The 123,809-nt window shown below is 35.7% G+C and overlaps 5 protein-coding genes across 7 annotated transcripts; all 5 read right to left on the bottom strand.

Moving 5' to 3' along the window:
* Window positions 1-5,372: 5,372 nt before the first annotated feature.
* Window positions 5,373-6,083, bottom strand: LOC132169681 (E3 ubiquitin ligase BIG BROTHER-related-like). The gene has a single exon (XM_059580676.1). It carries the CDS (start codon window positions 6,081-6,083, stop codon window positions 5,373-5,375), a length of 711 nt encoding a protein of 236 aa, XP_059436659.1.
* A 2,965-nt stretch (window positions 6,084-9,048) lies between these two features.
* LOC132171371 (germin-like protein subfamily 1 member 13) lies at window positions 9,049-9,959 on the bottom strand. Its single transcript, XM_059582667.1, has 2 exons — window positions 9,802-9,959; window positions 9,049-9,706 (listed from the first exon to the last, which is right to left on the bottom strand). Exons 1-2 carry the CDS (start codon window positions 9,926-9,928, stop codon window positions 9,171-9,173), a joined length of 663 nt encoding a protein of 220 aa, XP_059438650.1. The 5' UTR covers window positions 9,929-9,959; the 3' UTR covers window positions 9,049-9,170.
* A 16,412-nt stretch (window positions 9,960-26,371) lies between these two features.
* On the bottom strand, window positions 26,372-27,411 carry LOC132171856 (germin-like protein subfamily 1 member 13). The gene is made up of 2 exons (XM_059583268.1): window positions 27,258-27,411; window positions 26,372-27,049 (listed from the first exon to the last, which is right to left on the bottom strand). Exons 1-2 carry the CDS (start codon window positions 27,382-27,384, stop codon window positions 26,514-26,516), a joined length of 663 nt encoding a protein of 220 aa, XP_059439251.1. The 5' UTR covers window positions 27,385-27,411; the 3' UTR covers window positions 26,372-26,513.
* Window positions 27,412-29,658: 2,247 nt separating this feature from the next.
* Window positions 29,659-39,132, bottom strand: LOC132171329 (protein FAR-RED IMPAIRED RESPONSE 1-like). Of its 3 annotated transcripts, XM_059582618.1 has the most exons (11): window positions 37,527-37,875; window positions 37,280-37,325; window positions 31,877-34,206; window positions 31,718-31,774; window positions 31,543-31,611; window positions 31,347-31,412; window positions 31,121-31,189; window positions 30,960-31,028; window positions 30,290-30,358; window positions 30,109-30,202; window positions 29,659-30,006 (listed from the first exon to the last, which is right to left on the bottom strand). In XM_059582618.1, the coding sequence occupies exons 3-10, from the start codon at window positions 34,151-34,153 to the stop codon at window positions 30,125-30,127; spliced, it is 2,754 nt and encodes a 917-aa protein (XP_059438601.1). In that variant the 5' UTR covers window positions 34,154-34,206; window positions 37,280-37,325; window positions 37,527-37,875; the 3' UTR covers window positions 29,659-30,006; window positions 30,109-30,124. The 3 variants fall into 3 exon arrangements, with proteins under 3 accessions (XP_059438601.1, XP_059438600.1, XP_059438603.1); XM_059582617.1 differs by lacking the exons at window positions 37,280-37,325; window positions 37,527-37,875 and adding an exon at window positions 38,956-39,132; XM_059582620.1 differs by lacking the exons at window positions 37,280-37,325; window positions 37,527-37,875 and adding an exon at window positions 36,794-36,941.
* Window positions 39,133-55,989: 16,857 nt separating this feature from the next.
* On the bottom strand, window positions 55,990-84,036 carry LOC132172939 (protein CHROMATIN REMODELING 4). Its single transcript, XM_059584502.1, has 11 exons — window positions 83,495-84,036; window positions 81,812-82,155; window positions 80,657-80,758; window positions 79,709-80,482; window positions 78,102-78,206; window positions 75,199-77,979; window positions 74,571-74,728; window positions 70,334-70,448; window positions 59,887-59,969; window positions 58,984-59,644; window positions 55,990-58,879 (listed from the first exon to the last, which is right to left on the bottom strand). The coding sequence occupies exons 2-11, from the start codon at window positions 82,031-82,033 to the stop codon at window positions 56,834-56,836; spliced, it is 7,047 nt and encodes a 2,348-aa protein (XP_059440485.1). The 5' UTR covers window positions 82,034-82,155; window positions 83,495-84,036; the 3' UTR covers window positions 55,990-56,833.
* Between the last annotated feature and the right edge of the window lie 39,773 nt (window positions 84,037-123,809).

Genomic DNA, 123,809 nt, shown 5'->3' with positions numbered 1-123,809 from the left:
TAATGGTGGTGTCTTACATAATTTTGATGTTGTGATATTGTGGATTTGGTGTTGCAGAAAAATATCTTGAGCGAAATGGCCATTAGGAATCCTGGTTTAATTGCTTTATTTGATGTGGATGGGACCCTTACTGCTCCAAGAAAGGTACCGATTTTCTTCTTTGATTCATTTTGCTTGCTAATTTTGTTCCATTGTATTGTTTATATTATTATGGTCACAGCAGCATAGGATATATGTAAGCAAGTTGTTATTTCTTAGATTTATTGCATGGAAGTAACATTTCCATGTATCCGCTTGAAATTGTCTTTGATGCAACTTTTTCCACTCAAATGCTAGGTGGTCACTCCAATGCTGTTAGAATTCATGCGGGAACTTCGAAAGGTAATTGCTTAGCTATAAGAGCTAGGAACCCAAAATCTGTTTGATTATTCCATTTGTTTCAACATGATCTAAAAATATACTTTGGTTATTAGCTTTCAAATGTATTTTTCATGTGAATATTCGTCATGAACCTTGACAATCAAGCATTATGTTTTCTATGGATTATAAATGAGTTTCAAGTCTAACCTTTATAAGCATTATCTGATTGGTTTTCAATAGTTCTCAAAATCAGGGCCAAATGCAGTTGTCTACTTCACAATTTTTCATATGTACATGACTATACTATTAAGTGTCTATTTTCTCTTTGCAGTTATTGATGACTACGATTATGTATTTTCTCAGAATGGTCTTGTGGCTCATAAAGCATCTTATTAGTTGTTCTTCTGCGAGCCTATAGTAATAATGGATAGTGAGAATGGCTATGGGTGTAGGTTATAGAGTTGTATGGTAGACTAAAACTTTGTACAAAACATTTTCTAGCATACTATATTTATCAATTCCTTGTCCTGATGGATTGAAAATGTGCAGGAATTTATCAGTTTTACACTCCATTATATTGCTGACTTGGATATCCCTATAAAAAGGTTAGTGTTATGAAAGCCTAAATATGTTTGTGTATGTATTTTAAGCTTGGTAAGATTTCCTTTTTATAAATGTTTTTAGGGGAACATTTATAGAGTTTCGAAATTTCCAGCCTTAAATTCATGAGTAAATCCTGCACTTGGCTGCACTAGCTATCAATATTCTGTCAAAATTCCAGCAAACTGAATGCCAAGGAAATGCTAATATTCTCCTCTCAATCTTCATATTTTTCCACAGCCAAAATCCATATTTATTAATTTTTGCCTAGACCAAGGAAATGCTAAGCAACTGAAAGTTAGTTCATTCGGCTACAATTTCTTTTACGCATACAGGGCAGCTGTGGGAGAATTGCCTAACCCAAAACACTTAGCTTAGGTTATTGGAATAAAAACGTATTACCTAAACAGAATGAGACAACCATAATCTATGGTTAACTCTCCATATTCTTTTTATTGTCTTTTCTCAAGTAAGCTACCGAATTGAACAAGGATGAAAGTTGGAAAAGATATCCTTACCGCCAAACATGCACGTCATTTTTCAGTTTAATGGATCTCTTAAACCAGCATATAATGATTATAAAATAGAGCCCAAAATGGATTCTAAGGCAGCCAAGATAAATCTAAGTTCCACGAATATATGAATTTGTTTCCTGATTCTGCGATCGATCGCACTTGGAGTGCGATCGATCGCAGTACCAGTGGGTTTTCAAGTAGGTTTTTTATATTTTGCGATCAATTGCAAAATATAAAAAACCTACTGGTACTGCGATCGATCGCACACGATTGTGCGATTGATCGCAGATTTTTTTATTTTTTATTTTTAGGACCATTAGGGTCCACTTTGTGGACGCTAATGGTAACTATCAGCGTCCACTTTAATTTGGACGTTGATAATTATTATTATTATTATTTTCTAGGACCATTAGGGTCCACTTTGTGGATGCTAATGGTTAACTATCAGCGTCCACTTTGGTTTGGACGCTGATAGTTAATTTTTTTAAAATTTTTTTTAGGACCATTAGGGTCTACTTTGTGGACGCTAATGGTTAACTATCAGCGTCCACTTTGGTTTGGACGCTGATAGTTATTTTTTTAAAAAAAAATTTTTATGACCATTAGGGTCCACTTTGTGGACGCTAATGGTTAACTATCAGCGTCCACTTTTAGTGGACGCTAATGGTTGACTATTAGGGTCAACTATGGGTTTCGTTTACATCATCTTTAGGGTCAAAATATTTCGACTTTTAGGGTCGATAAAGTGGACGCTAAAAGTGATCATTAGGGTCGACTTTAAGTGGATCCTGAAAATCACGCATTTGATCATTAGGGTCAGACTATTAGCGTCGGCACCTTTAGGGTCGAAAAGTCGACGTTGTTGTCAACAGCGTCCACTTTAGGACTTTTAGGGTCGACTCCAAGTCGCCCCTAAAGCCCTAAATTCTTGTAGTGATTATGGGTGTCTTGTCAGCATCCGCTTTCAAAACAAGATCCAATTTCAATTATATTTACATTATTTATGGAGAAATGTTATAGGTTAATAAGTTCTTCATATTTGACATATATTTTCCTACCAATTCAATAGATCAATTATTAGATTTGTGGTGTCCACCATTAACTTATATGGAGTCCACATAAGACTACAAATCTAATGGTTGATTTGTAAGATGATATAAAAGAGAAAAAAAATATATATATATGGCCCCCCAAACTATTAACCAGTTGTAAGTTGGCCTCCCAATGTTTAAAATGTAATAAAGTAGCCTCATGAAGTTTCAACAAATGTCAAATTGGCCACTCTGTTAGTCAGCACCGTCAAATTGGATGAAAAATGCAATACGACATCGTCTTTTGAGGTTAAGTTACTAAAATGCCTTTTTGGAAAGAAAAATAAAAATCAATTTAAAAAAGCCCCCAAAAACGACGTCGCTTGGCTTGAGAAAATTAATAAAAAAACAAATTTAGAAGGGGTGGTTTAGGGGGTGGCTTGCGTACCCTCGTAAGCCACGTGGCGAAACCACCCTGAGCTTCTGGGGGGGGAGGGGCTTTTAATTAATTAATTAATTTTTTTTTTTTCAACCCAAACGACGTCGTTTTGGGGAGCCTTTTTTAAATTGGTTTTTTTTTTCCTAAAAAGGCATTTTAGTAACTTAACTTCAAAAAATGACGTCGTATTGCATTTTTCATCCAATTTGACGGTGCTGACTAACGGAGTGGCCAATTTGACATTTTTTGGAACTTCGTGAGGCTACTTTATTACATTTTGAACATTGGGAGGCCAACTTGCAACTGGCTGATTGTTTGGAGGGCCATTTTATATTTTTTCCTATAAAAGAAATATGATCAAAATATTGACACCAATCATTAACAAGGCTAGGCAAGTTGGATGGTTTTCCAAAGGATATGAGTAATGACAATAGAACCATACTAAGAGAATTTTACTCTGAAAGATATGAAGATATAATATAATTGGATTCGACACCTATAAATTAACCAACCCATATCTCAAAAGTAAAAATTGAGTTCATGGCTTGGTAATTCTGATTAAGGTCACCTTCACCTTTCCACAGAAAATGAGAAACAGCAAGAGAGATCAGCATGAAAGCAAAACAGAAGCTAGAGAGCAAGAAGAATAATGTTGGTGACAATTAGGTATAAATTGTAAGATGGGCAACCAAAATTCCCAAATAATTTGCTTTGAACAACAAAACAGCAGAGTATGACATTACTAGATAAGAATATATATACTAATCCTAAGTTAAGATGCAGCCCAAAATTGTTCACATGCTCCAGCCGAGTTCATAGTATTAACTACTAAAATTTTGGACAGCAACTGTTGTAGTACTGCAACTTACTGAAGACACTAGTATGTCCTCACCAAACAAAGATACATAAAGTACATTGTATTATTCAAAGACAATCATTAATAAGACTCAGAGAAAGGTACACTTTACCCCCCCAAAGTGTAGGGCGATTTTTAATTTAACCTCCAATATTTCAATTTTTACAATGCATTCCCCCAAACTTTCAATTTTTTGCAATTCGACCAATTTTATCCCAAAATGACTATATTGCCCCTAATTTATATATATATTGGGGTGTAAAAATGGTCAGATAGCCAGCCACCCCGAATTTTTTTTTTTAATTTTTTATAAAAAATAAAAAAATAGGGGCAATATAGGAATTTTTGGATAAAATTGGTCGAATTGCAAAAATTTGGAAGTGTAGGAGAGTGCATTGCAAAAATTAAAATATTAAAGGTCGAATTGAAAATTACCTCAAACTTTAGATGGGCAAATTGTAATTTTCCCTAAACTCGACAACAAATTACAACAAACACAAAAACTTGAATTTTGGTTCTTTTTTGTTTTCAGCTTGTTTTGCCACATTCAAATCCCAATGATGCCTTACTCTAATACCCTTATTCTGGGAGAGTTATCCCATGTACAGGGGTTTTAAACTCAATACTGTTTTTTTTTTCTTCTTATTATTATTATTGTTATTATTATTATTTTTTTTTTTTTTTTATTGCAAGAAACTCTTCCAAGGTAGTGTCACTTTGTATACCCCATTTTCTTCAGTAAACCTCGGACTCGTGTAAAGCGCTCTCTCCACACGAATTGAGTAATATTCCGGCTTCGTCAACGGGTTGGCCCCAAGAAATTGTTTGCACTCAAGGGGATTCGAACTTTAGACCCCATAGAATGCCACCAAGACCAAGGCCCTTGCCACTTGAGTTTAGTTTTTTAAACTCATTACTCTCATTGATAATCAAATATTATTTTGGCAGCTACTCAGAAGTTACTTGTCACAAACACTCATTCCAATTCAACTATTAACCCTTAAACCTATCTAATACAAATTTTATCTCTATCATCTTGCATCTTAGTTGGCTTTATCCTGGGCCTTCGATTCTCTTTTTTTGGAGGGGGTAATGCTCTTCTTGTGATTTTAGCCAATACTCCATCTCTTTTTCCCTCTTGGAATTTTTCTAATATCGTTTTTGATCTTATATTAGGTTTGTCCTTTTTGCAAAGTTGGAATGCTTTGAAAGTGCCTCGTAATATAAATTTCCGTGCACATATTCTTACTAAGTACGTAGGCCGCTTTCCATCTTGTTTTTGGAAGCATTCTAAAAAAATCTCACATTTTTTCTTCCATCCTAATCAAAAATAGAAAAGTCCTCCCCATTAACCCTTTTTCCCTATTCAATTAAAAAAATAAATGTTATATATCCAAATAACAACAAACACTAAACTTGAATTTTTTGGAGAACTGTACAATTTTATTAGGTTGCTCCAGTAATTTGGAATCCAACATGAAGAAGCCAAAAATTGAATAATAAGTCATAATTCGTATAAAAAATAAATTGAAAATGAAACCCCAAATAAGAAATTAAAATCCTTGCCCATCTCAATGGACAGGGGGCAATGGGTAGCGGCAGAGGGGACAGAGGCGACTCATCTTCAGCCACTTGACAATGCAACCTCCGTGATAGACATGGGAGCACGGCAGCCGAGTGAGCTCCAGCCCACCCTCAAATTCCTCCGTGCAAATTATGCACTCTCCGATCCACCCCAACCTATCTTCAAAGGTTACCTTCTCCAATCGCTCGATTGCAGATCGAGCGGCCGGGATGGGTCTGCCCACATCGACCGCCATAGACTCCCTCAAAAGTATATCCATAACCTCCTCGGACTCATCATCATCATCATCAACCTCCTCAGAAACGACCGTCATGTGTTCAAGGGCTACCACGATCGGCGCACTTCCCGTCCCGCCGGCGGCCGCCACTGAGATATCTCGCAATACGGCTTGGCGGTGTTCTGCGGGGGCACCCACTTCCAAAAGCACTGACAACATGCGAGCTCCACCATCACGCAACAGAACCGCGTGTTTTGGGACCCAGAAGGTTCTCAATCGGGTGGGAGATCGCGTTGGCACGATGGACACCGGATGGTCGTCATCGCCGATGAATTTCTCGATTCGTTGCCACTCGGTGACGCGAAATTCGATGGCAACCTCACCCGCCGCGTGTGGGTGCGCGCTGATGGGTGGGCTTGGGCGGCGCCCCTGCCACACTCTGAATCTGAAACCGTAGAAGGTGTTGCCGCTTGACGCCATGTTTGGGGAAAATAGACAACGTAAGCGCAACGCAGGAGGATTATGTGAGGAAATAAAAGTAGCCATAGGGGAAAATAGCTGGGCTTTATATATATATATATATATATATATATATATATATATATAGTTCTTGTCCAATTAGAAAAAGGAAAGGTATATTTCATTTTAATCGGATAAAATTATTAAAAATACAAATATTTTTCACATGTTCAAAAGTAGATATGAAATAAATTTCCATCCTATTTCTTTTTAGAGTACTGCTATTTATTTAGTAGGATCATTTATAATTATTATATAATTAAATTATATGGAAGTAAAAATTAATCTTTGAATATATTAATTCAAAAACTAATTTTTATTTGCACATCATTTAATTACTGACACATCTACTTTTGAACGGAACAGGATCCTCTCTGCTTCAAAGTGAAGGAACAAAAATACGCATCTACTATAACTGACTGGATATTCTTTGTTATGCAAATAGAGAAAAATATAGAAAATAAAATGCTCCTAAAGTATGTTACAATGTTACTTTCCTTAAGAAAATATTTGCCTCCACCAAAATTGGTATACAACAGGGGTTATAGCAAATTTTTCTCTAGGATACAATGGAGCCCAGGAACCTCTGTGCAGATTTTCTATTCCAATCAGAGACAAAAAGAAATAATTATTTTAAATTTCAAAAATCAGATAAGGATATAAAGAGAATTGTATATTATCAAAGATTAATCAATTATCTCTTAAAACAGATCAGATAATTTCAAATTTCGAAATTAAACTGCTGTTTTGAATTTCGAAAATAAACTGCTATTAAACTGCTGTAAACCGGTAATCCAATTGGTACTTAAATTTGCCTGTTAGATTAAATAATTATCCTTATTATTTAATCTCAATCGTTAGATCAACAGTCCAGTAGATCCAACCACTGGATCTACTTAAGAAGCATACTACGGTTTAGATCAAACCACTAGATCAAATGATCTTGACCGTCCAAAAATAAATGGTCATGATCAGATCGCTCCGATGCTTCGTGCCAAGTGCACCATCAAGGCGCCACTAGCGCCCTACAGCCCACACCAAGCGCGCGTGCGTCTAGTGCTTGGTACTATACTATGACATGTATTAGGGTGTACCCTAGCATAGTTCATTTAATAGCTTAAATTTGTTGGACTTTATAAATGCCAACAAAATCTTCACTCTTTTCAATGTGGGACAACTTTCATTCAATGCTCTTTAAAACCTTCCATTTAAAATATTCCCAAGACACAAAATAATATATATATATATATACACACACGTATTGAAAATATTTCAACATTCTTCAATTCAAATGAAATGGAGAGAATCCTAATTCCTCATGTTGTACTGTTGCTATGACAAATTATCTTATCCAACCCATTTTTTTAAAAAAATTGTAAAATTAGTCTTTATAATTTATTTAATTTATAATTAATTCCCTCTTATATCAAAATAAACTTAGATTTCCTAGGTATGGCAAAAGAACATTAGCTCATGTTTAGGGTTTAGACTGTGAATATGTGATAAAACCTGTTTCTTCTTCCTTTTTTTTTTTTAAGCAAAACATATTTCTTTTTCTTTTTTTGCTTTTTTTTCTGAGTAAATCCTATTTGTACATGCTTTGCAACGTAAGTCGCTTCTAACCATGTGTTTTGAAACATTCCCATAGAATCTTCTATTCTCTTTTTCATTCGGATCAAGAGTGGAAATGATCATCCCTTGTAACCTTTTCCCGCATTTGATTCGACAAAAAAAAAAAAGAAAAAAGAAGGGAAATGATCCTCCCTTGTAACCTTTTCCCGCATTTGATTCGGAAAAAAAAAAAAAAAAAAGTATAGAAATGCTTCCCTTTATGATAAAGTCCATTTGTATTATATATTTGAAAAGATACAAATATGGGCTAGTTTGGTAAAATTTTAAGAAGTATTTTTGAGTTTTGAAAATGGTAAAAATTGAAAATTAATTTGATGGAGGTCACATTTGAAAAAAGTTGAAAATTGGTTTGGTAAAATTTTGGAAGTATTTTGTTGAGAAATGTTTTTATAAAAATTTCAAAAAGTGTTGCAACACAGCGGCGACACCGAGCAACCCTAGCAATGGCACACGATTCAAAGAATAGCTCGTCCCCAAGTCTCGTTCTAAGTTAGTTCGAACACGCCACTATAGAAATTCTTGGTTTCGACATATATAACCCTATGCTCGCTCAAACTGCTTATGGTTCACTTCGAACACCGACTTAAAAATTACATCAAATGAAGGATCCGATTGTGTGCTTGGAGACCAAAGTTTTTCAAGTCTATAAAAGGCTTCTCCATGCACGTCCATAGACACACCTTTAGGCCATAGAGCTTTGTGCTAAGAAAGGTTTTATTGTTCCTAAAGCATTCATCTCTTAGAGAGATTTTTGTTGAACCACACAACCATGTTTTTCAGATAAAACCTTCAACCACCGGTGTTTCGGGATTGTAAGAGGAAGCTCGAAAGAAACAATTGTACCCAAAGGTTCTAGAGCTACTATATACGGTAAATTTTTGTTAGTACATCCTAATAATAATTGAATTCTTTTATATTGGATGAGTTTTGGGGTTTGACTGCTCTGAAATAGTTTTACTTTTGAAAAGTTCTTTTTTACAAAGGTTTTTACCTTGTCACCAAATGCTTGTGTTGATTATTTTATTGAGCTCATAAATATTTGGTAATTGATTGTGTGATGATTAAAGTTTTAAATTCCACGTTATTTTGTAAACATCTATTCAACTACCCTTCTAGGTGTTGATTGGAGTAATTGGGCTAATGTTCATGATTGATCTCATTTTTCTAGGGCATCCATGTACGATGTACCTTATAAACAAGCATTTTGGTAATTTAGTCCATTCATTTTGAGAGAGAGAGAGAGAGGCGGGGCATGGAGAGAGAGAGAGATATTATATTATACCTCAACTCTAGCTAGAAAGAGTTACATATATATGCAACCATTTATTTTATTATCGATCATTATGATGGAATGAGTTAAACATGGTTGAATGACAAAGGTCTCAGCCGTTTCATAAGTTTTTTCTAGTTGACCCATCAGAATGTTTTCTGAAGATATTCAATAATCTTCTGGTCAAGTTGGAAGGCCTTGGCGAGAACATCAGGGTTGATAGGAGGGTTGGATCCAAAAACAGCGTTTGCTATCGTGATAACACCAGCATTTTGGCTGCTTAGACCAGAAAAGGCTATAGCATTGGTGTGTCCCGTGTTGAATTGAAAGTGAATGAGACCAATTGGGAACACAAAGACATCTCCCTTGTTTAGAACTTTGGAGAAAAGACGATTTTCCGGGTTAGATGTGACAAAACCAACGTACAGAGAGCCCTCTAGGACAACTAGAATCTCAGTGCCACGGGGGTGAATGTGGGGAGGATTTTCTCCATATGGTGCAAAGTCAATGCGAGCCAACGATATGCCTAGAGTGTTAAGGCCTCGTATTTGGTCCACATTCACAGTAGTAACATTCGACCCAACTGGATTTTCTGTATTTCCAGGATTTTGAAGCCCTTCGAAGAAGAAATCGTTTGCCTCGGCAAGCTTAAAATCCTTGCAGAATTTCCCATTCACGAATACTGCAAGAAGTTAAGAAATCTTTGTTAGTATATATATGTCGAAAGCTTGATAAATAAATAAATAAATAACTAAATGCTAGTGTATATATATATACCGGCAGATTTGGGGTCATCAATTGCAACACAAATGTCCTGAAGTGGGCTGGGATCCTCGGCAGAGACAAGAGAGGATGTCAGTGACAAGAGAGCAACAATTGCAAGGAAATGGACTCCTTTCATCATATCTAAGCTGTGCTTAACTTCTGTTCTATAATGTTGCTTTGGTGATGGGTGAGAAACCTTCTATGGTAAACATTCTATTTATAGACAACAGCTGCTGAACTCGTCAATGGTTGTGTCAAAGTAAACACACGAAGTCTTCAGTGGTTATGGATTTAATAACACAAGTACGAAGTTCTTCAACAACTACTGCATAATGTTAACCTCGTTAGGTTTCTTCTTCTCATGTTCCTTTTTTTTTTTTTCTTCTTCTCACGCTTACCTCTAGAAATTCTTGACAAGTGCTGATTTTTTGATTGGGCCATGGCACTTTCAATATTGCCATAACATATTTGTGAAAGTGCTTTGGTCAATCAACAGAGGAAGCTCTCAAATCTAGATTGCTGAAGATGCAATAACATTTTCTTTTTTTATGAAAAACTTTCTTTTAAGAGAACGGAAGCATTCAACTTTCTTTTAATCTTTTCTTTTTCTTTTCACCTAATACAATATTTGTCTTTGAGTGCATCTTCCTTTCACGGAAGTTGATGTCTAAAGCTATGTTAGGTAAAAATTTATTGCGTTAAAGTGATTGGTCTCCCAATGGAAAACCACAAAAAAAATAAATTAAATAAATAACAACTTTGAAAAGTTCTAGCACTACAAAAAACTTAATTTTTATTGACTACCCATTAGTGATATGTTAAAGGCCTTAACACGTCACTAAAGTTTAGTAACATGTCAGTAGCGACATGTGTGACAGGTCAAAAATCAGGGTGTCACTACCGAGACTTTAGTGACGTGCCGAAAATTGACACATCATCAATTGGTAACGTGTCAATTTTCAACACGGCACATCACTATAGTAATATTCAACATAATAGAGTGACTTCTGCATTACAGTAAAAAATTATTGCTTTAGGGTGTGATAGGTCTCCCAATGGAGACTTTGAAAAGTTCAAGTCTCCTTGCATTACGGTAATAAAGCCTTGAGAAGGAGTCAATATTTCTTGCGCTACAACATTATCGCATGGACTAATGGAAGTAATAAAAAGACTTAATTGGTACATACACTAGTGGAAATTACTGTAATTTCCTTCCAATCCAATCAAAATATGTCCATTAAGTCCCTAAGAGATAGTTCAATCGGTTGTAGATCACGCCTCATAAAGCGGAGGTCACTAGTTCGAATCCTCCCTCCCCTTCCCTTTGTATGGACATGTCAAAAAAAAAAAATATGTCCATTAATTCCTTGTATCTAAGCAACTTTTCTTGTAAGAATTTGAAATTTAGAATGCTTGGATTACAACAAATATGTGGAGTAATTCTTATACATATATATCGTTTACGTGTTCTATCCAGAAATTGATTTGTTATTATTTTTTAATTTTTCTTTGGTTGAAAAATCGCACAGATAATATGTTTTTTCCTTTCTGTCATGCACCAAAATCTAATCAAGAAGCTATATATGATCATGGTATTCATGGGAACCTTGGTTCTCTCATGAGTCTCCACACTTGGATATATAAATCATTTTTTTTATTCTTTTCTTTTCGCTATCTTTTAGTTCTAATAAAGGGTGCAGATCGATATAAACCCCTTAAAATCAAGGTGATTACCAACGTGAGAAAGAAGAAGAGGAAAAAGGAAATTAAAAATAATAAAATAATAAAATAATAAAATAATAAAAAATAGAAAATAAAAAGATGAAAATGAGTTGTACCAAAAAGTTGAGAGTTGTTGATTTTTTTTTTTTAATTTTTTTTTTTTTTCTCTCTCTCTGGGGGAGACGAGAGTTGTCGAGGGCCTGTAGGTGACAGTGACTATTAATCCTAATTTTAGGTTGTAGTCTTGTATCTTATTGAAGCCAACATATCATCGATCCCCAAATCGGATGATTCTTTGATTCCTTATTTAACAAACAACCATAACTACTAAGTATACCCAACTAGACTTCTTCATTTGTTTCAGATTACATTTTTTGTACTTTTTCTTTTATATTTTACATAATTTCTATCTTTAATTTATTCTCGTCTTTTTCTTACTGTTTGTTTGATTATGAGATACTTTACACTAACCAGTCATTAGGCAAATTGTACCAAAGCTAGTTAGGGCAAATGAGCAGCTTTGAATTACATTTGCAGCTAGGGATTTTTGGGAATGCGTATGTTTTAAAATTTTAAGTGTTAAAGCATATTTTCAGACTAGCGATGGGCCACCTACAAAATAAGTTAGAAAGCTACTTGAAACTACCAGTCTCGAGGTTGTGGAGCCTTCAATACTTAAGTCAATAAAGACTTCTTTGAGGGAAGGCTAAATAGAGAATGTGGGAGAGGAGAGAACGATGTGCCTAGTAATAAGGACCATTGTCTTCATTTATAGGGCCTTTAATATGGTAAGTGGACATGGTAAAGCAACGGCCAAAGGTAAAGGGACCAACATGGAATGTGGCATATACTAATGATTTGTTGTCCCTCAATGGAATAATCCCTTGGATTCTTGCCACTTGGCAAGCTTGTAGTCCTCCAATTATTTTTATGTAGAGGTTACTTGAATAGGCTTAGGGTAATTATTTAGTGTATCACCAGTTTCCACCCCTTTCCCCCAGTACCCATTGTTAAGTGCTAAAATATTCATATTTTAGCCCTTAACTTATATTTGTTAAGTCCTTAATTTTGTTAGTTTGTGCTATTTTAGTTCTTTTATGTGTTTTCTATGTTTTTGTAGGCTTTTGGAAGAAAAGAAAGCAATTTTGGAAGTCTCGGGCTTAAAGGACAAAAATTGAGAAAAAGCTAAAAGATTTGAGTCAAGCAAAAGGTTCTGATAGTGCGATCGATCGCAGGGTTACTGCGCTCAAGCGCACTACTAGAGGGGTCCAAGCCAAGACAAGTGCAGCCTTACGCTCGTGCGCACAAGAAGCAGGCTCGGTCGCATTTGCGATCGAGTGCCCAACACAGGAGATCGATCGCAGTCTTGCGATCGATCACACACGAGCTGGGAACGAGCACACCCGTGCGTGAGGTACAGGCAACAGCGCCCTATTCCGAAAAGTCCTCTTTTTCCCTCCTTCAAAATCCTAGGCGAACTAAAACGCAAGAGCTACGATTTTTAGGGTTTCTAGAGTGTTCCTAAGGCCTATAAATAGACTCTTAAGCCTTTAGAATAGACACACAATTTGAAGGAGAAGAATTTGAACACTTCAAGTTCAAGTTTTCGGGTTTATTCTTTTCCTCTTTATTTTATTTTATGAAGATGTTTAACATCAAACTCATGTGTAACTAAACTACTTAGTAGGACTAGATTGAAGCCCTAATTATGTTTATTTAATATTTCAATATTGGCGCATTTGTGATAATCATATTGTGATGCTTAACTTGATTAATTCCTGTTTTACTGAATTCCTCATATGTGTGTGATTAGCCATTATATGCATGTGGTATGTATTAGTTAATTAAGTCAGTTTGGATGATCAAGTCATGGGCTTAATAGAGTGACAAAAGAATTCCTCACGGGTTCATGGGTTAATCAACATGAAAAACCGGGAGTATACACCCATGCCCTAAGTTCCGTGTGTTTGTCGATTTCTATAGATTTATGTTTTCTTAAAAAACAACTTAGTATACACCCATGCTAAATCCTTTAAGAAAGAAAAGAGTTAGAGTATACATTCATGCTTAATTCATTGCTTAGGGAAATCTATAGCATAAAGAGTATACACTCATACCCTTAGGTTGGCAAACATTAGGTATTCATAATATGATTAAAGTATTGGCATATTGTTATATTATTTGAGCATGATTAGTGGTGGATATCAAAGCCCTTTCTTAATCTTTTATCTTTATTTATTTTTATAATATCAATTGAGTGACAAAGTTGATATTTTAATCAATTCTAAACGAAATCAACAATCTCCGTGGGAACGATCTCATACTTGCTGCACTATACTACTGTTTTGATCTTGTGCACTTGCGAGTTAAAACATACCAATTATTATCTATTAATTTAGGTAGTATTTGGCACAACGCCCACCCCCGAGCTCATGTGCCAGTAGTTGTTCAATAGTGCATCATTAGCAACATGGGCCACCCAATGTTAGACTAGGTCCGACTACTAGTGAATGAACGATATGCGTATGATATCCAGGGCACTGATATAGTTTCCTACTTCGAAAAAGGGATAGCGCCAACCCTACCATAAATGGGTTAAAGGCTTGGATATACCATATAAAGGATAACTATGATTTACTATATATACCAATATAACATGATTTCTCTAGATCAAAATATCGGTAGTTGCTACTAGAATTATGGTCGTACTTCTTTAAAATAAATTACATTGCATAATAACGAAGACAATACATGGTATATTTGTGAAAACTCATGTTTATTATTCCAAGATATAAAGTGTCACTTATAGGCTTATTGTATACTCAACTAGTACTATTTGCTTATTAAGTCATGGACTTACACAGTTCTTTGCGATTTAATACGCTGCTTGTGTATATAGTAAGAAAGTTCGCTAAGGTGAAGACGCCAAGCGAATGTCTCGCATTTCCAAGTCTAGTTAATTACTTGGAATATTGTTGGAAGCTCTATGATGTGGTCTTTTTAGAACAAAATACATCAATAATAAATTGCCACTCGCAATAGTATGAATCCTTGTAGGATATGGGTATATTAAGAGTATCGAACCTCAAGGACTGCGTAGGAATTGTTATCAAGTTTTCAAGATCAAAAGTAACTTAAGAAAAGAGTTGCTGATTTGGTTTTCTAGACTAGAGTGCAAAAAATTAAATGCAAGAGAGAGAGAGAGAGAGAGTAGGGTATTGACTTCACCGCTATCCGTACATCGATGGTTAACCATATTTAATCAAATAAATTCATTCTATGCATGATAATAAAAAAGAAATTATCGTATTAAGGAACAAATTTAATCCATCTTCGGTTGGCATGTACCGTCCACCTAACCACTAAGATGCGGTACAACTCGTCTTCCGTAGGTATGGATTATATAATTCCTTAATAAGATACACACAATCAAAGGATTAGTATAACCCATCTTCGGTTAGCATAGACCATCTACCTAAATTACACTAAACTAGGGTGTAGTACGATCCTTCTTCCCTAGGTATGACATATTTAACCCACTTGATCATATGTCATTTAAACCCGTTGTATAATCATCATCCCCATAATCATAGAAAATAAGAATGATTTGAGTTCAATAAAAGTAAAAGACTTTTTAAGGCAAGATAAGAATTTCACCAATATTGATTTTGAAATTAAGAACAATTGCATTTAAACATGAAGAATAATATCAAAAAGTAGCAATCCTCTAGATTATAAAACCAACATGTATAAACTAAAAATCTCTAAATTAAGATACAATGAAACTATTGTGCTTGGATATGGGTAAACATCAATACCCCACAAGGGGTTTTAGCCGCTCATGACGTTGCTGAGATGGCCTCTTGCCATGATCTACTTCTCTTCAACTCTTCAAGCCTCCAATAAGTATTTACTGATTTTTTGCTCTAGGTAGCAGTGTGTTTTTCTTCAATGGTTAGAGGTCTATTTATAGGGAGTAGAAGAACCCTAAAAACCCTAGGAAAACCGTAGATCAGTCTCTCAGTCCAAGTGGGAGACTGAAAACCTACTCCAAGGTAGAAAAGGACTTCTCTCGAATTCTGGAAGCCGTGTGCGCTCAAGCCCAAGAGGAGTGCACTTGAGAGCATGTGTGCTTGAGCTTAGTGTTGTGGGCACTCGAGCGCAGATGCACTCGATCCCTTCTGCATGCGCGCTCGAACGCAGGTGCGCTCGAGCTTAGCTGAGGTGGGCTTGATCCCAGGTCTCCAAAATGCATCCAAAGTGTGCTTTTTGCCCAATTTTCAATGGAGTTTCTTGCATCTTTCATTAAAAACCTTGAAACATAAAAACAAAAAAAAAATCAAACAAATAACAACGCTAAGAAATTAACATATGCGAGTTTAAAGGGCTTGAATGTGCAATATTCAGCACTTATCACTCTGAGTTTGTAATTGATGGTACTTGTAGATAGTCATGATTATAGAAATCTCACACTATGTATTTTGCTTTCCACTTATTTTACTTTGTTACGTTTAATAGGTAATACCACCAATTAGTTACTAGTTAATTGGCCATGAGGTATTGTCAGTAACCTTTCCAAGATGAATTGAATTAATCGGTTCAAATTTTGGGGGTGTTATATGCATTTAGGAGTGAGACCTTTACTGCAATCAAAATTCTCGATGTGTTGAGTGATCACATGTAGCACTGTGGGAACATTAATATGAAGAAGGAATAAAATTCATTTATTTAAAGATGATTAGATTTTTCCCATGAAATAGATTTAATGGAATAATTATTCACAGTCTCTTGTCATTGCATTGATAAGAGTTACTAAAATATTTATGTACATGGTGAAATGAGATTTCACATGTACGAGAATAATTATGTGACTAAATTGGGTATTCAAGGATAAGATGTAGTGAATCTAAGAGTAATAGTTTATTATGACTTTATTTAAGGGAATAATTGATTAAATCAAAAATATAAACTAGAATGCAATTACAATTATTTAATAGAATCAATTGTAATTAAATAATAACTTGTGACAGGTCATAAGATGATAAATCTTACAAGCTTATTTGAAGCTAGTTTTTATTTTTCTCTTCGAGTCCCTTTTCAAGCTGATGTAATTGATAATGGTGACATGCTTTTATTTATTCATTTGGGTTGTATGTTTTATTTTTAAAATATAGGCTAGTGTCAGACACTAGTAGAACCGTGTAAGAGAGAATAAAATCCAGCCCATTCCATAGCTAAAAGAGCCGCATGAACTATGGATAAAACCCTAACCTTATGCATGTAGCTAAGTGACAAGGGGCTATCTCAAGCACATTCCCCTAACTATGTATGTAGCTAGGGTTTTATCTCTAACTCCTAACCACATTCCCCACTATTTGGAGACAAGTTTTATGCCTCTTCTCCAAGCAGTCTCAAGCGTACAAATAGACGTTTCTGTAAGGCATAAGATGCACTCAGTCATTCACTCTCTTGGTCATCTTCAATCATTGAGGGGAGCTCCAGAAATTCCCTAAACAGCTGTCTTCTTTAGAGAATAAAACAAAAATTGCCCATAGCCAAGGAGTGGCTGAAAATTCAAGGGGCTCTTTTCTTGTTTTAATTTTTTGTAGCATGATGAACCTATATTTTCTTGATGTGATCCATGGGATTACTTTATTGTGCGTATGATGTACAAGATCCCAACACGTGGGAGAAAGAAATTATGTCTTCGTACCCCTTTTATGCGAGATACTCTTTTCCCAATAAGATAGCATAGATTTCAATATGGTGTTAATTGAGTAATGATATAAGTAGGATTAGAGTCATCTCAAATGTGATGTGGCATTTAAAATCACCAACAGATCCAAATTCAATAATGATCATCTCAAATTCAATTGTGATTTTAAATGTCACATCGTATTTGGGATGACTTTAAGAAAACTCTAGTCCTACTAATATCATTACTCGTGTGAATTTCCTTGTAAGTTGCACTATTGATCACGAGAGTGTATAGTTTTCATGTGAAAAAGATCTGATCATAATAGTGATTTTGATTTGTTTTCTTTATAAAGATGATTGTGATCCGATACCCTAATTGCTTTCCATGTAGAGGTTGATTGAGTCGGTTGCACCTGTAATTTATATCCCCAACAATTTTGATTTTTGGTTAGACAATCCCCTATAGGACACTAGATATATTTCTAAATGTTGCTTGAAGGCACTACAAAAAAACCATTTTTTTATGACAGGCATTTTTTGACGTGTTCTAGTGTCCGACACGTCAGAAAATTTTTTTGACGGGTCGTTTCTAACGCGTGTCGATTGTCAGAAACATAAATGTTAGGAAAAAAAAAATTCCTGACGTGTGAGTGAGTAAAACGTCAGAATTTTCTGACGTTTTACCCACTCACACGTCAGGAATTTTTTCTGACGTTGCATTTATGCCACGTTAGAAAAATTCTGACGGTGCAGTTGGACACCTCAGCATAATTTCTGACGTGGCATTTCTGCCATGTCAGAAAATTAGGTCTTTTTTTTTTTTTTCCTGCTTTTTTCCTGCTTTCCCTGATTGCTATCCCTGTTTCCAGATTGTTTTCTCTCACTGTTATGTTGTGTTCCAACATAACAGAGAAAACAATCTGGAAACACAACATTACAGTGTACAAATTTTTCTCTCACTGTTATTTTCTCTCAATGTGTACAGATTTTTCAGATTAATTCCAGATTATTTGAAACATTTGCAAATATTCTGGAATAATCAACAAACAATCAAACTAGAATAATCAAAAAATCTGGAACACATAATCTGAAACATTTCCAATTTGGAACACATTTGAAATAATCAGGAACACACTTGATTATTTTCAAATAATCTGGATTGTTTCCAGATTATTTTTTCCAACAAACAATTTTTTTGTTCCAACATCGTTTTCCTGTACAAATTGAATTGGCAATTTCCAATTTCTTTCCTGAGTTCAATTTATTCCAGAATTCAATATATACAGTTTATACAATTCAATTTACTCCAGATTTCCCTACTTGAATTCAATTTAATTTGTACAAAAAAAATCAATTTTCTCATGTCATCTTTCCTAAGGATGTACTAGGGACAAAAACAAATGGCATGATAAAATTAACCATTATAACATGTCCAAAAATTCAGTTACATATAATAGAATTCGACATTCAAATCTATCAACTCCTCAGAAATAAATAGAGACATGCATGGAATAACTGATAGGTCATTGAGTCAATTCAATATGTCAAACCAAAATCGAAAACAAAATCAAAATCAAAATCATATCAAATCAAATCAAACCAAACTAATACGTCATATGTCCAACCATACTTGGCAACAACATCCATGACCTCCTCATACCGCTATTTCCAAAGGTTTCCCAGATAGTTTGATGTATACTGACAACAACATCCACAAGCTTCTTCACAATCTGCGGTAAGAAATAAATTCAAAGAAAGATGTTACTCTACAAATAGAAAGAACTACTCTACTCTACTCTATCCTATGTAAGACAATACTGAATAAAGTATAAACTTCCTCCATGGCCTAGCTTAATAAATCAGATTCAAGAATGTATAACTTCTTAAACTTGACATACTAAATGGCCATATATATTCTTCTTATATTCCAATCCACCTATATAATTTTTGACCACTTATAAAGCAACAGTGAGGAACTCATAATTCAGACAACACATACAAATCATTAAAGTAAACAATAACATTCGATCGGAATCGTAAAATGCAGGCAATACATACGTAAGCGGTTGACAAACCCGAAAACCCTTAGTCTAACCAAAACTAGCGATTTACCATGAACGAAATATTAAACCTCAAACTTGACATAGTTACAAGAGACCCAACCTATATATTAAACCTCAAACTTGACATAGTTACAAGAGACCCAACCTATATATTAAACCTCAAACTTGACATGGTTACAAGAGACCTAACCTATATATTAAACCTCAAACGAAGTATGACTAAACATCCATTTAATGCAACTTACTATTTATCATATAGATATAATTATATCTATCACAAACATGCAGTCAATACGTCAATCATATACAAACAATAACTATTGTGAGCAAATATTGTTTTGTTTCACACAACTAAACAATAACAAAATATATAATATGTTTACCAACTACGAACTCACATACAAGGCTCAATCTAGGTCGATAGCTTCCTCATTCAACAACTTTTCCGCAATACCTGGAGATTATAAAACAATCAATCAAGAAGCAATAAGTGTCTTTCTTATCAGGAAGCAATAAGTACACTTATAAATCATCATCAATGCAATATCTATATATATATCTTCCGACTGGAAAATAAGTTCCTTCTAAAATTAGACACAAACACAATGCTAACGTTTAGTAGTAGAAATAATAACAAACATTATCGAGGTCGCTATCAACACTAATAGCATAAAAAACAATACTAATTCCAACCTAATGTATCACCAAACCAATGAAGAACAAAACATTTTGCAACGTCATAAAATTCATACATACATATATATACTCAATAAAACCCAAAGCAAAAAAAACAAATTGCATTACCTGGTTCACTCCCCACTAACGATTTCACCACCAAACGGGCTGGAGATTCTTTTTCTGTTACATCTTTAACTCGAGTCGTATCGGATGAGGACCTTGACTGCAACATGTGCTCGAGTTGACGAAAACGTGCCTCGTACAAAGTGGTCATACTAGCCCGGGTCTCAGCTAGCCACACAGCAACCTGTTGATCAACCTCCACTCGCTGTGCATCTAACAGCGCAGCTATCTCCGCCCTGTGCCTCTCCCGTTCAGCTTGCTGCGCCATTGCCTACTCTCGCTGTGTCTCTAGCAGCGCATCCATCTCCTGCTTGTGCTTCTCCCGCTCAGCTTGTAGTGCAGTTTCTATCATTTCTGGGACACCAGAGCTCCCGGGAGGTTGTGAGCGTGGCGCGACTGGTCTATAGTAGGAGTGGATCCTACCGCGCACAGGCAGTATACCTGCTCCAACCTGGCGAACCCGACCTGCGTACTCCGGCTTATTGCCCATCCCCTGTGCGTACGCATCGTCGGGCGCCCACAGTACAGTGCCCTCGGTGACAGATTGTGTAGCAGCCGGATCAGTGGGAAGCAACTCCTTTATCCTCTCCTGTAAAGTACACATTAACAAAAGCAATTATAAATATTAAATTAAATTACAAAGAAATATACATTAACCAAAACATATCGGTTATTAGTAGCGTACACATCTTTCCTTGACCAAGTCATTTGGATATCTGCCAGTCTTCTTCACGTGTGTGTTGATGTAAGACTGCGCTCGTGTTGGCGGAATCCTGGTATTTATGAACTGCATACACAAATAAAACGTAAAAAATTAAAACATAAACACAATCAACATAAGTCATACATATATCTGATCAAAAAACATACTTCTTCATGTGTAGCCCTGGCATAGCTCTTTGATTCGGTGCAGTGAGGCTCCTTGTTCTTCGACCGGATTCCTTTCATATATGCAGCATATTCCTACACAATTAACATTGTTAATATTTTAGGCTAACACATTCATTTTAATAAAACTAAACAAAACTCACTAAAATGTGACTTACTTGATTATCTGTCGTACACCATTTCTCCAATAATATATCCACGTCCTCTCTATTGTACGCGGATAATTGTCCTCCTTCCCTAGCCTTCACTGTCGCCGGAGTATCGTCCGATGTGATGTGAAGACTATGCTTCAAGTCATACCTCCAAGTCGTATGCTTGTTTCGCATATCAAGGAAAGCGTCCCGTTTTATGGCCGCGATATCGCAGTCAGGTGGGATATAGAAGTGCTTCTACATATATTCACACATATATATATATATTCATTAACAATATTGTCCATCTATTTGAGATAAATATATGAATATATAAATCATTATCATAAATACAATAATTAATTGTCTTATAACATACCATCAATGCATCCCAAATATCTTCCTTCTTACGCTCTGATACCTTCTTCCACTCGTCGCTAATCCGGACATAAGTACTGCTCCTAACGAACACTCCGGTCATCCGTCTAAATTTGGAAGCACTTTGTCCCACAGGCTGCCACGCAGGGTTATACTCGCACACGATCCTCTGGCCATCCGGGATCTCCCACAACTTGTGGCATGACTTGACACTTAATATATGGTAGTGGGTGATGCCATCTTGATCTACACCTAATACATTAAGAATTTGAACAAGTTAGTTACTTAATTAAACTAACCACATATTAAAATTAAATAAAATACATATTCCGATATTTTAACACATGTACTTACTTATCGCCCGAACCTCATCCACCGCCAACGGGCGTGTAGCGGCATCATCGGAACGCGTGTCATGCGCGACACCATCCTCATCACCCTCAGTGCTATCCGGGGGCTGTGTCTCATCACTATCATCCACATGTACTCCGCTACTGGGGTATGGGTGCCGCTGGAAATGGCCATGGGAAACGATCCCCATATCGCTCATCGTCGTGAAGTCAAGCGTGAACGGTGTGGATGTGCCTGGCTCTGCCACATCAGAACGCTGAGGATCTACATGAATGTCATCACCACATCCCACGTCCCACCCTGCATCGGTACGCTCTTCCACATGATGTGGAAGTACCGGTCTATACCCTTCTGGCTCCATATTAGCCCGGGGGGACGAATGTAAATCATGGGCGGCGGATGTCAACCGTACGGTTGGTTGCCGCTGTGCTTTTCTCTTTCCCCTATAACTCATGTCTCCCTGCAAAATACGTTGCGAAACGAATTAGTCTTTAAAATAATTAAATAGGTACAAATATATGTAAAGTAATCACACTTTTAAAATTTTAAACATATACTAGTTACTCAATTAATTATATATCGTTTCCACAAACTACATATAAATTTTATGGCTAACCTAAAAAGCAATTATAAATTAATATAAACATTTCATTTAAAAGATAAACATGTTTCCAAGCTTAATTAAGCAATGTTGGAATAATAGGAAAATGCTAATTAAATAAGCTTAAGGTTATTTAATAGTGGTCGTCATTATGTCGTTTCCTTTGTGTTTCAATAAGACTTGAAGTCTCCTAAGGTTAAACAAAGGTAGATTATATATGTCTAGTTCCATAAGAATATAATTGTTTGTGTGAAGCGTATTTACTTGTGGTTTTTATTATTAAACAAATTATAACTCAAAATGTTTTTTCGATTCTGAAATGTTTGATTAGTATCTGGCCATGTAAAATCTCTACCCTCTATTCTGCTTTTTTCAACCTATGTTTACTAAATGATAAAAGTTTTTTTAAAAATAATATTCTATTCTTTGATTAATATATATAATTTCAAATCACTCCCCCCCCCCCAAAAAAAAATTGTGTCTACTTGGTAAAAGTTATTATTATTTTTTTCTCCTTATATAATTGGAGCCTATATTTTGAAACCCTCAAAATATAGAGATCTTAAATATATAAATCCGGGGTGGGTTCAATCTTATAGGAAAAAATGAATTCAATAATTTTAGGATTAATCCTACAATACTTATCAAAAGCAGAAACAATCTCTAAGAAAAATAAAATAGAAAAAACTATTGGAGTGTTATTTCAATTACCTTTAGCAATGAGATAAATCTATTAGTTGTGGTCTTTGATATTATGGATGTAATTCTTTTTCTTTTTCTTTTTTTCTGCATTTTGTGAGGCTTGCTTTGTATTTGGTGTTGACTGACCAAAATTTATTTTATTGTTTATGATTGATAGATGATAGGACTGGCTCCTAACTTCTAATTTATCTATTTAGTCCATACATGTATACATACATGTATACATGGACAGTTTTCTTCCTTGGTGTTGTGTGAGCTCTAGTACACATGGATGCTTGACTAAGATATCTCATGCATATATAGTTGATACGTTGATTAAACCATTTGACCATGTAGTGATAGAGCTCCAGTGGAAAAAGATGTCATGAGTTTTCGTACGTTGTTTTTTTTCCTTCAATTAGGTAGATAACCGCGGCATATTCTTGCAATTGATGGCAATCGTGAAGTCGAGAGCTTTGGCTTTTGAGCATAAACTAATAACTCTTTCTAAGTCCTATTTGTGGTCCATCCTTTCAAATCAAAATCTAAAGTCACTGATTTAAGCTAAGATGTATAGTTTCCTCAACAACAAAAAAAGGCACTAATTGATTGATCCTCAATTAGGTTGTCACAAGAATTACTATCACCGTCAATGCATGGAATATTGATTTTCATGAGGTATATTACTCATAGACCCCCTTAAAAGTAATTTTTAATACTGTATTTGGAAAGTTATGAATTCTTGATATCAATGTTCATTTAGGCTGAAACCTTATCCTTATGAATTGATCTCATAGGTTTATCTCCTTTCCTTTAACTTGCATCTTTCTTTTATAACATTAATACTCGGAATTTATGGGCAGGGAGTATATATACGGCCATATATATATATATAGCAGGGAGTACTAGTAATTAACGAGAGAGTAAGCTATATATATTCAAAAACGAAATTAATTCATATATATGGAGTGAAGCTAGCATTATATTAATCCTCATGTAAATATATATATCAAATTCAAAATATTATACGAGATTAGCACAAACATCACCCAACCTAGCATGCAAACACCAAATCCAAACCAAACAAATAAATAAGTACAAGGATGAATGTACATATATATATATACCTGTGAGGAGCTCGTGTAGGAGCTAAAAATGGAGGTAGCTAGAGAGGACGACGGGCAGCGGGTTCAGAAAATGCGCTGCGGGCGTTTTTTTGTAACAGTGCAATCGTGAATATATATAGCTTACACGAGAGAGAGTACCCGGTGGAGAAGAGAAAAAAATGCTCAGCTTAATAAAGGAAGACTTTGGGTAGAAGAAAAAAAAAATTCCCCAAGTTCAGCAATGGCGCTCGGAAGAAAGAAAGAAAGACAGAGGAATACAAGGTTGCAATATTGGGAGAACAGAGAGAGACGATCGAACAGAGAGAGAGAACACGTACATACACTAGTACGTGTTCTAGTGGAAGTGCCTCCAGCTGGCCAGCTGGGGGAAAAGAAAAAAAAAAAAATTCAAAACTCGCGAGCCAGGCCTCTTAATTAAGAGGCATGGCGCGCTGGCCTCCGGATGGGACGCGCGGCGCGCGGTTCGGAGCGCACGTGTCCCTTTCCTGACGTCCCGTGTTTGGCACGTCAGTAAATCCTGACGTGCCAAACATGGCCCGTCAAGAATGCTATATATTTATTTATTTATATATATAATTATACCTACCAATAATATTATATATAGGTCTAATTCTAGCTATAATAATCTGATAATTATATTTAAATATCTGATAAAAGCAATTATAATAATATAAAAGCAATTATAATTTTATATACAATATATATAAATATATATAATTAGTCTGACGTGGCGTTGTGCCACGTCAGAAAATGCTGACGTGGCATATCACCACGCCAGAAAAGGATGACGTGGTACAACGCCACATCAAAGCTTTCTGACGTAGCGATATACCACGTCAGAAAATTCTGACGTGGCGTTATGCCACGTCAGAAAAATCGCCACGTCAGAATTTTTCTGACGTGGTAAGTCCCACCACGTCAGCAATTTTATGAATTTTTATTTTTAAGAAAATGAATAAACCTCCCAACGTTGATGTATTTTACACGTCAATTTTTTCCGACGTGTGAATAGTAACACGTCAGAAAATTCTGACGTGTTACTATTCACATGTCAGAAAAAATTTCCCTGAGATTTTATATATAAAACATCAGGAAATTGCTGAGGTGGCAAAAATTTTATACTGTAGCATACGTCAGAAAATGCCCATTTTTTGTAGTGAGGTTCAAAAAACTAAGTCTCTCCATGACCATATTTTTAAGCTCTTTTCTTTTCTTTTCTTTTTTTCTAACTAAAAAGATAGGTGTGGAAGATCAATTGTAGTTATTTTAGCTAGACGTGACATCAAATCTGATATTAAAGAATTTGATTGTATTAATTTCAAAGATTTAATTGTAATCAGATTTTTATGGTAATCAAATTTAATTGATTTGATAGTACATGTCTGCCTCAATTCTCCTAGAAATAGGAGTCTTCTCATCGCAACATAATCAAGGAATAAGAGCAAAATGTAGCCCTTTGGACCTTACGTTTATTTTCTCTATTCCGTTTTGTCTGTAATTCTTTCTGTATTATCTTTTCTTTCATTTACCAAAGCTATAGGCTAACACTAGTTTGGATCGTGTGAATTTCAATTTTATTTTTTTTATTTTATTCTCTTATCGTTTTGTCTCTCACTATGATTATTTTCCTGTAGTGCTCAATCTCTTGCCGATATATGATGGTAAGTATGTACTCCATAATACAATGAGGAGTTGATTAGACCTTTTATTGTGTAGAATTAATGGGTGTTCGTTCTCTTCTAATTTTGTGGCTGGTAAAAAAAAAACATCAGTTGAAAGAAAAAGAACTGGTGTTCGTTCTTTGCATTTAAGGCCCATAATTGACCTCATTTATGGCTCATAGTTGACTTTTATTTCATCCCGTAGTTGACTTTTTCCACCATATTGTTGGCCTTCATTTTAGTATATTGTTATTTAATTAGGCATATCTCCGGTCACCGTTGCCGACCGCCTCCAGTCATCACCGCAGTGAGACTCTGGTTCAACCCCTTCTCTTCATTATTTCGGTGAAACACTGAATTAACAAGAGAAGTATTTTAATTTGTTGTTTTGATCTATTTTGTTGGCAAGTCCCTTCTGTCTTGCATCCATATCTTTATGTGTTTTACTTAGAGAGAGAGAGGTTCTCGACAAACACCAATATTATATTATACCTCAACTCCACCTAGAGAGAGTTACATAGGCAACTTTTTATTCTATTATCAATACGATGGAATGAGGCTAACATGCCTAAAAGATGAAGGCCATAACAGTTCCATAAGTTTCTTAGTTGTTGTTCCATTAATTAGAACGTTTTCTGAAGATATTCAATAGTCTTCAGGTCAAGTTGGAAGGCCTTGGCGAGAACATTAGGATTGATAGGAGGATTGGATCCGAAAACAGCGTTTGCTATCGTTATAACACCTGGATTTTGGCTGCTTAGACCAGAAAAGGCTACAGCATTGGTGTGCCCCACGTTGAACTGGAAGTGAATGAGACCAATTGGAAACACAAACACATCTCCCTTGTTTAGAACTTTGGAGAAAAGACGGTTTTCCGGGTTGGATGTGACAAAACCAACGTACAAAGTACCCTCTATGACTATTAGAATCTCAGAGGCACGAGGGTGAGTGTGGGGAGGGTTTACGCCATATGGTGCATAGTCAATGCGAACTATGGATAACCCTAAAGTGTTGAGGCCTGGAATCAGGTCCACAGTCACAAGAGTAACATTCGACCCAAGTGGATTGGCCGTATTTCTAGGAATCTGAAGCCCTTGGAAGAAGAAATCATCGGCATTGGCAACCGTAAAATTCTTGCAGAATTTTCCATTCACAAACACTGCAAGAAAGAAATCTTTGTCAGTACTAAAAGAAAAAGAAAAGTGACACATTCATAATAACAGTTTCTAAGATGCCATACAACTAACAATCTTGCTTCTAAGCAGAATGTAATGAGCTTTAATACTTAACATGATCAGAACCATTATATATATATATGCAGAAGCTTGATAAATAAATAAGTAAAAACTATATATGTATATATATACCAGCAGACTTGGGATCATCAATTGCTACACAAATGTCTTGAAGAGGGCTGGGATCATAGGCAGAGACAAGGGAGGATGTGAGGGACAAGAGAGCCACAATTGCAAGGAAATGGACTCCTTTCATCATATCTAATATTTTGCTTTAATGGTGATGGGTGATAAATCTTGCATGGAAAACCTGTGTATTTATAGATAAAAGCTGTTGAACAGGGCAGTGTTTGAGTCAAAGAAAACACAGCAAGTCTTCAATGATTATGGATTAAATAAGAGAAAGTTGGAAGTTCTTCAACAACTACTCCATAATTTTAAGCTCGTTAGGTTTCACCTACTCATGCTTTTTCTCTTTGCTTAATGGATTCTTCTTCTCTCATGCTTACCCCCAACAAATTCTTAACATGTGCTCATTTTTTGATTGGGCCATGGCAGCACTTCATTATTGCCATAACATATTTGTAAAGGTGCTTTCGTCAATCAACAAAGAAATTAAGCACTCAAATCTTGCCTCGTTGGATCTTGCTTGAGCATAGTGTGTACAACAGAATATAAGTCTATGTCTTAAGATATGTTAGGTAAATATTTATTGCATTAAGAAATTAATATTTATTGTATTAAGGTGTGATAATGGAAAAACCAAAAACAAAAAAAACAAAAAAGAAAGTATTTGCAAAGTTCATGTAATTCAACCTAATATAATGACTTGTGCATTAAGGCAACAAAGCCTGGAGAAGGAGTTTATAATCAGGATTTTGTATTTGGGGGGTCCGAAGATATATATATATATATAGTCTCTTTATGTGTGTGCACATTCGTGTTTATGTGAAATAAAAATAGGCAAGTTTTAAATTCAATTTCATATTAAATCAGTGTATTTGTGTGTTTTTAAAAATGATGTTTTGCTTCCAAACAGTAAGCGCGTTCAAGACGCATCCCAAGTTTAAAATTAAAAATATTTGACATAATAGTAGACATGTCATATGAGGGTGAAAAATTAAACATTTGACAGGGCACAATATAAGAAATAGTATTTCTATAGAATTTTTTTAAAAAATAAAATAAAAAATTAGAACCTATGTTGGTTCGCCCTGTCTATAATTAGAGGAGTGTTAGGCTTACAAACAAATTTTACAGAAAAATTTTTACTATCTGGTGTGGCACAATATGATTAGGTTTTTCAAAATTTGAACTTATCATATATTCAATCATGTTGTGCCACATCAGTTTATAAAAGTTTTTGTGTAAAATTTTTTTGTAAGCCTAGCATTCCTCCTATAATTAATGTTTTAAGTGCTTGAAATTTGTACTTAATGGATTTCATGGGAAAAACAAAAACAACGGGGTAAAACTTAGAATTTTTTTCACATAATTGCATATGAATTTCTGCTTAAAACAAAAACAAAAAGAAATTGGAAACCAAACAAGGCTTTAGTACACTAGTGGAAACTACAGTAATTTCCTTCTAATCCAATCCAAATACACTCCCATTGCTTGTATCCAAACAGCCATTCTTGTACGAATTTGAAATTTAGAATGCTTTGGATTAGAAATATGTTGTCCTTTTTATTTTATTTTTCTTTGTTTGAAATTGCCCAGATAATCATTATTTTCTTGCTGGCAAGCACCAAGAAATTTCCTTCAGAAAAATTTGATCTTCTTGAGTTAATTTAAGTGTGGGGTCGAGCACTGACCAATCAGAATCGAGATTACTGTTAATCCTAATCCTAGGCTATGAAAAAATATGAGAGAGAGGGAGGAGTTGAACCAAAAAGTTGATAGATAGTTGTTGAACTTTTTTTTCTCATTGATGGGAGACAAGAGTTGTTGATGGCCAGTTAGGGAGATGGTGACCGTTAATCCTAATCTTAGGTTGTAATCGTTATCTAATTGAAGCCGACATATACATCATTCCAAATTCTTCTTTCAAAAAAAAAAATAGGATAATTCTTTGATTCCATATTTAAGAAACTATAACAAAGTGTGCTTTCATATTTTACATTTTTTTTTGTACGTTTTTTTTAAAATATATTTTACATAATTTGTTTTTTTCTAATTGTTTGTTTTGATTATGGGATTCATCGTACTAACAGGTCATTAGAAAAAAAATGTGCAGAAGCTAGTTAGGGAAGTTGAGCAGCTTTGAATTAGATTCGGATTCACTATAATTTGAACAGTTAATATAAGAGAATATATATGAGATTCACCTGCTTAAATAAATTTTAAACTGTCTGACTACCTACTCGAACAAGTAAAACTCATATATCTTCTCTCATATTAACTATCCAAATTCATTCATTCATTTTGCATATATTTTTAAAATTATAAGAGTAAAATTGTTAAAATCCCACATATACCTACAGATTCCATGAGATATAGTAAAACTAGAATGAACGGTAAAATAGCAATAAATGCAAGAATATTTAATTTCATAATATATAGTAGACTATGATAGAAGAGCAATTGCCGGGACCCATATAATGATTGGTTTAGGTAAGGTGGCCGGCCAACTACAGGCACTTACAGAGAATTTAATAGCAAGTGCTTCTCACAAGATTTTTTTAAGTCCTATTGAGAGAACATCGATCGGTGTTTCTAGGTTATGGTATTTTCACATATATTTAAGCGGATAAAATAATTAAGAATTGTCCATCTGGCATTATAATTACCAATGTCAATGCAGGAAAAAAACAAAAAACAAAAAACAAAAGTTCGTTGTCGTTGGCTTGTACTCTACAATGAGATAATTCATCTCCACCTGTGAAAGTAACAGAATATTATCATTAAAACTCATTGACAAGTTACCAACAAAAAAAATAAAATAAAGCAGATAATAATAACACAAATTATTATCACCAACCTTTATCAGAAAGCTATTAACGAGAGAGGTGTTTTGCATGGATATGTTTCGATGCCATGCCATGCAGCTGTGAGGGTCCCATGTGAGACTGGTCCTGGAACAAGAAGGGTAATCAACAATAATTTAAGTAAATCCATGGAAAGCAAAAAGCTAGAAAAATCCTAATGATGATGTTAAGTACCATATCTTGCAAACTATCCTGCACATCAAAACAAGTCTGTGTAGTTTGTGGTCTGAAATGCAACTGCCCCTGCATGAAACAGAGTATCATTATTTATTAAACACATAGTAGCAAGGTTTTGATAATCAACAATACTAATAATCCAAGGATCCCCAAAATCTTTGGGGTATATCAAGGTATCCATAACACAAATGGCCCAGAGAAATGTGAATTGTCCTCTTTCTTTTATTTTTAGATGACTTCCTTGACATATATATCAAGCCAACAAAAGCCCGCATGGGTCAACAACAATAATCGACTCATTTGGTTAATATCACGAGATTAGTTGTTCAAGTCCTCACTTAACCGATACACAGTTCTTGCGGGCGGGATCATGTATCTGTAGTTTACCCAACAGTTGCCGCAACAGTTGGGTCACGATGTGGCTCTACCTTGAAGGTGTTCCACGTCATCAAAATATATCAGCCAACAAAACTATAACTTTTTTTTTTTTAATAAGTAACGCAAATTATATTAAAAAAAGCATAAGACGCCCCTGTGTACACACGCAGTATACAAGAAAGGCGCAACATGCCACTGACCCAACCTAAACAAAAGCCTCGTAGAACATCGAAAACCCTTAATACTCAAAAGCCAACAAAACTACAACTAACATGATAGAACGCCATACCATCCCATGCAACCTTTGTTGAGTGAGGTAATGGCCATCATGGATAGGTGCAATTGAGTTCAGTTGTCCCTACAACAAAAAATAAGAGCCCAATTTAGGTATTGCATTTATAGACATAACAAAACAATATCCAAAAAATCAATTAGTCAAATATCGATTACCAGCCCTTGCATGTTATGTTGGTTGCTGTAATATTCATCGCGACTTGGAACTATTGAGTTTAATTGTCCCTATGAGAAGCAAAAGATGGGTAAAAGAAATTATTGATAAACATAAAAGTTATGCTGTTGGAAATACTTATCTATGGTTCCTTGATGGAACTCCATACTATTATGGTAATAATAAGGTAAATAAATAAACCAATAACAAATAAAAGTAGGATCTTACCATTCCCTGCACGATTTGTTGAGTGCCAAAATAGCCATCAAAGGCAGCCCTTGAGTTCAGTTGTTCCTATAATAAATATATGGAAACAAATGAAAAAACTCTAATGCTAAGTGACAGTCATAGTCAAATGAGTAGTGTTGAAAACAAGAATGTCTTCCTGTTACATGCATAATGGTAGATTTAAACCACATCATACCATGTCTTGCATGCTCTCTTGCGATTCATACGACATATCAAGCACGTGTGCTCGTAAATTCGTGTGTCCCTACAACAAGTATGGAACCCACATCAAGATGCTCCTTTAAAATTTAATACCAGAACCTGCATTTCTTTAGATAAAATGAGCTAGTCTAAACAATGACATTACGAACCACTGGTTGCCAGTTGTCATGGGTTCCAATTGATATGACCTCTGGCTCTGAATGTACCTAAAATTACAAAAAAAAACCTGCTCAAATAAAAAATACATTTACAAAAATTCATAATAAAGTTTCAAGATTAAATTAATAACCACCAAAAACTTAACTAACCTGTCGTTTTTTGGATGCACTGTTTTTTTTATTTGTCTTGCTAGAGCTGCTAGTTTGGTTCACTTCTTCAACTCCTTGAGGACCACGAATTGATGGTGAGCTTGGTTCTATTACACTCTGAATTGAGTTATTTACACACTCACACTTTCTCAAAGCTTCTTCGAGTGCCTTCAACGCAATATTGTAAGTCTCTGAGGATAAAGATGCTTCATCACCCAACTTAAAGGCCCGTTGACATAAATCATTGTAGCGTTGAACCCTACACTCAACAACTGAAACTTCCCTTGTTGTTTGTCTACTCTTTGCATCTTTTGTCCAACGTTTCAATACATACTGAGATGGAATGCTGTGTACACCAGACATTTGCAGAACAATCATTACATGCCTACAAAGGAAACCACTGAATTCAAATAAACGGCACAAGCAAGATATATCTGACGTTGTTTCATTCCACACCACAATAAAATCTTGATTCTCTTCAAAATCTTGAACCCTAAAAGTTTTGGTTGCTCCATCTTCACTTTCTTTTCTTGGATGACAAGCAACTACTCCCAAAACCTCATTCTGGAATTTCCTGAATATCGCATGTGTGTACGAAGTTGCCAATTGTTTCCCAAAAGGTGATGGAGATTTCAAACCTGGTTGCTTATGCCAACTTTCAAAATCTGCTTTTGCTTCCTCTTCACACTTTTCCCTTATAATCGCTTTATACTGCTCTAAGAACTCCTTCAATGTAGTTTTCCTTTGCATGTATTTGTCAAAGAAACAGTTTATGCTTTCTGATCGTTGGGTTGTAGACATACCTGCCAAAAAAATGTCTTTCATATATGTAGGTATCCATCGTCCACGATCTTCATACAAAGATTGAAACCATATGTCATTTCTTAAATTGAATTTATCAACCATCTTCCACCATCTCCTTTCAAACTGTTCATCTGTCCAAGACTTAAAAATGCATTTGTCAAATTTAGTCATAAAATTTTCATGTTGCCTTATTACATAACTGAGCTTCTCATTAATTTTGCTCAGTATATGCCACAAACAAAAACAATGACGAGAATCAGGAAAGACCTCTGCAATAGCTTCTTTCAGGGCTTTGTCTTGGTCAGACAATATCACTCTAGGAGCCCGTCCACCCATTGCTCTAAGCCAAGCCCGCATCAACCAAACATATGTTGATTTAGTCTCTTCGGACAATAATGCACACCCAAGCGAAAGGAACTGAAAATGATGGTTCACACCAATAAAGGGAGCAAACGGCAATTTGTATTCACTCTTGATATGGGTGGTGTCAAAAAAAACTACATCACCAAAACTGCCATAATCAAGCCTGCCTTTTGCGTCGACCCAGAAAACATTTCTCAGACGCTGCTCTTCATTTAGATCTATTGCATAAAAGAAGTTAGGATTCTCTTCTTGCATATACATGAACTGCTCAAGCATAACTTGAGCATCTCCTTCTTCTAAATCCAAGTGCTTTCCACTATCTAATTGATTTGTGATGCCGCCTTTCTGCTTGTCAACTTTCTTGTAGCCACCAGATTGCCTAGACATTGTAACATACATCTTTTTTGTTCTTGCCCGGATAGCATGCAAGGCATCAACGTTACTACCATCTAGATCTAAATTCCTATGACCCCGAAAATAATAGGCTTGGTCTGGAAAAATTTCATGGTTATGGTCCTTTATGAAACTACAGATAATCCATCTACCATCTTGCCTTTTCTTAACATGCATGCAGGCCTTGCAATCTGTTTTTGTCCAAGATAGATTAATTCTACCTCGTCTTCTTTTTACAGGAACATTTGTTGCACTGTCAATATTTGGAACAGGTTCCATGGTTTCATCTGTTTTTCGTTCTCGCTTGCTTCCATATCTAGTACATGCAAATTTTGCATCAATAAATTTTCCGGATATTCTGGATCGACGGCTAGCCTTTATTACAGCAGCAAATCCCACAGACTTGGCATATTCTTTATAGAATGAAAAAGCTTCCTCCTTAGATTCAAATTCCATTCCATCATGAGGCTCCAAGCTTTTGCAAGAATTCAAGTTTATTCCTTCTCCAGCATGCCCCTTGTTTCTACCATCTGATATTCTTCCATTTACATTTGGTCCTGTGTTTTCCTTATCATTTCCAGTAACACAAGGAGTAACTATGTTCGATCCATCTCTATCATGCCCTTCATCTCCACCATCCTCCATATTAACATTCACATTGGACCTATTTTCTTCCATATGGTATTCTCCTGAAGGCTGCTCAAGATCTATCCCCATAAAGAACGTTTATTTCTATTTTCTTTCGGAAATCAAACTATTCACATATGTACCTGAGAAGTGAAGAAGAAAATGTGCAACTGTTAGAAGTAAATTAAAGAATAATCCAAAGCCATCTAAAAGCTCCAGAATTAATATATTTCATATGTAAATCAAACGAGTACTTCTAGGTGGCCTACTTGTGCCCTACTAAGAATGATGTGGCTATTAAAATCATCATTTGATCATAGCCACATCATTCTTTGTAGGACATAAGTAGGCCACCTAGAATTATTCAAATCAAACAAAATAAAATATGTAAAGATTTAAAAAAAGTAGAAACTTATTACTAGCAAAAAAAAAAAAAAAAAAAAAAAAAGAGAGCATTTTAACCAAATAAACATGTGGATAAAAAATGAACAACAATCATTCAGAATCATTTTAAAAATATATATATAAAGAAAACCCAGCCATATATTAAATTAATTCCAGTTTTGCTGAGAGAGAGTGAGAGCAAATAATCACTAGATGTGTTAACCTAATCAAAGTCCTTGAACTTACAGCATTACAATCATGATCCAAATATACATCAGCAGTACCATACTAAAGCAAGGCAACTAGATCGTTTACATTAAATGTGGAGCTAATACCATAGTCGGGTGGGATGTCAATGACATACACATCGGGTCCAACCCTCTGCAACACTTTGAATGGCCCAGCACTACAAGCTTGCAATTTTCAAATGGACCTAGGTGGGAACTGTTCAGGTCTAATCAGGACCATGACATAATCTCCTATGTTAAGTGCAATGTGCTGCCTATGTAAATCAGCTTGAAGTTTGTATTGGGCATTACTTGCTTGAATTTACTTATTGATCTTATTATGCAAGTCCTGAACATGTGCAAATGCTTCAGCTGACTCAATAATCCTACCATGTGGAGACATCTGGAGAAGGTCTAAAGGTTTCTAAGGTTATAACCATGGACGACTTCAAAAGGACTCATGCCTATAGACCGGCTGACAGAACTTTTTGAAGCAAATTGGGTTGTTGGGAGAATCAATCCCAGCTCCCTATTGTGGTCACCCACCAGGCATCTTAAAAGATCTCCTAGATTAGATTGACCACTTTAGTTTGGCCATCTATCTAGGGATGGAAGGAAGTGGAGAACTTCAATTTTATCCCAACCATGTGCCAAAGGATTTTCCAGAAATAACTCATGAATCCAACGTCATTATCAGATACTATGGTCCTCCCAAGACTATAGTTTGACAATCTCGTCAAAATAGAGCTTTGCAGCTTTAGAAGCGTATGAGGTCTTGGCACATGGAATGAAGTGGGTCATCTTGGCCCAGTACCACAAAGATGGAATCGTGCTTCTTTAAAGTACACAGAAAGCCATGCACAAAATCCATACATCCTGCCAAAGGCAGTTTGGCACAGGGAGAGGAGTGTAAAGGCTAATGTTCTGCTATATGTGCTTGGCCAACTGGCATGTGCGAAAATGACCAATCAATTTAGCAACAACTCTTTCAGGCTTGGCCAATAAAACTGGTGCTCCACTTCCTTTATAATCATATTACGAACAAAGTGTCCCAAGAGGCCTCCCGTGTGAATCTCTCAAATTAAGAAATCTCAAACTGACGTCTGCAAGATGCAAAGTTTGTTGGCTTAGAATAAATATCCATCTTGGAGGTGTCATCCGCATAGGGCATTGTCCATCTTCTACGGCTATGCATACCTCTCTAAAATCAGGACACAACTCATAATCCTCTTTGAGTCTTTCAAACCCATAATATTGAAACTCATCATGCACAGTAAAGTGACTCGACCACTACATGCATCTGCCACCTTCTCAATTTCTGACTTATGCTTCAACACAAATGACTAGGCTTGCAAGAACTCGACTGGACGATCATGCCTACAATTAAGTTTCTTATGGGAATTGAGCTAACATAAGGCCTCATGGTCCAAGTAGAGGACAAACTCCTATGGTACTAAATAATGGTGCCAGTGGCATAAGGCTTGCACTACCACATATTGTCATAGGTTAAATTCTTTTGTTTGGCCCCATTCAGTTTTTCACTAAAATAGGCTACCAGGTGATGCTCCTCACTAAGTACTCCACCTATACCAATGCCCAATGCAATGCACTCCACCTCGAATACTTACGTGAACTTTAGGAGTTGCATGACTGGGGCTGAAGTCATTCTCTTTTTAATCTCCCCAAATGCCTCGGTTGCAACACTTGCCCACATCAATTCACCTTGCTTCATACAGTCTATTATGGGACACAGAATGGTACGAGACCCTTTAATGAATCAACAATAAAAGGTGGTGGGCCAGTGAAAATTGCGAATGTCATGAATATTCTTGGGATCAAGCCAATCTACGATCGCCTGACCGTTCTATGGGTCAGCAACAATTCAAACCTCACATAGGGACACAGATCAATTAGTAGTGTCCGATGTTTCTTCTTATACTTCCTAGGGCAATGTTTAAACCCAACAAATGTCCAAAATAAACAATTTGATGCATATTCAGATATCATTGCACAAAGAAGCACATCTAGAACGATAGGGGTCTTACACCAAATCAAGAATTTCTTCCTTTCTTAGAACATTTATTGGGTAATAACATAGCAAGCAGATTAGACGCATTACCACATCTCACATGATGTAATGTGCGACACAGGAACTTTGTATGCTGATATGTCCATCTACCATGGAAGATCACACATATTTCAAAGATACTGTTTGGCAGCTAGCTGACTGGTGGAGACACGAGGATTTGCATTGGATATTTGAGATCAAATTTGGCCTTCAACAGGATTGGGGAATGTGACAACCACCTCCCAAACCCCACCAACCCCAAAAAAAAAAGACCCAAAAACCTCACCTTCCGAGAGACAAAAGGAAAATTCACCTGTTTAAGAGACAGCTCTGACAAGTGCTGCATTTAGTATATATCTACCTATTTCTCCAAGATAATCAATTGATCAGCACAAGACTATTTAGTTATAGTAAAAAAAAAATCAGATCAATCCTAAAGTGAACAGAGAGAACTAGTTCAAATAAGTTCTTTGAGATGTTAACAAACCAGATTTTTTAGAGTAGATCTTAAACAAGAATCACATGTAGCACACTTACAATCCTCTTTATAACTTGAACGTAATGAACTATATAACCCTGCAACCTGTTGAAGACATAGAGACAGACGCAGGGGTGGTTAGTGTACTAATGTCAAAAATCTTCCAAAGCTTCTATTTTCTGAAATCTGAAAGGAGATCTAACCTATTTGTCATGCCGAAAATTGCACATTTATCAAATTTAATCAACAAACTATTTTAGATATTCATTATTTTGAGTAATTTATAAATTATATGCAATTCCTTACACCAGCTGAATGGGTTTGTCAATTTCCGCAAAAGTTTTTCATCTTCACAACTTCCACTGCTAACTCCTAGTTCTAAAAGTTTCACTCCACCAGAGAGTCGGAATCGCTGTATGATATGATCCACCTAAAAACTAAGCTATGATGATCACTGAGATGGGCGATGAGATCACAACTGAAATCATCAAGAGTATTATGAGCCAGATCAACATAATACAAGAAGATGAAAATTACGTTCAATTATTATCATCTGTACAATAGTACTAATAGTACACTGCAATTAGGGAACAAAGAACTTAAAATATTTAGAAAAAATAATAATAATCCCTAACATCCTCGTCAAGAATCAAGCTTACTGAAAAGAAGACATTTAGTACTTTTTTTTTTTTTTTTGATAAGTAAGACATTTAGTACTTAAAATTGGTTGTTTCAAAATTGGCTATGTGCTATAGCCTCTGCCACTTGGAAATGATTTAAAACCAAAAGCAAAAAAATAATGGATTGATGTAACTGGCATGCAAAACCTGAGTTCTACTTTAACAAGCAACTGGAACATCATGTTAGGTGCAATAATGAAGATCACAAGTTAAAACTGGTGAAGAAGCAAAACCAGAAGAAGGAAATGCAAAAAAAAAAAAAAAAAAACCACTTCGAATATTCCTATAACAGCAAAATTCAAAGTTTCAGATTAAAAAAAAAAAAAAGAAGGTACATCAATGCAATACCAAAACTACAAGAATGAAATTGGCGGCAAACAAAAAGTACCTGGAAGAATGAAATGCCTAACACCCACTTCACATATTCAGTTCACAGTAAAAAAATTACGAAGTTTTCATGCAAAATCCTTTAAAACTACAAGAAATGCAATACCAATATGACAAGTGCTAATTCGAATAGAACAAAGAACACTCAGAAGAATGAAATGCCAAAAACCCACTCCAGAGATACATATAACCCTCAAGACTGGAACTTTCAAACAAGAGATCCTGCATAGAATATTAAAGTGCATTACAAGAATTAGCCGACAACAAAGAATGCCCAGAAGAGTAAAACGCCAAAATCCACTTCTCGGAGAACATATAACAAATAAAAACGGAAACTTTCAAACGAACACTTACACAAAGCAACGTGTAACTAGAATAACAATATGAGATTTGAAATTAGCAGAGAACAAAGAATACCCAGAAAAGAAAAATGTGAGATTCCCACTTCTCAGAACTAATTAACAAAAAAAAAAAATTCAAAAAATTCAAAAAACACTTCGAAAAATAAATGTAACAAAGAAATACACCATCACTGAAGAACAGAGCCAGTAAGTAATAACAGAGAGAAAAAGAGTAGAACAAATTTTCTTAGCAAAAAAGGAAAGCTATAATTAGGACTAAGAATTGGAAAAAAAAAAAAAAAAAATGAAAGGGATTCGGAGAATTACAGGATTAGAATGAGGATTAAAGAGTAAATTTAGTGAACATCAGATGGTGCTGGCAGTTTTTGGGGAGAGCGAGTAAACAAGTTTTAGCCTTTTCGATTGAAGCTTAGGGCTTCAGAAATCAAAGCCGCACTCGCGTTCTGCATCTACCATACTCGCCCCTAGAGACCTCCTGGGTCCACTGGTTCACTTAAATGCTAACCATAACCGCAAGGTCAAGCCCCTCTTTTGTCGGGTCCAAATTATCTCTAGCTTCTGATCTCGACACGTTGACACGTGTGTTTTCATAATACTTTCTAAATTTTTTTAAAAAAAAAGTTAATTTTGAGATAATAAATTTGATGAGATTGTAATATATTATTCGGGAACAAATTTTTGAAAAAAAAATTTTAAAAGTGTATCATATCTCTTATTGGACATGTTTAAATCTTCTACTTGATCTAATTCCTAAAACCAACAAACCGCCATAGCAAAACTATATAGATTTGGTTTAGAGTCTATTTTGCATTGCGAGTTTACCGATCAAAAGTGTGATTTTAGAAGTTATATTTATGTCCGGTAGCTAGTTTATGTCCTTTTATTTAAAAAAAATAAAAAAAGAAATTGAGCAACCCATGTTTTAGCCCAAGTGGCTATTAAACAAGTCATAGATATGTTATGGATAGAGGAGACTCCTCCTTTTATCAGTGATATTGTTTTGGAAGAGCAACTGCTCTGTCCATGAAATTTATTAATGAAAGTCTACTGAGTTATTAAAAATAATAATAATAATAATTTAGTAAAATCTTGAGTGATTTTGAAAAACCAAAATTCAAAAAACAATTCTTTTACAACATAAGTTTATTTATAATTTTTTTTTTTTTTAAAGAAAAAAAAAGTGTTGCTCCACGGGGCATTAGCCTATGATGGCCATCACCGTCCACCGTGGTTGTAATCTAGCAACCACCGCACGGCTACCAAATATGTTTGGCATTTGGCAACCCCGTGCGGACGCTAAATGTGTTTGGGGCTCTCATGGTGACCGTTAACAATGGTTGCTTCCATTAGGCAGCGGCAAAACCACCCTAATGTGTTTGGGTTTCTCATGGTGACCGGTTAATAATGATTGCTTCCATTAGGAAGCGGCAAAGTCACCCTAATCTTTTATTTGTTACTGTTTATTTTTAGTACATAGTATTCAGCAATTACTACTTGAAAAAATTGTACATGGACAATCTGCACCCTTAAAAAAAATAATAATACGTTATTATTTTTTAAAATGTTTTGTGTTCTAGTTTTTGAAATTTGTTGTGGGTTTTAAAAAGAGTTTTAAGGGGATGTTTGGCAAATCTTTTTTAGACGAGAAATAAGAGATGAATGAATTGATATGGTAAGGGCTCGGCTTTAAGGTTGAAAACTCTTGTTGGACTAAGCATCGACTATAAAACTTAGGCCCAACTTTAAATTGGGCCAATCTGATTAGGCCATAATGTCACCATACAAACAAACGTTCATGACCCAACCCACCCTGGATGAGAATAGTAATAATTATACTCTCTTTTGTTTTTCAGATTACCGACTATTCAGAGCATTCTCAATAGAGCAGTCAAATTTTACTTTTATTTAAAATAGCTAATTAAATTTATAAAAAAACCTTCACATTGGATTAGCAGAAAAAAAAAAATTGAGATTTTATTAGATTAGGATATTTAGAAAAAAACCCTCAAATTGTACTTTTATCTAAAATAGGATATTTAGGAAAATACAATCCTTATAAAAAAAATAATAATAATAATATTTAAATAATATAGATAAAAATAATGCTAATCAAATGTAAGAGGCATTTACAAATTCTTTAGCTAAACTGGATAAAGTGAGTTTTGATGAGTTATTTTACATAAAAATTTGGCTCCTCCATTGGAAATGCTCTCATAAGCTAAAAGCTATTTTTTTTACAAGTAGAATTTGATGAGAATAGAAGAGGCAAGTACTCAATAGAAAAATACCATATTTTATGAAGAAATCATTTTCAAGTGTCAATTGTTGGAGAATATATTTTCTATATTAAAAAAAATATATATTAAAATGATATTGTACGTTACATACCTTTTATAAGAGTGCTTGTAATAAGGTTTATCTCATCAATTCTTCTGTAAATAGGAGCATTTGTATTAATTGTAATATGATCAAGTGAAATAAGAGCAAATGTAGCATTAAGGTTTTATCATGTGAATGTAGGTCGTAGATCGAACCACGTAAAATCGCTAGTATCTATTTTTTTTGTTTTTTTTTCATTTAATGATTTTCTTCATCCATCTCCTAGTATTTTTATCTATGTGACCCATTTATAACCACTTGTCTTTTTTTTAAAATAAAATAAAAATAAATAAAAACAAAAGAACAAATGAAGAGAAGGAAGATGGTCTCTATTTTAAGAGAAAACAGCATTAATATACAGTGTAGTTGTTGTATTGTTGTGCAGCAATTATGTGTTCCAGTCTTTTTTCTGGAGTACTGTTTGTAGGCTTGTTGTATTTGTTATAAAATTCAGGTTATTCATAAAATAAATAAATAAAAAGGCAACATTCACTACACCAAAAAGCATATATTCATGAATTGGATGGACATGCATGAATCCTACAATGAATGTAAATTAATTAAACACTATATTGGAATTTGGAAAGACAAGAAAGGAGATCAAAAAACAACAAGAGTACAAGATAGTGATGGTTTGGCATGAAACATGTTTGATATGACCATGCATTAACACAATTCCCTACAAACTTTTCAATCTTCTTTTGTAAAGCAAGAGGACTTGGTTCATGCATGCACCCCCTGGCTTTTGGTTTTCAAAGTGAAGTGAACCCAAGTTTGCTTCATTCACCCTAGCCCAGAAAAAAGAACAAAACCAAAAATAAAAAAGGTTGTTTCACTCACCTAGGATGCCTTGGACAAGCACATAGAAGCTAAAAAAAAAAAAAAAGTCTATGGAAAGTTGAGAAGTACTTTAAGCTACAAACCCATTAAAAAAATGTCAATGTGCATGTTCTTGTTCTTGGTCCCGATAAGCTATGCTGTGTTGGTTGGTACATCATATATATATATATATATATATATATAGGAAGCAATTGGACTTCTGAATCAGCAATGCCCTAATGGATTATTGAGGAGTGGCATGTTACTTTAATGCAAGAAAGAGGCTGTTTTGATGGTTTCGATGACATTAACGATCAATTATGTCCTCTCTCTCTCTATATATATATAAAAAAAAAAAAACTTTTTTGGAAAAGAAAAAATATATTGGTTATAGTACTCAAGCATATGACCTTGTCCTACCATAGTATACACTTTTCACATGCATGCTTAAAAATCTCTCTCTCTCTCTCTCTGTGGTATTAATATAATAATTAAGTTAAATTCGAAGCTAGATGTCCCAGCTTATTAAAAAAAGAAACCTTAATGTCCTAACTTGGCATGTTCATGAATTTTGAGGTTTGGTAGAATATGTTAGAAGTGGCACATGACTTTGCAGTCAACATGTTGACCCGATCTCACTTTTAATATTATATTTACCCTAGTTTTAAGTAGCATATATATATAAAAGATAACAAACAATCCAGAAACATTATAAAAAAATAACAAAAAAAAAAAAAGCCAATTAATGGCTCCCTTCACATATGTTATAAAATTGCATGACATGCATATAACCACATGCTACCTCAATCATATCTCCCGACTTGGAGTGGAATTTGCAAACGTGTCTCCTTTTCATGAGAATCGGTTTTTGACTAATTATGTAAGGCTAAGAATAATAAAACTTTACAAGCAAGCATACCTAGTTATCATTTTTAGAAGTATTGTAGGGTGAAGAAATCGCCTAAAGGCTTATGCCTCACAGTATATACGTAAGGGTGAAAAGGCGGACCGTTATTAACTGTACTAATATTTTTTAAGGCGGTTAGGAAAAACCGTGCATGGTTTACGGCTGGCTATAGTACTACAACTAAATTCCCACATACTAAAGCTATTTTCACTTTTGAAGAAAGACATGATGATGGCACTGAGTAATATTGAGTCCTCTCAAATGTAACGTGGCTTTTAAAATCACCATTGAATTTTGGATCATCATTATTAAATTTTGATCTATTGATGATTTTAAATGTCACGTCACATTTAGGAAGACTCTAGTCCTCCTTATAGCATTACTCGATGACACTAAAGTTGGCAAATCAGAAAGTGATAAGTTAATAAATAGGTCATTCTATTATACAATTGAAATTACATAAAAAAAATATAAATTTCTTTTCTATAATTATTTTTCTGTTGTCTTTTTCTACACTATCATCACATTTCTCCTGCTACCTTGAGCGTTGGAGGGGCTTCACTAGCCAGCACCAATTAACCACTCTAACGGTCCTTTCTCCTTGCAGATCAACCCATTGGGCTAACCAGCGTGGAGCTACTATACATGGTCTTAGACACCAACAAGTATTACACCATGAAAGGAACAGCCAAATGGCTCTAGTAGTAATATGCCAAATATTCAAGAAAAGAAGAAGAAGGTGGTTCTAAGATATATGATATACATATAACAAAAAATTACTAAAAAGTCACACCTCAATTCAGGCACGATATTTCAATTTATTAAACATTAGGGCTAAACTAACAGGCTGTTATTAGCTGCCCTAACCGACCACATAACTGCTTTAAAAAACAGTTAAAAAAAAAAGCTAATCGCCTAGGGTAATGCGATTAGCGGTCTTAGAATTTAGAAAAACTGCTAATCGCCTATATATATATATATATATACATATACATGAAACGATGTCATTTTGGTGTAAAAAAAAAAAAAAAAAAAAAATCTCTAGAAACGACGTCGTATATAATAGGGCATTAAACACCAAAATGACATTGTATGTCATTTGTTTTTTTTTTTTTTTTTTTTCCTCCTTTAATTTTAAGAAGCTGTTAGTAGTTACTAACCACTGGTTAACCGCTTAGGTGGTTAGCCAATTTTACTAATCATATTTTCACCCCTATTAAACATTAGGATGCTTTGCGCATTACATGGTATAGTTTTAATATTTTTCTCCTAAATGGGCAATAAAAATAAATAACAAGTACTATAAAGTATCAGTTTAATAGAGTTTCCAATAAAGAAAAAAGAAAAAAAAATCAGTTTCCAAAATTTTTTACTGTACAATTTCTCATTTTCCAAAATTTGTTTACAAGTACCTTAGGGGAGGCCCGCGAGCCACCCCAGACCATCGGTGGCCAGGGCCACCCTTGGCCACCTCTGGATTGGTTCACAGGCTACCCATGAGGTGGGGGTGGCTCGCGGGTCACTGGTGAGGTGGAGGTGGCACCAAATTTTCAAAAATTAGTTAGTGTCATTTGAAGTGTAGCACTGTTCAAACGACACATTTTGTAGTGAATAGTGTCGTTGGAATAGTATTACAGTTCAAGTGACACCTTCTGGGGCACAAATAGTATCGTCTGAATAGCGTTACTATTCAAGCGACACTATCTCTGGTGCGTAAATAGTGTCTCTTGAACAGTGTTATTGTTCAAGCAACACCACTTTTAAAATGGTGTCACTTGAATAGTAAAAGGCTACATTTTAGTGATTTTTTTTTTTGGCCACTCTATATATGGATTGGCATTGTATCTTACTTGATCCCTCTTCTATTCACAAAATCTCTCTCTCTCCTTTGTCTTCTTTTAGGAGGCATTCTTAACTCTATTTTTTTTTTTCCTTCTTGGTCCCCCATAGAATATGTTCTTCTTTGTTCTCTTGCTTAGAACAAAAAAGATGGTAGTGTTATTATATAGCAGATAAGGATCCAGATCAATTACTTATCTAAATTACTAGCAATTTAAGTAAATGATGTGAACGATCTCATATGAGACTTACCTATCCAAATAGGTGGTTTGACAACTCAAAATATATTTAGATGTACAACTTAATTCCATACGAAGTCTCTTACATTATCTATCTAAATTGCTAATAAATCTCAATCCATTCTATAGCTCCCCCATGTGAAAGTGTTATCTACCAAGAGACAAGACAAGACGACACTTATATTATATATCCTTAAATAGGTCCACCATGGCCTCCTAGGCTCTACTAGTACTAGTGGTCGATTGGCTTGGAATGTAGACTCCATCATATATATACATGCAAATTCCCCATTTTATTTCTTCACATGAGAGAGAGAGAGAGAGAGTTTTTATAAGAAATATTTTTCCCAAAACCCAATTTGGACAGCAGCTAGATGACTGTCTACACACAGTCAAACATAATTTCTTAGAAATTTTTTATATTTTAATTCTTTCATTACCATTTTGACTACATAAAGTAGAACCATAATCCGCCATACAAGCAAACTATTGTCAATCTTTTAGAAGCATGAAACCCCACGACAGCCATGTTCTTTCTAGAGAAATGTGTTTTTTTCTTTTTTAATAAATAATTACACAAGTATGTTTTAATTTACAGACAGTGAATTTTGAATTCATGATTCTCTCTTCATACCATTCTTTAGACTGTTCAAAGCATTGTTGTCTCTTTGCTTCATTTTTCCTATCAACAACCCAAATGTTTTATTTTCCGTTTCTTTTTATTATTCTATCTAATGTGTACATGCCTAATTCGCTTGTCTCTTTTATATATATTGCATTTTATCTATATAGGAAAAATAATGTAGAGGTCTATGAGGTTTAACCTTTTATCCGATCACTCTTTAGGGTTTAAAATCAACCCAATCACCCCTTAAATTAAGTATACTTCATTATCGAATCGCTCCCTTCGTTTACCTGCTGTTAAGATTTTTAGTAGAAATTGTAACACGTACTTATAATTCATTGTCATATCTAATAAAATTGTGACATTTAGGCATTAGACCATATCATATCGAACATGTAAAAATTAGCCGGTTGTTATTTTTCCCAACAAATTTTCCTCATCAATCAAGGATTTTTTTTTTTTTTTTTTTTTTTTTTTTTGTGTGTAAAGGTGTTGGGCTTTAAGGCTTTAACATATGATACTCTTCAATTCTAATTAATCTCCATTCATAGAGTAATTCTTTCATACTCATTGTATACATCTCTTTTATACAGTGATATATAAATAATTTGAAGAAAGAACAGGTTAATTAATTATTAATTGTCATTTAAACTGAAAAATGGAACTCTATATAAAAGAAAGAAAGAAAATCTAAATACAACACAAAGTGGTCAATACTAAAACTGTTAAAATGCTCCAGATTTTTAGAATTATTGAGGAGTATATGACAAAAGTTGCAGAGCAAAAACAAAAAACAAAGGGGAAAAACATTAATGTATAAAATAGTGCAAACAGCAGCACCCACTTGTGATTTTATATTAATGCATATTATTTCCTATGTCTCCAGTGTCAGAAGGTGTACTGAAGCTGAGTAGTCAAACCAATAACCCAAGAACACCAATAATTAATAATCAATATGACAAAAGTAAAAACAAAAAGGAAAAAATTGCAGTTTACCTTCCTTGAAATTTCAGAAGTTTTTAAATTTTAACTCCAAAGTTTAAACATTGATAATCTACCCCCTGAAGTTTAAAAAAATTGCAATTTAAACCTTCCGTTACTAATTTTCTTTAAATTGAACGGAAATTGTTTTAAAAAAGCCTGAGGGTAATGATGTAATTTCATAGATTTCCGTCTATTTAGACGGAAAAATTAAACGGAGAATTTAAATTGCCAATTTTTGAAAATTCAGGGAGGTAAATTGCCAATTTTTGAACTTCGGAATTAAACTTGAAAAACTCCTAAAACTTTAGGGGAGTATACTGCATTTTCCCCAAACAAAAAGGAAAAAAGTGAAAAAAAAAAAATTATATATATATATATATATATATATATATATATATATTTTCTTTTTCTTTTTTTATATATAACAAGAACTTGAGGCTCATTTTTGAATACTGGATTTAATGTTTGATCCCAAATCTTTAGTGTCTATGTCAGGGTTCTGAGAAAGCATAGTTTGATACAAAAATAAATAGGACTCAGTGGGACATTTGAAAAAGATAGAAAAAAAAGAAAAGAAAAGATTTTTCATGTCTGCAAGTGAATGTCTCTGCAGGGACACTGACTCAGTGAGACAGATCCATTCAATCATGTGCCACAAGACCAAACTTGTCTCTTTTCATTTGCATATAACATGTAGTTCTGGCCACCACGTGATGATTCAGAAAACCCACCTCTTAAGCATCTCCCATGGCCATCAACTTGCAGGATCCCACTCATTGACTTCTTTTATATTGCTGTCTTCTTCAAACACTACAAAGTTAACTCACTATCTACCAAATAACAAAAGTAACTGCATGTGGTAAATAAAGTAGAGAAGTGCTGCTATTAGCTACGGTTCTCATAAATTGACTTCACAATGTACGTACGTAGTATTTATTATGTCAATTATTAAAATGAGTAATCCACATGATACTATGTTTATAAGCTGACGAAATAATTCACATGATATTTACCACATCAATCACTAAGTTGTGGATTGTCACAATAAACATGACACTAACCATATTTATAAATTCACTTAACAGTTTACTTGACACTTATCACATTAGTCGTTAAAATATAAATAACATTGGAGTAAAATCATATTATATTATAGCATGTTATACCACCACTTATCTCAAAAATTTAAGTTGGTAGGAAACGGTAAATTTAATCATTTAATCAATACGTACTTTTAACTCTCTCTCACGTGTGAGCTCAAACTCAATTTTAATAAGTGAGACTCAATAAGTGTAGTATTTTAATTAAACGGAGCTGAATTAACGAAGTCAGAGTTCAAACTTATGACTTCTGTCTTTGATGCTATGTTAAATCACAATTAATTTATCTCAAAAACTTAATTAAGTTAATAGAAATAGGTAAATTTAACCATTTAATCAATACTTTAACATATCACTCATAAATTAAGTAACTAGTAATTAATCTAATTTGCCACTATTATTATCATAATATCGAAATATATGCATAATATTATCATAATAGCAGAATTTCATAAGTGGTCTTAGTTTACCACTATTTACGCTTCCGTTCTCTTCTCTCTTTTATTTTTTTCCTTCTTTTTCTCACTCTCTTTTTGTTTTTGTTTTTTTTTTTTTCCCACTATTATCATTAGTGCAATGTTTGATCCTCTAAAAATACATTAACCATAACGATTTGCTCTTAATTATCTCTCTATTTACAACAATTACAAGAATGAACATTAATACATCACCAATAAAACTTAACTCATGCAATAAGCCCAATTTATATCGGTAAAATAAAAGTCAAACAGATAATAGTGCATAGAAAACATTGGGGAAAGTTGTTGGCATAAACAAAATTAAGGTTAAAAACATGTATTCACAGACCAGTTATATTATTTAAGAGGCATGCATGTCACGATAACCCTTGTCAATTAAGAACAACAATGTGTTTAGCAGACACTTAGTTTATGGTCTTATACATAAGAAATCATAAAGCAGTTAAAGAGAAAATCATGCTGATGAAATGTATAATACAATATTAACACTTATATCACAATCATAATCATCTTTGATACGGTGTATTTGTGCCTTTATCTCCTTCACCGTAATGTTTGCGTGTCTGGTGAAACATATATATGGTACAATCCTAGTACTCTGATGTTGTACATAGCAAATTATATCTTAGTTGCTCGATCGGATCGATACTCTTTTAGATTAGAGCAATTATGCATACTACACTCATATGTCACTCATCATTCTTCTGAGCTGACGTAATAGTTCTTATCAACTTTTGGATCAATTTTTATTAAAAAATTAAAAATTAAAAAGGGATAAACACAACCACACCAGTCTAATAAAATAGAAGTGAAATAAAGATGCAATGTTTAACATTTATTATGTATAAAGACGTGATTTGGAACAGGATCATCTCCAGTTCATTTGAACTGAATAATATTCGATTAATTATATTGGGGAGATATTTTTATCTTTTCACCTTTTAAGAAAATAAAAATACACATTTAATATAATTAACTAAATATTATCGAGTTAAAATAAACCGAAAAGAATTATAATTCGACTGCTGTGCCTAATCCACATGTATTATACAAGAAGTTTCATCTTACCTTGCTGGCATTGCCATGATTGATCTGTCCAAATTATGAAAAAACTCAATTAAAGCAAGTTTCTTCTTGGAGAATAAGAATCATAAGTAACGTTGACGTTGATGGTTCAGGTGATGGATGGGTGACCCATAAGCCATATCCAATCAGTGCCGTCCATTTGATGACATTCGAGTCAAAATATTTGTGAGTACTCTCAGACTCTATAATAGTACAACACTCTCAGTAGCACTAGTGGGATACCACTGCCTCTAATCATTTTCCTTCCTCCTATGCCTTTTTCTGTTCCCATTGACCATCATGCCCTTGATTTTCTAATTCCGGTTCATATTCTCAAATATATATATATTATAAAACGGAATAATTTTAATCGATCAGGTCATGTAAATTAGGTATTTTATTCATTAGAAACAACTTCTCAACTCATGCAGCAATGTGCAGAGACTCCAATGGCTATATTATCAAAGTCATCTCCTAAATTAGCCCTCCTTGTTATCCCAATTTTGGTGAAGCCTTAGCAGCACTCCTTGCAACTTCACTGACAGTTTTTTTAAAGCTCAAGAAGTTCTCAATTGAAGGGAACTCTTTAATAGTTGTCTCAGCTTTGCAACATCCCTCCATCTCTTAGGATTGGCAAATTAAGAAAGTGATTACCGACTATTTTTTCTTCTTAATCCAGCTTTTCCTAATTGGGAGGCTAAGAAAATTTACAGAAGTACAAACTTTTACGCCCATCATGCGGCATATTGGGCCACAGCAAGAGTTTACTTGGGCTGCATTCCCACCTCCTTTTTCCCACTCTCTTCCATCCCAATTTGTAGTGAAAAAGATCCACTCCCTCTCTCTTGTAATTGCTCTCTGTTTTTTAATGCAAGGTTTGTTGAAAAAAAAAAAAAAAAAAAACCTCATCTTTGAAACATTAAAAAATATATAATTATTTACACAAAATAATTTTCCTTTTCTTAATAAAATACCTTATAGATAAAATATCAATTAATAAAACTATCGAAGTCACCGCTTATTTGGCTCTAAAAACTCTGGTGTTGATAACTTGGAAGTGAATGGTAGGTGTTGGGCTAGCACCCACACCATACGTTAAGTGGGAAGAATCTTTTGGTTATGATTAAAGAAAGGTGTATTATTCAAACAAATTTAAATTTCATATTAAAAATACTACTTTTACATTTTCTATTTTAAAAAAAATTCATTAACAATATTTTTTTGAATGAGAACAATACCCTTTTATAGATATACCTTCTTGAAATTGATGCATCCAGGTAATTTGAAATGACTAACAAATTTGCCCAGAGAGGAAAATAGGAAACTGCCAATACCGTTGAAAAAGGCTTATATTAACTTTGACAGAAATGTTTTTTTTTTTTTTTTTTTTTTGGAAGTAGCATAATTGTCATCGGACAATAAACTAGAGTGATCATATAATTAATACCCATTTCAATTTTTAATTTATTATTATTCTGTGAATTCATCATGTACTTATTTCAGGACATTTTGCTATAGCATCTCCCACATATACTGAAAATGTCACTAACATAAATTTATTGAAGTTGGTATCGGAGAAAAGGTGAAGAAAAGTTTTAGGGAAAATTACCTTTTGTTCACACGAATTACAATGCCTTATAACTTTTTTTTTTTTTTTTTTTTTTTTTTATGAACTATCAACTGTGACAATTGACTCCATGAATTACTATTTTGTGTCCAAAACTCTCAGTCAAAGGCGTTAACTCAGACGGTCTACCTGTCACTTTACCTCCATCAACTACAAGTCATTGTCACTTTGCTCCATGAATTACAGCGTATTGTTACTTTGCTCCCATGAATTACAATATATTGTCACTTTGACCGTTTGAGTTAACACTTTTGACTGACGAAATGGGCTTTTGACTGATGGAATAAGGGTTTTTTGTACAAAATGGTAGTTCATAGGGTCGAGTGTCACAGTTGATAGTTCATAGAGGCAAAATGCAAAATGCAAAATGCGTTGTAATTAATGGGGCAAAAGGTAGTTTCCCCAAAGTTTTAATTATTTGGAAATAATTACTTTTATCAAATAAGACTGGTCAGAAAAGCAGAGCATTGTGAATTTTGAACTCATATATGAAGCCCATAATTTCAGAGCTTTATGGTTTTCCATGCTTTTTCTGGTCACGTGCATGCGTTCACATTTGGATTTGCATGAAAAGTTTTCTTCTTTAATTTTTTGCTATTCTACTGATAATTAGAAAGAAAAGAAACTTGACACGTGAAACTTTTTTTAAAGAAATTATTATTTAATGTAATGTAATGTTATTTAATAGACTGTTATTTGACGACCATAATACTCATAAAAAAAAAAAAAAATCACAAGCTATAATTTTCACTGACACGACATTTTAATTGTATAACAACTGATAATTTTTGACACGACCCGCAAACCCGACACAAAATTAAAGGGTTATAAAAAAAATTAGTCCAACTCATTTAATTAGATGGGTTGGGTTAGGGTCCATCTAACCTTATACATATGTATCGACACGACTCGAACCTGACATGTGACATAATGACTTGCAATGTTTTACTCGACCCATGAACTCAATACGAACCCAATATAAAATTAGAGATCAAGTTAGGGTCGAGGGGTTTAACCTGTTTAATTAAATTGGTCAGGTTATGGTTATATAGTCTTATATACCTATGCCTTGACATAACTTGAACCTGACATGCGTACACGAATCGTCACCCCTACGAATTGTAGTCTACTAAGGGTGCGTTTGGGATTGCAATTTCGCAAAAATAATCTGCGTTTTTAAAAGATATCACAAAACGTAAGACGTTTGGCATTGCGATTTAAAAGCACTTAATTTAAAATAGGAAAAAAAAATGCGATTTTTATAAGCAGACTAAATGATGCTTATTTGAAAAGGCGCAAATTTAAACCAAATTCACGATTTGGAATATTTGGTAAAAAAAAGTTGATATTTAATATTTGATTAAAAAAAACGTACTTTTTAACATGTTTTATCAAACGCCCGATTTTAAAGAGTTACGATTTCAAAAACACAATTTTTAAAATCTCATTTACTGAAATTGCAATCCCAAACAGATCATAAATAACATTACTGGTTATTTGTACATTTTTTGTTTACCTATTTTTTGTACATATCTCGTAAATTATAATATTGTTAATATGAATTATTTATAATTAGCAATTATGATAATGGAATATAATATTAAAAAATGAAAAAGAAAATATTCAAAATAACACTCTCCTCGGTCCTCCCCTATATATACCCAAAAGAAGCAAAGCACTGGCAAATCTCTGATTGCTCCACACTTTGGCTTCCACTCACTCATTTTCCCAAATATACACCAACACATCTAGAGGGCTAGAAAAAATAATGTGGCTCCTTTGGTGGCCAAAGAACACTTCCGCCACCAAGACCGGCGGTGAATCCGGCGGCACCACCACTTCCGCAACCACAGCTGTAACCGTAACCGATACCGCCGTGTCAGCCACTTGCCGATCAGCAGGCAATGGCTTGTCGTCAGATTGTTGTTGTCTTGCGAAACTACTGAGGAAGCTGAAGAGACAGAGCAAAAAAAGCCTACGTGCGTCGACGAGCCGACAGAGTTCTTTTCAGTGCCGGTATGATCCACTGAGCTATTCTCTCAACTTCGATCCCAGTGGAAGCGGGAGCTTGTTGGATGAAGATTACCATCACTTCTACTCCTTCTCTTCCAGATTTGTCGCCAACCCAAGAACATCTTCTCCGACATTAGTGGCCTCTGCTTCTAACTAGAAACCGATGGTGATTAGCAGTACCCATGTTTTGCTTTTTCTTTTTTTTCTTTTTTTCTTTGTTCTTGTGTTTTAGTTGGATTAAATTGGTAATATATAAATATATATACATTGAATATCATGATTCATGGATTCTTCTTTCTTTTCTTAATTTCTTATAGATTTACTTGTATTTTAAGGTGGTTGGAATGTTGAAGTCATGAGTGAATGGCCAGAGAATGGGAGATACTTTTACAGTAATTTTTCTCAGATTGAATGAAAGAGAGAGAGAGAGAGAGAGAGAGATGTGCAAGAGAGGTGGGTACCATGTAGGAGGAAATTATTGAAAAATGTTGCATATCACGACTTAATACTATTTCGGGGACAAAATGCCGTGATTAATGGGAGGCAAATATATGTTTGTTTTAGAGGGAGACAGCTTTTCTTCTGAATATATATATATATATATATATATATATATGCGCGCAAAAGAAAAAGTAATGCTAGGTAGATTTACGATTGATCTACAACTTTTTTCACTACATGCTAACATGTGTTAGTTGGCGTGTGATTTGAGTGACATGTTAATAAGTTATAAAAGAGTTTGTAGACCGTCACAATTATTTTGAAGGATTTGGCTTAAGTGCCGTAAGAAAAACAGTTCAGATTTAATTTCAAGTTTTTCATGAAAAAGAAATAGAGAGCGAAAGTAAACCTAAACCATTAAAAAACTACATAGATGTTGTAGCTTTGTTTTTACAGGACCTAAATTCAATTCCTTATCTCTAAATCCTTATTTGTTTATTAAGTTTAATGGAGTCTCATTTTTTCGGTCATCTGGACTCTTATATTTGTAAAGAGTAATGTTATAAACAATATTATTATTTTACAATTATTTTTTAATATTGACATAACATTTTCAATCAATCATTGGATCCTTCTACTCATTAACTAATACACCAAAATTAAGTAAGAAAATTCTTGTCGATTAAAAAAAAAAAAAAAAAATCTTCACTTGCATTCTTTAAGGCTTTTATTGTATTTAAAACAGAAAATTTTCAATAGATTATTAAAATTAATTTCATAAAAAAAAATATATATGTCACCAGAGAAAAAATTCTTAATAATTCTAATCAATAAAATCGAAAAAAAAAAAAAAAACCCTCAACCATGTGGTGAAGGAATAGGCATATAATGAGCCACATGTAGAAGTTGTACTGTGAGTAAGACCAAATTAAATTTAATATATGTCTCTGTACTATTTACATATTTATTTATATGAGATCTTGATCTATAATTAATCTCACTCATATATACAAAAAGATATGAATATTAATGGGAGGGATGACACAACTTCATAATTGATCCCAATATATAATTCAGAACAAACTTACACACTGTTTGATAGATCATAAAATAAAAATAAAAAAGTACTTCTATTATTAGATGCAAAATAGAAGCCAGTGAACATGACAAAAGTACTGCTTTATTATAGTATTTTTCAGCAACAAGTAAAAAAGAATATATAAAATAAAATTACTCTTTGGCATATCTATTTTCTTTTATTATTATTATTTTTTTTTCAATTTACAACTGCTCAAGTAAGGGTGCGTTTAGCGTTACAATTTCATAAACAAAAAGTATGATTTTAAACTAAATTGTAGAAAATTGATTGTTTGAGATTGCGATTTTAAAAAATTGTGATTTGAGAACATAGAAAATCACATGTGCGTTTTTGAAAATGTACAATTTAGAGGGTAAATTCAAAGGTCAAACTACAATTTTGTCAAATGTTTAACTGCGTTTTTAAATCACTTTTTAAAATTGCAAACGTTGCGTTTCCTTTTATTACTTTTTGTGGTAATTACATTTTCGCCCCTATCAACTACAACACATTGTCAATTCCCTCCCATGAACTGTCAACCTTACTGCCTGACACTATTAGACTACCATTTTCTTCCCAAAACCCCATTCCATTAGTCAAACTCGTTAAGTTGGATGAAATATTCTATTTTAAACGTTAAATCTTATTAAAAAGATATAAATACCTCCAAATAAAAAATTCAAACAAAAAATATAAATATATAAAATTTATAATTTTATTTTTTAAAAAATAAAAAATAAATAAAAAATAGGGGGGTGTACAATGAGCCACCCCTAGAAGTGGCCAGGGGTGGCTCGCCGCCACCCCACCTGATCTGGCTGGGGGTGGCCCGTGAGCCACCCCTACGCCATGTGGGTGGCCGTGCCAACCCACCTCAGGGGTGGCATGCAGGCCACCCCAGGGTGGTTGTGGGTGGCGTGCAGTCAATTGGAGGGTGGTGGCGAGCCACCCTTGGCCATGTTTGGGGGCCCTCCTCCAATGGGGTGGCTACCAACCACCCCTCAATTTTTTTTGTTTTTTGTTTTTAAACTTTAAAAATAATTTATATATTTAATATATTTATTTACTTTTAATTAAGAATGACATGTATCATCATTCTATTTTATTGGTGATGGCGTGATACGCTAATGGAATTCATCAAGTATTTTGACAGAATTTGATTACAGAGACTAAGTTGTTATTTTTGCATATCCCGATAATCTCTGAATTATTATTATTTTTATTTTTATATCACACAGATGAATTTTTAATTTAGACAACCACATTGAATGATTTTGCATTTATATATATATTTTTAGTTTAAGTCTTTTTTAACTGTTTTTAATTTTAATATATTTTATTTTTTGTTTTAATTTTTATTAGTTTTTTAATTTTTAATTTTGATTTTTTTTTTTATTGAAACTGGTACGAATATATTAATAATATATATTTTTTTTAATTTGTTTAATTTTAAGGGTATTATATGTAATTTTTGTTTATAAAATTAGGGTATTTAGGTTATTTTAAATTTTTTAACAAATTTGACTGACGGAATGAAAGTTTTGAGAAAAAAATTAGTAGTATGATAGAGTCGAGCAATAAGGTTGACAGTTCATGGAAAGAAATTGACAATGCATTGTAATTGATGAGGGAAAAAGTAATTACCCAACTTTTTTTAATCTAACAAAAGAGAGTAATTGTCGTTTTAAATGGCAAGAGTCATGAAGGTGAGAGATTTGTGAGCAGAACAATGAAGAAGGGCGACATAGATTTGATGGATATTTCACTTCTCCTTGAAGACTAAAAGGAATTCATAGCTTTTTCAATGTCTCCATGAAGTGTGGGATCTCAGTGTTCTCACAACAAACTTGAAGACAAACTTTTCCACTACATGGGATCTAGTAAATGTAGCCCCGTCTGGACAAGTATGAAGAGTTCTAATGAGAATTACCTGTAAAGCAATCTCTTTGCTTTGAATTTACATTAGCACCAAACTGATTTTTCAACCCTAAAACAGCTCTTTACATTTGCAAATGTCTTGACAAAAGCATATCCACAAGAGAGAGAGAGAGAGAGAGAGAGAGAGAGAATTACATAATTGCTTCTCCAGGACTCAATCACCTGTACTTCCTTACATCTACTGCAATTACCAGCAGCAGCAGCACCAGGTAGCATTTCAAACTCTTGGATAGTCTACTCACTGCTTAGAGCTCTGTTGAGTATAAAACCAGTGGTGAGCCACATTGTTATCTTAGTCAGAGGAACTCTTACAAAGTCTGGCACCAGCTTCTTTGTTTGAATCAACCCACGGATCCGACGCCATAGCGATGAGGCAGATAATGGTCTCATCGGTCAGGTCGGACGTAAGAAGGAAGAAGAAGGCTCATGGATTGGGGCAAAGGCAATGAATTAAGCAATACAAAGCAAGCAACACTATATTTCATTTTCTCTTACAGAAACTTTACATGAGATGTCCTAATAAACCTATATGTGCTAGTTCATCACTCACTTCATCATGCCTACAAAAATTTGTGCACATTGGTGAAGAGCCTGAAACTTTAGTAGCATGAAAGAATACCTATGTTCAACTTTTTTCGCTCTCATTTATAGCTATGATTCAGGGTCACTCACAGGATGATCTGACACAGTGCCCTCAGATGATATATCATCCACATCAGGCCGTTCAGTCCGAGAGGGATCTGAATGAGTTTTACTGGAATCTCCGCTTTCCGGATGGTCTACTTTCTCCCCCCGAATTGAACCCCACATATCTAAAGGAGATCGCTGCTTAGCCTTCTTTTTTCCAAATGCATCTTGTGGGTCTGGAAATCCTACTAGATCAATAGATTTGCTTTCAATGAAGCTTGAGCTTGTCATGCCAGAAACCGATGCCATATGTGGGCCTGGAGCAACACATGATGCTACCAGCTGAAGCACTTCAGGGGAGGGGGACAATCCCATGCTTTTCTTCTTCTGCTGGTGTAAATGCGCCAAGGAGGATGATGGGTTCATCATATTTAAATTGAGAGGAGGCAGGTTCAGATCGGACTCTATCTGAGGAAGCCCTGCAGTTCCAGGGGTTGATTGTGGACGCAGTGCAAATGCTGGAGTCAATGGAATTGAGCTCGAAGCAGCATTGTCACCTTGAAGGTTTCTTTGAAAATCCTGACTGCTTCCAGCAATGTCTGGTGGGACCCACCTAGACAAATGGGACCGCCGTTTCTTTTTCTTCTTTAGAGTCCGTCTTGGATCCTTTGGTACAGAAGGAGGCGGACCTGGGATCACAAATGGAGGGATGGTTGGCTTATCTTCTCCATATAGCAAGTGAACTGAATGTGCAATTGCTGCTACAGTGGGTGGCAGATCGGGATCTGGGGGTTTTATGGGAGCACTCACAGCTTCCCGCAGCCAATGGGGTAGCTTGTCCTTTGAAGAACTACTCCCAGTTGCTTCTCCCTTTAAATGTGAAAAATTCAGCCCTTTATTAGGATCAGGTAGCAATACTGAACTGACAGATTCAGCACCTCCTAAATTGTGATGGGATTCACGCAAAATATTTAACGACCTATCCAGGAGACTTGGCAACTTCCCATACTTACTGGTTACCTTTTCATCCTCCTTCCTCTGCACAACAAAGTTGCTTGGGCAATTCAAACCTAAAGATCCCAAGCAACTGGTTCCAAAAGAATTGAGCAGAAATGGCTTGTCAATGGGTACATTTGAAGAAGTACCTGGCCGTTCACAAGGTCCAGCAGAAGATTCCCCAGGAAGATTTGCCCGAAATTTTTCATGATTCCAAGTTGGCATAGGTACAAATTGTTCATTTTGCAGTCCAAGTGGATCAGATGTTTCAAAATGTGGCAGGTTGGATGCGAGATCACCAAAACCCAATTTCATGTCTGTCAGATGTCTCTGAAATTTTGGGGGCGTAGCAAGTCTACTTCCTTGCAAAGCCCGGGCCATCATTCCATCAGAGATGCCTGGAAATAATGAAGATTTGGTAGACTTTGTTGGCTTGGTTGATTTTGGAACTGGAAAACCTGACCCATCAAAGAGCTTGAGTTGTTCCTCCTCCCACCTTGCTGACAAATCTTCTGTAGTTTTATACTTGGAAAATTTTAACCTGGGGTCTCTAAGCATGACCTCCCAATTGCCCCGTCCATGTCTACGAACACCAATCCACAGGAAATCAAGTTCATCTTCAGACCAGCTTTCTATTTTTGATTTCTTTCTAAACATGTTGCTTGATCCAGAACCAGTCCTCATCATTATGTTTTCAAGCACCTTCCTATGGTTTTCAGGAAATGAGGAAAATGTGGTTGGCATCTGTCCCAGATCCAATGTGGGAGGCACCTCCCTCTCTTGCTGATTATATCTTCCTGCATCTTGTGCCTGGAATTTTAAGTTGGGCAGCAACGATATGGTTGAGAGGTCTTGTGTAAAGCCATTAACAGCTTCAAGTTTGCTACCCAATGATAAGCTAGGCAAGTAGTCAAGATGTGGAGTTGGCATAGTCTTTGCTGAAAGCGGGAATCTAGGCAGCATTTTTTCATCAAATGGTAAGCTCGGCAATGCCATCTTTTCTTGAAAATTAGAGAAAGTAGAACCAGAACTTTCTAAACGTTCAGAAGCTTTTCCTTGGACAGCCCGAGGGCACTGCATACAGAAAAAGCATCGCAATTATGCATGTATAAAAGCTGATAGCTACACGACAATCACAAACTGAGAGAGAGAGAGAGAGAGAGAGAGAGAGAGAGTACTGGAATATATGGGGAACAGTTATCTGGGATGCTGTTCTTAAGCCGCTGTTGCAAAATTTCTGCAGAAACATCTATTTTTTTTGCTTTTTCTAAGATAGAGTCGTGATTTTTAAAATCTGTCTCAATCGAAGTCCCAGGGCAAGGAGCTAGACTGAAGGGAAACTCTGGTCCAGTTCCTGGTTTAATTTGTCTGCCATTTGATCTTGACAAGCTCCGATATGATGACTCTGCTTGACTAGCATTGGGAGCGCATAGCCCCAGAACTGGTAACAAGTTATTGGTGGGCAATGAGTTTGTGTAGTTCGTGCTTTGAAAATGGTGACTTGGAAGGAAAATGTCAGGAGACGGGTGACCATGTGGATTAACCGGAAAATCCAGATGACTACTCATTTTGTACATTGATATTCTGCCCAGCCTTAAAGGCGAGTCCATCTTGCCCTTTGAAGCATCTTCTGGCTGAACAAATTTTTCATCCTCCAAGTCAATTACTGAAATCTCCTCTCTGATATGTTCATGTGATTCAGTCACATCCCCTTCTTTGGGATTGGTGGAAGGACATTGAGGAAGTGAATCAGGCCCAGCCAGTCCCTCAACAAGACGAGATTCTTCAATTGCATTCTTTTGAGCAAGCCGTTCTTTCTGTCTAGCACGAAGTCTAGCACTGTTCAATGAAACTGAGAGAGTGAATTGACGAATCCAAAAACAAACTTGACTTAACTAGTTAAGGGTGACAAAATTTGTTCGAATCATGTATAATTTTAAAAATTGAAAGTTACAAAGCATATCACAAATTTTTTTAAAAAAATATTAATACTAAGCAAAATTTCAAAATGTTCTGATAATCTCATAATGAGAGAAAAGGCTTCCCAAAATCAATCACAGTATAAAAGAATTTGAACCTACAATTTTGCTTTTAGAGCACGTCCTGCTGGCGTATACTCCCGCTCGGGCTCCGGTTCTGGCTCTCGTTCCTCTTCACCACCACTCTGCTTTAACAAACTACCAATTAGAGCACTCTACATAAGCAGGAAAAATAAGCAACTTTGATGCAAGTACTGGCACATATTTTTAAAATTTTTGCAAAATCATTGATAAAAACACATTTCGAGCCCAGATGGTTCAGGTAATTTAATCTGAGGAAGAAATTACTTTGCACCAATCATCAAAGTAATCTGATTCAATTAAGAAAAATTACAGAAAATATGTTCAATTCCATAAAAAATGCAAGTGGAGGTCGATGAAAGACACGATTGCCATGGATTCATCAGAGGATATGGCTCTCAATAGAGCTACTAGCAAACAAGTTGAATAGATTTTTGTTGCTATATGTGTGTGTCAATGTGTTTCCAAAACATTAGTCAATCGAGCTACAAAAACAAATATTTACAAATTTCTCTTAATGGCGGAATGTTTTCTTAAAGAATATGTAAGCTATAAGGTGCTCGTTATTAGATAATCACTTATTCTTAAACATCATGCAGAATGCAAGAACAAAATTGCCAGCATTTTTCTTTTGGGTATTTGGCTTTTTGGCAGCACACGTTATACTAAGACAGTATTCCTAATGGTTTTCAAGATTATACAGATCAACCTCTTCTTCTTGTACCAAAGATCTTACCATTTCCAAAGGAACTAGAATCACATCCCTTTTCAATTTCCATTCAAGAGATTTATGTGTTTCCACACCCCTTTGAGACCTATAGAAATGGACAAATTCCTTTCTTATAGGAACACATACAAGATTCATCACTACAAAAAACATAAATGGTAAGGATAATCTCACTATTGACTACTTCATTTATGAATTTCATAGTAATAGAAAACCAAGTCCGACTGAAATAGAATTAGTAATTTGCTATCCCCTTGCCTAGCATGCAAAGATTTACCTCCGTGGAAAAGAGGACTCATTCAAATTGACATGAGAGCCCAACTATTTTAAAAAAATCTCTATTTCAGTGGATTTCTTCACAGCTATGAATTTCATTGAAGTCAAAAATGATGCAGAAAGAATCTTTGGCTCTTCCAATATCAATAGGTTGAGCCACTTCCAGGATCAGAAAGAGAGTACTTGGACTCTCCCACTAACTAAAAAGTGTATAATGCAGAATTTAACTAGGGTTCGCGGAAACAACAGACAAATACTCCTGTACTTCCAAATATGGCTATCGATACAAAAGATTCCCCTAAACAATTCTGGTTCATTACCTAGTGCTGGTCCTATTTAAGTGGAGTCTTGGGAGGCGTGGATTAGATACAATCCTACCCTTCAATATTTTTGCACAAAGTGGACCGCTCAACACTATTACCATTGCATTGCCATTTGACCTTTCTTGTGCTTTTGGAACTATGCCTATTCCTTCTTTTGTACGTTTATAGAATTTCCAACCCTTAGATTGTCAATTTCTTAAAGGAATAGGCATAGTGACAAAAGTACGAGACTACTCATACAAAGATTAAATAATAAGGCAACGAGGGGTTGCATTCCAGATGAGACTACTACTTTCTTTTCCAATTCAATCTCATTATAAAGAGCAAAATGGCGCAACCCAAATACACGGAGTATACATGAGAGACACCCAACTATGGAGAAAATGAACACAATTCCAAAAACTCTAGAAAATTAGAAAATTGAAGGTAATTGTGAGCCACCGTCCAATGATAGAGGAATTTGAACATGAAAACTTGTAACTCTACCATTGAGCACTCACAATCTTCAAAGTTCTGCGCATTACATTCCTGCCAAACAGACCACATTAAGCACAAGGGACCATCCTACATGCTTCTATAATATGGTGACTTCCAAACTGACCCCTCCAACGAGCCAACTCCACCACCCGATGGAGCATTACCCACACTCTACCACCCTAATGGGGCAGCAGTAATTCAGATTTGTGATAAGAGTCACAAACGGCAGCCACATCAATGTTGACCTCATTTTTTACCTTCTAGTTCTTCCCACGACAATTTCTTCGCTCTCCTTAAACAATTTTTCTCCCTCCCCCTTACTGTCACAACAGGATCAGAGAATGCTACAAAGGAGGAGTAAGGGATGGACCTGTAGAGGGAGAGCAAAGCGAGGAGAGGGTTGAAGAGGTAGTGAAAAGGAGGGCATTGGAGAAAGAGAAAGCTGCATACTGGAGGGAGTTGAAGTAGGGAAGGTAGTAAGCCACAGCTGGGGTTGATTGTCATGTCCAGGTGATGGTGTTTATAGCTTCATCCTTGAGTCAAGGCTCATATGAGTTTGAGGGGAACAGGAAAGAGGGCTGATTGGAAGGCAAGGATAGTGGTGGCAGAGGCAGAGTAGAAGGATGAAGGCCATTGGATGGTGGACTAAGAAAACAAAAATAGATAACTTGTGAAGAAGGGCCTTCTACATGGTAGGCTGAGGAGGCTGACATGGAATGGTGTGGAGGAACTACAGTCAAGTAAGCACAAATATACTTCACAAATATATTATATTGTTACAAGCTTTAAACGAGAATTAAACAAGTCGAATTGCGTTAATAGATGAGCTTAAACGAGTTGAGCCAGTTTATATGAGCGTGGTTCGTTTAATAAACAAGCCTAAATTTTTGTTCAAACTTGGTTTGTTTGATAAATGAACCAAGCTTAAAGCGAACTTATAAAGCTGAGCTCGAGCTGTTCATGAACAGCTCTTATGATTTTATTGTCTATAGCAAAAATACTCCAACATGGGAAAAATATTAATTTTGTTACATTCATGCACTGATGAGTGTCACGTTAGTAAGAAGTTTCCATCTAGAGTTGAACCCAGACCCTTCTCAAAGAAGCAGAAGCTCATGTATTTTTTACCTATATATGAGACCAACTCCAGACTTGATAAAGAGGCCAGAAAGCAGCCTCGGCATCCTTTGGATAAGTGTTAAAGTATTCATTAAATAATTAAATTTACTAAGTTTTTAGGATAAATGGTGATTTAAGAATGGTATCAGAGCCAGAGGTTCTGAGTTCGAACCCAGACTCCCTTAGTTCACTCCTATTTAAATCTAATATTTCACGTGTTAGACCTCATCTATTAAAAAGAGAGTTTGAGCCCACATGTGAAGGAGAGTGTTAAAGTATTCATTAAATGATTAAATTTATCTCTTTCTATGAGCTTAAGCTTTTAGGGCAATTGGTGATTTAACAATAAGGATAACTAAGGAATGCACACTAAAAAGCTGTCCCCATTTTAAATAAAGCATGTTCCTGGAAAGGAACTCCACCACATCTTACTTCAGACAATTAGACTGTTTCATGGTAAAGCCAATAATTTCATTTGACCAGGCAAAAGTTATTATACAAAATCAGGCCTGATCAATCTCCAATAAAGCTATAAATTGTGTACATCAATACCATGTTTTGTGTATTGATGTGCACATGAGGTATTGCACATGCTGTATTTGGCAGCAACCTACTTCTTTGCTTGACTTTCTTCCTCTTTTGAATTTTAGATCGTAACTTTCATGTGAACCTTTAATATACACCAGTGTACTGAGGTGTCTCCTCATTCTAACAAAAATCATTATCTATCCCTACAAAATAAAAGGAAAAAAAAAAAAGCAGGTAGGAGACACCCCAATGCACATCAATTGAAAGACAAAACATAAGATGAAATCTCTGATCTAATTTTTTTTTTTTTTTTTTTTTTTCTTTTATTTGCATTTCAGGCATGGAGTCTGAAATAAGAAAAGGTAATCACTTGAGAGATGTGGCTGTACGGTATGTCATGCAGCCCTTGAAGGGTCTAGGCTGTCTAGCTTTAGCTTCGTCAGAAAGCGGTTTTATCATTTTTGCAAGTTCTGAGACAATAATAGTCATCAAATTAAGGGGTTCATACTCGAATAGCATAGTAATGATCATTGGTCTAACTAGAGCTACATAGGAGTAACAGATGCAGAAATATGACACATTGAAATATAAATGCAAACTAATGATGGATGTAAATCACCTCTTATAGCCATTTCAATGTCTAATATTCAATCTGGACTCTTTCACAGCTATTTGCAGCTCAAACCATTAGGCTCTATCTATTGATAATCTATTAGTCTTCTTAAAGCATACTTGGATGTACACAAGATTGAAGGGGGTCAATCAATCGGTCATTAAATTTTTTTGCTCATTTTCTTGAGATCATCTCCTGGCAGAACCAAGGGATTCCCTATCCTTTAGTAACAATGAGTACACTCTAAACTATTTTTTATTTAATATGTAATAAATTTTATTTTATTTATTTATTATTATTTTTTTTTTTTATATAAAAAACAATGAGCTACATTTAAACTCTACATAAAAGAAACAATGAGCTACATTTAAATTCTACATACATCGCACAGAATGTACATCAAACATAGAAAAGAAAAGGTATAGAAGAAATCGGCAAAAATATCAGCCTATCATAATCCAACCATTAAGAAGTGAAGCAACCTAAAAAGAAGTGGGTGGCAAATTCGGTAATGTCAATGGTAGTCATTGACATGAATCGTTCACATGAGTACAGAGCATCATTAACCACAATATTAAAGTGCAAGTCTCCATCTAACTCACCTTTGATTCCATTTAGGCAACCATTTCTTTCTATTAGAAGAATGTATTAGGGTTTGAGGGTAGTTTGGTCATTGATGTATTCTTTAAGCTTATATAATAATATGTTTGAGGTACGCTACATAACATGGAACGAGCCTCCTCTTCTCTCTAAACCTTCTTCATGCAAATCTCTCAACATGGTATCAGAGCCTAGGATTTATACATTTTCCTAATATCTTGTGTTTCTCTTTCTTCCCAATTTTTTTTTTTTTGTTTCTTTTCCCGTTTCTATTCTTTTCTCGTCTCCCATTCATCTTGCTACTAATCGAAGGCAATTGAATTACTGGACTTCAAGCCCGTGGTAGGAGATGGCGCCAAGTTCACCATCGCCAATGGTGTGATCTCGCTGTCATCTCCATGGTTGGATTGGTCGTTGTTGACAAACATGTGCTCGTGACTGCTAGGTCTTAAGTCGTCGTTGATGGTTGGTTGGCGTCGTCGGTAGGTGCTGTCTGTGGTGATTGATACTCTTTGCGGTGGCCGAAGATAGTAGTTGGGTGTTTTCCGGCACGGTCTGGGTCTCGCCGGCAAGGTTTGGTTGTCGCCGGCAGCTCTGTTCGTTGTAGTTGGGTGTTTTCCGGCACGATCTGAGTGTCGCCGGCACGGTTTGGTTGTCATCGGCAAGGTCTGGCAATCTCCGGCACTGTTCCAGCGGTTTTCATAGAAGAAGCTGGGTGTTTGGCTCCAGGTGCTTGCTGTCGCGTATTCGGGATAAGGATATCCCAACCTCAAACCGGGATAAGGCTGTCCGTGTTTTGGTTTCCCCTGGTCCAGTCCGGTTCAGACATATTTTACCGCCAGTTCAGCCTGGTTCAGTCCATTTTCCAGCCAGTTCAGGTCAGTTTTTTGACAATTTCTCTCGGTTCCTTCCGGTTCACTATGGTTTAGACCTATTTAGCTCAAATTCAGTCCAGCTCAAGTTAGTTTATGACGAATTTTCACGATTCTGCCATGGTTTGAGTTGTTTTTAGTTGACATACGTTGCTGTCAGAAAGTTTTGCTTCGAGTTGGGGCTGTTTTGTGTGAGTTTTTTGCCTATTTCTACTTGGAAGTTCGTTGGTTGGTGGGATCATGTAGATGTTTGCATATTGTTACCACATTATGGCCCTTCCTTTAGATTTAATTACTTCTACTTCTATGGGTCCGGCTATTATGATACTTGTGAAACTTAATGGAAAAAATTATGTTTATTGGTCGCGATATGTGGAAGTACACTTGAGAGGGAAAGGTCTGTATTCTCACTTGGAATCCGAGCAACCTCTGGAAAATAGCTCCAAAAGCCTTTGGGACCAGGCTGACAATTAGATTATATCTCTTATGTTGAATAGTATTAAGCCTCACATTGGATCCTCATGTCTCTATCTTCCTACTGCTAAAGCAATTTGAGATCATCTCCAGCATATGTATTATGGTACTTGGAACATCACTCGGATTTATGAGGTGTCAACGATATTTTGGACTTGAGCAAGGTGCTCAAACTGTAGATGAGTACTACAATAAGGTTGTGGCCATCTGTAAGGAAAGAGACATGTATCAGCCGCTCTCCACTGACTTGAAGAAAATGGAAAAGCAACGTTAAGATGTGAATGTGGTTCAGTTTCTTCTCGGCTTGAAACCTGAGTATGAGTCTGTTCGTGCGCAGATTTGGGTGGTTCTGACCTCCCATTGCTTCCTGAGGTTTTTTCTCGGCTTCAGCGTGCTACTATTTTTGATCATGGTTCTTTGTTGAGCACGGAACGTAATGGTGATCGTATTGCTGCACGTGGTAGTTATGGTAGTTCCCATGGGGGACGTGGCAGTCGAGGTGGTAGTGGCTTTCATGGTGGACGTGATTTCCGAGGAAGTGGTCGCATTGGAGGTCGTGGACCTCGCAAATGCACTCATTGTGGCTGTATTAATCATTCTGTGGAGTTTTGTTGGGACTTACATGGCACACCATTTGGGTTTGCCAATCAGGTTGCTTCTCATGAGGATTCTCCAGCCCCAAATGGACCACTTGTTAGTTCAAGCTCAACTCTTGAGAATGATCTCATCTCCATTCCGAAAGATGAGTATGCTCAGTTCTTAGCCTATAAGCAGGCTTCTTCCTCTTCCACTGCTACTCTTGCTCAGTCAGGTACTGCATCTCATTGTCTTTTATCCTCCACTAGCAACCCGTGGGTTATCGATCTGGCGCCAATGAACATATGACTGGTTCGTCTACTTCCCTCTCTGATTATCAACCTGTTGTATCACCTAGAAGTGTCACCCTAGCTAATGGTTCCCTATCCAAAGTGGTCGGCTCAGGCACTACCCATTTGAGTCCTGACATTGAGTTGTTGTTTGTTCTACATGTTCCTAGTTTTCCTTTTAATTTGTTATCTATTAGTCAAATCACAAAAGCCCTTAACTATTCAGTTAGTTTTTATCCTTCTCTGTGCATTTTTCAGGATCTCAAGACAAGGAGGATGATTGGTATGGGGCATGAAGTTGATGGCTTATATTATCTCAATTTAGCACCTACACCTCCCTCTCGTGCGTTGCAGTCGTTGGCCTCCGCTCTTCAGTGGCATTGTCGTCTTGGTCATCCTTCCCTTTCTACGTTGAAGCATCAAGTCCCAAGTCTTCGTCATGAGTTGTTTGTGCCTTGCGAAGCTTGTCAACTTAGTAAGCATCACTGTGTCTCGTTTCCGTCACATGTTGTTAGTAGGGTTTCTAGTGCTTTTGAGTTGGTTCATTCTGATGTATAGGAGTCCCATTAATATAGTAGCCAATAAATTCCACTATTTTGTGACCTTTGTGGATGATTTTTCCCGTATGACATGGTTATTTTTAATGAAAAATCATTCCAAGTTATTTTCTATTTTCCAAACTTTCCGCAATATGATTAAGACTCAATTTGCTCAGAAAATCTGTATCTTGCGTTCGGATAATGCTAAAGAATATACATCTCGTTCTTGCCTCTTATTTGTCTGATAAAGCCATTATCCATCAAACATCATGTGCTCACACTCCACAACAAAATGGTGTGGCTGAACGCAAAAATCATCATTTATTAGATGTCACACGTTATCTCTTAATTCATATGCATGCTCCCAAACTCCAAAAGAACATTTTTGGAGTGATGTTGTCCTCACTGCTTATTATTTAATTAATAGGATGTCCTCCTCAGTCTTAGATGGTACCTTTCCCCATTCTCTCTTATATCCTTCTTCATTCCCGTTCTCCTTGCCATTGAAGGTTTTTGAGTGTGTCTGCTATGTTAATAATTTGGGTCCCAGATTTGATAAGCTTGACCCTCATGCTACTAAATGTGCCTTCCTTGGGTATTCCACAACCCAAAAGGGATACTGTTGCTATAGTCCGGTTCTTCGATGCTACTTCACTAGTGCCGATGTCACATTTGTTGAGTCTCTCCCCTATTTTCCTACTACTACCTCTTTGGGTGACTTTTGCCTTGAGCCTGATGTCGAGTCTCTTCCGCTGCCTGTTCTTCTTCTCTTTGCGCCGGACTCTCCTTCTCCTCCAATCTTGCTGCCTCACCGCCAGCCTACTCCACTCCAAGTTTATCAACGCCGGCTTTGACCATCAACTCCTGCACTGCCATCATCATCCTTATCGTCTCCAGATCCGCTGCCTCCACATCTATCCGACCACTTGCCTATTGCCCTATGTAAAGGTAAACGTTCTTGCACTACCCAACATCCTATCAGTCACTTCGTCTCCACTAGTTCTTTATCTCCTACACTTTCTTGCTTTATTTCCCATCTCTCTAGTGTTTTTATTCCTAAGACAGTGCAGGCTGCAATATCTGACTCTGGTTGGAGGCAAGCTATGGAATTGAAAATGAAGGCCTTGCATCACAATGGGACGTAGGAGCTTGTTCCCTTGCCACTAGGGCTGAGCAAATTTCCGATTAACAGACTTCCGACCGATTTTCGACCGATTTCGACTGACACCAACCGCTACCGACTAGATGGCGAACAATAGGCGGCATGATTTTTTTTATTCCGAATTTTTTGGTTCAGTGGGCGGAAGAGGTTTTTTAACCGGACCGACTTTACCGACAAATTTGCCACTTTTCCACATGCCGACATTACCGACACCGACTTTACCGACCGCATTTGGTTCGAAATGCGAAATAAAATAAAATTTGATGGAATAAGTCGGTGAAATAACCGACTTTACCGACATTGTCGGTTTGAAAGGCGAAAATAAAAATTTTCTACCGAAACCGACATTACCAACCGACGCTCAGCCCTACTTGCCACCTAATAAGAAAATTGTTGGTTGCAAATGGGTCTACACAGTTAAGTTTCATCCTGATGGTTCGGTTGAAAGATTGAAAGCTCGATTGGATGCTAAGGGCTATACGCAAATGTATGGTATTGATTATGATGACACCTTTTCTCCATTAGCCAAAATTTCATCTATTCATGTTCTTATTTCCATGGCTACTAATGTTGATTAGCCATTGTTTCAATTGAATGTCAAAAATGTCTTTCTACATGGGGACTTGAGTGAGGAAGTTTATATGGAGCAACCACCTGGGTTTGTCGCTCAGGGGGAGTCTCAGGGCTATGTTTGTAAATTAAGAAAGGCATTATATAGTCCCAAGCACCGCGGGCATGGTTTGGAAAGTTTTCTGAAGTGGTATTGAAGTTTGGTCTTCAGAGATGTCAAACAAATCATTCGGTATTCCACTTACATACTAGTGCAGGCTATATTCTCCTTGTGGTATATGTAGATGATACTGTCAGAGATGTCAAAAATGACCTGTAATGACAATCAACCTCAATGTGTTTAGTCTTTTCTCTAAACCTTCATCATACAAACCTCTCAACACTTTCCTTCCTATGAAACCAAAATATCAGTAAAATGGGAAAGGAAGAATTTCCCTTGTTTGTTTTGCCCCGAGTAGTTAGGTGATTCCTTTTGTATACTTCTGGTGTACTTAGAGGTGCCTTACACTTTTAATGAGATTAGTTTATTACTTATTTAGAGAGAGTTCTCATTTTTTTTTTTAACAAATGAAAATGAAATTGGTGTGTGCCCACAGAGACAGAGAGAGAGAGAGAGCACACACAGAGAGAGTTCTCATTTTTTTTTTTTTTTAAACAAATGAGAGAGAGAGAGAGAGAGAGAGAGAGAGAGAGAGAGATTTAGCAAAAATGAGAATAAAAGAAAAGGTGAAAAAAAGCCTGTCCTTGAGTTTGTGCTTAACAGAGATAAAAACTAGAAGTTGCAGTGGATAGCACAGGCACATACATCACCTAAATTCATTAAATTAGGATGAATAGAAACCTAGTTCCATGTGATATGCAGTTTCCAAGTTCAGAAACATATACTGGTGTTGTGATAATCCATAACTGAAAGAATGAAAAACATCAATGTATGATACTTTCATCCCCATAAATTATAACACAAATCAAAACGAGGGCTGAATGTGAATACAAATTAATTTTCTTAAAATAGTTACAAGATTCAAATGTAATTTTCCCGAGGCATAGGAGTTGTTGCAACACAAATAAGCACAATGGCAAAATAGAAAAGGAAAGAGGAGCAAGCTAGCATAAGCTCAACCAGTCAGTAACGAGGTAAGAATCACTTCTGCACAAGGATTTACGGTTTCATTAAGAAACTATGAGAATGATTAATATGTATCATTGTTGGAAACAACCTTTCTAATTCTAGTCACATCTTCATTAACATCACTGATAACATACAAATATTAATTAGACTTGGAAAACCCCCATGCTTAAAAACCGAAAGCAAATAAAAGTACCTCACTCAATGTTTCACTTGGGTGTGGAGCATAAGCTTCCCTGTAAGAAACAGCTTTTCGCTGGCGCTTCCCTCGACCAAGGGCTGCTTCCTCCTCCACTTGATATTTCTCCCACCTACAAAGCATATAAATATACAGAAAGGAATTCAAGATAACAGTTTTAAAACTTCTAGTCACCATTTACAAATTCAGTGTTTTCCATGAATAAAAGCCTAGTAGATTAACTAGTACTTAATAGCACATTCTTCATGTGGTGAAACTTTTTCTGCTACATATAGTATCCAGCGTTGGTACCTTCTCTGCTTTAATGCTATTTCCTACTTGTTTCATAAATAATAAATCTGTTTATTAATTTATGATTACCAGCTTTTCCTTCTTTTGCTTAAAAGGGAACATATCCATCATGTTCAGATCCAGGATCAAATGCGGTCTAACTCTAATTAATGAAAATCAGATACAATTGCCGGACATCTATTTAGGGCTCCAAACAGACCAAGACATTCATGAATAACTTGGGCTCAACTTAGTTCAAGCTTGTTTACTTAATATGAGCCAAGCTCAAGTCAAATGTTCAAGCTGATTCACACACAAGCTAAGCTCAAACAATTCCCGTTTCAGCTCAAAAGGAATCATGAACGCAATGGCATGTTAGAACTTTTGATGCAGTTAAAAAAGGGCAAATAATGGCATGTTAATAGGCAAGATGTGAAATGAGTAATAATATTTACATCTATCCTAAATAAACTTGCAAGAATGCAAAAGGAGACAATCGTAAACAAACTTGACAAGAGGGACTTCATCAAATGCGTTCTCCCCAAGTACCATTGTGGAAGCAACCAGATTCTTTTGAACAATATTACGTAATTAAGCCACCCAAGACAAAAAGAAGCAGCTCATTTACAGACTCAGCCAAGCTTGAAATAAATCTAGAAACTTGAATTAAGCTTGAATGGAGCTTGAACATAGGTTGAATTCAACAAGAGAAGCCTGAACACTCCAATATTTGGTTTGCCTTGATTTTTTTTTTTTTACACTTTTTTTTATAAGTAATTGGCAAATATCATTAAAAGCGTAAAGGCACCCCTAAGCATACAAGAAATATACAAGAGGAAGCACCTTAACCAGAATGAGCTAAAAGAACAAAGAAATTACTAATAACTAATTGTTATAGTGAGAAACTAGGCAGCTGTCTAAAGATACAAACTTTTGAAGAAAAATAATTTAATCTCCTCCAGAGTTCTCTCACAGTCTTCAAAACATCTGTCATTTCTTTCTCTCCATATACACCATAAAAGGCATATAGGCACTATCTTCCACACAGTAGTACTTCACATATTGCTAGTAGTCCACCAACAAGCATACAAGTTGACTACACATTTAGGCATAACCCAAGACAAACCAAAATGACTGAAAAAGGCAATCTAAATGGCATAAGCCATGTCACAATGAAAAAGAAGAATGTTCACGGACTCCCCATCCCTCTGACACATGCAACATTTGTCCACCACAATGACGTGCCGCTTCCTAAGGCTATCCATGGTAAGGATATTACTTAGACCCGCCGACCAAGTGAAAAGGGCCACCCTCAAGGGAACCTTAATCCGCCAAACAATCTTCCAAGGGAAACAGTAGCCTTCACTACAAATCAAGGAACAATGGAAGAATCTCACGTTAAACTACCTTTTTTGGAGGAGACCCACCACAACTTATCTTCACTACCTCGTCTCACTCTAAATGAATACAACACCTTGAAGAATGAGGCTAAGACATCCACCTTCAAATCATGAGCCGCTCTAGTAAAGCTTATGTTCCACTTATTGGAACCACCAAAAAACTTCCAAGTGAGCTGCAATAGAGGCATCATTTGTGCAGGCTATACCAAATAAATCTAGATAGGCTTCCTTAAGGGCTACATCCCCACAACCAATCATGCCAGAATCTAATCTTGGAGCCATCTCCCACCTCAAACCGAGTGTGCCATGAAAAATTTCCGAATCCCTTGTAATATTCTTCCATAACCCCACCCCAAATGCACCAAATGGCTCAATAGAACACCACCCACCCCACAAACTGCCAAATTTAAAGTCCACCACCACTCTCCACCAAGCCTCTCTCTCATGTGCATAGTGCCAAAGTCATTTACCTAAGAGAGCACAATTGAACAACCGCAAGTTCCGAAATCCCAACCTCCCTTCGAGAGTGGCGAACAAACCTTAGACAAGCTACCCAGGTGATATTTGAACTCTTCACCTAGCCCACCCCAGAAGAAATCATGTTGAAGCTTTGCCATACAGTTTGCAACACTCGCAAGGAGAGGAAAGAGATACATAAAATACGTAGGCAAATTGGAAAGTGTGCTCTTAATAAGGGTAACCCTACCACCCTTGGACAAGTACATTCTTTTCGAACTAGCCAACTGTCGCTCTATCTTTTCAATAACACTGTCCCAAATGTTTAGCCTTGTAGGAGGCCCCCAACGGTAGGCTGAGATACTTCAGAGGCAAAGAGGAGACCCCACAACCTAAAATACCCACCAACCCTTCCACATGATCTACATTTCCCACAGGAACCAATTCTAACTTAGCCAGGTTAATCCTTCAAACCTAAAGCAACTTCAAAGCAAAGGAAAGGAATAAGCAACACAAAAGAGGAAGATTATCTAAATTAGCATCACAGAATATCAAAGTATCATCAATAAAAAGAAGGTGAGAGCAAACAAACCCACCAAAACTACCCACAAAGAAACCAGACAACAGCTTCCCACTCACATCAACAAAATCATTCTACCCAAAGCCTCCATCACAAGGAGAAACAACAAAGGGGACAAAGGGTCCCTTGTCTCAAACCTCATGAACTACTAAACAATCTTGTAGGAGTGCCATTCGCCAAAACCGAGAAATGCACAGAAGAAATGCAATGAGCTATCTAAGAGCACCATTTCCTCCCAAAGTCACACCTCCTTAGCATATACAACAAAAGTCCCAGTTGACATGATCATAAGCCTTTTTTTTTCTTTTTTAATAAATATGTGATTCATTGAAAAGTGCAGAGGGGCGCAACTATAGCACACAGGAAGTATACAAAAAAAGGCCCCACTAAAGACAAAAAAAGGAACATAAAGATAAAAATTGAGGCATAAGCCTTTTCTAGATCCATTTTGCAAATAACACCCAACTCACCAGAACTTAACCTACTATCAAGGCATTCATTGGCGATAAGAACAGGATCAAGGATTTGCCTACCTCTTATGAATGCATTATGACTTAGAGATAACCTTTTCCAACACCATCTTAAGCCTGTTTGCTAGTATCTTAGTAATAATTTTGTAAATGCCCCCCACAAGACTAATTAAGCAAAAATCCTTGAGGCCAACAGCCCTTGGAGACTTCGAAATGAGGGCAATAAACGTAGCATTAAGGCTTTTCTCCATCACCCTTTGCCCCACATAATCAAAATACCACCTGAAGCCCCTCTAGAGTCTAAGCAACATCAGTCCACATGAAGACATCCCCACAAGCTTCGCACAATACTACGAGAAATGACCTCAAGCTTAGTTTCTTGAAAACAAACAATATCCACCTTCCATTCTCTAAGCAAGTTCCTCACCCTCAGACATTTCCTCCCCTCATTCAACCCTCTCACGTTCCAAGAAAGTAATCTAGACTTCATAATTGATGGAGCACTCCAATCTTCTACGAGAAAGGCCCCTATCATTGTCTTTTCCAAGGCTTGAACTCTCACCTTCAGTATCATAATTGATGGAGCACTCCAATCTTCTTAGCTCCCTCCCTACTGCATTTAGTAAAAGAAGCCGAGTCCTCAAGATGACGATGCTCTTCAATAACTGTCAGAAGAGCCATAAACTGCTCCTCGTGACCCACACATGAGACCCCCAAGAACCAATAGATCTCCTTCACACTTTGTAAAACCAATTCATAAACAGTCAAAAAAGCCATAAACTGCTTTATAGCGATGGCAGTTGTACGAGCTTAGCAGGTTTTCCAAACTAACTGAACCCTAAGGATGGGTTTGGGATTTGATTAAACGGGTAACTAACATGGCTTTGGGCTTAAAGTTGGACGGTTTGGGTTTTAGGCCTTATTCTTTTGGATACAATGTAGAAATTTCAGAAGTGGATGGGGCAACTTATCACTAAGTGCATGTGTCACAAACTAGCAGTAATAGAGTGATGCATAAAAATTATGGAACTGGCTGACGACAAGAAGAAACTCCTTACCTCACACGTAAAAGTCTATCCCATTCATTTTCTTCTGTACCAGTTGCCACATTATCCTCTTTCCTTTCAGAATTTTGTGCACAGATATCATCAGTAATGACAGCAGGAGATTCGGCACCCCCTTGTTCTTCTGTAGATTCATCATTCCATTCGAGCGCCTGGTTGAAAGAACAATCAGAAACATTATATTTACAATCTACAATAAAAAGAATGGTGGATTATATGTATTGCTTGTCGATATAGTCACCAAATAAAGAACTTCCTCAAAACACCAAAAATATATAAAACAATAAGGTTACTCAGCAGGCAATCAAAAAGCAGAAACAAACATCAAAATAGAGAGAATTTAAATAAATTTCTCTACAACTATGAGAAGCTTTTTACAAAACAAACGGAGTCCCATCAGAAGTTCAAGAGAGTAGAGCGAGAGAGTAGGCAATAAAAACCTATTTCAACAATCTCCCTAAAAAACAAATGCCTTACCATCAAAAAATTACCATGGGTTTTGAGTCAATGCAACATCAATAAATTATGATTCCAAGTAACAACTGATGAAAGATGTTACCATTAAAAACAAAAACAAAAAAGTGCAATTATTTACACATAACACATCAGACTAATTGTTCACCTTCACAGAGCCAAGCATATCACTCTCCAAATCCCCTTCAGCATTATCGGTTGATCCAGACTGAAGGTTTGAACGGTCAAGTAATTTCAGAATAGCATTTTCATCCCACACAATCCTGCTGCTGCTATCTGTACATTTGTCCGTGTAGACATCCCCAAGACTACCAGCCTTCTTCCTATGCTTATTGTCCACATCTAATACTCTCTCATCTTTATTATTATTATTTTCCCCTGCATCTTTCCCATTTGTACTGGGAGAATCAATAAAAAGTTCTTCTGTTCCCCATTTCAGAATATCTTCAACTTCTTTCTGAGATCCAGACTTATTCACAAAAAGCTGATCGAGCATCAGCTTCTTCTTTGCAAGCTGCAAGATGCGCTCTTCAACGCTAGCACGTACTACGAGTCGGTATACCAAAAGTCTTTTCGACTGTCCAATTCGATGTGCACGATTCATAGCTTGGATATCAGCATGCGGGTTGAAGTCAGAATCATAAATAATGACAGTGTCAGCAGTTGCCAAATTGATCCCAAGGCCACAAGAGCGTGTTGATAACAAGAAGACAAACCGACTTTTATCTTGGTTAAAGCGTGCAATTGCTGCTTGACGATCAGCCACTGCAACAGAGCCATCCACTCTCTCATATGTTTTAGGCCCAAATTCTATAGTTAGATAATCTTCAAGGATATCAAGAAGCTTGGTCATCTGTGAGAAAAGGAGGACTCGATGACCTTCCTTGTATAGAATCTTAAGCATAGAATGCAACAAAGTCAACTTCGCTGAGGCTTTAATCCGCATTTCATGAAGGAATTCAACTGATCCAGAATCAGGTTCAGTACCAGGTATGAGATATGGATGATTGCAGACTTTTCTTAACTGCATCACAATATTTAGCATTGATTGCTGGGCAACCCCTTTCCCAATATTCCGCAATATCTGATAGTTCTTTGTCAGCATTGCACGATAGTATTCTGCTTGGATGGACGACAACTCAACGGGAACCATTCGTTCAGTCTTAGGAGGAATATTTTGCATTGCATCCTTTTTAAGTCTTCGAAGCATATGCGGAGCAACAAGTTTCTTCAATTCTTCCACTTTTTCCGCAGTTGTAAGATCATTAAAATTCTCTTCAAATGAAGATAGAGAAGGAAATGAAGCTGGCTGCAAGAAGTTAAGCAAGTTATACATCTCACCGATATTGTTTTGAAGAGGCGTACCAGTCAACAGTACACGATGTTGAAAGGAGAATGTATTAAGCAAGCTGAAAAGCTTACTTCCAGAATTCTTCAGACGGTGGCCCTCATCAACCACAAGAACTTCCCAAGGAACTCCACGCAAATGAGAGGAATCAGCAAGAACCATTTCATATGTAGTTAGAAGAACATTAAATTTAAAGGCAGCAGTTTTCTTATTCAACTCATTTGGATCACTAGCATGCCACTCATATTGGCGAATCATGGCTCTTGCTTTTGCACACCCATGATACTCCACAACATTTAAGTTTGGAGCCCATAATGAAAACTCAGCAAGCCAGTTAGGCATTGTGGAAAGTGGAACCAACACTAAACAAGGCAGAGTAGCTTTAAACTCAACATACAGTGATGAAATAAAAGCACAAGCAGATACTGTTTTTCCAAGCCCCATTTCATCAGCAAGTATCACATTTTTGGACTTATGCCAGCATTTACGCAACCAATTGAGTGCTTCAAGCTGATGGGGAAATAATGAACCTCCTTTCATTTCCTTAGGTTGCTCTGTTAGAGTAACTATCTCATTTTGCTCACAATCACCCCTCCCCCTTGATGAAGCATCCTTAGGAGAATCTTTTTCCAATGTTTGGTGTTCAAATTGATTAAACAGATCAATCAGCTGCAAAGCTTTTTGAAGAACAGGTTCATCTAATCTTTCCCAAGTGCATTCATCATAAGGAAGACCAGTCCATTTTACAAAAGCTTCACCTCTACCATCTTTGAAATTACGGAGCGCAACCACCCGCTGAGGCTGCTTCCACCGTTCCTCACAGATATTTATTACAGCTGTCCCATATTTTGCCTTGTAATTTTCTAGTTTTCTCTTTGCCAGAACTTTTAGCTCAGATTCAGAAATCCAACTATTATGAATATTAGACTTCCCTACCCACTTAACCAAAAACTCATAAGATATCCTCTCCCCATCAACACATGCAGGTTCAGCCAGAGCGGGCTCCTGAATTTTGTTTTCTGAAGAGCTTCTCATTCCCATTTCTAAATCCGCTTCTTTGTCATCTTTGGCTTCATTAGAGACATCCCTTTCACAAGTTTTTGGAACTTCACCATTATCATGATCTCTCAGACTAACATCAGCATTCTCCTCTGTAACCACCTTTTCATTTGCTTTTCCCAAATCTTCTGTACTTACAGCAGATTCATCTTGACCATTGCCATTTATGGCACTAGAATCTGAATCTTTGATGCCTTTTTGTAAAAACTCAAAGGTGTTTCCCTTTTTACATTCTCTGGATGCAGATCTTTTGTATACATGTATCTTATCCACTTTCAATTCATTCTTCATGCTTTCTTCCCTATCAAAACTCTTGACAATATTCTGAGAACCCTCAGTAAGATTTTCTACAGCTGCTACATCTAAATCAGTATCACAAGCAGAATTTTCCTCTGATAATCTGTTTTGATTTTCAGAAATTAGTAAGTCATCTGAGCGTAGGTCATCAGCAATGGCCACAGATAAGTGACGTGAAGATCCCGTGTAATCACCTTGAACTCGACATCCCAGAACCCGATCAACCTGCATGTAGACATAAAAAATGCAAAAGACATGTTCACATTTAAACAGAAAATAGCATGTAGTCTATATTTATGACATTAATACACAATAACACGAATTTTATGTTAAAGAGATTTGTTTACCTGCAAAGGTTCAGCAGCGACATGTTCTACATGGATTACTGTTTCATCCACATGACCAGTTTTATTTAACTCTTGTGTTAGGTTTGTTGCTTCCTGAGGAAGTTTCTGCGGCAAATTAAACATATTTACTAATCATATTAAACAGAAATATAACAGAAATATTGCAGTTGGAACAAAAATGATGACAAAACTTATTGAAAAAAACAATGACAACAATAACAACACTGGTAATAACAATAATTACCATGGAATCATAGATTATAAAGAGGTCAAATATGATAAAAAGATATACCTTATTCTTTCTTCTTCTTTTTTTTTTCTTTTTTTTTTGTGATAAGTAAAGATATACCTTATTCTTATAAAAATAAAAAATAAAAAAATAAAAAGCAAACAATGAGAAAGTCACCAATCACAAATTAAAGAAACATACATACACACGAACACAAGTTAAATAATTGTATCACATTTTACTTATCAAAAAAAATTGTATCGTGTTGATACAAAATATAGGAGGCAGTATGGAAAACAAGAAAAATGGTAATCAGAGTGCCAACAAACTGTGACTCAAGCAATGATCAATCCTGTCACAAAACTGTATAATCTTAAGGTATTACACCATAATTCAATGTTAAGCTGTAATTTCCCTTGCATGCACAGATACACAGAGAGAGGATTCGTCAATAAGTATTTTTCACTCTATATGCTAATAAGAAATAAGCAGCAGATATGAAGGTAAATAAACAAAGAAAAACAAACACATGGTTCACAAATCCCCAAAGTTCTACCAAGAGAATCTCAGATATCAGAGATCAAATTGACAGCGAGAATCTCAGATGTCTGAGACAGCAAAACAAAAACTTAGTAGTCCTTTGTTTCAACAATCAAGGGATTGAAAAAAAAAAAAAATTATTTATTCCAAGCCTATGCCATGTGAGACCACCTTAAAGTTTTCTTGCAAATATGCAGATAGGTGCATCAACTACAACCAAATGTTTTATTCCCATATTGTTCTTTTTTACAAGTAAACCAATCTTATTCAAAAACACAAAGGGGTGCAACCCAAGTACACAGGAAGTATACAAGAGAAACACCCAACTAAGAACAAGCAGAACACAAATCAAAAAATTCTAAGAAATTAGAAAAGCGAGAATAGTTTTAAGCATCCATTCAAACATAGAGAGATTTGAGCATAATGGCTTTTAACTCTAACACCGTCCTTCGAAGTTTCAAGCATTGCGTTCTCTCCAAAGTTTCCATATGCTATACCTAAGATTCAAACTCTTGAAAGAAGAATGCAAGCAACACATATAACATATAAGCATCTTTGTGCAACGTAAAACTCTTTGATAGATACTGAGAGAGAGAGAGTGTGTTAAGTTCCTCGGTACTGAGATTCTGCAGTAGAGCGAGAGAGTGTTAAGTTCACTCGGTACTGAGATTCTGCAGCACAATACATTTGACATTTTAATAAAGCATTGAGCAACTAGCATTTTTATTCTCCATGCTTTCTAATGTTCGAAGGAGAAATATCTACATAACCTTTTTTGGAAAGGCATAGATAACCAAAGTATAACATATACACACTTGCACACAAAAATATATGATACCTCATCTTTGCTCTGCAAATCTAAATTCTTCGCTCCAAGATCTTCCTTTGACAATGCTGTGGAAACACCATTGTTAATAGACTTATGCTTCTGATGTGATTTACTATTTCCAGGACTTGAAGTATTGGCTTTACATCCACGTTTCTTAGAAGTACTAACTCTAAATTTTCCCTTATCAGTTCTACGCTTCTTTTCACTGTTATCATCATTGACTTTCTGCTTTCTTTTTCTATGCTCCATCTTGGCAGCACCGGTAGCAAGAACAAGTTGTTTTTCTGAAGATGCATCGTTACTAGACAAATCAGGCTTCTCCTTAGGAGTTTCATCAGTTGCCTCTGAATTTGTAACTTTAGAATGAGATGAAATTTCCTTAGCAGGAGAGGTTGACTTCCTGTCTACAGGGGGCTCCATTTGAGACAAATTGGATTTCTTCTCATCATCAACATTCACAGATGACGAACTACCCTCTAGCAAAGCAAGGGATCGATGACTTGGCTTGGTACTACAGGATACATCTATTTGGGAAGAGACAGGCTTCTTTTCAAGGAGTTTGACAGATTTTCCTTTGCTGGAGGACCTTTTCTTTGCAATAATAGAGCTTCCAAAAATGCGGGAGACTTTTTCCATGTCAGATGACTGAATTCCAGTTTTCGATTTTCCAGTGACCATCTTTGTTCTTGCTCGCTTTGAAATGCTATCGAGTTGGCTTATGGGCTTTAATGGATCAATTTTCTGACAGCAGGTTGGACATTGCCACTTACCCATTGGAATGCGCTTCACGTGATTAAAAATACCAACCAACAAAACAAAACAAAAAAAAAAAAAAAAAGAAAAAAAAAATTAAAACTACAAAGAACTGCATGTTCGCATGAATCACTAGAAATGAAAAATAAATAAATTTGATAGCACACCAGTCAGCTAGCACAAAGATAGATTAACTAAACATACCTTAAGAGGTGGATTAAGGCACTGCAGATGATATGTCCGCGGACAACTATCACAACACAACAAGTTGCCGCCAAGATCACAGATCATGCATTCATAGTAATACTGGAAGACAGACATTGAGTAGAGCAAAAGACAGAAGTGGTTAGTGAATTCTTAACATGCTGCCAATATCATAAGGGACAGATAAAGCAAAAGAAGCTATCATTAACAAGGATTAGTATCCTAAATTATATACAACTGTCTCATCGGATTAAAATAATAATAAAAAAAGTGCTCAAATGTCATAAAGGAATAACTTCAGCGAGTGAATGCAAGTGAATTAAACTAAGTTTCTTTCAAGTGAGCTTAATATGGTTGCCTCCGTCTTTGTTAACGAAAATTGTAGAACCATCGGTAATGTTTTAAGCTTTCCTCTCTCAATTGATCTAAGCCCCAAACTACCACATACATAGCATGCAAACCTTGGAATCAGATTAAAAATTTCTACAGTATGGAAAATTTTGTAACTACAAGGAACAAGCTACATAGTTTTAATCCTTTGTACAAACTCTCCAAATATATTGGTAAGGATAAATTTCAAAACTTTTAAATGCGTAAGGGAAGCATCATCAAGAAAATCCAAAAACAAGCAAGAACTCAAAAAAGAACTTTGGTAAGCCCACAAAAATGCTTTTCAAAATACTCTTTGCCAGCAGGTGTTGAAGATATTTGAAGAAAAAACACATAAACAATTGTTACATAAACCTTGCATACAGGAAGAGGTAAAGGAATACATAGAAAAATTAAAGCCATCACTAAATGATAGTAACTTTGACAACACCAGTCCCTATTAAGTGCTTTGATTTAGGAGAAAGGGGTGATATGATTACGCAATGTTATGGTCAATATGATCAATTGCATTACACATAACTCGGCTTCGAACTTCCAGCATGTGGAATACAATGTTTGTGGAGAAACAAATTCCCTTTCAATAAATGTTTAACCAAAAAAAGAGTAAAATGTTGAAAAACATTCACAAGAAAAATTGAGAAAAGCAATCTACTGCCCAGATTTTTCAAAACTAGCTGAAAGAGAAGCTGCCATGAATAAAAAAAAAATGATGATGATGACCAAAATAAATGAGAGAAATGCTAAAAAGAACAAAAGATAACTCACTCCATCATTTCCTTTCTTCTTAGATGAAAATCGCTCAGAATTAATTTCACTCTTCAGCCTGCGTTTAGCTGAAGAAGTGTTCTTTGGAGATTCAGCTACCACAGAACTATCTTCTTCTTTGCCATTGGATAGAACTGGTCCACAAGGGAGCTTTCTCCGTTTGCGCTTCAAGACCCAGTTTCTGTTAATCATTTTACTAGTCGATGAACCGTTTTCCTTCATCTTTCAACCTGGGCCTTACATTGGTTGTTAAAAGCTACAGAAGTATATCATGAGTCCACGATAAGATTGACATGCCAGAGCTTCTAGACAGCATTCTGCTGCAAGGCCTAAATGCTCTGTTCCTGCTTGCATATTAGGCAAGGTTTAGAAGCAAACAGCAGAAAGATTAAGACAAACACTAACAAGAAACAGAGACACTAATAAAGAAAAGAAAGGGCATGAATGCTATTGACACAATCAGAGTAAACCCTGTAGTCAACTGCTTTTATATCAAAAACTAAATTTGAGGAAAGCTCAATAATCAACCACAACGAGTAGCCTAAAAACAGTAATTCAACAAAGTTCAACTTCAAAAAATATTGGAATCAGATATTTGATAAACAGATCATCAGAGTACAAAGCCCGACTTGCGAACCTAGTGACAAAAGGAAAAAATAAAATGGCTCGAGTATTGGTTGATTGCAAATTGATGCTAACTTTAGGTAACTAAAGAGTACAGCGCTCACATAAAGACATCACTTTTTATAACCGAAACACATTTCATCAGGTTGAGCATAAGCAGAGCATCAATTAAACTACAGGAAATGGAACTATGGGACCAGAAGTCAATCTGTGAACTATGGGACCAGAAGTCAATCAGTTCAAAAAAAAAAAAAAAAAAAGAGAATGTAAGAACTGGAGCTTAAATTGAACATAATACAATACAGAAGTTTCAAACTACTCGTTCACACAAGAGTTTCATCTGTAGTTTACCATGCCTGAAGCAGAAGCACGAAATTAGCTCCATGAAAATTACTTAGAACACATTACAGAAAGACTTATTCAGATTCTGATACCCCTATCACGACAAAAAGAACCAAACTCATTAACTCTTTAACCAATAACCAATGCACAAGTATAAGTTGACTCAATATAGCATAAGATTCACAGTTATCTGCTATAGTCTGACGTACCCAAAAAACAAGTAGCACTAGAAAACACATAAGAACCCGTTCAAAAATGCCGAGAACCAACTACTAAACTGACACGACACTGCCAAATCCAAACATACAACAAACCCAATTGTTGAATCTAGTTAACCATTAGTCATCAAATTACTATCTACACCACAAAGAAGAATGATAATGCTGAAATTAAAGAATCAAATCACGCCAACTTCAGCATGCACACACATTCAACTCACACTCAACCCAGAACCCCCATTTAAGTAACCGCTCATTCCACAAACCCACTCCAAAACCCAATTCACCAAACTCTACAAAGACACCAACATTTGCACCAAAAATCGAACCCATAACCCAGTAACTCAACAATCAAACAACATTCCCACCAAAATGAGCATGAAAGCACATATGGGTCAGCTGAGATTACACAAACAAACAGATACCCACAAAAGTACCCACCAAGAAATGAGCAAAAAACAGAGAAAAACATAGTACCAAGATGAATTCAGAAGCTTACCAATCATATAAACGGATCAAAGAGCAATATAGAGGAAGACAGCCTCAGATTGAGAGCGGAAGAGGGGAAGAGATTAGGGTATGGAAACTTGGAAAATAGATGAGAGATACGAGAAAGAGAGAGAGAGAGAAAGCGAATAGGAGACAAACGAATAAATAGAGAGATGAAGAGAGAGAGAGAGAGCCCTTTTATTTTAGAGAGAGAAGCATACAAATACGGATTCGCCGGGGTCATAGGACGGGGTTACGCTCTGACATGGCAGCAGAGAGAGAGAGAGAGAGAGAGAGTGCGTGTGTGTTTTGGTGCCGATGCCGATGTTGTTGTTGTTGCTGTAAGTTGTTGAAGCCCAAAGCACTCCACCACTTAGAACTCTCCACGTGGCAAACGAGGACCCTCTTTCTCTCTCTTCTCCCTCCCTCCCTCTTGCCCTGCCCATCATCCCAAATTTTTTCCTTTCCTCTTCTTTTTCCTCATTCTCTGCTTTTCTCTCTTCCCCAAGTCTCCATACACTCTCTTTCACGCACAGACAGATTAGTCTTCCGCCCTTCGTCGCTTTCTTTTTTCTTTTCCTCCTTTTCTCATTATAGCCGCCATCAATTGCTTGTTGGTGCTATTTTGGCTGTTAACTTGCTTCTTCTTTTTTTAAAATTTTTTTTTTTTTTTTCAATCTTTTCTTTTGCAGCCTTTTCTGGCTTTTTTTTCCTTTTTCTTGCTCTTTCCTCTTTTGCTCATTTACCAGACATTTCCCTTCTTCTTCTTCTTTTTTAACTGATATTTATTTTTCTCTCATATGATTTAAAAATTAACCTTTGTAAAATTTATTCTGGGAATAGATTAAGGTGTTTGATGGGAGTTTTACCGTTAGTCAATTTAAGCAATGCAGGACTGGAGTGAATTATTTACTATAATTGTATGTCTCTCTGCTTTAAGTAAGGTAAGATAGATCCTGCTCCCTCCCTCAACACAAATATATATATATATATATATATATATATATAGTAGAATAGAAAAAATTATATAAATAGTAAATATAAAGGGGTTGAATGACATTATTACCCATCCGGAGGGGCAGTAGTTCAACTGGGATTCAATGCCAATGGTGTCTATGATTTCTTTTTTCTTTTTCTTTTTCTTTTCTTTTTCTAATTTCTGATACAATTAAGTTAAGTCTTGTTGAATATTCGCTGAAAATTTAGGAAGAAAATATAAAGAAGATGGGTTTAGATAATTGTGTATTTCATTATTATGATAAATGTTATCGCTAATATTAGATTTTTTTTTTTTGGGTGGGGGTTTGATCAAATCAGATTTTATTCTACATCAACAATAACCTAAAGTTTATCAATGTGTCAGTAAGGAGATCAAGAAAAAAGATTAGCCAGTGAGAAGCTAGAGGTGTTGTGGGCATGAGACAAGTGAGGTGCGTGTTTACACACACATTGTCTTATACATGTGTCTTGAATCTTTTTTAATGTTAATTTTTTGAGTTTGGCTATCCTATAGCGGTTTTACCTTTGAAATGTTCAAAGAATTTCCACTTCAATAACAAAATATTGGTGTTGATGTGTGCATGCGTATATATTGCTTTTCTAGTGGTTTGATATATATTGCTACGGAATTTTCATTGTTTAAGTTACTTTATAATTTTTGTTTGTTAGTGTTGGGGTTTAAATTTTGAATTTCAAATTAGTATCAAAGCGGATTCACTTTGTTTGAATTAAATTATTGAATGAGATCCTCAACCCCTTTATTATGAATACTTCTCCTTACCATTAGATCTCAAAAAGTTAAGAGAGAAATCTTAGGTACTCTAGGCATCAAGTGCCATAGGCCCATGAGTATAGCACCCTGACTTGGAAAACAAGCTGCAAGTAGAAAATATCTAATTTTTCATGTGGCGTTACTACTACTACTACATTATAACATCAAAGTGGAAATATAATCACTAATAAAAATTTTCTTATATGTTGACTTCACAAACTCATCTCAATAAACATACCAAAGCTAGCTTCTATATAAATCTCAATTTAAATAAATATTAACATTGCTATTACATACTTTAAATATATAACTCTTACATTGTTTGTCAAAAAGTGCCACATACGACACATCAAATATAAAAGTAACTGTGGGTCCCACATCGCCTAGTATGGAGATGTGGATGTGTTTATATTTAATACTCGTACCCTTCCTGACATCAACGGGTTTTAAAGTCATGATGGTCATGAATCCATTATAACTCTGCAATTAAGCGAGCTTATGTGAGAGTAGTACCAAGATGGGTGACCTCTGGGGAAGTCTAGTTTGGGGAGTCAAAAACGGACAATATTGTGTGTCATTGTTATTGAGACGTTACAATAACTAACTAATAAAAGTCAACCAAACTCCAAAGACCGAGGTTTCCGGATAGACTCAAGCAAAAAAACCCAAACAATCATAAGAGTCTTCATAATCTTTCTCGACTTTAATATCTATAAAATTACCAAAATTTTATAGGTAGATGTGTAAGTCCATTGCTAAGTAAGTTTAATCCATTTATTAGGTTTTTATATTGGTTCATTTGGTGTCCAAAACTTTATTTTATTTAGGGGAAATTTCACTAAGCCCCCCTGAACTTCCAGCCTATTTTGCAGACCCCCCCTGAACTTCCAAAACTCTCATTTTTAACCCCCTAAACTTTCATTTTCTCTCAAATAGGGCCCTTCCGTCTATCTGAAGCGTTAAGAGCAAACAGAATGCACATCACGTGACTTTCAAGTGATTTTTTAGCCTTCACTTACCCCTTTTTCCCTCACACTCACTCGCCCTTACACTTACAAAGTACCCATATATATTAAGCACACTACCGAAGCTGTGGAAGAAACCCCCGAGAACGAGAGAGCTTGAAGACCCACTACCCAAGCCGTGCAAGAAACCACCGAGAACGAGAGAGCTCGAAGACCCACTACCCAAGGAGTGCAAGAAACCACCGAGAACGAGAGAGCACGAAGACCCACTACCCAAGCTGTAGAAAAAAATCACTGGGTTCCAGCCATCCATTGGAAAAGATTAGGAAGGAAGTCGAAGAAACAAAGGTGAGGATCTAGCTGGGAGTCACGTGCGTCTCGACGGTGAAGAATCCCACACGACGGCGATACCCAGTACCGGTGAAAGTCGATTCTATCATCCACCGGCAAAATTACCCAGTACCGACAAGGTGACGACGGTGAAATATGGAGCGCTCCGAGGGTGAGGTATGCGATTCGAGATCGAGCTATCCAATTTGCAAATGTGGGGGCAAAACAGTTATCAAAACTGCATCAACAAGTAAAAATCATGGCAAAAGGTTTTATGCTTGTATTAATTATTTGGTAAAATGTGTTTTAGAATTTATTTTTTCACATGAATTTTCTGTTCATCCCTATTATGCCAAAATTCTATATTAATTGGGTAAACTCTAATTTTTGTGACCATAGTTTTTGTGACCCTAATTTACGTGATTATGCAGAATGAAAAAAATCATGGTTGCAATTATTTTAAATTGGTTGAACCTGAAATTTGTGTGTGCGATGATCGAGTGATGTCGATGTTGATGGAGTGGCAGAACGAGTTGAAGTCCGAAAGGGCAATGGAAATCTTCAAATGCAAGCTTGAGCTTGCTGAATACAAGTCCAAAATTGAAGTTGATGCTGCTAATTTTGAAGTTAAACTTCAAAGGGTTGAGACTGAGTATCGTTGGATGCAACTGGAGTTTCGAGTTGCACTTGCATCTTTTTAGTGTCTTGTTGCTGTATTGATGTGTTTCCGTTTTTCTAATGGACTTGCATCAAGGTAGATGTTAAGCAGCTGAGATAGACATTTTGTTTTATTTATTTGTATCAGACTTGTATGAATTGACCATTTTGGTAATGTTTTTTAGGTATTAGTTAGGTTATAATATTTGTTATGGTTTGTATGGATTTTGTTGGCACAATTGACTCTAGTGAAGAAATGGATTTGTCCTCTTAATTGATGGTATTGACCCCAATTGATGTTATTGCTTGCTGTTGTGTTACCTTAATATTGGGAAATAAAACATTGGCTAAATATTGTCATCCACATGTTGTCAAGCACTACCAAATTTACACCAAAATTTATACCAAATGTGTTCAAACTTCTAACCTAATCCAACTATCAAAATCAATGCAAGTAGTACATATATTTAATCACAACTACTTAAGACCATTCCTTATTTAATTCTAATCCAAAAGTTGCATAAAATGTGTTGAAAACATACATGGACATCAAAATTAACCTACAATTTATATCAATGCAATCACTATTAATCAAACACCAAAATTTGGTCCAAATGTGTTGAAAACATACATGGGCATCAAAATTAACCTACAATTCATATCAATGCAATCACTACTAATCAAACACCAAAATTTGGTCCAAATGTGTTCAAAACATACATGGGCATCAAAACTAACCTACAATTCATATCAATGCAATCACTACCAATCAAACACCAAAATTTGGTCCAATTGTGTTCAAAACATACATGGCCATCAAAACTAACCTATAATTCATATCAATGCAATCACTACCAATCAAACACCAAAATTTGGTCCAAATGTGTTCAAAACATACATGACCATCAAAATTAACTTACAATTTATATCATGCTTGTGTTAATCACTACCAGATTTACGCCAAAATTTACACCAAATGTATTCAAAACATACATGGCCATCAAAATTAACTTACAATTCATATCAATGCAAGCACTACAAATTTTACACCTAAATTTACACCAAATTAACCTAAACACAACACCAAGCTTCAGCTTGCATAAAATGTTGCCAAAACATACATGGCCATCATCAACCCTAAATCCATTACAATGTTTAGAAAATACCCCAACACACAACAAGTAGTTACCAACAAAACAGTACAAACTGAGACAAACAATTTCAGCAAACAACTCTTTATGTCATGGTTACTGCATCTTCTGCTTCCCTTTGTCCTTCACTATTTTGGTGGACTTATCTTTCCCCCTATCCATTCTTCTAACATGTTCCTCAAAACCTGGTGGATGGTCAAGAGCCGTGCCTTTTCCCTTTTGTATGTCAAAATCAGGTGGGGCAGTACGAAATGTAATACCACCAGCTTTGGGAGGCCCCCAAGTGCATACTGGTCCACCACCTGGAATTGGGGGTGGCCCAGCAGGGTTACCAGTCAAGTCAACTACAATCTTTTGCTTGGTAGGTTCTCTTCCACTCCTAACATGTTCCCTCAACCTACCACCCGCCCTTCTCCTTGTGGCCAACACTAGTGTTCTTTTATTCTTATTCCCAAATATGGTAGATGCCTGCAATTAATCACATACAATCAGGCCCCTAATTTTTTTTTTAAGGGTTTAATTTATAAAATATGAAGAATTACTCACACTCTGTTTGTATGCATAATGTGTTGCTTTTCTAACTGGCTAGGTGGCAGAAGGTGCATCTCTCACATGCTGGCTGATAGAAGTTGCTACTCCCACAGGCTGTGACTGTTGCTGTAATGCAATCTCTTCACATGGCCTAAATGCCGGCTATGAGACATGCAGTGGTGCATTCGGTGAGGCTAGCCTAAATGCAGGCTGTGCTGTAGGCTGGGATGCAGTATGTGAGATATGCAGTGATGCAACATGTGAGGCTGACCTAAATGCAGGCTGGGATTCAGGATGTGGAAGTGTTTGACTTATGGATGTTGAACATCCACTAGATTGTGATCTCCCTGCTCTGCTTGAACTTGATGGTGTGTTCACTTTTCTCTTTTTCCTGCCAATAGATGAAGTGGCAATTGAAGATCCATCCAACTACAAACACAAACAATCAAAAAACAAAATATGTAAACCAATTTAATAAATTAAACATTATGTAGTAAACACTAAACAATAAATATTCTCAATGAATAAACCATTACCATGTCCAAATTCCAGTCAGTTGATGCATTATCTCTATAGTAATCTTGGACACGTGACCTTCGTTCCTCTTGTCTCTGCCTAGCTACACATGATTTCTTGTTGTGACCAAACTTCATGCAGTACCCACATTGATTCTTGTGGCCCCCATTCTTAATTGAATAAGAATTTCTTGGTTCATCCGCACCCCTTTGTCTAATTTTTTTAGGTCTGCCAGGAGCTGCCCTCATCTTCGCTGGCTCAATCTTTGGTTGGTTGCTTATAAGCCACTGATCTTCACTTGGCACAAGGAAGACAGTGTAGTCATATGACTTGTAGTACTTCTCATTGTCGTAGTAATCACTCAAATATTCGGCTGGGTCTTCACCTTGGTGTAAAATGGCAGAAATGCCATGAGAACATGGGATACCAATTACATTTCATTTCCTGCAGCCACGGGTTCTGCCATCCACATCTACAACAAATTTCTTCCCCATGCACTCAACTTCAAACATACCCTGACCGGCGTATGTACACCAACAATTACTAGCTCCATCCTCTTCTTTTTCTAACTTCTTCCTAATCTTTGGCCCTAAGGCCTCCTCCATTGAACTGATTGATTCCTTCTTCCTCACATACCTTCTCATCAACTTACTTCTAATACCTTCCAACATACTTAGGATTGTTTGGTCACGGTATTTTTTTATCCATGAATTGAAGCTCTCACAAGTGTTGTTGTGTAAGAGGCCAGACTTACAATTTGTATTGAACCATCCCCTACACCAAGTGTTGGGGTCAATCTTCTCCAGGTAGGCATGTGCATCTTTACTCATCTTCTTTATCTCATCCATTACTCTGTAAAATTCTTGCTTTGTGTAGGATGCCGTAGCTTGCCAAAGAAGATCCTTCAGTAGCACACCCCTATGACCTGAGTTCCTGAAATTAGCATACAAGTGTCTAACACATGTACAATGCTCGGACTGCGGACATACTTGTTTTAAGCTTGGAATGAGGCCCTGCACAATAGTTGAAAACATAATTACTTGCATTACACTAAACATTTAAATTATATGAATAATAAATAACTATTATTTTACCTTCTGTCGATCCGAAATAAAAGTCCATCCATGTCGACTAAGGCCAAGATCTATAACAAGCGCCTCTAGAAACCATGTCCAGCTGTCTTTTGTCTCAGTTTCTACAACAACAATTGCAATATGGTACATGTTATTGTTGGCATCCCTGCCCACAGCAGCTATCATCTGCCCCTTATACGTACCCTTTAAAAAACATGCATCAAGACCTACGACAGGCCTACACCCTTCCACAAAACCATTCTTCATGGCTGCCAATGAAAAATAAAGCCTTTGAAATTTGCATGGCACCTGAGGCATTGGTCTCTCAACCATCAATATCAGACAACAGGCCACATTAGTACTCCTAACCATGGAGCAATAATCCCACAACTGATAATACTGCTCATCCAGTTTCCCAAAAATAATTTCCCTTGCTCTTTTCCTTGCCCTATACAAAGAACTAACATGGACATCCACATTTCATTTTGCTTTCACCTTTTTCTGCAAAACATTTATGGGCATGTTTGGTTGCTCCCTAAAAGAGTCCATGCACCACTCAGCAATCTAAGTTGAAATGACCATATGATTTTGGTACTTCCTAATGCAAGTGTGTTTGGGCCTTATGGACACTAAAAGGAATGTCATCTCGTTCTTCAATTGCCTCCCATACACCCTATAGTTGCACCTTGGATCTTTGCAGACAATCACAATCCTCTTGTTTTCATTTATCTTGAATTTCAAATCCTTCCCCCTACTAATATTGTATTGTCTCACGACTTTTCTAAATTCCACTGCACTATGAAATGTATTACTTACAACCAATGTCGGATTATTCATATCACTATGATCAAAAGGGATTCTTTTGGTTACATCCTTACGAGATAAGTGCACTAATCTTTCATCACCACTACCATATGGTGATTCTAGCTTATCACTATCATACATGTCTCCACTACTATCACTCTCTTCTCTCTCTTCCCCACCCTCCCCAGCATTGCCCTCCCTAGAAACATCATCAACACCCCCTTCCACATCTACCTCCTCAACAACCTCTTCAGCATTTCCAACCCCCTCAGGAATGGCCTCACTACGATGAGTGGTATCCTCATCAGAATCAAGACAATCTGTATCATTACTAAGAACTGAATCCCAGAATGCATCATTCCTAAACACAAATTCCCTCTCATACTCTAAATCTTCTTCTTCATCTCCATCAACTACATCATCTGCTACACCATGAGTTGCTATATACAACACTACAAAAGCATGATCTAGATGTTTTGCCACCATTTCAGTTACATTGTAATCAGATGAGAGAAGTCTTAACCCTTGGCCTAATGGAAAACCTGGTACACTGTAATAAACAAGGTCCCCATATCTATACCCATATGTCCTACATATGTATTCTATATCATAAAATTTTAATTTGTTCCCATCATACGGGTCTAGGTAATTACTAACATTGCCCCCTACATAATTAATCATATATTGCCTGTTAAAACTACCCCATGACATATCCTGCTACATTTATTACAGTCAAAGGTTTAATATAATACCATATATTGCCTCTTGGGAAGTCTGGTTCGAGGGGGGCCAAAAGTGGACAATATTGTGTGTCATTGGGGTGTGGTGTTACAAATGGTATCAGAGCCACCTACTAACGTCAGGTCATGTGGTACTGGAGCATTGCATGATGTGGCCTTGACGAGGACTTCAGGAATTCAAGAGGGGAAATTTGCAACACTCGGGTCCCATATTGGAAAGATGAGAAGAAGCTCACATATAGTTATGGGTGCTAAGTCCCACATTGCCTAGTTGCTAGGTGGGCTTTATAATGAATTCTAGGAAATCTCCAAATTGACTAGTCTTTTTGGAGTGATAGCGCAGATGTGGCTAGCGCTTTTCCTAGGTCGTTACAAGTGGTATCAGAGCCATAGCCCAACTTGAAATGGGGGGAGCGTGCACAAGCCCATGAGGGTCGCCAGCGAGAACGCTAGGTCCTAAGAGGGGGTGATTGTGACATCCTACATTGCCTAGGCATGGAAAAGATGATATGTTTATATGGAATATACTTTCTCTAAATGGTATGAGGCCTTTTGGGGGGTAAACCCAATAATAAAACCGTGCAGGCTTGGCCCAAAGTGGACAATATCATACCACTTGGAGCAGGGGTGTTATAACGCTAGTCATGAACAATTATTTGATCAAAGGCTCATATAAACATACACACATTTGACCATAAAATCAAGTTTATATAGTAAGCTCATAGCTATTATACCACACATATCAATGTACCATGTCATACAATGCATCTTATTAATCAATTATTAAGGCATTCACTTAGTTTCATGAAAGTAATTATGCTCATAAAATACTGCTAACATATCGCATGTTCTTATGGAAAGTAATCATAAGTATTCCTCGTACGCTCGCTCAAATCCTTAGACATCTTGAGTTCTTGCTATAACGAAATATAGTTTATCGTTACTCGCATAATCTATTGCAAATACGCAGGGTTCTAATCGAGAAACAAACTAGCTAGAATATCATAAAACCCTAATTTCACCTATTCTGAATATTGTTCGAACGTTTAGGCTTATGGTCAAATGTTTGGGCTTGAGATCAAACGGTCGGTCATAGTGCAAAGAACGTTCGATCCGAATGCCAAGGTACATGCAAAGCTCCTATGTTCAAGCTTGGAGCCTTGCATGTTCATGGTGTTTATCTCAACCAACCTATATGTACAAAAAATTGTAATTCCATCAAATGTTTCTTTATTATAATGCGTTGTGGACCTTAAAAAGTTATGAAGTTTAGAGTAAATCATATTTCCTTAAATAGCAAAACTTTAAAAGCGTGCATGTATGAATTATCAATATAATAGCATATCGATTTTTATATTTCTCTTTCAACAGTCCTAATAACCTATATATAAATATTACCAACAGTATGTCACCATCCAAGCATGCAACTAATTGATCCAATCAAACTATTATGAATTACAATTAGCACAAGTTTTCTATCATAGGTTTTAATTTTCAAAAATACTTTTGTTTGTCTTCATCTTGCATGATTGCTTGATACTAAAATTTGTTTCAAAATTCGTCACTTTGCAATTTAGTCGTTGGTGAAAGTAGTGGATGAAGCTGGAAATTCTTGAGTTGCGAAAATTGGTTGATCTTTGTTTGGTGGCTCTTGAACAATAGTAATATTGAAAATTTGGCATGACACTCCAAGCCCATCAATCAATGTATCTTTTAGCCAAATAATGAATTCTTACTCCGAAGAAAGCCTTGCAAGGCTTTATATATTAGTAATGTCCTCCTATTTGTAGGAAAATAAAGTATAAGGGGTTTGATGAATTATAAAAGTAACGAGAAAAAAAAAGGAAACAACAAGAAAGAGAGAGAGAAAGAGAGAGAGAGAGAAAAGACAAAAAAAAAAAGTTTGATGGTTTATTATTATTATTTTTTAGCTTATATTATAGCTAATAGTATGTAAAGGGAGAAAAAATGAAACAAAAAAGAGTTACCATAAAATTCCCATTGATATATTTAAAATTGCATAATTGAACAATGTTGTATTGTAATTTAAGTAATAGCTTTAATGATAGCAGAAGAAGGAAAACATAAGTATAAAAACATAAATTATGTGAAAATAAAGTCCAACATTTCTCTATTCTTTTATCTTGTTTCATTTTCTGAGCAATCAAATAAGGTACCTCAAATGACATATCAATAAGATTCTCTCTGATCAATCACTATGATTTTACTTATTTCTTAAAGAAATTCTGGAATATTTGTCTATTGTAAGTTGTATGTTACAGATTTCATAAACATGTTATTGGACAAATTATTAGCTGCTCAATTATATGAGAAATTTTCAATTTATGTACTGAAAATAAATTATATCATGCAATAATATTGGTCCATCAATAGTACTCATCTTACATACCGGTGTGCGTTTGTAATACATAACATGAGAAACACTTTTAATACACAGTAAATCCTGTCATTGCATTGGATGTATATGAAGTTACTACGTTACCTAACTAAGATTGTTTGATATGATGGATTTTAAATCTCAATCTTCGAGAGAATAGCTTAGGGTAACAAGTGTTAATACAATACCTAAACATAACACTCTACAAGTATTGGCCTAGTTAGAGATCAAATTTAAAATCTAAATTTCTGATACATAAAATTAATAAAACAAAAAAATACTGATGAAGGAGCATTATAAAATCGTTGGTGATAGATGAGATTAATGCAATACCTAAACTTCTAGCTATGAATCACAACAAGAAGATTTTTGTTTCTTCCAATTTGAAAAATGCAATGGGGTTAATTTCTTGAGAGCATCCAAAATGAAGAAACAATGTATATGACATATTTTACTTTGCAGTCCACGTGTAAGTGCCATCCAAGTTCTAGAAACAAGTAAAAACATCAATAAGAGCACAGTACACCCCATATAAGAATAGACAAACAACTGTAGTAACTCTTATCCACCTACCCGAAAAATATATATAATGAAAAAAAAAGCCAGGAACAATAGTAGAGATCTTACGGTGATTAGCTCTAATTCCCATGCACGTGAAAGTTTAAAAATCAAATTACAATTATCACAAAGCAATATCAAGAGAGAGAGAGAGAGAGAGAGAGAGAGAGAGATGGAGTTAGAAAATATAAAAACCCCCAAAAAGGCATATCAGAGCAATTTTATCATTCCCAAGATACTCAACTAAAAGAAATGCTAAATACTAATCTTTTCTTTTTCACCTAAAAAGTTATGGCAGATGAAACATGGGTAAAATAACCAGCCAACTAACATGTCCCTAACCCCCCCCGGTAAAAAAAAAAAAAAAAAAAAAAACAAAACAAAAAGATAATGGAAATTTGTAAAATTGAACATTACCGGTTTACTTTTGTGCCTAGCCTTGTTAACTGTTAGCTCATAAAAACTATGTTGTTGCAATTCCATAATTATGAAAACAAATGCAGTGGAATTAGTTAGAACATGTTCAACAATTGAATATCAAAATCATACATACACACGTGTTTTCAATAGTATCTTACATGGGAAATGATAATATCATATTTCACATAAAGCAAATTCTCCACTAAGCTAGTACGAATTTCACAAAACTTGGGTGCAAGTTGATGCGGAATAGCCCAAAGAAACTCTCCTACTGTATTTCCATTGCATATCGAAATGATGAGAAAATGGACCAAGGTCAAGGACATTAGCAAAAAATTAGAAAGTATACAAATCACCTAAAATTTGAGAAGGACAAAACTAGGAGCAATATCAATAATATGTAGTTTTAGGTACCATCATTCACCTGAATCACTCGCCTATGGCCAGCACCATCCAATAGCTATAAGTAATTTCAAGAGGTGCATATGAACCACATGAAAAGCTTGATTTAGTAAAAAAATTTCACACATTCATATAAAATTTACCAGTATCAAAACATAGCACTACAAATTTGCTCATGCTCAAGAAGTCACCTACTCACTAAAAGTGTGGAAATTGTGTTTTTACACATTCGTATAAAAGGCCCATCTGCAGCTTTCCATGCTCAGCTTGTTTCTCTGCCTCTCGGTCACTAAATTGTCTACAAAAAGCATGCATCACAAGCACCCAATCATATCCTTTGTTATGCAAATTACCACCGGCAGATGAGAGTGCCGCCCACCATCTTCACCACCGGACGCCACCACCTGCAACACATCATCTGTAAAGGTAAATTTTCCTTTTTTTTTAAAAGATATTTAGGGGTTGTTGATGACATCTGGTTGTTTGATTACTTTTTGTACTTTTGAAAGAGAAATGCTATTAGTTGCATCTCCCGTAGTGAAATCATCAGAGAATAATAATGGGTTTGAGGTAAAACGAACTTGCCCCTAAAACTGTTTAGTATCAATGAAGCTCAAAAAGAGCTGCAATAAACAAGAGAAAATAACTAAACCATGTCCTCTTAAAAGTGATTAGCAACATAATAGAATCATACATCATATCTGGCAGTGTTCCTTTTTTTTTTCCCTCTTAGTTGATTCTTTCTTTTTCTGACCATGAAGACAATAAGCACTTAAAGTCTCACACAGAAAAGTCCTTTCTGAGAAGGAAAAAAATTATTGTTGAATTTTTGAATGGAAGTGTTAATTTTTTATTTATTTATTTATTATTATTATTATTTTTATCTTGGATTTTTGAATGGAAGAACAGTTATTTAGCTTTCTTGTATAGGACAATTATTTAGCTTTCTTGATTGTGGATTGACTTGATTGAAGAATGTTAAAGGGTTAACAACCTTGGTGCTTAGCATGAAGAACTAAAGCATATTGTTTGACTTTTGTTTCTTTGGTAGAGAGGTTCTTTTAGCACAAAAGTTAAAAAGTTAATTTATCTCCATCCAGTTAGGATCTCCTATAATTTGTGACATTGATACTGAGTGCAATGATGAATGTGAGGAACAATGAAGCTCTTAACCCTCCTCTTGGCCCTCCAATTGATTAGTTAAAAAAACAATTTGCTTGTATTGTATGATTTGTTAAACTTATGTTAATTGTTTCCTTTTAACTTTGGTTTTTTTTTTTTTTTTTTTTGTCATATAAATGGAAAGCAAATTGAATGTGAGTTAGATGTGGATGATACTGAGGACAATGATGGGTTAGCTATAATCATTCGTGAAAATCAAATGGTTGAAGAACCGATGGTTGGTATAATGTTTGATTCTGAAGATGATGTTTTATCATATTATAAGCAATATGCCAAGCAAGTAGGTTTTGGTGTAACAAAAAGATCTCGTACAGTTGGAGATGATGGAAAGATAAGATACTTCACCATTGCATGTCTTCATGAGGGCAAGTCAAAAAGCAAAGCATCTAACATCGTTAGGCCAAAAGCAATGGAGAAAATGGGGTGCAAGGCAAAGATTAATGCAAAATTAAGTGAAGATGGAAGATTTATGTTGTCTAGTGTCGTGCTTGAACACACTCATATAGTAAGACCAAGCAAGGCAAAATATTTTAGATGCATAATAAGTTAAACTCTCGTGTGAAAAGAAAGCTTATACAACTAGATGACACTGGAGTCCATTTGAGTAAAAATTACAAAGCTCTTGCAATTGAAGCGGGTGGATATGAGAATCTTTCATTTGGAGAGAAAGATTGTCGAAATTACATTAACAAAGTAAGGAATGAGTTACTTGGAGAAGGAGATGTCGAAGCATTGTGTAACTATTTAATGAGAATGCAACAAAAAAATGACCGCTTCTTCTATGTCATAGACCTTGATGAAGAAAGCTGTTTAAAAAATGTGTTTTGGGCAGACGCATGAAGTGGTTCAGCATATGAATCTTTTGGAGATGTCATAACATTTGACACTACATACTTGAATAATAAATACAAGATGCTATTTGCACCTTTTGTTGGAGTGAATCACCATGGTCAATCCATACTTTTTGGGTGTGGGTTACTATCAAATGAGAATACCAATACTTTTGTGTGGTTGTTCGAAAGATGGTTGAAATGCATGTCAGACCGAGCTCTAAATGCGATTATAACTGATCAAGATAGAGCTATGCAAGCTGCAATTAGGAGAGTATTTTTAAGAGCCAAACATAGATTTGGTTTATGGCATATAATGAACAAAGTTCCGCCTAAGCTTGGATCTTACTCTCAATATGAAAACTTTAATGGTGCTCTATTAAATTGTGTATATGACTCTTTGACTTGTTATGAATTTGAAACAAGATGACAACAAGTAGTTGAAAGGTATAATCTCCATGAGAATGCATGGTTATGTCAATTATATGGTGAGCGGCATCAATGGGTACCGGCATATGTGAAAGGTAAATTTTGAGCCGGAATGTCCACTACACAACAAAGTGAGAGTATGAATGCCTTTTTTGATGGTTATGTGAGGTCAAGTACTCCGTTGAAGAAATTTGTTGAGGATTATGACAATGCTTTGATGAGAATGGTAGAGAATGAGCATCTAGCTGATTTTGGATCGTTAAATAAAATGTTTCTACTTATAACTCTTCATTCTATTGAGCATCAACTTCAAGCTATTTACACAAATGAAAAGTTCAAAGAAGTTCAAGAGGAGTTTAGGGGATTCATGATGTGTTTGCCACCCTTACTAAAATGCGAAGGTGCAATTTCTACGTATGAAGTTATTGATCGTTTAACATTTTATGGTAGCTACACAAAAGAGGTAAAATATTGTGTTTACTTTAATGACAATGAATGTGTTGATAAAAAATCTACATAAATTAATAGGTAAATAATTGTACGTTTTACTTGCAAGTGCACAAGGTCAACATAGTAGTATATGGTGCAAGTACATGATCATTCCCACGAGGACTGCTGAATTTCCGTTTAAAAATAATTTCCTTAAGTAAATTAGAGATTGAGTTGATAATAATAAAAAGAGTAGAGCTTTGATATCCACCACTAATTATATTCAATTAATATAACAATATGCCTATGCTTTGATCATGTTGTGCATATCTAATGTTTGCCAACCTAAGGGCATGGGTGCATACTCCTTAAGCTATGGCTTTCCCTAAGCAACGAGTTAGGCATGGGTGTATACTCTAACTCTTCTCTTTCCTAAAGGATTTAGCATGGTATATACTAAGTTGTTCTTTAGAAAAGCATATGTTCTATGGAAATCGACAAACACACGAAGCCTAGGGCATGAGTGTATACTCCTGGTTCCCCATGTTGATTAACCCAAGAATCGCAGTGTGGATTTTTTTGTTACTTAAGTTAAACCCAGGACTCGGTCATCCAAATTGATCTAACTAATTAGTCCATACCACATGCACATGTTGATCAGGTATACACATATGAGGAATTCATGCAAGCATGTATTAATCAAGTTAAATAGCACAACAAGATCATCACAAGGCGCCAATATTGAAATATTAATTTAACATAACTAGGGTTTCAATCTAGCCATACTAAGTAAATTAGCTACACATAGAATTGATGTTAAACATCTTCATAAAATAAAAGAAAAAGGAAAGAAAAGAATAAACCCGAGACTTGAACTTGAAGAGCTCCTATTCTTCTCCTTCTCAAGTCCCCCAATTCTAGAGGCTTAAGGGTCTATTTATAGGCTTTAGAAGTCCTAGACAAAGTAGTAATCCTAGGGAATTCGTAGGGTTTTGAGACCTATTACAAATTGGAATTGGAAAACCCTAATATGGAAATAATGTCAATCCAGCCGCCACTTGATAAGTCTCCTGCGCACGGGTGTGCTCGATCGCAGGTTTGCGATCGAGCTTCTTCTGGCATGCGCTCGATCGCTCCTGGTCTGGATTGTGCTTTGTCTTCTCGGGTATTGCGCTCGATCGCAGGTACCCTACGATTGATCGCAGTACCAGGGAGCTCCAATTGTCTTCATTTACTCTTTTGAGCTCAAATCACCTAGTTTTACTTCATTTTCTTCCAAAAGCCTACAAAAGCATGAAAAATACAAAAAGGAATTAAAATGACCTAATTAACCAAAACCAAAGGATTAAAACATGCAAGTTAAGGGCTGAAAATATGAATATTTTAACACTTATCACACCCCCAAACTTACATATTTCTTGTCCCTTAGCAATACAAAACTAAAAAACAAGAATGGAAAAACAGAAAACAAAAAGATAAATCCATCTTTCGTGAGATGTACGATTGTATTTAACATATACAACAAGCCTTTTAAACCTCTAGGAATTTCCTAGAGGACGAGTGAAGTCTCGTGAGGGTTTTCCAGAAATGTTACCCACAAACATCATGCACAGTTCATGTTATTCCAAAAGTTAAAGCATCACTTCAAGATTATGATTTTTATTCATCAGCAAGTTTTAAAAAAATGAACCTCATCTTCACAATGACTTGGAATCTCAAAGTGCAATTACTTACAAAGGACATGCGCATCACAAGTTCGAAAATTGTGTACAGTGAACTGGTGCAAAATTAAGAGGCTTCCGAATCTTTCCAATATGCAATGTCTCCTTATCTCATAATTCACTGAATTTCCTATTAGAATGACACACTGGCATTTTTTTTTTTTTTTTCCTTTTGGTCAGGTTGTGCAATGTTGGTTCCCTTAAGCTTTCTATTTGACCTTTGTAGCGAGTGTTAAGTCAATGACTCCAAACCAGGTGGTTTTAGGGCATTAAGTATAGAGACACCCCTAAGGATCTACTAACTCGAGTCAAAAAGGCTTCAAAACCAGCTAACCATGACATTGGTTAAATCCAAATTTTTCACCTTTTGATGTAAACACCTAATGCTTTGAAGCAAGAGGTCCAGTTACTCAGTGAAAAGCCATCAATGATCATTTATTTCTTCTTTTCTCTTTTTTTTTTTTTTTTTTCATCTCTATATATGCCATGATGTCATCTAATAAGTCATCCAATTTCATCCAAGATGCAGAAACACACATATTAGACCTCATGTCATTCCTCACAAGTTATGTGCTAATGTGCTTGTGTGATCAGATCAAACATGTGATTTTTCAACTGTCCTAAACAAGGAATCAACTAACAGATTCACTCATCAGATCATGTGTTCAAAATTTTAAGCTTACTGATGAATTCAAGCCACAATTCTTTCTAGATCTACCTAAAATTTTAGGATAAACATGAACATGCATAATTTTTTTTTTTTTTTCCAAAGAGACAAACAACACACAAAACAAACAGCATAAAATTGGGACAAAGTGTGTGTGAACATGTGTGCCCATACCCCCAAACTTAAATGACACATTGTCCCCAATGTGTTTAAGTAAAGGAAGGAATGTACCCGGGAGATGGTCGACATAGACTTGGAAAGCATGGCTCATAGCACACCCCCAAACTTGAATTAAAGCACACTTGTCCCTGCAAAATAAGAAAACACACAAACAAGTAAAAAGAAACAAAACAAAAATTAACTTAAAACACATTTAAACAAAATAAAATAAAAAGATAGCTATGTGATGTTGCCCAAGTGCACTCGATCGCACGCATGGTGCCCTCGATCGCACTTGCGCAAGGCTATGCATGTGTGGGTGATGTGCGCTCGAGCGCAAATCAGGTGCATTCGATCGCACTAACAGAATGTACAACAGCCAAAAGTCGGTTACTGGGCTCGATCGTACTCAGGGTGCGCTCGATCGCAGTAACAGAATGCAATGAAATCACAAGTGGAGACCTGCGCTCGATCGCACGTAGGTTGCGATCAATCGCAGTAACAGAATGTAAAAGAAACGACAAAACACCAAAAACACCAAAAATACTAAACATAAAAGAAAACAAAGCAAAATATAAATCAAACAACAAAATAAAAGGATATGCTATGAGGTGCCTCCCATGAGCGCTAAGTTTAACGTCTTTAGCCTGACTGTGGCACTTTAAACTTGAAGCACCAATCTTTCCTTCTCTTGCAACAAAGGGAATGAATCTTTTCTGCTGCACGGTGCTTCTGAGTGTTTCTAGATTGGGGAAGACCACTCTGAGTTTTCTCAAACAGTTGCTCATCCGGTGGGGAATCATGAACTGGAATATAGTAAGAAGAAAACTCAGGAAGCTTCGCTATCTTGATGTCCTCAATTTGCTCATCACGTAACCCCAGATGACTTCTCTCTTGGACTCTTGGTAATTCGGGAATAGGAGCTGATGTTGAAAAAGTCTTCAATGCTCTCTTCCTTTCCCCGATGTGGTTCCTCTAGAACCTCAGTTTGCTCCTCCTTCCTCTCTTTCTCTTGATTTTCAACTGCTTCTTCACTCCTTAATGTGGTCATTGCTTGCTCATGATGGTAAGTGCACTCTTCCTCCATGCATTGTCCATTAGGATTTTCCATCAACTGACTTTCACACTCTTCTTCTTGGTATTGTTGACGCCAGTTGATGGGAGATGCCCTCGTCTCCCTGGCCAATTTTTCCATTTGTACTTCTAGTCTTTGGATGGCTTGATCGATCCTTGTATTGAATTGTTTTTAATCAGCCATTGATTGCTGCTGTGAAGTCACAAATTGTCATACAAGATCCTTCAGGTCATCCTTCTCTGGCTTTTGAGCTGGTTGGACTGCTTCTTGTAAGGTAGACCTTTTTGGAGGAGGTGGTTCTTCTTGGTATTGTTGAGGTGGAGAGGAATATGAACAGTCATATATGGGAGATGGTTCTTCTTCATGAGCTATTATCTTGAAAATGGATTGCCTCAGACTGGGACTAACACATGAATATGATTGACCATAGAACTGTGGAGATGGCTCCTCTTCATGAAGTTGTGGTGCTTGAATTCCAGGGGCTTGAGCTTGCCACGAAATATTAGACTGTTGGCTCCATGATGGGTAACAGGAATCAAAATAATGGTCGTTCCCCAGTGTAGAAATCGATGTGTTCTTATGCCCATTAATTTTGTTAGAACTTTGTCACATTATAAGACATTCTCGAACATGGTGATAAGGGTCATGGCATAAAGAACATAGTTCATGGGGTATCGGAGTGCCGCCCCACATGTGTGAAAATTAAAATAAAATAACGAAAAGTTAAAATTAAAAAGGGAAAATAAATACGAAATTTAAAAAGAAAACTTACTAATATGTAGACTCGAATGACCCTGCATGAAACAAAAGAAAAGAATCAAATCTATAATTATCGCAGTTCTGTGCTGCTCTCTAGATGTGCGATTGATCACACCGTGAGGTGCGTTCGATTGTACTGGTGCGCTCGATCGCCCTGGTTGGGCGATCGATCGCACCTCCAGTGCCACAGAACTGCGGAAAAGGCTATAGAAAAATTTAAAACAAAAATAAATTAAAGGAAAGAAATTCCAAACAAAATCAAACAATCCCCGGCAACGGCGCCAAAAACTTGTTGATAAAAAATCTACCTAAATTAATAGGTAAATAATTGTATGTTTTACCTGCAAGTGCACAAGGTCAACATAGTAGTATATGGTGCAAGTACATGATCATTCCCACGAGGATTGCTGAATTTCCGTTTAAAAATAACTTCCTTAAGTAAATTAGAGATTGAGTTGATAATAATAAAAAGAGTAGAGCTTTGATATCTACCACTAATTATATTCAATTAATATAACAATATGCCTATGCTTTGATCATGTTGTGCATATCTAATGTTTGCTAACCTAAGGGCATGGGTGTATACTCCTTAAGCTATAAATTTTCCTAAGCAACGAGTTAGGCATGGGTGTATACTCTAACTCTTTTCTTTCCTAAAGGATTTAGCATGGTATATACTAAGTTGTTATTTATAAAAGCATATGTTCTATGGAAATCGACAAACACACGAGGCCTAGGGCATGGGTGTATACTCCTGGTTCCCCATGTTGATTAACCCAAGAATCGCGGTGTGGATTCTTTTGTTACTTAAGTTAAACCCAGGACTCGGTCATCCAAATTGATCTAATTAACTAGTCCATACCACATGCACATGTTGATCAGGCATACACATATGAGGAATTCATGCAAGCATGTATTAATTAAGTTAAATAGCACAACAAGATCATCACAAGACGCCAATATTGAAATATTAATTTAACATAACTAGGGCTTCAATCTAGCCCTACTAAGTAAATTAGCTACACATAGAGTTGATGTTAAACATCTTCATAAAATAAAAGAAAAAGAAAAGAAAAGAATAAACCCGAGACTTGAACTTGAAGAGCTCCTATTCTTCTCCTTCCCAATTCCCCCAATTCTAGAGGCTTAAGGGTCTATTTATAAGCTTTATAAGTCCTAGACAAAGTAGTAATCCTAGGGAATTCGTAGGGTTTTGAGACCTATTACAAATTGGAATTGGAAAACCCTAATATGGAAATAATGTCAATCCAGCCGCCACTTGATAACTCTCCTGCACACAGGTGCGCTCGATCGTAGGTCTGCGATGGAGCTTCTTTTGGCATGCGCTCAATCGCTCTTGCTCTGGATTGTGCTTTGTCTTCTCGGGTATTGGGCTCGATCACAGGTACCTTGTGATTGATCGCAGTACCAGGGAGCTCCAATTGTCTTCATTTTCTCTTTTGAGCTCAAATCACCTAGTTTTACTTCATTTTCTTCCAAAAGCCTACAAAAGCATGAAAAATACCAAAATGAATTAAAATGACCTAATTAACCAAAACCAAAGGATTAAAACATGCAAGTTAAGGGCTGAAAATATGAATATTTTAGCACTTATCAGAATGTGAGGTAAAATGCACTTATAGATTGTTTCAATTCAGAGGAATCATGTGCAGGCATGCCCTTATTGTTCTTACCTTGGTAAAAGATGTGAAAGAGTTGCCATCCAAATATATTCTTGACCGATGGAGGAAGGACTTGAAACGAAAATATACTTTCGTTAAAAGTAGTTAAAAAGAACAAAAATATGATGATTTATGCAATGATTTTTCTGAAGTAGCATTTCTTGCGTCGGATTACAATGAAACCTATATAACAATGAAGCCTTGCGCCCGTATGTTAAAGGAAGAATTGCTTTGTAATGGGTTAAGGAGTGAAAGCAGTTTGAGTAGTGGACCTTCTCTTCACATTCCAGGTGCATATTCAATTTGTAATGAAGCAACTGATGGGAGACATGAGAAATGTGATAAGTTGCAAAGTCTTTTAGTTGCAAAAAGTAAAGGAAAGCCATCGTCAACACGAAAGCAATCCATTGTAGAAAAGGTTGTTAGAAAGTTAAGATTAATGAAGGTACAACAGAAGAAATGACAAGAGCAGGTTGTAGTTTGTATTCCTATTTTGTAAGAGCAGCTTGCAGGTTGTATTGGGAATGATGTGGAGCCAACGTGCAGATGACACCTTCAGTTTTATAAGAGCAGCTTGCAGGTTGTATTGGGTACAAAATTTTGTTTTGTATTTAACGTTGGTCCATGCACCTTCAGTTTTGTAATTATGCTTCAAGAGAAGCAAATGTACCAAATTCCCTTCAAAGGCGCTTCAATGGCTCATTTGGGTATCTTTTTTGTTGAGGTTGTCATATCCAATGTTATAAAACATTCCTGGCTAGATTTATTAATGTCATTTAGAACTCTTCAACCAGTGATTGTATAGCTGCACGATGCCTTATTTATTTTTATAAAGCAAATGTACCCAATACAAGCTGGAAGATGCCTTATTTGTTTTATGCTTTACGTATACTTTCTTTCTTTGCAGTATCTTATGTATATATAATGGGTCCAGGAATAAATGAATTTTGATCTACTGTGTATGTTTAAATCAATCCTAGAAACGTCTTTGACAACACTTTTAAATCAATCCCAATTAACAAAATTTGATTTTCAATGATCAAAATATGAATACATTGTGCCAAAACTTCAAGTCTTCAATCCCACTTCAAGTCTTCAATCCCTCTATGACTGCAACAACTTCAGGTCTTCCATCCCTCCACGACCCACTACAAAAAAATTACCATTTTCTGACATGGCAAACAGTACATTTTTTTGCCACATCACAATTTTCTGACAGAGCAAAAAATAGCACGTCAGAATTTTCTGACGTGCCAAAATAGCACGTCAAAAAATTCTGACATGCTATTTCAACACGTCAGAAAATTCTGACGTGCTGAAAATAGCACGTCAGAAAATTCTGACGTGTCCAACTGGCACGTCAAAATTTTCTGACGTGCTAAATATTGACATGTCACAAAAAAATGGGCGGGATTTTAAACTTTTTCCAACTTCTTATTCTTTCCCTTTTCATTTATTTCCCCACACTCTCTCTCTCCTCTCTCAATCTCCCTTCTTTGCACGAGTGAGCTCCCTCTAGAGGAAGAAGAAAAGAAAAGCTGACAAAAAAAATTGAGAAGCATGCAGTAGATCGAAGGAAGAAGAAGAAGAAAAAGAAAAGGAGAAGTGAAGACGAAAAAGAAAGGGAGAAGAGAAGCAGAATAAAAAAATTAAAAAAATTAAAAAAAAAAGGGAGAAGAGAAGATAAGAAGATTTTTTAGGTTTTTGAAGATTTGTTGGGTTTGATGTTTGGGTTTTTCATTTTTTGAAGATTTTTTCTGTTTGGGTTTGGGATTTTAAATGGAGATCGAAAGGAAGAGATAGAGAGTGAGAAATGGAGAAAAGGGAGAGCTAGCCGGAGAAAAGAAGAGAGAGAAAGAGAAAATTGAGAAAAGAAGAGAGGTGCCGTGTAGAGAAAGGAAAAAATAACGGTGCAGAGAACATTTTTTCCTTTCTCTGCACCACTTTCTCTGTCGTGCAGAGAAATTACAATATATATATATATATTCCAGAAAAAATTTTTAAAAAAAAATTATTTTTTTAATTAATTTTTAAATTTCTTGACGTGTCAATTTTGACACGTCAGCAAATTTCTGACGTGTTATATTTTAACACGTCAGAAAAAAAAAAAAAATTGCTGACTCCTATGTACCTAACATTCAAAACATGTCATAAAAGTTTTCTGACGTGTCAGACACCCTGATACGTCAGAAAACTCCAGTGAGAAAAAAATTGTTTTTTTGTAGTGACCGCAACCTCCTTAGTACCAATAGACTACTGCAAAACTATAACCAATTTCATTGAACTAATTAAGCATAACCAATTTCATTGAGCTAATTAAGCGGCTGCAAAATCTGTTAAAATCATCCCTCCACAGCTACAAGCCTACAACCTCCTCATTTAGAACATAAATTACAACCTCTTCATCATTGTTCACATTTATCATTGCCCACTGTTCACAAATTACAAGTGATCCCAATAGATTATACCAAAGCAATTAATCAAGAAAAAAATATCAAGATTGGTATTGTTTTTTTTTTTTTAAAAAAAATGTATGCCCAATAACACAACTAAATAACATCATGCATCCCAAACAATCAACACAGATAACACAGACAATAAGAGGAAAAACTGCCCAGATTTTTACAAACAATCAACATTGAATTGGCTATGGATTAGACAAAGAAAAGAAAAAAAAAACAAAACAAAACAAAAAAACCAAGAACCTTCAGAAATTTTAGCAAATGCTACCCATCAAGAGCAAATTATTGAAATCTTAAACAAAAGACCCCACGTTTGCTCCAATTTCGGCCAATCTAACCAATGGGTAAGCCAAAAAGGGAGCTGTAATCTCATGGGTAAGCCTTCACCGGTGGCCGGAGATTTCTTGCGACAGAGTGAGAGAGACATGAGCGAGGGAGGGAGAGCAAGACCCGTTATTCTTCGCCGGTGGCCGGAACCCTTGCACCGGAGTGAGAGAGAGGGTGAGCGGGAGAAGGAGAGGGAGAGAGAGAGAGAGAGAGTGAGCATCTAAGAATGGGAGAGAGAGAGAGAGAGAGAGTGGGGAAAGTGAGCCGACAGAGGAGAGATAAGACTTTTTTTGCTTTTTCCTAATTATTTTGAAATTAGTGTGAGAGAAAAAGACAAAAGAAAAAAAAAATGGAGCACATGTATGAGACAACGTGGCTGATGCCACATACGTTCTACGTCATTCCGAAAACTACATTTGGGAAAAGTTTCTATATGCCTAGCATTTCTCTATTGTGTTTGGTTTGTTTTCAAGAAATCCCTCAAGATACCTCTGATTCACTGAAAGGTACTCATTTTTCTTAGACACTATTCATTGTGCTTAAGTTTATTTCGTAAGTAGTTTATATTATTATGTGTTTGTGAAAGTTAGATAATATTTTGAATGGTTACTTTGATTATTGTATTTTTTTTCTCCTAATTTGATGAGCTTGATTTAATTAATTTATTTGTTGCTCTTTTAAATGTTAATGCTACTAAGAACTAATTTGAGTAAAAAAATCTAACAAAAATGTTATATTTTTAGATACTTTTCAAGTTAATTCTTGATCTATAAATTTTTATTATGGTTTAGAAAAATATGAGCAAACCAAAAATAATCAATTCATTGTTGAATAAAAAAGATGTGAGTCATTATGAGGTTAATACACCTTTAGATAGACCATTAGCAATGGATCTTAATGCCCCAGTGGCTGATGAGCTGCCTTCTAAATATTCAAGAATTCAACCAGAAGAAATTGATGCTACCTCTTTGGAATATGAACCAAGATTATGTCCACAAATATGAAAATTTCCTGTTAACTTACAAGATGAAATATGATTTGCTTATCTTAAAGTTAGTCCATGTCAATCCCAACATTCAAACTATCTACTTTCAGGACCTGATAATCATCATTGTCGATTTCAAGCTTCTTGGTTCTTGACACACTCAACTTGGTTAGAGTATTCACCTTCAAAGAATGCCATATTTTGTCATCCATGTTACAGTTTTGCTAAGAAATCAACAGGCCGTCCTGGATCAGATGCATTTACAGTGAAAGGTTTCAACAATTGGAAAAAGATGAACGATGGAATGAATTGTCTTTTAATGAGACATGTGGGGAGAGATCCAAATTCACCACATAAAATTGTTGTGAAATGTTGTGTGACGACCCGCTTGATAAAAGCATGATTAAAAAAAAATTCTTTTAAAAACCAATAACCCACAACAAAGCGGATTGTTAGAGTGGCATGGAGATACGACAGTATGCCACGAACCCATACATTAACCTGATTGACAATATCATAAGTCTCACAGAGCTATATACATTATCCATGATTAATCAGAGTTTATATCTTTGCAGCGGAAAATAAATAACATAGACATAACTTTAACACATTTGAACTAACAATACATCTATGTGAATAATGTTTTACATATAAAAGAATAGCTAAACAAAGTGTCACATGCGACACGAGCCATATACAAATACCAACATCTAAACATATACATAAATGCTCTAACAAAGAGGATTAATTACTAGTCTAACAGAATCAACCCTCGACGAATCTAGGCCTCAAATATCGTGGCCCAAATACATGGCAACAGGATCCTCATTTACCGTCTTTGTACCTGCATCCACAACATTTTCTGCACCACGGGAATCACCACCACCCATGATGCAGACAGATTTATGAGCCCGCTGTCTCTATGAAATAGAGACGCTCAGTAGTATAAAACTTACTAGACTTTCCAAAATAATCATCATTTGAAAACATATTAAATAAGCTGTGAGAGTATACGTAAGCCCGATATTTTGCTCTCGGAACATGTGCATACTAACCCATCTAACTTTATACATACTTACAAATTATAGAGCTTAGTTACACCCATAAACGTACGTTCACTATTTTGGGTGAACACAAATCTATAAGCATAATTAATCAATAAAACATATTGAAAGTCATCATATATCATCTTATACAACTATTCATATCGATATATATTATGCACAGTTGCATCTCCTGCATATAGGCATACAGATACGCCTAGTGTAAAAATCATCATATGCAACCATTCATATCAATATACGTTATGCGCAGTTGCATCTTCTGCACATAGGCATACTGATACACCTAGTAAGAGCTCATATAAAACCAATTATCATTATCATAAAATCATATGATATGCATGCTCATGCAATATCATCTTCTCATAACATCCACCATATATATATATATATAACATCATCTCTTTCATATCATACATGCTCATGCTCATGCTCATGCCATAAATGCTCATATGCTATTTTATAAATCATTTCATAGAATCATACTCATGACATAATCATCATTTTATCTTGTAAACTCATAAAAGCTCATAGAAACCTTTTATCAAATACTTCATGAAACATCATTAAGTTGACAAAGAACCATAAAATATATTTTAAACCTTAAAACATAGTATCTTTTGCCTAGTAAATAAAATACTTACCTTGTTCGTTTGAGCACCCTTCGGTGAACTCTTGACTCAACCGCAATGCACCTAAGCATTTACAACATAAACGCATAATTAAGCTCTATTCTTAGCTTAACAACTCATACTCTATAAAGATACTTGAGCACTACAAGTATCACGCTCCATTAGTTAACCCAATAATTATTATTTTACGACCCTATCATACTTTATGTTTATCCACATGTTTACTATTAAAACTCATTATACCCATTTACTTATCTATTTACTACTTATCACATTAAATATTTATTTACTCCCTTATTTACGTAACATATATATATATCCATTCCCATTGTCATTCACCCTAATTTATAATACTCATAAATACTTACAATGTCATATTAGAACCTAAACCCCATAGGTATCAATTTCTATGGAATCCCATGAAAACCTATGATTAATTAACATTTTAAATGTAATTAATCCATTCAAACAATATTCTTAGTGTTCACATACCAAAAGCCCCAAATTAATTCAAACTACATAAAATTAGGGTTTATGTTCATACTTTACCAATAGGTAAAATTAGAGTTTCAACCCATTAATTAAATAACCCAAAACTTGAATAATGCGTAGCAATCCACTACACACAAAAACCCCAAGCTAATTTTAGGAATTAGGCTTCTAATTAAAATTCCCCAATTTTTGGACCTAATTAAAATTCCCCAAATCATTATGATTTCAAGCTTGATATTCAATGAGTAAAACAAAACCTTAAAGAGAAACTAGAGATTCAACCACTTAACAAAATCCCCAAAAATCCCTTTCAAGAACCGTAACTTTTGGACCCAAATCAAAGCCCCAGAAATTCACACAATTTCTAGCTTCTAATCCCATAGGTAACACAAAAATCATAAGAGAAAGCTTGAATGTTTACCTTACTAACCTCATGGCCGGAATCCCCTTGTGTTTTATCACATTCTTCTTCTTCTTCTTCTCTCACAGCAGCAGCTCTCTCTCTTTTTCGGTCTGCATCTCTTCCTCTCTCAATCTCATAATCTCTCCCTCTCGGCCATGTGTGTGTGCGTGAAGAGAAAGGAGAGAAGAAAGGGAAGGGGAAGTGAGACGAAGGGAGAAGAGAGGGGGGAGAAGAGCATGTGAGTTTTGGGAGAAGGGAGAAGATAATGTTATCTTCTTCCATCCAACCACGGCCTGACATGTGGCACTAGTTATATCTCCTTTTTATTTTAAAGCCCCATCTGTTATAAATTGCTATATTACCCCACTTCATATTAATTATATCTTTTTGTTCTCTTTAATTCCTCACACTACATTTATTTATTTTAACAACAACTTATCATTACCATTAATCATTTACCACACTATAACTTATTCTTACACTATATTATTCTGATACCATTAACTGATTTTATTTATTAATCGATTGTCACACTAACATTATTATTATTACTCTTTATCGCTAAAACTTATATTACATAAGCATATCATCATTAAATAATATTATTATCACATAAATATTATTATTATTAATCAATCTCATATATTTCAATTATGATAAAGTCAATTTTATTATTATATTTATTATTCTAAATTATTTAATGCATTATTTATTCTACTAATTAATTCAAATTACTATGAGGTTACTAGTAATAAACTTGATTATTTTCTCGGGTCTTACATGTTGTGAGGATCTAAAGAATTATTCACGGCATATTGGCAAGTTAATTGAAAAGCAGTCATCACAAGAAATTGAGAATAATCAGTTGCGGCTTAAAACCTCAATGGATAGTGTTTGATGGCTTGCATTGCAAGCATGTGCATTAAAAGGCCATGATGAAAGCTCCAACTCAAAAAATCAAGGTAACTACATTGAATTGATAAAGTTCTTAGCAACTTAGATTGATAAAGTTGTTGGAGTTGTCTTGGAAAATGCTTCACGAAATGCCAAATATACATTACCCAAAATTCAAAAAGAAATTTTGCATATTCTTGCAACTAGAGTGCGAGATGTGATTTGCAAATAAATTGTGAATGACAAATTTTGCATTCTTGTTGATGAAGCTCGGGATGAGCGAAAAGCAAGCAAATTGCAATTATTTTGAGGTTTGTTGATAAAGATGGTTTTATTAGGGAGAGATTATTTGATATCGTCCACGTCAAAGATACTACTGCTTTAACTTTGATAAAGGAGATATGTAATGTCATTTCTCGTTGCAAGTTCCAAATTGAGAATATTCGAGGTCAAGGATATGATGGGGGTAGTAATATGCGTGGTGAATAGAATGGGTTACAAACTCTATTGCTTAGAGAATGTCCATATGCATATTATGTGCAATGCTTTGCTCATAAGTTACAATTAGCTTTAGTTGCAGCATCTAGAGAAGCAAAATTTGTTCATCAATTCTTTTTTCCATTTGACTTCTATTATCAATATTGGTCTTCGTTCTTCAAAACGCAATGATGAACTGCAATTTATTCATGTTGCTGATATTGAAAGTATGGTTGCTTCTAATGAAATTGAGACTGGAAGGGGGGCAAACTAAATTGGTACTTTGCAACGACCTGGAGATACTCGATGGTCTTCTCATTTTCATTCTGTTTGTAGCATGATAAGAAAGTTCCGTGCAACTCGTTCAGTTCTCGAATCTATTTCAAATGAGGAAATCAATTATTCTCAATGTGGTGATACTGAAGCGGCTTATATAGTATTAACGTCATTTGAATTTGATTTGATCTTGCATTTGATGAAACAGATTATAGGATTTACTAATTCTTTTTGCCAAGCTTTGCAACAAAATTCTCAAGACATTTTAAATGCTATGAGTATAGTTTCAACTACAAAAATACTTATTCAGAAGTTGAGAAATGAAGAGTGGGAGCCTTTCAAATTTCATTGATATGGTTAAATCATTTTGTAAAAAAAATGAAATTGATGTTTTTGATATGAATGCTCGTTACACTGCTTGAGGTAGACCTTATCGCCAAGATGAAGAATCTTCAATGACAATGGAGTATCATTTTAGAATCGATGTATTTACTGCTGCAATAGACTTCCAATTACAAGAACTGAATAATAGATTTAGTGAGTATGCAGTAGAACTTCTTATTCCTGGTGTCACTTTAAGCCCTAAAGATGTATACAAATCATTTAAGATTGATGATATATGCAATTTAGTTGAGAAGTTTTATCCTCAGGATTTCACTGAGCAAGAAAAAATGAATTTAAGGTTTCTATTACATCATTATCAGCTTGATGTACCAAAATATTTGGATTTTAAAATATGTCCACTTTATCTGAGTTATGTAGAGGATTAGCAATTTTGGGAGAGTCAAAGATCTATAATTTGATTGACAGGTTGATTCATCTAGTATTGACTCTTCTTGTTTCTACTGCCACTACTAAGCGAGCTTTTTCTGCGATGAAACTTGTAAAAACTAGATTACATAGTAGAATGGAGGATGAGTTTCTTGCAGATCATTTGGTAGTTTATATTGAGAAAGAAATTGCTAAGGATCTCACTACAGAGATGATAATGGATGAATTTTATTCCATGAAAGACCGTCATTGAGCATAATTCGAAGGAGTTATGAAGTTCTTGTTTGGATTTTTATTGTTGTTGTTGTTCATGTCTATAGCAAACTAGAACACTTTTTGTATTTGGAATGAAAGTTCTTTTTAATGATGATTTTATAGACATGTAACATTTGTATACAATTATGACTCATTAACGAATGACTTAATATAAAATTAAGTTTAAGATTTATTTGTTTTAAACTTACATAAATACGTGCACACACACACACATACATAGATTATATATATATGTTCAGACCCCCCATGAATAAATTCCTGGTTCTGCCTCCAGTCTTCCCATCCAGCCCTTTGATACAAAGTAGTTTAAATCTCTATTTTTGTGCAAAATTGTATCCCTAACAGTACTCAATACATTAAAATCCCCTATTTTTCAGGGCTCTCTACAAAGATTTAAATAACGCAATCGAGAGCAGGTAGTTTCTTTGATTCTCTCTCTCATTTCTCTAAGAAAAGACATGCACTGTCACACAAGTGCACACAGGTTGCCGTGTTCACACTTTTTCAACCATTCGATCCTATGGTTTACATCATAACCATTATTTTTTACTCTTCTCATTAATTGTGCCAGCTATTTAACACTAAAGCCCCTGCGCCTGCTTCTACATGCCATTTTCTTCTGCAATATTTTCAACCTTTAGATAGCCTCTCTTTTAATTCAGATCGTCAATTTTTTACAAGGTGTATTTAATGAGCAGCACTACTTGTAACGCATTATGATAATTGACTCCATGGTTCGCCTCTCAACCTTATTCCTCCCAAAACAAAATTCAGGAATGATAACATCTCCTAAGATAGACTACAACGGAAGACTTATAACCACAAGATAGAGACAACAATAACTAAAAACCACAATCACAATAACGAGAGTAAGAAGAAAGCATCATAACATAGATAACATAGATGGATCTCCAAAAGTATTGGTCAACGACTAGCCATCAAAATATTACAGACCATAAGTAATTGTTATGGAATGACATAAACGTCTAAGTTTAAGTAAAGCTAACATGATTACGATCTCAATCATCTCCCCACTTGGGTGGATCCTCCATTGTCCCACATGGACTTGAGCCATACCAGGTCTAGGTCCTCAAAAATAACTCGTATCAAGTCATTTGCCACCACAATTTATACGTAATGGAGGGAAAAATACAAAGGATAAGTCTAAAGACTTAGTGAGTAAAAATGCACATGGTACTTATGCCATTTAATGATGAACTCTGTTTCATAAATTATGCAGCATTTTGGCATGATAGTTATTCATGAATGCAGTATAAATATAGTATATGCTATAATCATGAGAATCAATGATAGTTCAACTGTATGATCTATCTAATATATTACTCATTCTCAGCAGGGTTGGCATTGTCTTAAGGGATCTGTAATACAATGTCGGTGCCCCTGTCATTGTACGGCACTGTCTATAACACTAGTAGTCCTACTGAGTTCGACCTCAGGTGGCCTACGCTACTAATGATGTACGTCCTGTAATGTCCCACCAATTAAGGTTGCGCCAGTCATGAAATAACCATTAGATCCAAGACTCATATATCACATGCACACACACATTTGACCATAGAGTTAAAATGTATAGCACGCCTATAGCCGTTATCCCGCACGTACCGGTGTACCATGTTATATGATGCAATTAGTCTTATCCGTATTTTACATGCATGCAAGTTTTCAAAATCTGTGAAAAGCCTAGTATTAGTTCTAATTCTAAGCTAAAGCAAACCTAAGTCCTAGAACTTAGAAAACATAGGCTATTGTCAGGTCATTTGGGCAAACTGGGCGTACATCCCTTAAAACATTTATGGGCGAACGTTCGGCCAGAGAGTTTCAGATAAAACCTCATTTGGCCCAACAATCTCCTAAGGAGTCCTAAACTGGTTCCAAGAGTACAAAAGGGTTTCTAACACATTCTAGCCCAAAACAACATCACCATGCAACAAGAATACTTCTAATGGAAAGGAAACGCTCAAAACAAGATTAAAATCTAAACCTTTAGATTTCTAACAACTAAGCTACTATAAAAATACAAGGCTATTCTAACAACCTAAGAAAAACACTAGAGAGATAGTTACCTCCACATAGCAAGAATCCTCAAGAAGTTCCACATTCTTCAAGAACACTAAGGAAATCACTCAAAATCTCATAGCAACACTCAAGCAGGGTTTCTCTAGGGCTCATATGGCAAAATGGGTTGGTGAAGGGTGTGGGAGGGAGTATTTATAGGGTAGGAAAAGTTATGAGCTCTGCAGAAGTAAGTCTGCTGTGTAGTGAGTGTTTGGTACTATAATGTCAAACGCTCGTAAACTGTTTACTTAGTGGTTTTAGGGTTGCAATCGTACGTTCGGGGATTAACTAGTGGTTAACAAAAAGTCAACGAACGTTTGGACTAGTCCCCTACACGAGCGTTCATGTACTATTGCAAGGGTACATTCGAGCTGGCCCAACACGAGCGTTTGGTCAGAAGCCCAAAGCTTCCTATAATACCCCTCCAGCTATTCCTAGTGACCCAATAGTCTAATTAATCCTCTAACCAAGTTATCTTATCCTAGTTAATTGTTTGAATTACTACACTACTTTAGTCACTTTTCAAAGCATACCCTTAAGCTTCAGCCTAAAGACACGCCTTCATCTTGTACCCTTGGATCTGCCCAAGTTCAAAAGTAAACAAACGAATAGTGATTTTTACCTTGTGAAAAAGACGAAAAACAAACGAATTAAATTTATTTATTCCTCACGACATCAGTTCAACCAGCAAACTGAGTAAGGGCTATAAGATAGAAATTATTCTATGTAATTCTGCCTACTTTAATCGTAGGGCAGTGTATTGTATTTATAATGATAAAAAAGAGAGTTCTATTTACAAGAACATCTAATAGAAGCCTATCACTATACAATTGTCTAATACAAAATGAATAAGAGGTAATATAGAGTTTAGATTTCTATCAACAGTAGTCTTCTTCATGGTTGATGCTTAGAGGAGATAGAGTTGTATCTTAAGTAGTCTTCTATTTTGGTTTGGTGTTGTTCTACATTATCTGATTTAATAAGGGCCAAATAGTCATTTCGCACATCCAAACAATGCAAATGAAAATATTGCTATAGAAGGCATGCCAAAAGACAAATCAAACCAAAATAAAATCATTTATTCCTCACCAATTGAATGGATCAGAAAAATAAGGAAAAATTACACTTTACCCCCCCCCCCCAAAAGTTTGGGGCCATTTTCAATTCGACCTCCAATGTTTCAATTTTTGCAATCCACCCCCCCAAACTTGCCAAAGTTTTGCAATTCGGGCATTCTGTTAGTCAAAGCCGTTTTGACTGACGGAACAGTGATCATGTACAACTCACGTGATCACTGCTAGCCTTTTTGTACCCAAAATACCCCCATCTCCTTCAGCGTTCCACAGACAAGTCCCAAAATGCTCCCTGTTGCTTCGTCGCCCTTGTTGCTCTAAGCTAGATTCAAAAGTACACAAACCACTCGTGCTTCCTATCGTTTCGTCGCATCACCTTCTCGAACCCACACATGAACCAATGCCTTGGTCACGTACTTAAGAGCCTCCACCAGTTGCTCGCAATTTGCAAGCTTCATCTGTGAAGCAAAACAGAGTACATGAAAACACAAGAGAAGAAAAACCGACCAACAGGATCCCAATTACAAGATCCACTCTAGGATAAGTGGTGAGAATCACCTGGATCTCATCGAGGGCTAGAATTCGATGTGGGGATGGGAACCATCTATGACAATCTGCTTTTTCTTGATCACCACATGTAGTTCTCTCTTCCATTCTCTTAAATATTCTTACTACCAGATTTTTCGTTACATGGATGTGAAATATCTATTACTATTAGTTTTTGGAAAACCAAGAGAACAAAAAACACAACATTTAAAGTTTCAATTGAGAAAGGGAAAGCAGGGGATTCAATGTAGTCACTGGTATAAAATTCATGTGGATTTTCTAACCATTCTTGGAAGTCAAAACAACAGAAACCTAAAATTGAAAAATAATTTTCTTTCACTTTCTTACATATTCATATTCTCATCAACCAAAATAGAGTAAGAAAAACAAAATAGCAGATAACCATTTAAATTTTGGGTTGCTTGATTGATAACAACGCAGAACCTAGATAAATTGAAATCAAAGAGAGAAGGATTAGCATGACACCTTATAGGAGTAGCACCCACCACGAGCACTGAACCATGGGAGTGGTGATAAGAGGAGCTGTGGCGCAGCTTGAGGCAGAGCTTCACAAATGTGTTTGAAGTACTGGTAATGGATTTCATATAGGTGGAGTTGCACATCCGTGGAATCATCGCCTGGCCTCTTTTCGAAATGGGTTTGTGTTTGAGAGATTGACAACGTGGAATATGAGCATGAAACTTTGAGTTTTGGAGGATAAGAGATTGTGGAACGCTGAAGGAGATGGGGGCATTTTGGGGAAGAAATCAACAACGCACGTGATCACCGTTCCGTCAGTCAAAACGGCTTTGACTGACGGACTGGCCGAATTGCAAAATTTTGGCAAGTTTGGGGGGGTGGATTGCAAAAATTGAAACATAGGAGATCGAATTGAAAATGGACCCAAACTTTGAGGGGGTAAAGTGTAATTTTCCCGAAAAATAATGAAGGGAAAAATCGTAAATTGGCTTTATCAAAGAAAAAATTACTATTTAGCTGGCATTCCCACTTCTTATATATCTTTAAAGTAAAGATATTGTGTGCATGACGAAAAAATGAGTGAACAAAACTATGAGATTTCATGAAATCCATCCTTACTACTCATATGTCAATTACCAACAACATAACCGCAACTCACAATCCATAAACATGTATGATAAACACTCAAAATCATCAAAACTTAAACCAAGGTTTAATGCCATGAAAACCATTTTCGAAATCAAAGCACAAAAGAGAAAAATAAAACTTACTATGATTTTATGTTGAATGAGAATATAAGGATTTGGATGATGAAAACCAATAGAAACACTTCAAATTAGGTCATAGGTGTGAGATGGTGAGATCCCAAATGAAGAGAATAAGATAAATGAGGTATTTTTATGTGTAAAAACTAAAAAACTTCTCAATTTGCTTACTATAGTGACCCAAATAATTAAATAAGCTTATGTAGCTTAGTTAGTGGGTTAATTTGGACTTTGAGTCACTAGGAACAACTAGAAGGGCATTTTGAAAATTTTGAACTTTATGACTGGATGTACGCTCGGGGACCACCGTACGTACGCTCTTGTCTTTAAGTGAGGACGTACACTCAGGGACCACCAAACACATTCTACCAATAGTACATCATATTCTGCAAATAGTACGCAGACATACACCCTTATAGTACTGGACGTACTCTACTTTTGGGTTAATCCCTGGATAATACCTGGACGTACACTGTAGCCTTTGGACCGTTGGGTAAATAGTACCAGACATATGCCCCAATAGTACTAGACATCCGCTACTTTTCAGAATAGTTGGTAACGCCCTCTGCTTTTTCTCACCTATAATACCCCCTACCCTCAACGTTTAAGCTTCATTCTTGCCCCTAGGCTCTCCGAAAATCCTATGTGTGAGTGTGTTCTTGTGAGTTTTGTGAGTCTTGGAGAAGGAAAGGTGATTCCTGGAGGTTGTTGGCTTCAAGGAGGTAATCTTCTAAACTTAGCTTGTTCCTTAACTGTTATGCCGTTTAAGTGCTTTTCATAGTTAGCTTAGTTGATAGTTTATAGCTTTTAGTTATGTTGTTGCCTTTAATCTTGATTTAAGCATGTGTTAGCGTTTAATCTTGATTTATGAGGTGTTGTTTTGAGATACGAGGTCATAAGAATCCTTTTGGTAGCTTTAGAACCAGTTTGAGAGGATAGGAGGACGGTTGAACCAAATGAGGTTCTACCTGAACCTTCTGGCTGGACGTACAGCCACGAGACCGAACGTACGGCCACGGACCTGGACGTATGGTCAAAAGTGTTCCAGGGGACGCAACTTTGGCCAGTCGTCTGATAGCCTCTGTTTTCATGTTCTAGGTTTGATTTAGTTGTATTTAGAACTAAAGGAAAATTACAGTTTACCCCCTCAAAGTTGACTGCGTTTTTCAATTCGAACACCAAAGTTTCAATTTTTGCAATCCCCCTAAAGTTTCAAATTTTTGTAATTTGACCAATTGCATCCAAAACTTTCCATATTGACCCTAATTTTTTATTTTTTATAAAAAATTTTAAAAAAAATTCGGGGTGGTCATAGCGACCCCATTGGCCATGTGGCCATTTTTGCACCCCTAAATTTGTTTGTTTTTGTTTTTGTTTTTTCTTTTTTTTTTATAAAAAAAAATAATAATAAAAATTAGGGTCAATATGAGAAATATTGGTCGAATTGAAAAAATTGGAACTTTGTGGGGGTGGATTGTAAAAATTGAAACTTTGGTGTTCGAATTGAAAAATGTTGTCAACTTTGGAGGGGTAAACTGTAATTTTCCTTAGAACTAATGATAGGTCTTTTCTCAGTATTCATGGTTATGGAGCCTCAAGGAAATTTTATGGAAAAGCCTTACGACCCGGGTGAGTACAAACTCACATGGATGCTTGTTGTTACTTTTCCCGCACTGCACGTCTATTTTATATAGATCAAATATGCATATTTTACAACTCTCATGAAATACATTTTGGAACTACTATGAGCTCTCTTTTGTGAAAACGTGTGTTAATTAATAAGATAACAATGAGGCTTGTAAAACTATGTATGTAAAAGACTGATAAAATTAATTGCATCGTATGACATGGTACACCGGTACATACAGGATAACGGTCATGGGCTTTTATACAAGTTAACTTTATGGTAAAATGTGTGTGTGTGTGGGCTTTGAATCCAATATTTTCGTGACCAGGCGCATCCATTCCCTATTGGATGGTCACTATAGAACGTACATTATTAGTGGTGTGGGCCACCCAAGGTTGGACTCGGTCATGTCACTAATGTTATGTACGGTAGCGTACAATATCCAGGGAACTGTATGGTATTATAGGTCTCTTGGGACAGTGCCAACCCTGCTAAAAATGGGTAATATCTCGGGTTGACCATACGCTTGAACTATTACTGTTACTCATGATTATAAGCATATATTATATCTATATTATATCCATGATAAACTGTCATCTTATAGTGTTGCATGTGCTTTATAAACAAATAAGTTCACTATTTAATGATGGGTACGTCATGTACATTTATACTCATTAGACTTACCCTTGTATTATTTCCCTTTTTTTTCTCCATATGTACAACTATGTTGTTATAAATAGTTTAGCAGAATATGAATACTACGAAGCATCCAGTCATTGTAAAGGACTTGATCCGAGTAACGCTTGAGGACTTATTGCGAGATTTCGCGGATGCTTATGGTCATTAGTACGTTGCATTATGTTGTAAGCTTAAAAGCTTTGATGCATGCTTGCATATTAAGGTATATCATGAATCTCTTGTAAAGATGACTTGTGTAGTGTGATTTTAGCTACTTTGATGATCCTTGGTAAATGCTATGGTTGTCATGATTAATGTTTATAGAACCTTATTATTTTCGCTGTTTAGTATCCTCTATTTTTGAGGAGTAGAGATCCCTGAGTCTTGTTTCGCAATGGATAAGGTTAAGAGACGAACCGTGAAATTAATTACCAGTTAATTAATTTTCGGAGCATTACATTTACACTATATTTGAACATGTTAATAGTGTGTCCGAACATGATCACCAAAACAGGGTCCCTGCTCTGTAGGTCCTGTTCGGACATAGTTTTCAAGCTGTCCAAACATGAATGCCCAAATCTTTTTCAAAACGCTCATGATCTCTGAAAAATATTTAACACCCCCCCTCCCCGCCTCAGGGTATTACCATATCACTTGATACAAGAAACACACATTTCAAAAAATTCGAGGTCAATGAGTTTTATCACACGTGTATTCATGACATGGAAATCCTTAACACTTGATGGAAAAATCACATAATGCATTTACATAATGATCAAGTTACACATGAATTGTGTGCAGTGTGTGTCAGCTTCCATAGACAAGCTTAAGACCTTTACTTGGTGATGAATCAAGCTGGAGATATAAACCTCACGAAGAAGTTTGACAGCTTCTCAAGCCAAAAGTCAAACTGTATGTATGTACTTGTTTTATTGGAAAATTCTTCAAACATAAACCTAAGTACAAAAACTACCCAATGCTATAAAATCAAAAGACATGTTTTGAATACCGAATGAGTAAACTAAAACCTTAAAAAAGTTAATACTTTCTTAATTTGTATTATTTAAAATATGTTTATAAATTTTTCATTTTTAGCACATCTACAAAACAAACATAAACAAGCTTGAGCCGGTTGGGTTACCCAATAACATCTTGAATAAGCCATTTTACTGAGCTCGAGCTCGAGTTCCTTGGATCATGTGTGATCATTAATTTAAATGAATACTCAAGCTTGAGTTGAGCCGATCTGGTTGAGTACCCGGCTTGGCTCGAATGATATCCTTAATGAGTTCAAATTCGAGCTCGGGTTAAGCTAAGCCTTTAGTGAGCCGAACTTGAATAAACATTTCGTAGCTTGATTCAAGCTTGAGCTTGGCTCAAATATGTAGCCTATTAGTCTAGCCGAGCTTGGAAACCAAATACTCAGTTCAACTTGGCTCGATTATAGCCCTAAGTGGTTGTGTCCGGCTCTTGAGAGGTTACACATCTACTATCTAAGAAAAAGAGAAAGGGCAAGTCTAGCACCGGAAAAAAGAATTCGATTCTAGACTACATTCACTTACCAAAGACGGTGTTCGCATTCTCAGAGAGGCCTCCCTGCTCTTTCCAATGTCATGTGGATGATGTTGTAGACTTGTTCTCGAACAAATTTCAAGTTAGCATGAATCAATCATTTTTGCAAATGAAATGCTTAGACTTTGATATGACAACTTTTAACTTATTAAATACTTTAACCCAAATATTTTGGCCCAACATTGTTGACCATTGTATTGTATGAACCACTGAACCTTATTACTAGTACTTAGTGTGAAAATTTAAATAATAAATGCTCACGTGTATACTCTTAACAAAAACCTCTAATTCCATAACATGTAATGCTTCTTAGATTCATTGGCCACATGTAAATAATTTTTCTTTACATTTCTTATGTACATGGTCACAAAGAGATCTTAACATAACTAAGGTCAATTTTGAATGAAATTACAATTGTTGATTTCATTTTCAATGAACAAAACAGTGAAATTACGAGACTTGGAAAGCTGTGATTCTTACATGCAAGTGAATAATAAAACTTTGGAAAAAATATAAGAAAGCCCTCCAAACTAATAGCTGTTTGTAATATAGCCTCACAATGTTCAAAAGGTACTAAAGTAGTCCATCAAACTACCAAGGTAGCCCATCAAACTGTCAAAATCTGTCAAAAATGCCACTTTATATATATAATACTCATATTCTTTTAAAAACTTAAAATAAAAAATAAACTAAACTTTTTTTTAAAAAAAAAAAAAAAAAAACCAAGGGGTGAATAAATACTTGTAGTTAACCTAAATTACAAATCACTCGTGCAGTATAAAAAATATGGATAAATGCAAAAGTCAAACCCTGTGGTTGGCCTAAATTACAAATCACTCAATGTCGTATGAAAGTGAAATCTTAGGTTCCTAGGATATGCCCAAAAAAAAATTAGTCCCTAGAGTCAAATTTCGTTAAAATATTTAATGAATTCTGTTAAATATCACGTTAACACTAATAAAAATGGCAACACGTGTCATTTTTAAAAATAAAAATAAAAATTTATTAAACTAAAAAAAAAGAATGAAAAAGGAGTGGCTGGGGTGGTCGCAACCTTTTTTTATTTTTATTTTTTATTTTATTATTAAATAATTTTTTAGTTTTTTATTTTAGTTTTTAAAAGAATAAAAGTATTATAAGAATATATAAAAAAGGTGGAATTTTTTGACACATTTTAGTAGTTTGATAGACTATTTTAGTACAT

This window comes from Corylus avellana, chromosome ca2 (genome assembly GCF_901000735.1).
Source record: "Corylus avellana chromosome ca2, CavTom2PMs-1.0".
NCBI classification, from domain to species: domain Eukaryota; kingdom Viridiplantae; phylum Streptophyta; class Magnoliopsida; order Fagales; family Betulaceae; genus Corylus; species Corylus avellana.
Note: the sequence above shows the minus strand (reverse complement) of the source record. Positions and strands in the feature narration are given on the sequence as shown.

What these genes read in the sequence shown, in the direction of transcription:
- LOC132169681 (XM_059580676.1), bottom strand. Translation starts at nt 6,083, where the DNA reads ATGGCGTCAAGCGGCAACACCTTCTACGGTTTCAGATTCAGAGTGTGG.
- LOC132171856 (XM_059583268.1), bottom strand. Translation starts at nt 27,384, where the DNA reads ATGATGAAAGGAGTCCATTTCCTTGCAATTGTGGCTCTCTTGTCCCTC. An exon ending in TGATGATCCCAAGTCTGCTG is followed by an intron (nt 27,050 to 27,257) that starts GTATATATATAC and finishes TCTTTCTTGCAG; the next exon opens with TGTTTGTGAATGGAAAATTC.
- LOC132171329 (XM_059582617.1), bottom strand. Translation starts at nt 34,153, where the DNA reads ATGGGGATAGATCTTGAGCAGCCTTCAGGAGAATACCATATGGAAGAA. An exon ending in AACAAAGGTTGCATGGGATG is followed by an intron (nt 30,359 to 30,959) that starts GTATGGCGTTCT and finishes TGTTTCATGCAG; the next exon opens with GGGCAGTTGCATTTCAGACC. An exon ending in AGGATAGTTTGCAAGATATG is followed by an intron (nt 30,203 to 30,289) that starts GTACTTAACATC and finishes TTCTTGTTCCAG; the next exon opens with GACCAGTCTCACATGGGACC.
- LOC132171371 (XM_059582667.1), bottom strand. Translation starts at nt 9,928, where the DNA reads ATGATGAAAGGAGTCCATTTCCTTGCAATTGTTGCTCTCTTGTCACTG. An exon ending in TGATGACCCCAAATCTGCCG is followed by an intron (nt 9,707 to 9,801) that starts GTATATATATAT and finishes AACTTCTTGCAG; the next exon opens with TATTCGTGAATGGGAAATTC.
- LOC132172939 (XM_059584502.1), bottom strand. Translation starts at nt 82,033, where the DNA reads ATGAAGGAAAACGGTTCATCGACTAGTAAAATGATTAACAGAAACTGG. An exon ending in GATAGACTTTTACGTGTGAG is followed by an intron (nt 70,449 to 74,570) that starts GTAAGGAGTTTC and finishes TATGCTTTGTAG; the next exon opens with GTGGGAGAAATATCAAGTGG. An exon ending in CAAGTGAAACATTGAGTGAG is followed by an intron (nt 59,970 to 70,333) that starts GTACTTTTATTT and finishes TTGTTAAAGCAG; the next exon opens with AGTGGTGGTGAAGAGGAACG.